Source organism: Conger conger, chromosome 14 (assembly GCF_963514075.1).
Source record: "Conger conger chromosome 14, fConCon1.1, whole genome shotgun sequence".
NCBI lineage: Eukaryota > Metazoa > Chordata > Actinopteri > Anguilliformes > Congridae > Conger > Conger conger.
The window spans coordinates 9,360,853-9,503,834 of record NC_083773.1 but is presented as its reverse complement, the minus strand read 5'-3'; the positions used below and the strand labels follow the sequence as shown (position 1 = coordinate 9,503,834).

The 142,982-nt window shown below is 44.2% G+C and overlaps 7 protein-coding genes across 15 annotated transcripts in view; 5 read left to right on the top strand and 2 right to left on the bottom strand.

Moving 5' to 3' along the window:
• LOC133109553 (bone morphogenetic protein 7-like) overlaps positions 1–10,552 on the top strand; it is an 18,638-nt gene extending 8,086 nt beyond the window's left edge. The window contains exons 2-7 of the mRNA XM_061218918.1: positions 4,278–4,470; positions 6,376–6,524; positions 6,814–7,011; positions 7,948–8,027; positions 8,956–9,066; positions 9,712–10,552. Coding sequence (XP_061074902.1) covers positions 4,278–4,470; positions 6,376–6,524; positions 6,814–7,011; positions 7,948–8,027; positions 8,956–9,066; positions 9,712–9,861 — 881 coding nt within the window. The 3' untranslated portion in view covers positions 9,862–10,552. The remainder of the gene's footprint in view (positions 1–4,277; positions 4,471–6,375; positions 6,525–6,813; positions 7,012–7,947; positions 8,028–8,955; positions 9,067–9,711) is intronic.
• Positions 10,553–11,002: 450 nt separating this feature from the next.
• Positions 11,003–31,269, bottom strand: LOC133109552 (uncharacterized). 3 transcript variants are annotated; one of them, XM_061218916.1, is made up of 4 exons: positions 31,037–31,269; positions 18,725–18,822; positions 16,374–17,941; positions 11,003–15,547 (listed from the first exon to the last, which is right to left on the bottom strand). In XM_061218916.1, exons 3-4 carry the CDS (start codon positions 17,781–17,783, stop codon positions 15,164–15,166), a joined length of 1,794 nt encoding a protein of 597 aa, XP_061074900.1. In that variant the 5' UTR covers positions 17,784–17,941; positions 18,725–18,822; positions 31,037–31,269; the 3' UTR covers positions 11,003–15,163. The 3 variants fall into 3 exon arrangements, 2 of the variants coding, with proteins under 2 accessions (XP_061074900.1, XP_061074901.1); XM_061218917.1 differs by lacking the exon at positions 18,725–18,822; XR_009704735.1 differs by lacking the exons at positions 11,003–15,547; positions 16,374–17,941; positions 18,725–18,822 and adding exons at positions 22,280–22,580; positions 22,966–23,122.
• Positions 31,270–45,468: 14,199 nt separating this feature from the next.
• Positions 45,469–64,538, top strand: si:ch211-253b8.5 (dysbindin domain-containing protein 2). The gene is made up of 4 exons (XM_061220413.1): positions 45,469–45,733; positions 61,670–61,813; positions 62,286–62,426; positions 63,073–64,538. Exons 1-4 carry the CDS (start codon positions 45,691–45,693, stop codon positions 63,357–63,359), a joined length of 615 nt encoding a protein of 204 aa, XP_061076397.1. The 5' UTR covers positions 45,469–45,690; the 3' UTR covers positions 63,360–64,538.
• A 9,124-nt stretch (positions 64,539–73,662) lies between these two features.
• LOC133109375 (carboxy-terminal domain RNA polymerase II polypeptide A small phosphatase 2-like) lies at positions 73,663–102,183 on the top strand. Of its 2 annotated transcripts, XM_061218691.1 has the most exons (8): positions 73,663–74,223; positions 89,341–89,492; positions 90,892–90,930; positions 93,058–93,159; positions 93,826–93,882; positions 95,373–95,465; positions 96,414–96,599; positions 97,333–102,183. In XM_061218691.1, the coding sequence occupies exons 1-8, from the start codon at positions 74,163–74,165 to the stop codon at positions 97,456–97,458; spliced, it is 816 nt and encodes a 271-aa protein (XP_061074675.1). In that variant the 5' UTR covers positions 73,663–74,162; the 3' UTR covers positions 97,459–102,183. The 2 variants fall into 2 exon arrangements, with proteins under 2 accessions (XP_061074675.1, XP_061074676.1); XM_061218692.1 differs by lacking the exon at positions 90,892–90,930 and having other exon boundaries at positions 73,665–74,223.
• Positions 102,184–104,478: 2,295 nt separating this feature from the next.
• On the top strand, positions 104,479–119,527 carry avil (advillin). The gene is made up of 20 exons (XM_061218689.1): positions 104,479–104,700; positions 105,281–105,368; positions 105,849–105,923; positions 106,772–106,968; positions 107,691–107,799; positions 109,023–109,133; positions 109,699–109,904; positions 110,721–110,799; positions 110,952–111,050; positions 111,522–111,675; positions 112,187–112,287; positions 112,949–113,086; positions 114,016–114,174; positions 114,594–114,773; positions 115,550–115,695; positions 116,526–116,670; positions 117,570–117,758; positions 118,426–118,494; positions 118,772–118,900; positions 119,100–119,527. The coding sequence occupies exons 2-20, from the start codon at positions 105,309–105,311 to the stop codon at positions 119,211–119,213; spliced, it is 2,460 nt and encodes an 819-aa protein (XP_061074673.1). The 5' UTR covers positions 104,479–104,700; positions 105,281–105,308; the 3' UTR covers positions 119,214–119,527.
• Positions 119,528–122,574: 3,047 nt separating this feature from the next.
• On the top strand, positions 122,575–132,633 carry LOC133110550 (probable Bax inhibitor 1). The gene is made up of 10 exons (XM_061220739.1): positions 122,575–122,731; positions 124,380–124,477; positions 125,106–125,214; positions 125,762–125,882; positions 126,525–126,573; positions 127,257–127,354; positions 127,593–127,672; positions 128,201–128,301; positions 128,812–128,887; positions 129,735–132,633. Exons 2-10 carry the CDS (start codon positions 124,422–124,424, stop codon positions 129,756–129,758), a joined length of 714 nt encoding a protein of 237 aa, XP_061076723.1. The 5' UTR covers positions 122,575–122,731; positions 124,380–124,421; the 3' UTR covers positions 129,759–132,633.
• A 1,119-nt stretch (positions 132,634–133,752) lies between these two features.
• On the bottom strand, positions 133,753–141,407 carry LOC133109540 (ly6/PLAUR domain-containing protein 1-like). Of its 6 annotated transcripts, XM_061218893.1 has the most exons (5): positions 141,303–141,364; positions 141,134–141,217; positions 139,640–139,780; positions 136,811–136,951; positions 133,753–136,233 (listed from the first exon to the last, which is right to left on the bottom strand). In XM_061218893.1, exons 2-5 carry the CDS (start codon positions 141,183–141,185, stop codon positions 136,010–136,012), a joined length of 558 nt encoding a protein of 185 aa, XP_061074877.1. In that variant the 5' UTR covers positions 141,186–141,217; positions 141,303–141,364; the 3' UTR covers positions 133,753–136,009. The 6 variants fall into 6 exon arrangements, with proteins under 6 accessions (XP_061074877.1, XP_061074876.1, XP_061074878.1 ...); XM_061218892.1 differs by having other exon boundaries at positions 141,134–141,407; XM_061218894.1 differs by having other exon boundaries at positions 136,811–136,948; positions 141,134–141,407.
• Positions 141,408–142,982: the final 1,575 nt, after the last annotated feature.

The window sequence follows — 142,982 nt, the reverse complement described above, 5'->3', positions numbered from 1 at the left end:
ACAAATCAGAGCTACAGAGGCGTGGCCAGTGGTGACAGGACTCCCACTGCATTGTGGGACTTATTTTTCTTATTTTTCATAAGACCTGAATCCCTTGTTATCCATTTTGCATTTTATAAAGACACGAGGATGTCATTTCATCAGCCTTGTTTTTCTGGGATACTAGAACATTGATGGGCACATTGCCAAAAAAAGAAAACTTGAGATGAGTTCTCCTTGTTTTCATTGCATCATAAGACCCAGATTAACTGAAAGTGAGGACCATTGACCTCCCTGGCCATTTAGTCTTGAAGGGAATCTTCAAATGTTAAGGACACGGATAAATCTCTATAGTGAAATTCATATTTCTAAGTTAATGGTCCCCTATATAAACACATCAAACCCTTATAAGCAATTGCAGTTGCATAAAACACTCTGGATTCTTTCTAGACATTAGCTTACTTAATTACTGACTGTAATTAAATGAGTGTGGTGTGCATTTAAGTCCTGCTCCCTGCTTAGCGTGAGACACTAAAACAGTAATAAAATCATCATGAAGTTATGATGTCATTCTGGAACATTTGGCAGCCACTGGGCAGGGCGTGTCCCAAGCGAAAAGTCACCGGTCGCTATGGAAATCTCTTTTGACGTGTCGTACAACGTTAGGCAGCTTTGGATACTGCGGCGATGTTCTGCTGAGGTTATGAGCTGAGGACACCTGCGGGGCTTCTGTCCAACCCTTGTAAGAAGTTGATTAATTCCACTGTGGCTGTGCTGCCAGCCCACTGGCGTAAATGCTCTGTGTAATGAGTCTGGATGTTAGTGTTACAAAGATTACTCATTAACCGCGAAACTGTTAAACGGCATTATTCATTTCTGATCCGCTGTGACCGCAGCCGCGCACGGCAGATCCGAACCCGAGCACGAGTCACACCGCCACGTCTCACAGCTGGAATTATTTTTTTAACCGCTTTGCTTTTATTTTCCCCCCGAATCTCTGGAGCCCTCTCTCACATTGGAAGGCCTGACGTGTTGCCGCAACATCCGCGGTGAGTTGAGAGGAGCGCGGGGTGAGCACGCGATGTCCTCAGGAGCGTCCCGCTGCCTCCCGGAGCTCCCCGCAGAGCGCCAGCTGACCCGCTGCCATCGCTGCGCGGGAGTGCTGTTCGTACGCGGCCGGCACCCGAACCCGGGGGCGAATACGTCATGGTATTGGATTCGTATACTGTTTCTGTGCTCGCTCTTGCCTGGTGCAAATTGAGACAACCGCGGGGACCAGGAGGTGGGGTTTGCACTTTTTGAGAGAACTTCATAGGTTCCAATGCACCAGGCTTTTTGAATCCGAAACAATTTCGTATTTGACCCATGTCTGGCCGGGACAAGCCCTGCATGGATCAGATTGGTCACTCCTGCCTAATGAGATGAGCCAGGTCAGGACATGGGCATGGGTGTCATATCTGTCTTTGGATTTCATGCCTCTGCTTTTGTTAATTTAATTAGGCCGATTATATCGATCAATTGATATAGTATGAACTACATGTATGACAGCGGATAGGCCTACCTGTTTTTGTGTTCTGGTATGAAACGTGTTACTGTGGTCTAATCTACGAGTGAACAATGGTGTATAGGGCAAATTATCTAATTGAGCCAGGGTAATTGGTGGCAAGAAAAACCTGCATGCAGTACGTACCGGATCTCCAGCCTAGATACTCAAATCTGTCCCTCAATGGCAGTATACTTGTGCTGAGGCCAGATTTGAGTACCCCTGGTGTAGGGTCCAGTGGAAAGGAGAGAACAGGTAAGAGGAGGATCTGGTGGGAAGGAGAGAACAGGTAAGAGGAGGATCTGGTGGCTGGATGACTTCCTCAGGGGGGCAGCCATATCAGGGCAGGGTTTTTTGGCTTGCTGGCCATGCCGTTCCCCCCTCCCTGGTACGCATAGCCTTTATTTTTAAATGTGCTCATGTCGGTGCTGCTGGCTTTTTAGAGAAATGCTTTAATGTGGCTTTCTTGTGGTCAACCCCATTTTAAAACCAAAAGTAAATTTAATTATTAAGAGTCCCCACCCTGCTCACCCTTTTTTGTGAGACGAGAGGAACTGGTGTTGAGATCAATGGACGCGTGTCTCATTTGAGTTTTTAATTGAAAACAGGAAGTCGTGGGGATGTGGTTAGAGCGGTTGCTGTTTCAAAGCAGGTTGATTCCGCCTGCCAGGCTTTGACGAACGCCGGCAGGGTCTGGGGCGGGCTTCAGAGACGGCTTTGGCTGTTGATGATTGCGCGATGATTTATGCCGAGCGTCCCGTCAGACGTTGCCGCTGGTGTCTGAAGCCAGCTGGGAAAAGCCTGTGGTGAAGGCATCGTTATACTGGCTCCTCGGGGTCCTGGGCCCCCGCTGTAAAGACGTGCGTTTGGGCATTGAAAGGTCTTTTGCAAGAGGCCTGTGACATCACCACCTCCTCTACTCGACTGTATAGTGGCATTCACGGTGTCCTCCTCAACTTGAGGTGTCTCTGTGCCATAGCTGAGAACCTAAAGCACACACAAGACAGTGCGGGGAAGGCCTGTAGCGTAGTGGTTAAGGCAAATGACTGGGACACACAAGGTCGGTAGTTCTAATCCCGGTGTAGCCACAATAAAATCTGCACAGCTGTTGGGCCCTTGAGCAAGGCCCTTAACCCTGCATTGATCCAGGGGAGGATTGTCTCCTGCTTAGTCTAATCAACTGTACGTCGCTCTGGATAAGAGCGTCTGCCAAATGCCAATAATGTTATGTATAATGGGAAGCTCCTCCCATACTGCTGGGCTGGTAATACAGGAAGTAGGGCGATGGCGGTGTGAGTGTGTAACTTCACAGGATACCTGCCTGCGACTGGCTATCGGAAAATACTGGGGAAACGTTTTCTTTAACACTGTAGGGGAAAATACTGGGGAAACGTTTTCTTTAACACTGTCGGGGAAAGCCGCAATGCTGTGAGAAATTCACTGAACACACTTATTTTAGAATGCCCATTCCTGATCACATATAAAAATTTATTTTGTTGATAGTTCTTAAGGCATGTGCGTGTTTGATGTTTGTATAGTGCATTTGTACAGAGGTTGACTCATTACGTTGTGACAAAACCTTAAAAACATAATTATGGAAGAAAACATGTTACATATTTTACCTGGCTGATAATGCATTTAGATAATGCATTTTTGATTAGATTAGTAAAGATGCAAACAAAACATTCCTCTCCCTATTTCACTACAGCATCCTGTCATGAAATTTCAACATACTGTGTTTCAGTTTGTTTCCGACCAATTCTCAACTGTATTAGACAGTCTTAAATTTAACAGAACAGAACATGAGCAGTTCCCTGGGGGGATTTTCAGCTTTTTTTGGACATGGTACATCTTACAGCATGTGTTTCTTATGAAATCTCGGTAAATCAGGTAAAAAAGACTAAGTCTGTTTTGTAAGTCTCACATAAACAGTCGTTGTGAGTCATGCTGTGGCATTTAGCAGAGTGGTGTACAGAAGTCCTCTTCACTCCCAAAATGTATGTGTTATGCATGCATGACTTGGTATACACACACACACACACATTCTCTACAATTTAGCATTACAAATTGTGTCTCTGTAATCACTGCAACAACACTGATGTGGAGCAAGGAGCACAGCAACAAATATTTTGTGTTCTTCTGAAATATGACCTACTGGATGCATTTGTTTGTGGTTCAAAACTAACTAATTACATTACATTACATTACATTATTGGCATTTGGCAGACGCTCTTATCCAGAGCGATGTACAGTTATTAGACTAAGCAGGAGACAATCCTCCCCTGGAGCAATGCAGGGTTAAGGGCCTTGCTCAAGGGCGCAACGGCTGTGCGGATCTACACCGGGATTAGGACCACCGACCTTGCGTGTCCCAGTCATGTACCTTAACCACTACGCTACAGGCCGGCCTTATGGTCCACCAGTATCTATGCAGCACTTATGAGTAGAAAAGGCAGGATCTTAAACTCGGTGGTCATAGAAGTGGTTCCTGGATTTGTGAGCCTGAAACCTAGTAGGGAGGTACTAGTGTATAATAGAAAAAAATAGGAGATTAAGGCCTCAAATAAATATATTTTAAATGGATGTAACAAATCCACTCTCAGTGGAGGTTAATTAAGGAACAAGCCATCATCTCACTTTGGATTTCTACTGTACCATGCTTAACGGTAAAGTCCCTCTGTAACAGGAAGTCACTGCATGTTCTACCAATCATCTGGTGTCTCTCCATCCGTTTTTTTTCCCCCTGTTTCTCAAGCGGAGCTCGATAAAGAGTTCCTGGCTGCCCGGCGTCACCACAGAGAGTTCCGCTTCGACCTGTCGCGGATCCCGGAGGGGGAGGCGGTCACGGCCGCGGAGTTCCGGATCTACAAGGCCGCTGCCCGGGAGCGGTCGGAGAACAACACCTTCCACCTCAAAGTCTACCAGGTGCTGCAGGAGCACCCCGACAGGTGAGGCGCTACGCACGGTTTTACGTTTTTCTTCAATTCAGTTAAATGACATGTTCAAGCAACAGCTCGAGCTTTCATCTGGTACAGTAGTTAGTTGACCAGCTCCCAGCTCGACATGGTTTAGCTGGTTTACCAGTTCAGACCAGCTCCCAGCTCAACATGGTTTAGCTGGTTGACTAGCTCATGCTCAGCTAGACCAGCTTTATCTGCCCAATTTAATTTTCAAGCTGGCCAAGCTGGATTTTACAGCAGGGTTTAATACAGAGGTACTGTCACAAAGAGCTTTACAGAGAGAGAACAGAAACATGGGTAAGGCAAAAAAAAAGGCAAGGCAGCCATCAACCCCCCCCCTATCAAATCTATAACTTGCAGTGCATTCTGAGATGATGTAGACACAGTATTTCCTATAACAGCATCACTTGTGTGTGATACCACTGTGTGATAGCGAAATGTGGGGGAAACAGGGAATTTCTTGGTTCAGAGAGCACACACATCTCCATTGCTGGGTGGCGCTGCCTGCTTTGGACGCGGAGACTTCCCAGATGTTCGGGAATTCCGCCGCGTGGCCTCGTTCTCCGTCACAGCGCGGTCGGAACGCTGCCTCTTCCGCCCCGCCGGACTCCCGCTGGTGATTTATGGCGGCCCCGCTTGTTCGCTGTGAAATCAGCGAGCGTTTACGAAGCCATTAGTGTCAATTAGCGAGACGGAGCGCTCCCAGCGGTGGAGAGTGAAGGCGCTGCCTCTTGCCATCTGGACTCTAGCCCATGTCATCTCCGTCTTTATTCCTTCTCTTCACTCCCTGTCTTTTTCATCATTACGTTCTTCCTTTTCCTTCACTGCCTTCTTTCCAACTGCAACATTTTTTTTCTAAAATCTCTACGTTTTTTCTTACATACAGCTTTGGCATTGTTAATAAAAAAGAATGTGGGCCTGATGTTTGGACACAGATTGAGCCTCGTGCTAGACTAAATTCAGATTCTCTTTACAAAACTTAATTTAGTTTAATCTGTGTCCACAAAACCGGCCCTGTATGTATGTATGCACCCACATTTACTGTATGCTGTATGTGTCTACATGTCGGTATCCGCATTTCACGCATTTCTGTGAGAGTACATGTTTGTGATATAGTTTGTGCTCATAATGCCTGTGGTTTATACAGTATGTATGCATGCGTAAATGATTGCTTATGTGTGGGCAATCACTTGTGAAAGGTCCTGTTACAGATCTTATCTTTCTGTTAAACTTGTGAGCTGTAGTCCCCTGCTTCCTGTCTGGTTTGACACAGGAGGTTGTTACTCAAACACACTTACGGTGTCGACCTGCGGAGGAAATGAGATGTGTAGCAGGCAATTGCAGATGAGTTCCAGTCTGGTAGACGATGCTGGAGGGCTTTGTACACAGTAGATATCAGCTGCCCTCAGACAGAAAGGTCATGTAATGGCGCACTTTGTTATTATTCACCCAGTGAATAGGACACACGATGGTCCTGATTCACACAATGAAGGCATAGGCCTGCCGCGCTCTCGGAGAAGGTTCTAGACACTTGCGAAAGGGGCACATCCTTTCGTCGGATAAGCCTGAAGAGCTTGTGTAACACTTCGACCAAGTCTGGGAATGTTGCCCTAGCATTATTTCACAGCTTTCTTTGGTCTGAATATGACAGTACTACAGACTCCTATTTGCAAAATACTTAACATTTTGAATTTGAATGACCACTGGAAACCCTTCATATCCCTAAACACACGTACTATCTTCCTGTGCGTGCAATGTGTATGTGAGCCTGTCTGTGTGGAAATTTAGTCACAATGCATTTGTGTGTGGTCAGAGGAATGTAGTCACGCTGTGTGTGTGTGCATGTGTGTTTGTGTGTGTATATGTGTTTGTGTGTGTATCCGTGTATTCCAGGGAATCAGATCTCTTCCTGCTGCACTCTCGGATGCTCTGGGCAGCAGAGGAGGGGTGGCTCGTGTTCGACATCACTGCAACCAGTAACCACTGGGTCCTGAGGCCGGCTGGGAATCTGGGCCTGCAGCTGGTACTGGAGGGCGTGGACGGTGAGTGGGCCGATGGGCCGGATGCTGTCCTCTCTGTGGATGTGGTTAAACCCCAGGCCTGTCCAACCTCTGGAAGACAACAGAACAGCGCTTCTACCGTCCTTTAAATTACCTCAACCGGAACCGTGGCGGTCTTTCCGAGTGCCTGGCTTTTATCAGTGGCTTCCAGCCAGGTTCTGTGCTGATTTACCTCAGGGTTCATGTTCGACGATGAGAACAGTGGTAACAGGCGTCCTCGGTGATGTTCGGGGGCTGTACCGCCATGCCTGTGTTTTGTCTCCCCCTGCAGGTCAGAGCATGAATCCCACGACGGCTGGCCTGATCGGGCACAGCGGGCCTGAGAGCAAGCAGCCCTTCATGGTGGCCTTTTTCAAAGCTGCGGAGGTCCACATCCGGAGTGTCCGCTCCACGGGCGCGAAACAGCGCGGTCCCGGCCGCTCCAAGGCCCAGAAGAGCCCGGCCGCCATGAAAGCGGCCAGCTTCGCAGGTATAGTGCAGTACGTATGCGTGGTAGCTCAGTATAGAGATGGCACTTTGAGAGGGTTGAGTCTTAATCTGCCCAGTGGTGAGTTGTTTGAAGTACAGTAGACATACAGGGCTGTAGCAGTTGTTGCTAAGATCTGTGCTGATACACCTTGATGGAGAGCAGGCTGATAAAATCATTTTTGCTTTTGGCAAATGCAAACATTTAACTTAAAACATAGTTTTTGTGATTAATAATCATATAGTAGAGCACTCATGTGTTGCAGTAGGTTACAATGTTAAACCAGCTGAGCACCACTATTTAAATTTGGATCTCGGTTTACAGTATACTAAAAGACAAGCAGGGAACCCCCAGGTTAATCTTTTAATACAGCTTAGAATTATTATTTTAAAGGAAACACCTTGAGCAACCATATGTTTAATCTTTGTGAACCAGAGCCAACGTGCTAAATTTGCTAATTTCACAAGAGCACTACTTCAGTTCACAAAGCACTTACAAGAAGCACTGTTTAAAGTATAACACAGAACCGTAATCTCTAAAGCTTCAGTTTTACATGGCCTTTATCCTCATGTTTATAATGTACACCATCACAGACGAGTCTTTATAGTAAAGGTTGCGTTTGATGCACATAAGACAAACAAGACACAAATAAGAAAACATCACAAAGCATAACAACTCAACGGTGCGAACAGGCCATTCAGCCCAACAGGGGGAACCCAGTCCCATAATGTGCAGGGGTCAGTCCCGGTCTCCCGGAAATATTTATTTATTTAATGGCTTGTCATTCTTATGTAAGGGTCAGGTGATATATTTTTTTAAAAAGCCCTATGAAGACTTCCTCTGGAAAATGTTTTTCTCCCTGTTTAGTGTGCAGGACTTGGTCAGGTAGTTATGTGGACATCCTGAATATTTCTGCCGCCCTCCCCCGCTGCTTTACAGAAAACAGCATCATCAGTGAGCAGAAACAGGCCTGTAAGAAGCACGAGCTGTATGTCAGCTTCAGGGACCTGGGCTGGCAGGTACTGCACTACACACCCGTCTCTGCACCCCGCTTTCCCTGAATCCCAATGTCATACTGTCTATTTTACTCTGCTTTCCCTTACTCCCAATGTCACACTGTCTATTTTACTCTGCTTTCCCTTACTCTTCCCTTAAGGGCCTTGCTCAAGGGCCCAACAGCTGTGCGGATCGTATTGTGGCTATGTCCTGTCTCCAGTGCTTTACTGTCTTCCTGTCTTCCTCCACTCTTACAAACCTTGCTCTCCTGCTCTTTCTTCTTTCTCGCCCTCGTTTTTTCCCCCCCTCATCTCTGTACGCACATGTTAAATCTTCCTCTCCCTTATCAGCAGTTATCTTAAAACAAAAAGCTGCCTTGGCCATATGGCATAAGATTATTTCCACATTATGGAACTGTGCTGTTGGCTGTTTTATGTTTGGAGTGTTAACCGATAAGGATTATTTTATGGGTAGCGGCTGGTCCATAAACTTGGACAATTTAACGATACTGGGTTCAGAGCCGATTGTCTTTATTTCTCAGTGTTCGCTATTTCCCCCCCCTGCGTGGGAAGGCCCTCCATTCATTACTCATAAGCTAGGCCTCAGGCCTGCAGTCATCGCACTGCTAATTGCGATTCACACGTGATGCATTTTTTGTGAAATGCGTTCTGACAAGGCATTGCGATCTGCGAGCGAATATCCTTACAAATCGCTTTTTTGCGTAACTAGCCCCTGGACAACAATTGTGGCTTTCAGTAACAAAAGTGCAGGAGGCAGCCATACTTAGAGGCAGTGGGTTGTTTGCGTGTGGCTTTCAGTGACAAACGTGCGGGAGCCAGCCATGCTCAGAAGCAGTGGGCTGTTGTGTTTTGGGTCGTGTAGCTGTGGCGCAGCGTTGGATTTGTTTGAATCGCGTGACAAACCCTCATTTTTGGCTCGTATCCCACGCAGGACTGGATCATCGCGCCGGAGGGCTACGCTGCGTACTACTGCGAAGGCGAATGCGCCTTCCCGCTCAACTCCTATATGAACGCCACCAACCATGCCATTGTGCAGACGCTGGTAAGCATCCAGCCCCAGCTGTAGGGGTGGGAGAGTGAGCCACCATGAAGCCTTGGGTGGCACTACTGTGAGTGTACGTGTATGGCTGAGTGACTGCCCTGCTGAAAAAAACTGCTCAAACTAAAGTAGGTTTTGAAACAGCTGGTAGCTGGTTGATCGGTTGAGACCAGCTCACAGCTCGACATGGTTTGACCAGCTCAAGTTATGTTTTGAAACAGCTGGTAGCAGAGACAAGCTACCAGCACAAGTTGGTTGACAATTTTCAAGCTAGTCACTTTCGACTGGGACACGCAAGGTCGGTGGTTCTAATCCCCGGTGTAGCCACAATAAGATCCGCACAGCCGTTGGGCCCTTGAGCAAGGCCATTAACCCTGCATTGGTCCAGGGGAGGATTGTCTCCTGCTTAGTCTAATCAACTGTACGTCGCTCTGGATAAGAGCGTCTGCCAAATGCCAATAATGTAATGTAATGTAATGTAGTCAAGCTGGCATAGCTAGATTTTACACCAGGGTGATTATATGAGTCACTCATTACAAATTATAACTCTGTCCATTGTGTAATGATGTGTTCATAGTTTTCAGTGTCTTAATGTCTTGTTATTACTAACAATTCCAACTGTTTCTCACGTTTGACCCTCTCTTACAGGTTCACTTCATCAACCCCAAAACCGTGCCTAAGCCCTGCTGTACCCCCACCCAGCTCCACGCCATCTCCGTCCTGTACTTTGACGACAGCTCCAACGTCATCCTCAAGAGGTACCGCAACATGGTGGTCAGGGCCTGCGGCTGCCATTAGCGCCACCCGCACCGTCCGTAAGCGCGTGTCACCAATCCCACGATGCAGTGGGGCCTGAGAACAAACTGGAGGAGGTGATCCCACCCTCTCATATTGAGAACCTCCCATGCAGACTCCATGGATCGACAGGCAGGTTCTTGGTCCTGCCCACACGCTGTTACCTGTATTGCATATACCTGCCCTCTACCCGCCGCCCAGGTAGAGTGGTCCAGCCCTCTCTCTACACCTATAGCAGTGTGGGAAGACTAACAGTGCTCCCTCCTACACCGACTATCCACAATCATGCAGTTCATTCTATGGACTCAACTTATCTGCCTATCTGGTCTTCCAGGGAGAGACTGTACTGTACTGTAATGCAGAGTGGAGTATATCACTCCACCAAGGAGGGAGCCAGATGTATATGAATGTAGAAGTCTACCAGGGAAGAACATTATCTGTCCTCCAGCAAGGGACTGAGTAAGTCTGTGTGACCAGTCTGTCAGTTGGAACAGATGTTTTGGCATTGCCCTGACTGGGTAATATGTCCCATAGATATCATTTTTGGTAAATTTTGCTGTTTGGATTTGGGTGAAATGTAAACCATTATGTATCGAGACATCTTACACACAGACATTGTAATCGGAGTTTGACAGGTGTTTTTTTTTTCTCCATTTTCCCGTCAATATTAAATATTATTGATATGAAGTGACAACTGCTCAATGCAAAGTGTCCCACTGTTACCCGTACTTGCCCCTATCCCTGGGGGAGCCAGGTCTTCAGCACCAGGCAATTTTGAGGGCATGGGGGTGGTAGCCTCTTGTGTCCGTGATGCTCCTGCTAGAAGGTGAATTGTTTTCAGAATTCAAAGGATGATTTGGGAGCCATTGTTTATAATGTTCTTACTTCAGCATACTCTTCTTCCCACAGGCCTGGTGTGATTTCACAAATGGATTTCAGTTCTGTTAATATTATCTGCAAATCGACAGCCCAGACTATTCCACAGCATACCATAAACATTTCTCAACTTTCTTTCTGTTTGTTGTAATGCTGGAGAATTATCCGCCTCCAATGAGAGTATGTGCTCTTTCACCTGACCCAGAATGCATGTATACACACATATCATATATACTGTATATTCAATTGGAAGTAATTGCCTTCAGGGTTATTTTTCATAAAATGAGATTTATTCAAGCAGACATACCCACAGAAATAAACGTAAGGAAATAGATAACATTTACTGAGAAACAGGGAGAATAATAGGGAGGGGGGGGTGGGAGGGGATGTGTGGATGAATTGGTGGGGGCAGATGGAAATGTGTGCTTTCTGCCTCTCTATCCATTGACAGGATTTTAAAATGACTCTTTTGAAGAAGATGAAGCCATGTTATTTAATAAAAACCAGATACTGCCAAACTACACTGGTAGTTTTGTTCCATAAAAATAAATCAAACCATCTGTTTTTGATACTAATTACACTTCTTCCTGTTCCGCCTAATAACGGGGCTACAAAGCAGCCTTAGCCAGATAACAGTTAGTCAAAAGGATATAGCAGAATTGTCTGTTCAAAAGACCATATTCTCTGCTGAACCAGGGCCTACTGCCAATTCAGGTTCTGAAAGCAAAGCCATGTTGTGCATCGGTCAACTATCCAGAATCTTCTCAGAACAAGTCATACTCCACCAGAGCTTTTTCCCAGAGGTACTTCACGCCCAACAGACATTAAATTATTCATCACTTTTCAATCACTTCATGTATAACTTGGCTTCTTTGGCCATCAGGAGAGGGCCATAAGTCCAGCGGCTGGAGCTGTCATCACCCCACTACGGCTGTCTTTGTGGTGTACTGACAGATATCCAATGCCGAAATATACATGCCCCTAATTTGTGCTAAATATAATGGATAAACATCCAGGCCAACTTCCATTGCGGAACGTGATCTAAGGAGGCAAGAGGCCTACAGATGGCGATGGTTTCCTGAGGGCCCCAGGGGGGAACAGTCGCTCAGCATTCACTGCTTTTGATGTGCATCCAGGTTAGCAGGTGGGGGGATTGAAGCAAGAGTATGGCCAAGGCTGAGTGTCAGGTGGAAACACAAATCCTTAGAAGTAGCCAAGGTGGTAATCACCAGAGAGGGATAGCGTCACAGCGGTGTTATTCAGTACCACTGTGGTGCTCTTTCGTGCCCTTACTCGACCCCTGAATACTTCTGCACACTATGCATACATTTTACCGGTTATCAAAGTGCCTCACCCTGAGAGACAGAGCACTCCCCTTAATCCAATCCACATACCCCAACATTTCTCATACACCCTGAACCACTTCCCCACTGCATTCTCAAACACCCTCACAAATAGCCTGAACCCCCCCATATGTCCATACGTCCTGAATCCCCTCGCTCTGTCTGGAACGAGCTGGTTAGGCTCAGCTAGGTGCATTCATTCCTACCACAGCACACACACATTTGTTAAATTTACTAAAGTGCTAAATCAGTTACTACTCTGACACCCGCATTAGCCCTGGCTATGTGGGAAAACTAATGTTTCATGTTTTGCTTTTGGGGCACTTTGAGGAGGGGGCCAACTGTACTCATGAGTGATCCATGGTCTGACGCAGGGAGAGAGGGCAGCATGGATGCTGGGAAGGTGAGGTCACAGAACAATGGTGCGGGACTGGTGCCATCATACACACATGCACCCACACGCACGCACACACACACACGCACACACATGCACCCACACGCACGTGCGCACACGCACACATACACACGCACACATACTGTACACGAACACACACACACACGCGCACACACGCACACACGCACACATACTGCACACAAACACACACACACGCACACGCACGCACACACACATGCACGCACACGCACACACACACGCACACACACCCACACGCACACATACTGTACACGAACACACCCACACGCAAACACAAACACACACGGGTGCCTGCACACGAACATGCAAGCACATACACACACGCGTGTGCCTGCACACACACACACACACACAAACACACGTACGTGCCTGCAGATGCACATATGCGGGCTCACGTAAACGCACAGAGCATATTTTCTCTACCATCTCTTGCTTTTGTCAAATAAATCTTTATCAGTTTTGAGGCCAGTCAGTCAGGACAGAAGCATGATGTGCAGCAAAATAAATAAAGAGGACAGCAGTGGTTGAGTAACATCTGTCGGTCTCATACACTCACACACACACACACACACACAAAGACACACACACACACACACAGACACGCACACAAGTTGAACATGCGAGTGCAAGAGTCCAAATACAGATGAGGGGCTTAGGGAAACTTAATTTAAACAAATCCCTTCAATGTATACACACCTTACCTGTAATGTTTACATCTGTAACATAGTTATACAGAAGCCTTCATTTAAAGTAAATGACTGATACAACCTGAAAATAGAATGCATGGAGTCAATGCTTGCTTGTTCCCTCGGTTAGAAAAACCCCAGTTAATGACTGAATTAACTGGGTCCCTGGGACATGAGGGAACCCCTGATTTAATCTCTGAGGTGGAGAATGGAGAACGCAGAATCCCTGGCAGCACAGCTCCATGGGGTTCACGTAGGCGCCGTGTCAGACTCCGGCTGTGGGAGGTAGTCCAGATATAGCATGGCGGTAGTTTGCCTATTATGCAGAGGCTATGTGGCTTACTGCGGAATCAGATTCGGTTCAAAATCATCAAGCAAAATTGCGTCCATTTCTGATTCAGAGCAACCTTGATGAAAACAGGTTGACCAGCTACCAGCTCAGACAAGCTACCAGCACTAGCTGGTTGGCCAGCTCATACCCAGCTAGACCAGATTATGACCAGCTTGACCAGCTCAATTTTCAAGATGGTCAAGCTGGCATAGCTGGATTTTGCACCAGGGAAGACATTAATGTCGCAGTAAAATATTGATTTCAAGAACGCCATTACATTATTTATCCAGAGCGATGTACAGTTGGTTAGAATAAGCAGGAGACAATTCTCCCCTGGAGCAACGCAGGGTTTAGGGCCTTGCTCAAGGGCCCAACGGCTGTGCGGATTTGATCGTGGCTACACCGGGGATCGAACCAACGACCTTGCGGGTCCCAGTCATGTACCTTAACCACTACCCTACAGGTCACCCATTGAGTCTGGAACAAAATTGATTGTATGTGATTTTTTTCTTTGCCTGTGCAATCTATCTGTTTTGTTTGATACTTCAGACACAAAACTGATTCTATTGCAGAACGGCGGTAAGCAACCTAGCCGCTACATTTTAGTAATGGGACAATGACCTCCATGCTACATCCCGGCTACCTCTCACAGGACGAAGTCCTGTCTGGCATCATACCTAACAGCCAACACCAGTAAACCTATACTGTTTGGACAATATGATTATTTTTCTCCCAGAGTTCAATTTGACTGAGAATAAAAAACACACATTCTGCGAGTGGCGTTATTAACAGGCTAAGGAATAGGGAAAGTAAACACGAATGGTTTGAGTCACTGGCAGTCGCGCCCTTCTGTGCAATACGCTTTAAAAAGTCTCATTCTCTGCCAGTCTGAGACACATCTAGACTGGCATGGGCAGCTGGGGAACAAATGTCTGATTACTTGGCATTGCATTGTGAAGAAACACTCCCAAATCCAGGTTTCCACAATCTTCCGTTCGATATTGTTTTGTTTAATATCCGACAGGCCGCAATCCTGAGAATACGTTGCTCTTCCACCGTCTCCTAATGACCAACGACATCACTGGAGTCCAGAAAAGAGTCACACAGATATGAGGGAGGAACCTGCTTAACTACTTAGTAATTAACCCTGAACCTTGCTTTGGATTGTTTTTCCATAATTAACAAGCAAGGCGAATCAAATCAGTCATCTACAGCCCATTCCTTTTTGCTTGATTGCACCTGATGCAGAAGCGTTGGCCTTTTCAGTAAAATGACTAAATCACTTTAGTTATAACCCCCCCTCACCCCTCCCCCCTCCCATAACAATCATTTTAAAGGAGAAAACCCATCTCCCATTACTTGGTTTTAATCAGAATATTTTAATGTGACCCAATCTGTTTGATCATATTAAAATGTATTTTATTGTGGAGAGCACCAAGGCTGCGCAATTACATCAGGTGTAATTAATTTAAAAGGAATTGGCTGGCAAAGGGTGATGTTACAAAAATGGAAATGTTACAAAAAAAAAAAAAAGGTTCAAGACCGTTATCAGTTTAAAGATGAGTTCTGGGCTGTAGTCCATTGGCTGCACACTTTGGGCAGTGTTGAGGGGTCATGGTGGGGGCAGTTAGTCGTGTCACTGCTGCCTCCTGTGCTTGGGGCTGTGAGGTAAACCTGCGGCGCTCATTCCCGCTCCCTGGAGCTCGGGGGCTGACCAGCGCCTCCTGCGTTTCCGTGGCGACGCCCTGAGGGGAGCCGGAGGAGGAGAGGGTGCCTTGGGCTCCTGTCCCCCTGCCGTGCCGGGCGTGTTCCTGAGCCCGGAGCCCGGCCCTCCTCCCCGGCCCCGGCCTTTCCCAGCGGCCCCCAGGGAGGGCGAGGGCGTGAGCGCCAGGCACACGTCTCCCACGCGCAGCTGGTGGCAGCGCAGCTCGTACAGCTGGGCCGTTCTGCGCGGGCAGCAGGAGGACCAGCCCCGGTCGCGCACGAAGAACGGGTACTCCAGCAAGACTTCAAGTAACTCCTGCTGAGACGGAACAACCACATGCAGACACATTTCCACCTCCGTTACACCAGGGGGCGCACTCATTTCACTGGGCCCATTATCTCAGTTCCAGTGTTTTTTGTTGTTTTCAAAACATATATAAAAGGTCGAAAGGTCATCTTAATTATCAGTCTTATTTTCTGCCATGCATTAGCTTTCAGCATTACTACTTCTATATTAAGTGAAATATAATAAAAATGCCTTTTACCTATTATAAGTTTTATCCTCTTGTCAGTCCAAACTCAACCAAATAACTAAACTAAACAGCATAAACAAATTGTATGCATGTTAATTTGTGTGTACTGTATGTGAGCGTGTTTGTGTGCACGTGTGTGTGTGAGTGTGTGCATGTGTGTGTGAGTGTGTGTTTGTACGTATGTGTGTGTACTGTATGTATGTATACATGTGTGCGTGTGTGTGTCTGTGAGTGTGTGCACGTGTGAGTGTGTGTTTGTGTGTCTGTATGTGTATGTGTGTTTGTGTGCACGTGTGTGTGAGTGTGTGTGTGTGTGTGTGTCTGTATGTGTGTGTGTGTGTGTTTATGTGTGCGTGTGAGTGTGTGTGTGAGTGTGTGTGTGTGCGTATGTGAGTGTGTGAGTGTGTGAGTGTGTGTGAGTATTATGTTTGTGTGCACGTGTGTGTGTGTTTGTGGGAGTGTGTGTGTCTGTATGTGTGTGTGTGTGTGTGTGAGTGTGTGTGAGTGTGAGTGTGTGTGTGTGTGTGAGTGTGAGTGTGTGTGTGAGTGTGTGTGAGTTTGAGTGTGTGTGTGTGTGAGTGTGAGTGTGTATACGACGTGTTCACCCACCTGAGTGCTGTGGTCAGGCAGTAGGACCTGCAGGCGTGAGAAGGCGGGGTGGGGGGAGGGGGAGATCATGAGCACGGTGCAGGAGCTGAGGTGGATGTCGGGGCCGGGCTCAGGGCAGTGGAGGAAGTCCTCCGTCTGCAGGTCCTCCACCCTCTTCAGCCGGCCGCCGCTCAGCTCGATCAGAGAGCCCTTCCGGAAGAAGGGCAGCGGTGCGGGGGGCCTGGCGGGGGGCGACGGCGGGCGGGGCGGGTGAAGGCCGCCTCCGGCCTTGGCCTTCGGGCCAGGACCCCTGGGAGGCGGGCAGGAAGTTCTCTGGGGGTCCTGCCGAGGGTAGTTCCCGTTCGGGTCCTCACTGTGTGACCTCGACACCTCCGCGTGTCGCTTCTCCGCCAGGAGGGAGAGCTCACTGTCTCTGAGGGCCGGCAACGTATGGCATGCATGCTCTAGAGGGCGCTGTTGTGGCCCAGCACAGGAAGGGGGAGCTAGAGGGTAATGCCCTGTCAGCCTGGACGGCGCAGGGAAATCGTACACCAGGCCCCTGCTTTCCAACGACCTGGCAGGCGGAGGCCTGGGCTTTGCCCACAGGTCCTTACCCTGCAGCAGGGGAGTGTCCGTGGCGTCCTCGGAGAACGCCTGCGCGGGGGGCTGCTGGTATTCGTGGGAACTCCTCTTCCCTTCGCACCGGGGGCTTTCCGGGGTCCCCCAGCCAGGGCGCCCGTTGCCCTGCCTGTCCGACGACTTCCCAACGTGCGAGCTCCAGCCGTCCCTCCGGTCGAACCCGTTGGGCCTCCTCGCAGAGAGACCGGTCTTGTCACGGAGCGGAGGCTCCCTGGCGTACGTGGGGGGTCGCGGGAAGTGCTGAGCGTGCGTGATCTGGGGGTTGTGGGAATTGTAGTTCCTCTGGCCGAGCGGGAGGCAGGTGAACACATCCGGCGAGTCGGTGGGGAACTGCGTCCTGTACGGGACGGCCATGCCTGTGTGCTGCAGGTTGAGGGCACGACTCCAGCTCAAGTCCAGGGTGTCCCCTCCGCCGGCACTGTGTCCCCTCCAGTCCGCACTCGCAGTGGACATGAAGGGGGTGACAATGGTGGCTGGGTAGGGCACGTGCCAGGGTAGGGTGTACATGGGGGTAGGCGCAGGTAAGGGCTGGGCTTTGGGTGAGGCTGAGGGCAGGGGCGGGGTCATGGGCGGAGTCATGGGCGGGGGGATGTCGACGCCGTAACAGGAAGTCATGGCCGGCTCCTCCCCCGGCTCCGAGCGTTGTTCCGCCCGCCGCCCCCCCGCCCTCTCCCAGGGGGCCGCGGGCCTCTTGAAGGTGTCTGCAGCGGGGCCCTGCTCCACAGAGCCCTGTCGCGACTCCCTCTTTTTGGGCGGGAGGCATTCCTTACCCTGGCCCGGGGAGGAACTCATCTGGACGTCCGGTCAGCCGCCTGTGGATCCCCCCGGAAAGGGCTGGCGATTAGGTGACAGGAGCCTCTCGGGAGAGAGAACCGCGGGGAGCAGAAGCAGCTCTTTGGCATTGCATCGCTCGAGCAGAGGTCAAAGGTCGTCTCTGTATGACCTCTCACCTGGTAGGAGACAGAATGTTGTTGATGAAGTGCAAAGGAAGATGTCGGATTAAATAAGTAGATTCGTCAAGAGCAGACCTATTACTGCTGAGGCCGCAGTACTCCCCTCTACAGCAGCCGTTAAGAGAAGGCGCTGTTGTTTTCAGTTGGGCTGGGGAGATACTCAGCGTGAGTTAGTGAGTGCGTGAGCGAGGGACACTACAGGATGTAAAGCTGCTTATCTGCCGTCGAAATGTTGAAATCGTTTCTGTAGCCTCAGCCGCACACCCACCAACTCGTCTCAAAGTTGGAGTCAATACATAAATCTTGAGTCATTTAGGGCACTGAAATGACTCACGCCCTGCCCACTCACAAGTATTCTGTCCCAAATCAAAACAGTACTGTTTGAAACAGCTTTGAGATTCTAAAGGGCAGTGCGGGGTTGTGCTTTGTAAACTAGACTGAAACCAGTCGATCATAGGGCTTGAGCAAGGGAATTCACCTGAATGTTTTATTTTTCAGCTGGGTGAAGGTCAGATTGTTTGAATTGGGAAACAGAAAGTCATTCTCAGGAGCAGTACATTATATTTTTATAGACTCAGTGAGCAATTTATTAGATACACCAGCTTGTGAATGCAAATATTTAATCAGTCAATCATGCGGCAGCAACTAAATGCATAAAAGCATGCAGACATGGTCACAAGGTTCAGCTGTTGTTCAGACCAAATTGCAGAATGGGGAAGAAATGTGGCTTTGACCGTGGAATTATTGTTGGTGCCAGACAGGGTGGCTTGAGTACTATACCTTAGAAACTGCTGATCTCCTGTTATTTTCATGCACAACAGTCTCTAGAGTTTGCAGAGAATAGTGCAAAAAACAAAAAAATCCAGTGAGCAGCAGTTCTGTGGGCAAAAATAAATTGTTAATGAGACAGATCAGAGGAGAAAGGCCAGACTGGTCTCTGAGCAACACAAAACGTCAAACCTCTAAGTGGATAGCCTACAGCAGCAGAGATTTAATATGTCTAAAAAATTTGTCAAATAAATACCTAATAAAGTGCTCACTGAGTGTATGTTGAAAGCACAACCACATAAAAGATAAACTTGTACTATAAGAATATAAGAAGATCCTTCAGCCCACCCTTAACATTACTATAGTTATGGGGTTCTGTCATATATCAGTTACTGGGTTAAAAAAGGATGACATTTATGCATTCCTACTTAGTAACTAAACCTCACCTGGGTTTTTCCTGTTTTAGATTAATGCACAGGTGCAGCAACGTTTTCTGTGTCAGCATAAATGGAAATGATACATCAGCAAGTTCGAGCATGAGTTTGATGTCTCTTGTATACAAAAAAGTTCAGTGTATCCAGTTCACTTATTTTAAGGGTTTGGCACATTCATCACTGAACAGGCAGGGCAAGCTCAACTTATTCTTGCTATTGACCTCAGGGGCATTTCGTAGTGTGATTGTGTGACAGATCGCTGCTGACAGAAGTGCAATGGCATAGTCACGCTTGCTTTAAGAAAAGTTATATGAGACAGAGCTGGTATTTTACAGAACTTTGCTGTTTAAGTTAACTTTGTAAAGGAAAACTCTACGATGATAGCCTACTGCAAAACTTTCATTTTTGAAACCAGTATGCTCACAGAAAGCTCTCATTAGGTTCAATTAGGTCTATGGAATGGTTAGGGGGTTTTACCCGCACATAATAGAACAAAAGTTTTTAAATGTTCAATGTTGACATAACTTTCACAGTCAGGCCAGCTCCAGGAGAACTTCTCTCTCTCTCTTTCTGATGGGCTGCAGTTAGTATTAGACATTTGCAAATCTGAGTAGATTTTTTTTGAGTGGATTGAGGCCGTGAAGTTTCCCTTCATAGACATTATCTGCGGTTATACTCGTGGCTCCTATACGCGGCGCTGTACAAAATCAATAGCATCAATTCAGAGAACAGATTAGGTTAATGCTAACTGTATCGGAAGTGAAAGGACTTCTGCGGGAGCTGGGGTAGCATCAGAGTCTGCAGCTCCGCTGAATGCGTTGAATCAGCGAATGGCCACGGAACCAAAGGCTGTCCCATATCGTCAAACACGAGTGCAGCACGAAAAAGCCGTCTAGCGGGAAACATTGAGCACAGGAAACCTGGCTGGTTTGTCACAACAGCAAATTTGGATGTAAATCCCGCAACGAGGCCAGACGGTAATTGTTTAATAAGCGATTGAAAGCAAATATACGAACTAAATTTAGAGAAATTGTATCGCCAATTCACTTTGTTTGTGAGGGGTGCCAATAATTTTGGCACCCGTGGTTTTCAGAAAAATGAGATTACTTAATAAAAAACATGGGAAAATTAGAGTAAATGTATTGAAATAAAAGCATATAGCTTTCCCATATGTTTGAACCTGACATATAGATTATTATCTTGAGTTGTTTATTATAATCCACCTTTTTTCTTCATCTTTATGAATTATGCATGAATTATTCTGTATTATTTCAACCCGGTGTGAAAGACACATGGATGTGCCCTTGCTGCACAAGGGCATATGGCAAAGTGAGAAGTAGTAAGTGTACTATACCTATGACATCTTAATGGATTTCCCCAAACTGAAACAACATTCATGCCATTGTGGCAGCCTTTCTAGAGCTAATACTGATACTAATGCTGATGTTTCAGCAGGCAGGAATGCTGATTGACTGATACCAGCAGATTCCTCCCCGTGTGAAATACGTTTGAAATATGTCTGAAATTCCAGTTGTAAATTCCAGCTGTAAATTACATGTGAATGAGAATTTGCACAAAAATATTGTACTCAAATGACTCTGGAGTCTGTAAAATAGCATCCACAGATGTAATGTCTTCTATTAGACACATTGTTCTTGAATAAAATGGCTTATGCCTTTTTTTGTGGCTGTAAATGTGACCCTAAATCTCCAACTCAAACATGAGTCCACTTAGTTGTCTCAATTGCACCAGACAAGATCAATTGAGCACAGAAAAGTCTGTGGATCCTTTACGTATTAGAGTCTGACCTCAGGGTTACACGGATGGTGCAGTGGGTAGCAAGGAGGTACTGGGTTCGAATCCCTGTCGGCCGGGGCCTCTCTGTGTGGAGTTTGCATGTTCTCCCTGTGTCTGCGTGGGTTTCCTCCGGGTACTCCGGTTTCCTCCCACAGTCCAAAGACATGCAGGTTAGGCTGATTGCAGAGTCTAAATTGCCCATAGGTATGAGTGTATGAGTGTATGGTTTTTGTGCCCTGCGTTGGACAGGCGACCTGTCCAGGGTGTTTTCCTGCCTTTCGCCCCAATGTATGCTAGGATAGGCTCCAGCCCCCCTGCGACCCTGTTCAGGGTAAGCGGGTTAGGATAATGAATGAATGAATGAATGAATGAGTCTGACCTCTAAAAATTGGATATCTCTGTACCTTCTGGTACTTGTATTGTCCTTTTAAACTCCTTATCTACTCTCTGGCTAATAATATGAGCCACCAGCCCAGATTAATCATGGATTCAAAATGGGAATAGCCAAGACATACTGTACATTTAAATGACGATTTAATTGTTGATATTTAATTTAATAAATTATGATATTTAATTAAGATTTCACTTAGCATGGATAACATTGCATTGTCCCCTGCCTTGAATAGGCTAAATTACGTTTGGTAATGAACCCTTCGAATAGAATAATAAAACCTCACATTCCCACAACTCCAGCTCTACAAGTGAACATGGTGTGTGATGGAGTGGCATCTCGAGCCATTTTTGAGTGTGTTCAAGTCGGGTTCCCTCTTTTCAACACCCGCTGCAGAGCTACAGTGGGCTCCACAATTATTGGCACCATTAATAAAAATGGACAAAAAAGGCTACATATAATAAACAACATGGATAATGATCTGTATGTTACATCCAAACATGGGAATAGTGTATACTTTTATTTCAATACATTTACTCTGATGTTTTTTATTTACTATTTTATTGTATTTTTTTCTGAAAACCACAGGTGCCAAAATTCTCGGCAGCCCAAACAATTATTGTAAAAAAAATCATAAAAAGTGAAATTGGCAACACGATTTTACTTAATTTAGTTCATCTCAGTCTAAAGGAACGATATTGTGTAATCACATCCTGTTTCACTATAAGTATAAAAATGAGGTAACAAGCATGCAAAATTCCTTTGCCAACCATCAGCATAGGAAAATCCAAAGAACTATCAATTCAGAAGACACAGATGGTAATTGACAGTACCAGGAAATATTGGAAAAATAAAACTGGTTGCCTCTTCCAGGGAGCTGAGACATGGTCATAGGTAGATTGTCCAGCAGGACAATGACTCCAAACATACACTCATTGAGCACTTTATTAGGAACATTTTTACTTTATTACACCTACTTATTCATGCGATTATCTAAACAGCCAATTGTGTGGCAGCAGTGGAATGCATACAATCATGTAGATACAGGTCAGGAACTTCAGGTAATGTTCACATCAACCATCAGTATGGGGATAAAATGTGATCCAAGTGACTTTGACCATTGAATGATTGTTGGTGCCAGAGAGGGTGGTTTAAGTATCTCAGAAACAGCTGATCTCCTGGGATTTTCACGCTCACTAGTTTGCAAAGAATGGTGCAAAAAAAAAAAATCCAGTGAGCAGCAGTTCTGCAGACAGAAACACCTTGTTAATGAGGTACGTCAGAGCAGAATGGCCATTACATTACATTACATCACATTACAAGGCATTTAGCAGATGCTCTTATCCAGAGCGAGGTACAATGAAGTGCAGATCAAACACAGGAAGTGTGAAGAGGACCCGAGAGGACAGTTTGTATACATCAACTTACAAACTAGCATACCACGGTTGGCAGCTAGAATACCCTGAGTACAACAATGGCCAGACAGGTCAAAGCTGACAGGAAGGTGACAGTAACGCAAATAACCACACATTACAACAGTGGTATGGAGAAGAGCATCTCCGAACACACAACACATCATAACTCTAAGTGGATAGGCTACAGCAGTAGAAGTCTAAATAAGTAATAAATACCTAATAAAGTGCTTGCTGAGTGTATATTTGGCTTGGCTAGCTCTAGAGCCAGGGTTTTGGCAGGGAGAGCCAATCGAGCTGTTGCGTTGAAGTCTTGGTTGGGGGGAAAATGTCACCATCTGAGTTGGACTCAAGAGCAAGTTCTTCTGAGGTCATTCTGTGAATCACAGAGAGCAGCCGAACCAGAGGATTCAATCAAGTTGCCAACTGCCTATTAATAACATGTAAAATCTTGTATTTTGAAGGGAAGCAATAATGCTCTACCAGCAGTTTTGATGGATGTTATTTAATTTCCTGCTCTCCTATGTTGCTTTTATACAGGAACGTGTAAATGAATAACAATATGACAATTTCCTGTACTGAAAGTCAGTGAATAAGCCATATAATGATATAAGTCTCTGTGGTTATGTTACTGGCGACAAACTATACCTGGAGTTGAAGTCTTACTTAAATGTTTAACATTACAAAAGCAAAAAAATAAGGTAAAGTATTATACATCTAGCGTGGCTCATCGTGTAGAACCTCCTAATAACACTTGAGAACATAAAAGTCCAGGCTTTTTTTCTACAACCCTTCTGCAGATTTATACCCAGACAGACAGACAGACAGACAGATAGACACGCACACACACACACACATGCTGCACAGAATGCATACACACAAGCTAGCAACACTGTGTAAAACAGTGAGGGGGGTGGCATTTGGCTGCTGCTGCTGCTGCTGCTGACTCAAACCCAGACTACCACGCACAACGCTCCATGTTCATCGCCTCATACGACACATCACCCCGTCCTTCCCACAGAGACCCTGCCTTTTAAAGGAATTTAAGGACAAACTGCATGAGAGAGGGAGAGAGAAAGGGAGGGAGAGAGAGAAAGAGAGAGGGAGAGAGAGGGAGGGGGGAGAGAGGGAGGAGGGGAAAGAGAGAGGGAAGGGGGAGAGGGAGGGAGAGAGAGGGGGGGCAGAGAGAGAGGGAGGGGGAGAGAGGGAGAGAGAGAGGGAGGGGGGACACTACAAACTGGAAAGCTGGATCAGATGTTGCTGCCCCCTCACCCTTCCCGAACATTTATGTCAAGACTAACTTGTGCCGTAACCTCTACCAATGGTAGGCAGGCATGCATGACAAATTGACATCATGCGAAAACAGTTTTAGTGCAAACGAGCTTCCATTTCCTGGCAGCGGTGGTAATCGACACCACCCTACCCTTCCTTGTGCTTTCTGGCTTCTTTTTGGTATAGAATCGTTAGCCAGCTTTCCTCTGACCTGCCTTAGCTGCAGGGTTACAACGGCTGAGACAAGTCGAGATTGTTTTTGTAGCATTTTGACCCAGGCCGACAATGATATTAGCCAACCATGCATAAGGATACATGAATGCACAGCAAGCATATTAACCCAACAGAAACAATTATAGCTAGAAAGTGCCAATGCTCACTTGAAGCTGGGCAGCGTTGGCACCATCATTTGGTCAAACCTTTCATTCCCTTATTTTACCCTATTCAAACTGACCTCAGACCAGGCCCAAATACTCAAATCTGTAATCGTTTTTGAATTCTGATACTTTTCTGCGCTAGATTGATCATGCCTGGTGCGACTGAGCCAATCAAGAGGGTTTCCACTTTGTAAGAGTTTTCATAGGTTCCAATACACCAGACAAGTAGAGCACAGGAAAGTATACAGTATGAATTAAAAAACGATGACATATTTGATCCACGTCTGCCTCAGATTAGAATGGGTGACACTTAAGGGTTTTCATTTCTAATAGTGCGATATGAGAGGGGACAGATGGGACCAAAAGAGCTTTCATCAATTCAATTGGAATCTGTGGAAGGACAACAAAATAAACACTCTGGAAGGCAGCGAAGCTCGTTTTTCTCATCTTCACTATCTAGGGAGGACTGAAAATGTAGGTCACACTTCACACTTTGCAAACAACAGATGTAATGCTAACACAGTAGTAGGCAAGGGAAAGTGGTGGTGATGCTTTTCAAACAGTTAGACACCAATGGTATTATTTAAAATAGGCCAACCATCTGCTTGTGCCTTAATTTGATCATTGCGCTCAAGCTGTGCACATTTCTTTATTTCCATTCATTTTTGGTTTGATTGTGTAGATTGACCTGCCTCCCTTATTAGAAACCAAATGGTTTCTGATTGGCTCGGGAGTGAAAGGCCTTGACTGGATAGGATGTAGCGTAATGCTGGGGGGTGTGTCTGTTCTTGTCTAACCGGTATGACATGCCTTGTGGTTTTTCAGATCCACTCACCTTATTGCCTGGTTGTTAGTTGGCTTGGTGTGTAGAGGCCCTTAACGCATGAACGATTACAGACGGAAGTACCTGTTCCAACCATAGCTGGATAATCCTACCTGTTCATATGATGAATTATCGTTTTGATAATGGACAAATCCAAGGATTAGGTTAGATTTGATTCAATGTTCACACGGAGAAAGATATTCTAATATAATTTCTTTGAATGATCACCGCGTCATTGGAATTCCAGGTACATGCATGAATACGCATTTGTTTTTAGAAATTAATCCACAAATCCAAAGCAGTTCTAGTTAGTAACAGACGAGCTTAGCTGCAAAAATGTTACAGGGTCAGCAGCACATGAGCTGTGACCGTTATTATAGTAGCACTCTCAGCTATTACCTTTGAGCTGGAGGTGTATATTCGAAAACATCGTATTGGATTACATTAATCACAAACGGTTAAGGGCAGCCTGTAGCCTAGTACATGTCTGGGACCCGGAAGGTTGGTGGTTCAAGCCCAGGCGATGAGATCCGCACAGCTGTTGGGCCCTTCAGCAAGGCCCTTAACCCTGCATTGCCCCATTGTCCCCAGCTCACTTTGGATAAATTACAAATGAATATGATTTTTATGATTATTATTAAGGCAGTACAGAATAAACCAGGTGAAATAATTTAAAGTGAAACTAAAGCAATACCCTCTGAGTCAAACGGAATGGATGCTGTAAACACGACTTGAAGAAGATGCATCCTGTGGAAGCCCCTTCCGTCTGATTAGCACACACACACACACACACACACACACACATACACACGCGCACACACACACACACATACACACACACACACACACACACGGTACCTTGTGTCTGATTCAAGTATAAAGGCCTCAGAAACACGTTGAACGCGCATACAGAGAACACTAATGAAGGAGACGGGAAGGCAAGCAGCACGAGTGTGCCCGTTCACACGACTTTGACGACACGAGCCACAAGCACTACGAAAGCTGTGTTCGACGTTTGATCCGCGAATCAAACTGATCAAGAATCACCCCACTGAAGGTTGTATTGGCCATTGAGGGCTGATCCTTTAAAACAGATTTGAAATAAATTTAAATGAATGGCATTGCAACAAAAGATTTTCTAAAAAAGAGTCTTCTTTGGATACGATTAATGATGATAATAATTGAAAAGCTTTACTAATAAGTGCAAAACACCCTTTTTTAATTACTGGATTATCCATGAACTTGATTTATTTAAGCAATCTCAAATGAATACAGGTGTCATTTCCATTACCAAAGTAATGTGAATGTGAATACTTGTAAAGCATAATATGAAATGTATTTTAAAGAATGAAAAACTAACCTGCCCCTTATACTATATACAGTACAAAATATTTTTTAATTCAGAAAAATAAATGAGTTAAAATCGGATGTCTGTTGAACACTGCTGTGCTATGCTACAAATATTATTCACCAGTGGAAACCCTAGTTAAATAAACATTGCAATATAAAGTTACCATAAGTCCTCAAATTGTGGCCGGAGTTTTTTATTTACTTAAAGTGGGCCAACACTGTTCAACACTTCCTGTAACCGTTCAGAAACGCAACTTGAGTAGCTAAACCATTAATGAAAGCCAAAACAGATGCGTCTTCATAAAATACCAACTTGCCAGACACGCCTTCGTGAACAATAACAAATTAGCGTAGATAACAGCAAGTTAAGGATTTTTTTTCCCTAAAGTGCGTTTTATTGTGAGACATGCGTTTCGTTTGGAGCAGCATACCGGTAGGCTATCAAAAGAGTTTCGCTTTGGTTTGGGATTTAATTTACTTTTGGACTGTTTGATTCAATTGCTAAATGTTGGGACTGATGGGCACTGAAATCTGGGGGGTATTTGATGGTTCACTGTTAAGTTTTATGTAGTTGAAAGAGTGTCGGGATTTCCACCCGTCTGTTTATTGCGAGTCAAGGCAGCCGCTTTCATTCATTCATTGAACGTGCGCTATGCTGTAAATACATGGACACCTTATTGCGTAGCCAAGTAGCCTAAATTGAGTTAATTTTTTATTTTGCCTGATTTACTTTTTATTAAATTCGTAGGCTGGAATGCCTCGCGGCAACAATTGTGTTTAAATGTATACTGCTTTAGCTTTTGGCAAAGTACTCAGAAGGGCGCAGCAAGCGACTGGTAGCTTGAGAGCAACGTGTTGGAGACCCATGGTGTAGGACAACGACTTTTCATTGGCAACAGTATTGAACCAACCAACAATATAAAATATTAAGAAGAGCTCTTTTATTTCATTGAGTTAAATCGAAACAATGTCTTCTAGTGCTCATGGACTGATGGTAGGCAATATTACCCCGTTTTGTATTTGGGGGCCGGCCTTTATTTGTCCGAATCGACCAGGCCCCGGCTATTCGACACAATTTGAGGATTTACTGTACTGTCATTGCTTTGAGTAAAGAAGTTTTAACTGTATTTATTTATTGTTGAACAATAATTTAGGAGCAGTCTGTAGCGGAGTGGTTAAGGCACAGGACAGGGACCCGGGAGGTTGGTGGTGCAAGCTCTGGTGTAGCTACAATAAGATCCGCACAGCTGTTGGGCCCTTGAGCAAGGCCCTTAACCCCACTTTGCTCCGGGGGGGGGGGTCGTCCCCTGCTTAGTCGAATCCAAGTTGCTTTGGATGAAAAGTGTCAGCTAAATGCCAAATTTAATTAGAATTAAACTCATGTTTGGTGGTATAGGATACTGCAGTGTGTCAAAAAGCTATAGTCCTAGGCCGTAAGTACCCATCATCATGTCTAGTAGATAATTAACTGTATAATCTAAGTGAAGTTGTTCTTCCTGCTTAATGGCATATTGTATTGTAGGCTGAGATGATCAGTTTACATTTCTTGGAACCTTCCCCAGGGCTGCTGGCAGTGATCATCTGACATTTATCTAACACTGATATCTACGGTATTAGATACTATTTAGCTTTTAGGCAAACTAGGCAGTAGGTACACTTAGGGGTAGGAAAAGGCGAGCATTGCTGGGCTGGATGGCCTGTTCTCCTCATTAAATTATGATATTTTATGTTATTTCTATAATCTTTTTTTCCTGAGAGACAGCTGAGAAACATCATTGTACTGGAAGGTACAACGGCACAGTCCCAATCAGAACTCGAGAATTTGATTGTTGATAGAACGGGACCCAACACGCACACACACAATTTATTTCACACAATATTTCCTTTTGAGCAACCAAGCCTGAAACTAGCACTGAAACAGCAGGAAACACCTGCACTAGCACACCTTCCCTGGCTTGCCTCCATAGCTGTAGCTTCAGCAGTGGCCTGGAATCCAGACAATGCTATTCAACACATCGCTGCACTGCGGGAAGTGTAAATGCCGGAGAATGCCGTTCAGTCTGCGTCTGTGGTGTCTGCAGGGTTATCGGGTCGCTGCACCTCTCTCTGTGACACGCGAACCCTCACACCGGTCTTAACCAGGCCTTACTGGGGACATCTGCCAGGTGCCTCCAGCTTCACTGGACGCAGCTACAGCTAGGCCTCCCCTCGAATGTTGTGAGGCGATGGTCTTCATTGCATCCACTGTACCCCCTCAGCCGTGTGTCTCCCACTGCAGGACACACGTTCTGAGCTCTCCTCAGCCTGGAGCAGCCGAGCTGTGGCAGGGAGAGGAGGCTGGCAGCCAGGTGCAGCAATTACAGCCCATGCATTATGCAAGCTGGAGTATTATATAAGACATGAAAAATAAATATATACTTTACTGCAAGTGTGTGTGGGTTAGGGTGTGTGAGTCTGGCAGGGCTTGTATGTACGGTACTGTATGTTCCTGGGTGTACAGTACATATATATGCATGTGCGCCTGTCTGTGTGTGTGTGTGTTTGTGTGTGTATGTGTATGTGGATTCACCTGAATAAGCAACTCTATCTTTGGCACATTTACACACAGTGTAGATATTTCGACAGAGGATCTACCGAGAGCAATCCTCACGTAGTCTATAGCAACACAAGTCCAGATGTCCCCTCTCCGTTTAACCGTTGCGTGGGTCAATGCAATCGTTTTTTTTTTCCGTTTTTTTTTAATTTTTTTAAAACCCACTCCTCAGTCTAGACAGCACAGGAGCGCAAACTCTCCTGACCTCTCCCCGCTTCGCCCCTGCGCTTCGCTCCGTGCGTCTGAGGCGGGAGCGTCTTTTTTCCCTCCGCAGACAGGTAGGCAGCGGCCGACGGCACCGGCTCATTACGCGAATGGGCCTGAGGAGCGAGTAGGAGGCGGCAGCGCTAGCGCTAGCGCTTCGGCTTCAATAGCTTACAATAATAGAAATCACCGCCGAGGTATTCATTACATAACGGCCGCGTTCGTCTGCGGCTGCTCGCCCCCCCGCCGCCCCTGACACGTGACGTTAAGCGCCATTTGATTCGCACCTTGCCGCGTGGGAGGACAGCATCTGGTGGACCGAGCCAGACCGCACCTCGAGCTAAAGCGACTACAGTGCTAATCGGATAATAATAAATATTAAAAAAATGCATAACATGCACATTCAACCCGAGAACGCAGCATGGACACCGTTAAAATGACAGCAGGCTCTGCTCTCTTGTGAGGACCGGGCCAGACGCACTACATTCGATTTCCTCCTTTTGGTGTGAAATATGTAATTATTTTATTACTTCTGCATGTAGTGCCTGTGCCTTCAAACCTCTGAGTGATGATGAGTCGAAAAACATTAAATATATGATACATTAGAAGTTATTTTTAAGTGCTGGGTTCAGGTGGTTGTGGCGGGGGCTTGGGATTGTATGGGACATGTACAAGATCAGGCTTCCTAAAGTCACTGTTGCGATGCTAATATCCAGTTTTTGCGCTAATATCTCGAATGAGTAATTTTCTGTGAATACAGTCATATCAAATATACTGTCTGCATTGAAGTGTAAGGTTTCCATTTCATTTGTAGTCCAATTAATAGAAAACTAAGAAAGTAGAACAATCACACTGCTGCAATCACTGTATACAACAAGCCATTTGATGTTGAAGTGCTATGATTGTTATAAGAATCTCGCCTCAGGAGCACATTTTTCTTGAGGATAAAGGCAGTCCATTAAGGCAATTACACAGGACCTTTAGCGAACTGAGTATATCTTTCTCTGGAAGTTGGCAGTCAGTGCTCTCTAGACACGTTGTGCAGTGTCTGTCAGGTAAAATTTTCGAGTAGCACCAAGCAGTGTCACTGTCAGACCTAGCATCCGGACGCCCACCTGTCTCCCCGCGTTGTCCCATTCATGGCAGGGTGCACAACCTCCAAAACTCCTCTCCAAAACTGGGGGGGGGGGGGGGGGTGTGGTGTCTGCCTTCTACACGGAGTCCTTCCCCGAGGGAAAGAGGAAAGTCCGGGGAAACGCACACTGTCTGCGCTGAACTGCTCCTGTTAGTCACTCCTCTCAATAAGTAATGACTCGTTTCAACTGCACGTGTGCACACAACCCGAATGCCATGTTAAAAGAAATGTTAAATTGTGTGCGACACCACTGGATGGGAAGTTTTAGCAGTGCTGGGTTGTTGCAGACACTTATTGTGGTAAGTGCACAAAAGGACCCCTCTCTGTGACTTTACCCGGAGCATCTCCTCCACAGTTGCAGAAATGAATGACTGTCATTCCTGCGAGTACTTTAGCATTTCCACCTTACCGTGCTGTCACACAAATCGTGCTGTCAAGAAAATCTTTCTCTTTCTCTCACTTTCTCTTTCTCTCCTTCTATTTCACACACACACATACACACAGAAACACACACAACAGAAGTAAATCTCTCTTACCTCTCAATTGTCTTCTGTTGATAAGTGCAGAAATGGGTCCTCATTGGAACAGACAACAGTTAGCGCAAATAGGCACATCCAGCCTTGATTCAGATCATCTGTTTCTCTCTCTCTCTCTCTTGCTTGCTAGCTCACCCTCTCTCTCTCTCTCTCCCACTCTACTCTTCTGCTGTCTCTCTCCTTCTCTCTCCCTACCGCTCGCACTCTGCCTTTCTCCCTCTACCCCTCCCTCCCTTTCCTCCTCTCTCACACACTTAATCTTTCTCACTGTCTCTCTATTTCTCTGTCTCTGTCTCTGTCTCTCTCTCTCTCTCCGTCTCTCTCTCTCACTCACTCTCTCACATCAGCTCGCTCGCCCTTTGTGACTCTCCCCCCTCCCCTCCCCCCCTCCCCCCCCCCCCCCCCCCCCCCCAACCCAAGGGTGTATAATTAGACATGACTCTGCCCTGATACTCGTGTAGCTCATTGTAGGTGGATGGCTGCCTGCCTGTGCTGGCGCTCTGCCCAGACGCGGCTCTCGTTAACCCCGCCGTTGCTTGGAATGCTGCGGGTGTGAGCTCGCGCCATTGGACAGATACCCACCTCTGCCTCTCCTCCTGGAACACCCCGTTGGCACGCCGGCGGCATTCTGAAGTTGGTTTTGGAACACGGATCGAAATAGAATGTCCCCATCGTAAACCTCGTGCCATTACAGTTACTATATAACAATCGGTTCAATGGGTTGAGGTGACAAAGCTCTGCTGCATTTCAATTTGGTGTTGCGCAATACTGTTACTATGCTGTTTACAGTACGGTACTGTACACTGTATTTATGGTGGACACTCTGTGTATTTCTTTTTAGATCCTTTCTGTCTTGTTGGTTCTTGTTTACGACATGGTAATGTTATTAGATGAATTAAGGCTTTTTGACGACAAGGTGGTACCACAACCTTCACAATGGACTTGATGGGACATTTGACTATAATTTTCAATCAAAATGACTGCCGTGACTTCAAGAACAATTCCTGCGTTTGAACCCGATGAGCTGGGGTTGGATTGCTACAGAGAAAGTGCAGTGAGATACGTCTGTTTAATATAAATCTATGACAAGTAATAATATTCACAGTCATATATAAACTCTGTGAGGTGTTTGTGTTACACAAAATGTGATGTCAGCATGCTGTAAGTCATCTACCAGACCTCTGTGTGAATCAGTTACCTGCTGTTCAAACTGGCAAAGTTTCAAAAATAAAGGCTGAACCACCATAGACATTACTGAGGTGACTCCATGGGTGCATCACAGTTTTTTCAAAAGCCCAGCACCCGATCTTGCTCAACATAGCAAAATCTCAAATGGGTTTTATTCCACTACAGCACTAGTTCACAAACGTTTCACAACAGAAAGCATGATGTCATTCATGTAGTATGTCAATGGTGTCCAAACCTTGTACAGTAAAGTGTCTCCATAAACCCTGCAGTAAATATAATAGGTGTAAACCGTTTTTAGTCAATCCACATTCACAGTTGATGAATGACTGAAGAACTAACAGCTTCGCAGTTTGGTAAACAGTGGTTTCCCCCGTCGCTGAGTCGCTGTGCTGGGCGCTCCTTCCTTTAAAACAGGAAGTGATTGATGCGCGCCGGTTGATGCGGACTCGGTGTGTTGCTGATCGGTTCCTTGTCATGCCCCCCAGAATAGCGCTGCCTGGGGGCCTTAGTGAAAAAACGACGCGGATGGGGGGGGTGGGGGGGGGGGCGTCTGGTAACGTGAGCCGACACCAGCTTGGGAAGCCATTGGACGGAGGCCGGCTCTGTGCGCAGGAAGGGGAAGCAGCGGGGAGCGAGGAGACACAACTTCTCACAACATTCCTGTGACGCTATGGCAACGTTGTCACGTCGCCAGCTTCGCGGCAGCAGTGCTTTTAGAATGTGCTGTCTCACACGCGGCGAGCTGCTACGCAAGGGAATACAGAGAGAGGACACGGATGGCCTTACTTGTGGCTAGAAGGGTGTCGGGTGGGTTCATTTCCTACGAGTCAGCTTTAGGCTTTATACTACTATGGGGAGATGAAGACACCAAGTCACCACGCATTAATGGAACTGGCCTGGCTTCTGCTTGGTAAATGTGTGAAAACTATTCAATCTTTTCTTATCCATTACTTAAGTCATTTCCTTTTTCCATGCGTGTATACCCCTTTTAGCTCCCTGTCATGTGATAGATCATCATTTTAACTATGTGATGTCATGCATCTAGGTGGGTATCAAGTCAAACCTCTATAGTACATTGTCCTTAATTTCACATCTCACTTTTCAAGCCAGGAACTTTTTTAGTTTGTATTGCATATTTTAGGTAATTTTAGTGAGAAATCAAAATTTAATGTTAGAGTAACAAACACACTAAGTGATCACTTTATTATGTAGATCTGTACACCAGCTTGTTAATGCAAATGTTTAATCAGCCAATCAAGTGGCAGCAACTGAATGCATAAAAGCATTCAGACGTGGTCAAGAGGTTCAGCTGTTTCTCAGACCAATTGAATGGGGAAGAAATGTTATCTAAGCGACTTTCACCGTGGAATGATTGTTGGTGCCAGACAGGGTGGATTGAGTATCCCAGAAAACATCCAGTAAGCAGCAGTTCTGCCGGCAGAAACGCCTTGTTAATGAGAGAGGTTAGAGGAGAAGGACCACACTGGTGGAAGCTGGCTGGAAGGTGACAGTAACCCAAATAACCACGCATTACAACAGCAGTATGCAGAAGAACATTTCTGAACACACAATGCATCAAACATCTAAGTGGATCGGCTACAGCAGCAGAATACTTAATTAGTCTAGAAAATAAGTTGAATAGATGCCTAATAAAGTCTCAATGAGCGCATGGATGACTTCCCACTGAAAAATCAGAAAGTAGAATAAATCCAGATGCTTTATGTTATAAGATGCATTTTAATACCCACAACATGGGAGTGTGCCATGTTACTGCACACTCCGATGCCAGTTTATATAGTGTATAACTCTTTCACAAAACCACTGCGTCTAAACCCTGACTTACGCATACATTGTACTTCGTGTGAGTCATCAAAACCCAATGATATCTAATCTCGAGTTGGCTGCCCTCGCATTGCAATTTTGAGGGTAGAGATACAGACATGCAAGCTTTGACTTCCTGTGACACCACATCACCATGGCCACAGAGCGGACCGCCAGGCCAGAGAAAAAAGGCCTACTCACACAGTAGGCCACTCTGGGGAGATGTGCCACAGTTGGGAGTGGGGGCTGCAGTGTATGAGAAAACAGTACCCCCCCCCCCCCCAAAGTAGTGTACCATGGTACCTCCACAAAAGACTGACACCGAAAATAAAACACCTGGAAGTAGTATATTCAGCTGACAGAGTGGCTGTATTTTTAGTCTCGGGGGAGGGGGAGGGGGTCGGGGGTGTAGAAAGGATGACAGTGTGGTGCATTGCGTAATGGACCGTATTTACCACTTGGGCGAGTATTTCTTTGGACCGAGAAAAGGATTAAAAAAGTAACTGTGTGACAAGTGGACCGAGGAACCATATTTTAACTGTATGAATGAAACAGATGAAGAAACAGATATCAGGAGCTTTATGATACCCATTAGTTGTGCGCAGAGGTAATTTTCTGCAAGGTTCAAACTAGTTTACTTTCATGGTTGGGATATTAGCAGGATATTATTTTGACAAAAGATCTTACACCCCGTTTACTTCTCAACCATGAATTTTGAAACTTTAATAAAGTTACCAACAAGTTGTTGTTTTGAAACGATGAAATGTTACATTCCACCACCTTTCCGGCCGCCCGGGGCCGCAATAACCTGGTTTCGCTTGAAGGCCGATCCTGGCCCGGCTCAGGCTCAGCTTCATCCCTCAAATTACAGGGCGACGACTGTTAAAGGGCACGCAAACAAGCGAAACAGCTGAATCTGCCAACCTCTCTGCTCTGACTGACCACAGTGGATTAAAAAAAAAAAAACCCAAAGACGCACTGTAGACTCATCAATATTTCAGTCTTCGTGCAATGCTGTGACAGTGCGGGATGACTGATCTCCAGCTCTCTGTGCCGCTGAGCCATGTAGCCAGCCACATATTCGCTGAGCGGGAATGTGTTCATGAAGTAAATGACTACCCACATCGGGTAGGGTTATTGGCAGAAGCTGACATTGCCTGCATATTTCCTGGATTCTTTCTGTATCACTGTAGCATCGTGCAGTATGCAGCTGCATTCAGTGACCCAACATCGTTTCAAACAGAACGTGTGAGCACAGCGGCCGCTAGGGTATAGAGAGAAACATTATTTTCAAAATTCATACTATAATGTACTCTTATGTGTTCTGTGTTTATCTGTATAGATGGAGTAATGGAGATGAAGAGAGACACACACACACACACACACACAAAGGCACACACAAACGTACACACAGACAGATACAGGCCAAAGGCACGGTGTCTTTTCATCGCATCGCAGAATAGAATTGTAAAGATGTGTCTGAAAGCCGTCCGGGGTGAGTCTGCGGCCATTTTGTGTCAGGCAGGTGCGGCAGATCAGTGAAATCACACCGAGCTCACCTCGCCCACCCGAGGGGACGCTTCCAGAACAAACGACTAATATCTGTAATATCTGAAAGGTTTGTAGAGACTGGAGGTGGTGAGATCACCACAGCGTATTTTATACTCCCACACCTGTGGTCATGAGCCTCTTTACATCTCAACTGACACACACTTGCACTCGCCCACACGGACACACGCACATCGGCACGCACACACACACACTCGCCCACGCGCACACATGCGCAGGCACGCAAGCATAAGCACGGACACGCACACATACACACACACACACACACATGCTGGGAATGACTGTAGAGGTTTAGCTATAGATCTAGCTGTCAAAATGGTTACTGAGTACACAACCAGCAACAAGAGGGTGATCTGCAGCAAGTCAATGGATTCACATCAGAACACTTAATCTCTTCAGGCTTACCAAAGGGAGATTCAGGAAGGATTAATTTGATGCTTTTGCATTTTAGAAAAGGGATTAATAAAGTAAATTGCAGAAGATATTTCAGGTTGGGCTCTTTTCAGCAGAACACAGGGGCACAGATAGAAATTATCGACAGATAAACGGATGTTTGTTTTTTTTTAGTTTTTTTTTTTACATACAGTTATTAAAGAATGAAAGTTGCCAGGACTAATAGTAGAAACAGAGACTGATCAAGACCAGACTTGGCACAATCGTGAGTACACTAGACTAAAGGCCAAATCGCAAACTATATATAGAGAGAATGGCCCGTTCTTACCGTTCCTATGTTTTTACTGCACATAATGACCGGAATGCAAATCAGAGTAGGCGCTACATCAATAAAATGCATACTTTTTGAAACACTAGCAACAGCAGTTGTTATTTTCAGTCTCTATGCAAGCACAAAAAGGCAAGGAGGTTACAATGCCCTATGTAGCGTTCCAGCATTCAGCCAGAGTGATTTCTGTACAAATGATAATCTTTTCTGTTTTTGTTTATAATCGCATAAATGTATGCAAAACGGCATGTCAAATGATCAAAGCCAGTCAGAGATAGCATTTAATTTTTCAAAACAATTACATAGCTGAAAATATTGCATTGCATTATTGTACAGTGAAAAGGTTGTTTTCCCTTTTTCTGTGAATCATGGACGCCTTTCGACTTATAAAGCAACATGTACTGTATGATAAAAGTTCATTGACTGTAGTTTCCTAGTTTTCAAAGTGCGCCCTTCTTCACCAACCCCCATTCTCACCACTCCAGGCCTTTAACTATTTCTCATTTTTACATTTCTCTGCGACATCAGAAAGATCGTGACGGTCCTGCTGATGTCCCGTTTGCACAAAACCGGGACCCACACAGCAGTCTTATGACAGCTAATGTCTCAGACTTCCTCAGAGCCTGGAAACCACCACAGTGTTCAGTGATGCACAACAACAGTAGAACCTGCTGTATAGAACACCAGGCCAGGTTTCATTAACCATTTGCTGTACTGCATGGTGACGTTTGGAGTATTTTTGGCTGGGGGTACAGAGCCGGGGCAGTCCCGTTAGAGTAATGCATGTTTAACTGGCATGTCTAATGGAGGGCCTTTTCTGGGGCTTTCGGCACTATTCAAATAATTGCACCAGTACTCTCGTTCTCTGAAGGGGTGTTGTTTCACTGCTCGGGGGGACCAGGGAATGGAGTCTTGTTCAGCGGGGACTGCCCCGTTTCGGAATGCACCCACAAACATCCTGGTGCTGTGTCCTGGGAGTGGTCTGCCGGTACACCCATTCTACACATTTACATGAATCTGGAAAAATTCATCCTTGATGGAAACATTTAAATTTACAAACTGAAATTGTGTGTGGGGTGGGGGGAATCTCTATCCGTCTCATCAAGATCATTCACGTGTACATGCTTGTTCTGTTCAACAGCATTAAGAAACACACAGTTATGATACAATTATGATACTTTTAAAATAAATTATGAACCATGAATGCGTGGAATGAATTGGTACTTCTACGTGCAGACCATGTCAGTCTTTAACTTGAGCAGCAAAAACAATACAATCCAACTGTGAGAACAGTTCACCTCATGGTACTGTTGATATATCAGTTTTCATCTACTCATAAATACAAAATCTTTGTCGTTGTATTACATTACATGTCATTGGCTGACGCTTTCATCCAAAGCGATGAAAGTTGATTAGAAGTTCATTAGAGTAAGCAGGAGATAATCCTCCCCTGGAGCAATGCAGGGTTAAGGGCTTTGCTCAAAGACCCAACAGCTGGGCGGATCTTATCGTGGCTACACCGGGGATTGAACCACCAACCTTGCGGGTCCCAGTCATTTACCATAACCACTATGCTACAGGTCACCTATTGAGCGGCAAATTCCAATATTTACAGTGTAATCTGAATGTGTATAGTGAGGTAAATTATGTACAGATCCAGAATGAGTGTATCTCCCTTTAGCCGTTGTGAGACTCATCATAATGACTGTGGAAATATTTGTGCTGGCAGTCTTAAGTGAACCAGTCTACTGAGATAAAGAAATACGATACATTCATGTTTCCACCACACATCACCATGTTTTTCTGTCTGAAGTGGTGCCTTAATCTTAGCACGTAGTTTCAGAATGAGTTGCTAATGTGGGTCATCAGGATAACATAATATATCTCTACCTATATATCTCACAAGTTTCAACCGTTTCGTCCAGCTCCAGTCCCATCAACATTGATTTTCTCTCTCTCTCTCTCTCTCTCTCTCTCTCTCTCTCTCTCTCTCTCTCTCTCTCTCTCTCCCTCCCTCTCAGGTTTTGAAAGGTTGAAGCTCAGATAGATTTATAAAAATAAATTAAGCCAAAATATATATATTTTTTATTAATTTTTATTTGTGTAAGAACACTAAAAAATTAATATTGCACGCAATTCATCATTCATTTTTATCCTCAGCCTTTATCTGTTAATTTGCTGAGGAGGTAGCCTGTCTGTGATTCCACACCCTGCTACAATTTCACTTCCCACACATTTTGTAATATATTTATAGGGTCTTATTTCTCCTGCCAACACAGAAAAGTGCTGTAAGTACCTTGCTGAATGGTATAACACGTTTGGGATTGGTGAGGATTTACGAATATTGAAATTATCCGCAAAGCTACTACTGTTTAAGGTGAATGCGATATGAATAGTGTGCTTGAGTTAGCTCAGTCACCATGCCCTGGTCAGATATTCTCAGAACTAACTTTTAGATCCAGGATTAGAGCTATGCAGAAAACCTTAATAGCCATAAACTACATTACATTACATTAATGGCATTTGGCAGATGCTGTTATCCAGAGTGATATATAGTTAATTAGACTAAGCAGGAGACAATCCCCCTGGAGCAACGCAGGGTTAAGGGCCTTGCTCAACAGCTGTGCGTATCTTGTCATGGCTACACTGGGGATTGAACCACCGACCTTGCAGGTCCCAGACATGTACCTTAACCACTACGCTACAAGCTATGTGTTGCAACTCAATCCGGAATCAGAGGTGCCAATATTTTCTGTATGCATGATAGTGTGTGTTCATGTGTATGTTTATGTGCGGGCCTTAGTGTGTGTATGTCAGAAGGATTTGACAGATGTGTGTTAATTCCCAAGAGGCTGTACATGTGTGTATGTGTAACTGAAATAGTCTGAGATCACAACATTAAGTGCCAGCACAGAGTGCATCTTTTAATTTTTCATCTATAAAAGAATATTCTTGAGAATTCCATTCCGTGGCTTTGAATATTGGATGAGACACCAACACCAACACCAACACGAGACACAAATCCTTTCCCTGTTGATTTGACTACTCATTTTATCATTTAGGGTAGCTGAAATCTTCTCATCCTGCTCCAATAAAAAAATAAAAAAGTCAACATCGGAATGAAAATATGATTTGTTTTGGTAAAACACAATTTCCAACCCATTTTTACACTTCTTACAGTGAGACTACTGGATGCGATGGTTCAGTAGCTGATTGACATGAGGAGCAGAACGGCTAAAAGCAGGTGGAAACACCGGTCTGGAAACACCAATACACTGTATGTAGCTGCAATGGTGTGTGACCTTTAACAGTAGTCCCCCATTATCTAAAGCTATAGTCTAAGTTTTAGATATGAGTCATGAAGGGTGTATGGCCTGACGGGTCTACACACACATATGCATTTGCATATACAACACACACACACACACACACACACACATGCAATTTCCCTTCAACAGAGCAGCCTTCTAAGACCCAACAATTAATTTTTGTCCCCTGTTGGGGGGGTCTTAATCTCAAGAATGATACTGCATATTCTACTATGCAGAAACCTACAGTAAAAGGGGGCATTTAATAAAAAAGAAAGTGGTATTTTTCATATTTAGTCAATTATATTTTGTATTTTCACTGCAACATCGTCATCCAACATGACTTATAATGGAAAAAAATAAATACTTAAACTTTTTTTTTTCCTGCTGGATCTCAAGAGAATGCTTGTCCTGTAGTTTCAAAAACAAATTGTTTTGTGTTCCCATTCACCAGGGATGCTGTGAAAAGAGGCCTGAGACAGACAGCCTTCGCATGGCTGCTCTCCTTCTGAGACAGACAACGCATGCATTTATAAATAGACTTTAATGTCTCTCTTTCTTTCTTTCTCTCTCTCTCTCACTCTCACTCACACACACACACACACACACACAAACACACATTCATAAATACAGTCTATTTCGGTTCTCTGTAAAGGCCCAGGTTTCACCCCAATACCTGAAGCAGGGGGAGTCAGATGTGGCCCTCACTAGTTCTGCCTACCTGACAGTTACTTGGCTGATTAATGTCAATAATTGGCCTGAGATTCCACTCATCTGGTGTCCAGTTTTTAAATCAGTCTGATGAAGGAGACTGATAGAAAAAGAGTGATAGAAAAGCAACAGAACAACTGGCCTGAAAACGTATTATACCTCTGCTTCAGCCGAATACAGTAAAGTGATGCGGCACTTTCCTTGTCTCTGTAATCACAGTGGAACACGAAGGACACCCAGAGGAGGATCTTTGGTCGAGAAACGGGGCCGTAGCGTGTCTTCTGTGCCCTGCTGGGCCCTCTGAATCACTCAGCGGCAGGCGGCCATTTTCTTTAATTTCAGTTTCAAAGTTTCATATCATGAGGCTTTGTGACTCATTCACCTGCAGTTTCATCTGCCTTAAGGTTCAACCTTTCTGACTGGAGCAGAAATATAAGTGACACATACTTGAAATTCTGACATTCTGAAATTCTGGTTTAATATTGATTTGCACTACTGCAGGTCAAGAAAAACACTGAGATTTTTGCAGCATATCACGGTCATATTCCTCCTGAAAGGTGGGTACTATTTTCCAAATAAATTCTAGGCATTTTCAGATGTTCACATGCCATTAATCCCACTCATACCATGTTCAGCTTCAGCTTCTTCAAATGCCAAATCAAACAAAAAGCAAAAATAAGGAAAGGTGCGTTCATTAAAATGGTGCTTAGCACTCATCCTTGAAAGGAATTTGAAGAAACTGGTGAAATAACATTGTGATTACTCAGATATGGTGTTTAACATAGTGCTAGAATATTTTAACGAAAATAACAGGACCTTGTTGATGTTCTAACAGCAGGGCACCTCTCTAATGAGACGCTGTAGGCAGCTGAATATGGTTATGTTATGGCTTTTTCCATTGGTCCTTTATCAGAGTGATGTGAGGGGAAGTGTCCTTTATTTCATTCAGGTAGTGGAACAGACTTTGCTAACCCTTATCCTGCTCAAATCCAGCTATGCCATCTTGAAAATTGAGCTGGTCAAGCTGGTCATGAGCTGGTCTAGCTGGGTACGAGCTGGCCAACCAGCATGGCCAAGCTGATCAACCAGCTTCATTACATTACATTACATTACTGGCACTTGGCAGATGCTCTTATCCAGAGCGACGTACAGTTGATTAGACTAAGCAGGAGACAGTCCTCCCCTGGAGCAATGCAGGGTTAAGGGCTGTGCAGATCTTATTGTGGCTACACCGGGATTAGAACCACCGACCTTGGGTGTCCCAGTCATTTACCTTAACCACTACGCTACAGGCCGCCCCAAAACATAGCTTGAACTGGTCAAACCATGTGTAGCTGGGAGGTGGTCTGAACTGGTCAACCAGCTACCAGTTGTTTCTAGCTTGAGCAATTTTTTAAGCAGGGTACAGAGATATCCTCTCTGATGTGAAACAATGTTCTCACCTTAATACCTGTCTACTGTCTGTGTCTATCACCTTGTAAGATGCTATAAGGGTCTACTGCTCTCTTGAGAAAAATGGTGTGTGTGTGTGTGTGTGTGTGTGTGTGTGTGTGTGTGTGTGTGTGTGTGTGTGTGTGTGTGTGTGTGTGTGTGTGTGTGTGTGTGTGTGTGTGTGTTAGTCTGCTTAAGTTTCCAATGCGACTGAATAATGCAAATTTCTGTTGGCACTATGACTCAAAACCACCCACACTCCCTCTTACCAATCAGTGGCACCACGGGTTATGTATTATAGAGCTCCAATGTAAACTGAACATATTTAATAGTGATTTCATCATAACTGAATTAAATTGTATGCAATCAATAAAGAAATGGACAATTGCGCTAATGAGATCAAATAATCATAACTCTGGTTATGCTTGATATGTTAGAGGAAGGGTATATGAGCCAAAGACCACAACCTCGGTCTTCATTACCACACAAATATTCATTGTTACGTTATGAATTGTGCTTTCACAAAGAAGAATTCCGCCAGTTTACACAATGTGTGAAAGGTGTATTTATGGTAATTCGCTGATGCATATCAGCAACCCATTTTAGCTGTGACAGCGTCAAGAAAGACCGACTTCACTCAGTGCAGATGGAGCACACAGATCTTTTCTATTTTAGATCTGGAATCATTTTTACAAGATATGCCTGGGGATTGCGCTCTTCTCGGCTCAGATTATTAGTCTCATGTTTTCCTGTTATACTGTGCTGAGGGTGCACAAAGTCAACAATTAAAAATCATAAAAAGTAGAATACTGACCTCACACTGCCAAGAAACTCTCCACATTATCAGCAGCTTTTTAAGATCACATGACATACTGCTAAACAAGCAAAACACAAAAAGTGCTCAGACGCACCAGAAAATAAGGCGCACAGACATCAGTGTTATGGTGAATATATAACATATATATATACATATATATATATATATATATAGAACATTCAAATGTTCTTCCTTGTGTGCAATAAACTTGCTAAGTCCAGAAATATCTGTAATGGCAGCAGACAGTGTTGTATCACAAATATGCTGATGGCTGAGTTTGTGTGTGAATGAGAACACTCCAGGGATGACTCACTGGCCACATCTTACATTCTGTAGAGAACTCTGCACTTTCAAACAGGAAGCCAGGACCCATAGAAATGGCAAGCACACACTCGCAAACACACATACACAAATGTCCCTCCCTCAACAACACACACACACACACACACACACACCTACCTTCAATGGAATACATTATTGTGTGATGAAATTAATTATATGTGTAACAAACCACTAGATGGAGCCCACAACAAGCATTTTGGTTGGCAATGAGAGGAAGGAAAAAGGTGGGTTTAGCCTGTAACCATGCTGTCTTCATATTCATTCTGACAGCCAATGCCCCCTTTATTCTTCTGTTTAATTTAGCATCTTTTTATCCCCGATTTGAAGGTTCACTGGTATTTAATGGCCTGTTTCTTCAACTGGATCAGCGCGACTTAACTCCACGTCCTTTGTGCCGCAGGGTCTGCAAGTGAAAATTTTCCCGGTTTCTGTGCTACCTGCCGTGCGCTACGCCACCAGATTTCGCTAATTATTTCACCTGCTTGGTTCAGATAATAAGCCAATTAGTGAAATGAGGTGGTGTAGCTCACAGTCCTGCAGACACTGCAGCCCACAGGAAGTGAAGTTGAGTAGTGCTGATCTGTAAGTTCACATGACATGCGGTCCACCATCATCCAACTCTTTTCACACCTTCAGTCCACAAGCTGTGATGAGCAGTTATTGTCTCAAAGGAGTTCATGTGTAACTGCCACATGCAGACTGACGCCCAGTCAACAGGAAGGGTCTCTCGGCCAATGAGATGAGGAGAAAACGGTTATGCTGGAACCCTAGCAGCAACAACTGCTGCACCCTTCACCTCTCTTTTGGTATTTTACTGAAACGTCTTTTTATAACTGTTCAGTTACAGAAGACAAAATGACTGATCTGTACAGGTCATGTGGATCCTGGGACCAGGGTCAGGGCTCCATGTTCTTCAGACAGTATTTGAAGCAGCAGTCGGGCTGAAGGCTCAGTGCCTTCTTTCCACTGGCCTTCTCAGCCTGGCTGTGAGCTGCACCTCTCCAGAGTCACCACTAGATGGTAGTCAACGTCACTGACCTCATTCTGGACTTTTTTTCACAACGAGTTGCGTTGAGCAATAGCTTGTATGCATTGTGATTGTATTTTTATTTTATTTTTATTTTTATTTTATATTTTTAATCATCAAACACAGTTTTGTTTTTTTGTTTTTTATTCCCGCCACCACCACCCCCCTCTGGGGAGGTACATTGGTCATTTTTAGAGAGAGAGAGAGAGAGAGAGAGAGAGAGGGAGAGAGTGCGAAGGAAGAAAACAGTATGAAGCCTTTGAGGGGAGGGTAAAACAAAACAGACACTACTGTTACTAAAAATAACAATAAATGAAAAAAGAGTGACTTGTGTACACATATGAACACGCAGACCAACGGGCAGATAGAGAGGAAGATGAACAGACAAACAGACAGGTGGACAAGTGGGTGGTTGTTGATTGGAGCCTTGAATGGATAGTATGGAAAAAGGGAGAGAAGAGGGAAAAAAAGTAATAATAATAAAAGTAACGATGGAGAAAAAATGAAATGAAATAAAAAGAACATGATGAATATGAAATACTAAAGAAAAATTTAAAAATATATATATACAAAAAATAAAATAAAACTAACAAATAAAAAAGCAAAACAAAAAAAAGGACCAGTAAAAGGAAAATATGCATGATTATGGATGGGTTGGATTGGGATATGGCATTGCATGGATAGTGTTTCTAGAGTATGTGAGTATATGTTGGTTAGGGTGGGGTTGGGGGGTTAGTCCACAGGCAAATTGAATGATTTCATGAAAGGACCCCAAATGTTTTGCATTGCGATTGTATATGTAATTTCCTTAATGAAAACAACGTCGACTTGCTCCCGGAGAAGTTTTGGAGAAGTTCTGTTAACATGAGTTTTCATTCCTGTAGTAGTATAGTGCAGTGGATGAATCAGGATCAACCTCTGACCTCTGGTCACGTATCTCTCCCTGAATGTACCAAGCTCACAACATATCTGCATATCTGCATATGTGTACAATGATAGTAATATTATATATTCATATGAATATTATAATAATACTGTTATATATAATATTCATACAATGAAATCCTTTCAGATACAAAATTCCAAGTTCTGAAAATTACAAAATGTTTTCTCATACAGAATAAAATAATATAAGTAATATTGCTAAAGAAACACCAAAACACAATTATCTAGATAACGGATCCGATGGTGCTACTACAAAGCAGAGACTGAAAAATGTATTTAACTACATTCAACAATGGCAGTGTTTTCTCCATTAGTGTCACTTTGCTTTTCCCACACGGCGAATGATCCTGAAAGCACAAAGACAAAACTATAAAGACAGCTTCTGGGAAGTCTTGGTACGTTCCATCGGATTATGTAACAGCTGCTTCCCTCTTCCCAGGCCTGCCCTTCAGGAGTGGACCCCCCCCCCCCATGTGCGTGTTCACTTGGTACAGTCCATTGAGCTGAAGCCCTGTGTCCTCAGCCACAGCAGCCCAGCTCAGTCCAGTCCGGCACAGGGAGGGGGAGCGCTGTGTGAGTGCACTAAAGTCAGCGGAGCTGCTTGGTGTGGTTTCCCGGCTTCTTCAGCCCAGCGACGGGGGAAGGATGATCTTCGGTCCGTCCCGGACCTCCTGCCACCGCTGACAACCACCCGAGGGGGAGCTCAGCACTCGCTGAGTGTGCCTCCCTAACTGCGTTCTGCATTCCAGAGTCAAGCCCAGTTTCGCCAGGATCATGACCTCACCTGGGTCTAGTCTCCACAGCAAGCGCCTGACCTGTGAGTAACTTTCGTGACTGCTGAAATAGTCACAAAATGGGTGAGTCAGGAACTCTCATGTCTGTTAACTTTTTTTTTTTACAAATATTCCGTGTATTTAATATGGGCTATACAACCCCGATCCTTATATATATTTAGCAACCTACTTTTTGTGTGTGTCATCCATTTATACGCACTTATTGCTTCTGAAGTTGTTAAGGACTTTAGCACTCTTGGGTGAGCTCAAGTGTTGGAGAGCGGTGTCTCTCTCCAGGGAACGCAGTGTTCAGTGTTTCTAACCAACATCCCATCCTACTTCTGGTCGGGCACTTCATGGCTCTGTGGCGTGAACTTCCACACGGTTTTATGAAAAATAAACGGCTAGAAACGGTCTCTAGGCATTGGTATTGTAACGGGGGCATTTGTATGAAAGGTTCTGCCACACCTTTCTAAGAACTAAATCTTGTGTTCTGAAAGGCGCTCCATTATGTCACATGGCTTTAAGATTTAAGTAGGTTTATGTGTCACATACGGCCCTCTAGTCTCCCCATGAGTGTGGCAGAAATAGTTTGTCTGTGTAGGATCACCAGTTTATCCGCGTCTGCTGCGTCGGACTGCTGAGCTCTCTTCCTTATTTGGCTTTCATATTTCTTTATCTCTGTGCTTTGGGGCTTTGCTATAGAAATAAATCAAATGCTGACGTAGTGATAAATTTGAACACATTTTGGCCGGCTGTATCTAACGAAATAACTCTTGATGAAGATTTTTTTGTGCATTTGCCGGTGTTTGTGTATGTGATTGTGTATGCTTCTATGTGAATGTAAAGATTCCGCTGCTGTAACCAAACGTTGTACACGTAGAGGCCCATGTAGGTCTGAGGTACATATGGATATGGGTGTGGGAGTTGATACTGGATAAGGGGATTCACTGGGAGTTTTTACAATGCGCATACATACATACGCTGGGGTTCACTTGTCACGTGTCCTAACCCTCACCAGTCACAAATCGATATCAGGGATGGCGTCTCTCATTCTGGTGACAGTTATGGCTCTGTTGCTGTCGTGTGGCTGCCAGAGCAGAGCCTGGCGAAACAACAGATGGCCCAATTTCCCTGGCAGCGTCAACCTCTAAGGACCACTAAGCGTTTTATTCTTTGTTTTCGTGGTGCAGTCAGAAGCGCAGACTTGTGTAGCACATTCCTCGTGGCCTTTCATTACCCTTATTTACAATTTGGGTCGACTGAGAACTCCATTTTCTTTGACATAATTGGAAACTTTCTGCCTGCAGATCTTTGCAGACACAGGCAGATTCTATGGACGGAAAGTGGAGAGGGACGGCCATGAGTGCTCCTGGTCAGAGCAGCCATTTCTCCCACTTGATGCGACTTTAAAAATGTTTTCTGCTTTTGTCACTTCGGTGGCCATTGCAGCGTCGCCATGGTGATGGAACGTTTAGTCTAGTACAACTGTGTGCTAACAGACTGTTTGACAGGTGCACGGCGGCTCCAATTACAGACTAAGCCATTTCCCCTCACCATGACATGGCAAGGCCTTGGCAGAGCCTCCTCGCCCGTAGTCTCACGAAAGGAGTAATATTCTGCCGGCGCTACACAGCTGGGCATGGTGGGTTCTGAGTTTAATCTCACGTGATGTGACACTGGGTTACAGGCAGCACCATGGCTCCAGGAAACAAAACTCATGTATGAATGAAGGCCAATTCACAGTCCATCGATGGAGTGTTGCTCCACGGAAATCGCAGAACGTTCATGAACTTTCTATTGTCGCCAAACGTAGACTATGGTCGTTGCCCGTGGCAAAAAATATAAACGCACCCCAGTCGCAGTATGAACCGAATGTTGCTGCAACCAATGGCATCCGTTGCAGGCCGTTGGTCACAGTGATGCTCTGTCACTGATGATGAGTAGTCCTGTGTTCTACTCACGTTCACCCGGGATTTTGAGAGCAGAGTTTGGGTTGATCGATAACTCATATGTGAGTGGACATGTTTTCCTGTGCGTGTGTGTTTATATGTGCACGCATGAGTGCTTGCGCAGGTGTGTGTAGATGCACAAGTGTGTGGGAGAGTGCTACATGAGACACACTTCACCATCCTTCCATCTGCGGGCCACGAGTGGGAGTAGCCTTTTCCTGGGTGCGGCATTCAATGCACAGATTACATCTTTAAATTTCCATTTGACGTTGAGTCCAGTGAGTCCAGTCACTCCCACTCACATGGGTTTACTGTGGTTTGTCTTTTCTTTGTGCAGTGGAAAAACAGGCGTATACTAAAGACCGACAGTACAATGCTTTTATCAGGAGCTAAACTGGGGCTAGAGTGGAGGAATAACTAACATAACATAACATAACATAACATAACATAACAGGCCATTTAGCCCAGCAATGCTCACCTTTTCCTCTCACTAAAGTGTACCTACTGCTTAGTTTGCCTAAAAACTAAATAGTATCTAGCACCATATCAAGCCTGGTCTGGAAAACCCCCAGTGTTTCTGCCTCCGCATGTAGTGGAATAGACCTCCACCCTTTATTTTATTTTTTCATTGCTTACTGTATATGGAGTGGTTTACAGTTCTCAGAATAAACATGCTCTCTCTCTCTCTCTCTCTCTCTCTCTCTCTCACACACACACTTTGCCTCTCATGTTCACCCACACACACACACACACAATCCAAACATACATATATTGTATCCCTGGCTCCAGTCTCTCCACCCTCTCACACACACATAAATGCAATGTTAGGCCACACAGGACTGAATGACAGCTCTCAGTGTGTGTAAGAAGGAGCCCATAAAAGCATATCTGTGTCTAAAAGAGGCTGTTGTTGTTCCCTCTGTCCTTGAAGACGTGCAGGATGTCTCTCAGAGGGTGCCGTGTAAAGTCTTCTGCAGTTGGGGGGGGGAGGCAAATAGGCATCTGCTAAATAGGGATCCTAGAAGATTGGGTTGTTAGTTACATTTGCCCTTGACTCTAATCCTGAAGGGTCCTGTTTGGAAATCTAAGATATGGAAGTGAGCCTGACATACACTGACACACACTGTGACACACACTGACACACACTCCACCTCTCTAGGAAGGAAAGCGGGAAGGAATGCCGATTCCCAGCCCTGTGAGTCATGAGGGGAAGGGCTTTTACAGGGAACTGGGTGGGAAAGACGGCAGACAGAGGGGTACTAGTGGGGTACTCATTTAGTCTGTACACACTGAATGTAGTGTGTGCGTGTGTGTGTGTGTGTGTGTGTGTGTGTGTGTGTGTGTGTGTGTGTGTGTGCGACTGTAGAGGGGACGACATGGGGCTGGAGAGTACAGGGCACAGTGTGTGTGTGTGTGTGTGGGTGTGTATGTGTGTGCGTGTGTGTGTGCGTGCGTGTGTGTGTGTGTACGTGTGTGTGTGTGTGTGTGTGTGTGTGTGACTGTAGAGGGGATGTAGTGTACGTGTGTGACTGTAGAGGGGATGTAGTGTACAGGGCACAGTGTGTGTGTGTGCGTGTGTGTGTGTGTGTGTGTCTGTACGTGTGTGCGTGTGTGTGTGTACGTGCATGTGAGTGTGTGTGACTGTAGAGGGGATGGAGAGTACAGGGCACAGTGTGACACCAGGCTCTCAGTGCTCCCATTGTGACCCTCCTCCCAGAAGTCAGGGCCCAGGAAATGTTTTGAGCCAGGGAAGGACAACAGGCATCACAGGCACAAGCCAGCAACGCAGCCCAGCTGTGCTGCAGACCGGCCTGGCGTGGGTTAACAGTGACATCACCAGGAGACAGGCCGTGCCGGGCTGAGCGCTCCTGCGGCTCTCCCCTGAACCCTCACCATTAATAATTCACTCCCAGACTGGAGGTTTAGGATAGGAGGGCGAAGGAGGAAAATCCATAAACAAAGTGTCTGCGAGAGGAAAGGGACTGTCAAAATGGAGGCTGGAGAAGGTCCATGACTGACTGCGGGTTGTGCGTTTTCTGCGCTGGGGTTTGTAATGTCGGACGGCGGGCCCTGATCACAGACTGTAAATGGGAGGACGTGCTCTCAAACAGCTGCACGGCATCCAGACACACTCCTTCAGACAGAAGGAGGAGGAGGGTCCTCTGAACTAAGGCAGCCCCGATTGAGTTTTCATGTTCCTGACCCTTTGTACTTGTGTACTCTATTTCTGAGTGTAGCTTACATGGCCCGTACAAAAAGCATGACATCATTTAGTCCGGGTTGTGATTTGGCCCAATGCCTGGGCAACAGTTGAGTATACCCACCTCTAGGGTGAAATTTCATCATCAGACAAGCAAAGGTGCCGCTCTCACTTTCCATGCAGACTAACAGACCAAAAAGGTTTGTAGGTAAACATAGGTACGTAGGCAGGTACACAAATGGCTAACCGAGTGAAATGAGTGGTTGTGGCTTGAGAAATGTTCCTGTATGGAGGACAGCTTTATTAACCTTTGAGGAAATTGTGTTTTTATCATAGTATGGTTGCTTGGACAGAAAATCTGCCTTCATACTAAGAAAACTGGATCTCCTGACACTTAATTTACAAACAAGGACATAAAATCAAAGCAGGTTAGCAACTGCCCTTGGCCAGTTTGCAATATGTGATTTGGGACATTTGTGGTTGGGACTTTTAATGTGTGTTGTTATAATTACTATCATAATTGCAATTTGGTATCTAGCACAGTTCTTTCCAGAGCAACTTGGAAAGCCAAAATATCCCATTTCTGTTTACTATAATAACCGTATGCCCCGTAGGCTTTACCAATACCATACATGTAATTCCCCCTCTCTGGGTTTTGTGTGAGTTCTTCTCGCCTGGCCTGCTAGCCAGCGCGGTGGCTACTGGCTATTGCTCGCGCCAGGAAGCTGCTGCGCATTTAATAACTAGCCTACTGGATTAGCCATCAGCACCATTGTTTGGCGGTTGCACCAGTGTGCCCTATTCAACATGTAATTGCTTTACCTGATGCTGACTCGACTATGCTTTTTTAAAATGCACTTGTAGCCTACTGCGTCTGTGTTTGACTTATGTTTTTTTTTATTTTTTTTTTATTTTTTGTCATGTATATTGTATATGCCTTATTGTTTCTCATGTTGTAACTTTATGTGTGCCGTCTTGGCCAGGACTCCCTGGAAGAAGAGATCTTGTATCTCAATGGTGACATTTCCTGGTTAAATAAAGGACAAATAAAATAAAAAATAAAATAAATTCCAGGTCGCACAGTTTAAATTTAGGCTGCCAAAATCGTTGTGGTTCTGTAGCCCTGCGCACAGTGGAGCCAGTGCACTTTTTACACTGTCATTGCATGACACTTCATTCTTGAAAGCCACTTGTGTTTGATAGGATATTCATCTCACTCACTATCAACTCCTAGGAACTCGGGGAAATATCATCATACGTGCACCCCAGGTTGACATCAGGCCTAAAGGGGGTGCAGCTGAATCCTGATAGTCAGAGTCATTGCAGGGGAAAATGGGCTAAATGCATATTATTATTTTTAAAAATAGCATACTGTGATATGAGATAAAGAAGTCCCCTGGAGTGTGAGGGCGCTGTCAGCACGCAGGGAGAAGCAGACGGCGCAGTAGGAACCGCAGGGCAACAAAAGGGATTATGGGTCATCCGTCTGGAGCTTTCCTATGTTTAGTGTAACTGAGTATAAGTGAGAAATTCTGTGTTAAAACAGGTCCAGTGACAGCTCTGTCAGAGCTGCATGCCTCTTCTGCCTGCCTTCACTCTGCGGGCATGAGTTTATTAGTGGAACTTAGTCTGTGTTTACGGTCATTCTGTTTAACACAGGCGCCAGCCATCTGTGGCATTGGGGCATGAACAACGTCAAATGGAAGAATGGGGACACTGGTCTCGATTCAAACAAAATGTATCCCCTCAATTAGTTTGAATCTGAAACTTTGACCCTCAATTAAGGCAGGATTTGCTGTTTCTCTGTATGCCAAAAACTGAAAGGTTGAAGCATGTGGAATGTTTGAAAAAGAAAATATTTGATTTACTTGCAAAAGATAAATGTCAATGGAATGTAGGTCTTTGGCAAGGAACGTTCAAATGAAAACATTTAAGCAATATTATTATTACATTACATTACATTAATTGAATTTGGCAGAGGCTCTTATCCAGAACAAATATTATTGAAGGACATGACAGATTGGCTATCAATCTGTGGAAAAATCACATAGCTACCACCTTTTATTTTATGTTCATTTAAATGTGAAAGGGTAAAAAAATATAAAGCAACGATAAAGAGAGTTGGCAACAAATTCTTGACAATGTGGCCACAATATGCTCTTTCACGGTCTCCTCCACATAAACTATGTGACATATTCAGGGTGAAATCAAACCCATCTTATCCAGCCACAGGAGGAGAAGCAAGTCTCCGTTTCAAGGGCAGACATCTCCACTCCTCCACAAACCAAAACACATGACATAATGTCTCAGCCCACCTCTTCCAGGGGCTTGGTGCTGTTGCCTGCCACCATGTTCATTCCAGCTTAACATTATCACACCACGGTAGAGATTCTGCATTCAAAAATATACATTTAAAAAAACATTTCAGACTAGCCATTGAGAGAATGTTATTTCCTGTTAGAGCCGTCCTGCAATTGGGCTGACAGGGTTATATCCATTAAAAATAATTTAGGAGCAATCTTTTGCACATTGGAATGAAAAATTTTATGGTAGAGCCCAGGCTAAGTGGATGTGATTGCACTGAGTGGTGTACCACGGTTTATATGTATGATTAAAGTGAAAAAGACATGCTATAAATCATGCAATTGATTTGCCTTAATGTTACATTATAGGTTGTGTAGCAAAGAAATACATCCTTCTTGGAGATTATGTATTATGTATTGTTTGGTGGTGTTTTTATTGAATTGAGATTTCCAAAAGCGATCTAATACACAGAGTAAACCCTGAACACTCTTTCTCTTTCTCCCGCTTCCTTTCACTTCTCTTTCTCTCCCTCTCCTTCCCCCTCTCTGTCACACAAACATACACTGACAATGAGCCACTTTAACTGATGAAATTGCGGTTTGTCTTGTTACAGATATGGCTGACTGGAGGCTTTTGACCCGTGCATAATGTGGGTTTAACTTAACCTTCTTATATATTATGCATTAAGAACACATTTGGCAGTGTTCTTATTGAATTAAGATGGATTTCTGAGAGGAATATAATGAAGAGAATAAACCTCCAATATTCAGTCTCTCTCTCTCTCTCTCTCTCTCTCTCTCTCTCTCTCTCTCTCTCTCTCTCGCACACTCTCTGGTTCTCTCATACACAAACACACGGACAATGAGCCACTTTAAATGATGAAACTGCAGTTTGTCATGTTACAGAGAGAGAGCAGGCTGGAGACCTTTGACCCTTGTACAATGTGGGTTTAACGTTTTGTCATTCAACAATAGGATGCAAGCGAGAAGCCAGCTCGCACAAAGAGAGCCTATGTCTGTCACTGTGGTCAAAGATCAGCAGCATTATCGGAAAATGCTTTTGAGCGCCAAGCATGACCTGTCAGATCCAACCAATGAACTCTACTGTAGGTTAGAGGCTTTGGTTGAATGAAGCCATTTTGTGGACTGAGTCAAACCACTCACAGATCTTGGCAATGACTCGTACTGCTCCTTCTGGCAAAGTATAGAAAGTCCCTGCATGTAGTTGTAAAAGTCCCCTTGGAGCAGTTAATTAGTCTGAATGACTCCTGTCTGTTGGAATGCATTTAGTCAACATCGCACTCGGTAAAGAATGCAAGGCATTTGTGAGCGAATGTGTAAAATATGTTTTAAGAGTAAAAAACAAAGTGTGAAAAAACTTTTCTTGGGCATTTTCTGGGCTGGTTTTCTGGCTTCAGATTCAGTCTGCTGCTACCACCCACTGGCCGTGTGTGCTGTTTGAGGAGCGATTGCACGACGGAAAGAGGCGGTATGTATTTTAACAGTAAGCCATCATGGTCCAGCAGCTCCATTTTAAATGTCTGGGAGAGGAGAAGTTGCAGCCCTTCCCCTGATCCCACTTCAAGCCACTTTATCGAGAGTTTAAGCCAAAATAGTACTAAAAACAGCACTACATTTTTTTCCAAAATGTTACTCGCTGCCTCTCAGTTTGGACGTCTGCTTTTATATTACATGTCATATGGCTGAAGCTTTTATCCAAAGCAACTTACAGTTTATTCTAAGCAGGTGACAATCCTCCCCAGGGGCAATGCAGGGTTAAGGGCCCAACGGCTGTACGGATCTTATTGTGGCTACACCGGGGATCAAACCACCGACCCTGCGGGTCCCAGTCACGTACCTTAACCACTATGCTGCTTTGAAAAAGATGGGTTACGATGGTATCCTTCATCATACTGGAGCTTGTGAAGGGAGCCTATTGGCTATTTCGTGGCAGAAAAAATCATAAGGATTTAGTCATGGAAATGTGAGGCTTTGTGATTCTATAAGTGGGCTTGGACCTTTAATTGGAGTAGACTTGTCGTGCCTTGTGACAGAGGGGCAAGAATGAGCCAATTATAGCATTCTACTACGGAGACCAAGATCAGTTGCTTCAAACGCATCAAAAGACTGATTGGTAGCCCCCATGTGGCCCTCAAAGCCTGACCATTAATATGGTGAGCGTAGTGTCCAGTCAACCAGGCTTGTGACTGGTTGACATTTCAAAAACATCTCAAGCTATGTTTTGTAACTGCTGCCCATGTTGGTTGACCAGCTCATACCCAGCTAGTCCAGCTTATGACTGGTTTACCCAACCCAATTGTCAAGCTGGTGAAGATGGTATAGCTGGATTTCACGGCAGGGAAGAGGATGAGTGCACGAAATGTAAAGTCATGCCAGTTTCAGTTTTAGAGCGGGTTGGTCTCAAAGTGCGCAATTAAGGCTGCAGGATGCTGCACAGATGACTGCATCCAAGTGAAGCGCTTTCACTGTCAGGGACAACACCGCCAGTGTCTGCATTGTGTGTATCCGCCAGCCAAATAAAGAGCTTCCTGTAACCAATTTCTTCTCTCCAGAGCCAGACCCAGACCAATCCCTGCCCCTCGGTGAACCTGTGGCTTTGTCCCGGTTTGAAAAAGGGGGCTGTTCTTTTCCATTGGAGTAGAGGAATTGGGTTCTTTGTGTGTGCCTGTGAGCTGGAGTGGGGGGCTGCACAGCCCACCCAGTACTTCCGGAAAATTCCTTTTCCCATTGGAACGGAGTCCTAATCCATAGTGCTCCCACTAGCACAACAAAAGTCCCTGGAATAAAAAAAAAACCTTGTTGCTTCCAGGAAGAGGAAACTTGTGGAGCCAGCTCTCACGGACTACCATCTTTCCGCAGGGTTCTCAGTCTTTCTTCTTTCTTCTGTTCCCATCTCTCTTTCCTCTTTAAAGTGACAGAGAGAATAGGTGACCCGAAGCTTGTGATGCATATCTCGCATCCGACCGTGTCACAGGGAAGGTAAAACGTTAGCTAAGTTCAGGCTGATGCCAGGTCTGATTTCAGTCTATTTTTGTCTATTTCTCATTTTTTTGCTCACATACTGTCATGGAACCCTTGTCACGTGCGTGATGGGACATTTCCATCTAACAATGACAGTCTGCTTCAAAGAAAGCCATTTTTCTGTTCTGCCCCACCCAAGGCAAGTTTTGAACAACAGCACCATACAATGAGTGACTGGGGGGCTCTTATTTAGTGTGTGCTCCAAGCATTAACCCTGTAGACCGTGTAAAATGACCCAAAGTAAGATGCCAGAGAAGACACAAAGCTTTTTTCTGTGAAACTCAGGCTATTTTGATCAAATCACAGAAATGGTCAATCCTTCCTTGTGTCCATAAATAAATGCTTGAAGTCATCCGCCACCATCATTATTGGTCGACAGTTTACTCATCAATGGTTTGCTGTGTTTGATTACTGAAGAGTGATGATGGGGGGAAAGGGAGTGTTCGACATCCTGAAATGGCATCACTGCCAGCACTAAGGGTGCAGTCTGTGACCTCACAGAATGAAAGCATGATGCTGAATTCATGAGAGAGAATAGCAGAAATACACCCAGATACATCTCAGCTTTCATTGCCCTCAAGTAGGGGTTCTCCCACATAGGACAAACACAGCACAGGCCATTCACATCATAGCCAAGGTGGTGTTTACAGCTGTTATATGCTTAAATTATATTATGTTAACATCACAGTCCATGTTCTCTTGCGGAAGACCCAGTGATGGATTCTTTTATGTGGTCAGCCCATAAACACCACTGTTGGAAAACCACATCTTTAATAGAGTATTTGATGAATAAAGAGGGCAATAGCTGACCATTTTTATTGAGTGAAAGTCAACTGGTCTTGACTGCTGGAGATAGAGAAGAACGTTGCTTGATGCTGAACTTGTGGTATCTTCCAACAGCAAACAAATGAGAGAGTGTACAGAGGAAGGGAAAATGGAAGTTAGGGAGGGAAGAGGATATGAAAGGACTAGAAGAAAAAGACAAGGAGGACAGAGAAAGCAGGGCTGCGGAAAGAGTGGGATAAAGAGAAGAGTCTGTGAGGACTTCATGATGGCAGATAAATCCCCTGCACATTTATTTGCGTCTCTGACATCAAAACACACTAGGCTTTCCTTTTTTTCCGGAATGTTTTGATTTTATATTTCTATATTTCTTAAAAACCTATTTTCTGGTTAAATGGGCCGCCTGTGAAATATTAATATGCTGCCCTGTTACAATAGCCACATGTAACATAGTCCCATGATATTGTGGCATCAGGGAGAGAGGGAGAGAGAGAGATGGATAAACATATGAAGGCAGACATAGAGATAAAGACAGAGATGTCAGTATCTCGCTCGGTATCTCCAGGAGCATTGCTGTCAGTCAGTCCTCCGTCTGTTTTACAAGATTATCCCAGCAGCAGCTTCCTGTGTATGGATTATGCTGGTCTAATGAGCGGCTCATCTTTCTTAAAATAGTGGCACAACACAACTCCGACTCCTTGTTTGGCTTTGTTGGATTCGGGAAACGTCTTTGATTCACCGTGCGGACAGCAGATAATCAACCAGTGCAGTCTTTATTCTCTTTACCTCCAGGCTTTCTTTAAACAGTTAATTATACAAGCCCAATTCCAAAACAGTTGGGACGCTTTGTAAAATGTAAATAAAAACAGAATGCAATGATTTGCAAATCTCATAAACCCATATTTCATTCAGAATAGAACTTAGAAAACATATCGAATATTTAAACTGAGAAATTGTACCATTTTAAGGAAAAAATAAGGTAATTTTGAATTTGATGGCCGCAACACGTCTCAAAAAAGTTGGGACAGGGCCATGTTTACCACTGTGTAGCATCCCCTCTTCTTTTAACAACAGTCTGTAAACATCTGGGAACTGAGGAGACCAGTTGCTGGAGTTTTGGGAGAGGAATGTTGTCCCATTCTTATCTGATATAGGATTCTAGCTGCTCAACAGTCCTGGGTCTTCTTTGTCTTATTTTTTGTTTCATGATGCTCCAAATGTTTTCAATTGGTGAAAGGTCTGGACTGCAGGCAGGCCAGTTCAGCACCGGGACTCTTCTTCTCCGAAGCCATGCTGTTGTAATAGATGTAGTATGTGGTTTAGCATTGTCTTGCTGGAATATGCAAGGCCTTACCTGAAAAAGACGTTGTCTAGATGGGAGCATGTGTTGCTCTAAAACCTCTATATACCTTTCAGAATTGATGGTGCCTTGATGTGCAAGCTGCCCATTCCATAGGCACTAATGCACCCCCATACCATCAGAGATGCAGGCTTTTGTACTGAGCGCTGATAACAAGCCGGATGATCCCTCTCATCTTTAGTCCGGAGGACGCGGCGTCCATGGTTTCCAAAAACAATTTCAAATTTTTATTCGTCTGACCACAGAACAGTTCTCCACTTTGCCTCAGTCCATTTTAAATGAGCTTCGGCCCAGAGAAGACGACGGAGTTTCTGGATCGTGTTCACATATGGCTTCTTTGTATGATAGAGCTTTAACTTACATTTGTGGATGGCACGGCGAACTGTGTTCACAGACAATGATTTCCGGAAGTGATCCTGAGCCCATGCAGTGATTTCTGTTACAGAATCATGCCTGTTTTTAATGCAGTGCCGTCTGAGGGCCCAAAGATCACGGGCATCCAGTATTGGTTTTCGGCCTTGTCCCTTGCGCACAGAGATTTCTCCAGATTCTCTTAATCTTTTGATTATATTATGTACTGTAGATGATGAGATTTTCAAAGTCTTTGCAATTTTATGTTGAGTAATATTATTCTGAAATTTTTCCACAATTAGTAGACGCAGTCTTTCACAGATTGGTGATCCTCTGCCCATCTTTACTTCTGAGAGACTCTGACTCTCTAAGATGCTCTTTTTATACCCAATCATGTTACTGGCCTGTTGCCAATTAACCTAATTGCAAAATGTTCCTTTCTTTTTAGTACTACTTACTTTTCCAGCCTTTTATTGCCCCCGTCCCAACTTTTTTGAGACGTGTTGCTGCCATCAAATTCAAAATTACTTTATTTTTTCCTTAAAATGGTACATTTTCTCAATTTAAATATTTCATATGTTTTCTATGATCTATTCTGAATGAAATAAGGGTTCATGAGATTTGCAAATCATTGCATTCTGTTTTTATTTACATTTTACAAAGCATCCCAACTTCTTTGGAATTGGGCTTGTATTTACATTTCTGTTTTAGGTATTTGGCAGATGCTTTTATCGAGATAGATAGATGAACATATCTTGCGCACTTCATGTATAATGCCGCTGGAAATGACCTTGCTGAAGGCCACGAGGGCAGTCGTCCACCTGGGAATCACACCAACATCCTGGAGATACAGACTCAGTTCCATGAACATTGTTATGCACTGCCACCATTATTTTGTACTGCATTAATTTAATTCAAATGTATGCAACTGGATATTTACTTATGTGCTTGAACACACACCCTATTCAGGAAACTCAACTAAATTCTCTCAACTCATAAATACGCTGGTAATAGGAATGAATCTTTTAACTCTGTGACTTCTGCTCTCTTAAAGGCCAAACAGCGCTGTTTGCCGATTAAAACCTCGGATTGCACCTAATAGCTTAATCAGGTTAATTCCTGGTAAATACTTTTGGGATGGTGGGTCAATGTGATCTTTCTGGGGTAGTGAGTTTATGGAAAAATGGAAAGCTATTGCCTAAAACTGATACACAAACAGTACTGTCTGGCTCAGTGTCAATGGCTAAAGAGAGTCCACTCCTTCAGGGCTGGCAGAAGTCCAACATTTCTATGCAGCCAACTCAACTCTGAAGACACTGAGAATGATTCTCTCACAGGCAAGATAATTTGAATCCATTTGAGCATTTTCCTTTCTATAATTTGGTTTGATCTTCATATTTAAGATCATCTGTGTTAAGCAAAGAGTGATTTTCTTTTAAATGATTACCATCACTCCTTGTTTTTAAATCTTCAGCTACTTCCACCAGGGAAGGGTCTAGATTCATGAAAAAACATTTAGAGCTCAGTCTGCATGTGTGTCACATTAGTATACAGTATTGTGTGTATGTCTATTGCCATGGTGTGTACCTGACCTGAACTGTTGTGGATATTATGTGTAAACTTATGAGCAAGATGTTGTATTGAAACCATTGTAGGGTGGAGATGTAGCAGGGCTAAGTGAGAAACAACTGTAGAGGATTCATATCAAATAGGAAGTTAATTTTGGTGCCTAGTAAAGTACAGCATAATGGTAGCAATGTGGTATAAGCTGGTCTAGCTGGGTATGAGCTGGTCAACCAGCTAGTGCTGCCAGCTTATCTGAACTGGTAGCTGGTCAACCATCTACCAGCTGTTTCAAAACATAGGTTGAGCTGGTCAAACCATGTCAAGCTCGGAGCTGGTCTGAACTGGTCAGCCAGCTAAACCATGTTGAGCTGGGAGCTGGTCTGAACTAATCCACCAGGAACCACCTGTTTCAAACCCTAGCTTGAGGTGTTTTTTTTTTTTCAGCAGGCTTGTACTCTTGGGAAAATATAGTGAACGTAGATTGCCTCAGAAAAGAATCAACTGTAAACATGATGTAAATATGTGGATATATGAATCTCCCTAGCTGGGCCACGACGTGTCAATTAGCTTTCTGTGTAAGAGGAAGCTACAGCTGATAAATCCTGGACAAGCCCCTTCCTCTGAACACGATTAACTGCCACAGCACTGCTTAGATAATCCTTACATTAGGCTCAATTTAGAGCTCTTTAAAAGCGTCATCCAATTAGCTGTATCCCTGCCTGTCAATCTAATGATGTTTAAATCCTTGGATGGTTAATTCTGAAAGGTTCAGTATATTGATTTATATAAGTATAAAGCTATTTCAGAAGTGCAGAACACTTTGTAGAGGAGGCTGATTTTAGTTTGAGGCCCTCCATGGCTCTCAGAGACTTAATATAGCCCTATAAACCCAGGAATATAACCTGTGTAGATGTGCAGAGCATTCTTCACTGTTGAGAATGTTACAGAAAAAGGTACGGAAAAGTTTTGATACTTCAACCTCAGACGGAGTCAATGTTTTCACTCTTAATTTTGCAGTAAGCACACTATAAAAGGATACAACCTGGGGGAGCTGGTATGCGTGTTTTCTTTAAAGTAACATGGGAATTTCAGTAACATCAGGAATTCAAGCATACTGCAACAGCAATGTGTCTATGTGATTGGTTGAGTATGAAAACGTGTAGTGATGTGTGTCTGTGATTGGTTGAGTCCAAAACATGTAGTTGTGTGTGTCTGTGATTGGCTGAGTATGAAAACATGAAGTGGTGTGTGTGTGTGATTGGTTGAGTATGAAAACACGTAGAGTTTCCTGACCGTACTTGATCTGCGCATTTCATGCAAGTCTCTCATTGTGAGATGAATAGACTGATACTTATTCACATAATCAGTGTATATTTAAGGCTGCATTCTTTGCTTGACAGCAGTGGCGACAGTGATATTATTTATGGGACAGGTGTGTATATAAGAGTACAACTGTGGTGGTATCATGTGATAACCAAATAAGCCATGTAGGATCTGATATGACATTGCACAGAAATCCAATCGTCATGTCGCCCTTTTTATGCAGTGCACTATGAGTTCTACATACGCCTACCCTACACCTATGCCCATCCCACTTGACTGACTGTTAAATTCAGCATTCATTTTATTCCTTGTTGTGTTGTTACGGTAGGTTTCATCATTAGCTAGTGCTGTCATGCGTGTAATGTATGATTTCACATTCCCATTTCTATTGAGTAGAAATGGGTATTAATATAGATGTAAAAAGAAGACAAGCGACGTCTGGTATCTCATGTGATGTCAACAAATGCCAATTTATTTTTGCCTGTTGACATTTCTGTTAGCCTGTTCTTCGAAGGTGGTCTGTTATGTAAACGGTTGACAAAGCCACTGGTATAAAAGGCCTTGTTTTTTATTGTTATTATTTTTTTGGGTTTTGTTTATTTTCCTTGCAGGTTTCACTGCCAAGACAGAGAATGATAATGAGTAGACCACACAATGAATGGGAATCAACGGTTTTCTTCTGTATTTGCAGCGCCCCCTGCTGGACATTAGATACATAACAGTGCTTGTTTCGGAAAGATGCATATGCTGGTGTTCTGCATTGTGAAAAAAAGTGACTGAATATGGCATACACTTTCCACTGACAAATACGTACAGTGGACGTAGTTACTCTGATGCATTTGATAAACATTTAATTCAGTATTTGAACAAAGTGAGATCTAGATCTACATTTTAATATGTTGTGGGTCACAGTAACTGTAATTTAATGGGTCAAAAACTATAGGAACTGCTGCTTTAGATGGTCAGTACTGGCTCAAACCAGAAATTCCTTGGAGCACTAAGCTCCTGGGAGTACCCTGAGCAGGATGGTTTGTAATATGTGAACACGCGGAGGAACAGTCAGCAACTAACCGATACGTGTTATTGTGCCCGGTTGCTAGCGGAGACGGAGCGCGCTCAGAGGGTCCCGGCTGCGACGCGGCAGATGAAGCGGCGCGACAGACAGCGTTTCTTTGAGGACGTCTTTCAGCACGATGTGGATGTTTACCTGTCTGCTGCTCACCTGCAGATCGAGCACAAGAGACGTAAGTGAATACAGTCCTCGTGTAAAATCCGGCTATGACCGGCTATGACCAAGCTGTTAACAGCTGTTTCAAAACCTTAGCTTGAGCTGGTCAACCCATGTTGAGTATGGAGCTGGCCTCAAGTAGTCAACCAGCTACCTGCTCTTTCTAAACATAGCTTGTTTTTCAGCAGGGACTTCAATCATAAACAGCATCAAAAATGGCCACACGTGCATGTAGGCATACACACACACATACACACACGTGCTTAGACAACTGCAAATGTACATAGATGCAGCCAATAGCTGAAATCTGTTATTCTGAACAGGTTTGGTGTTTGGTGTTCAGCAGCTTTTCCCCGCAGGTGAAATGTAAATATTCAGAACAGTTAGGAATCATAAAAATGAGAATATAGCCGTTGTGCTATGGGAAGTGAACAGGAGGGTTGTGACGGAGAGGAGGTGCAGGGATGTGACGGTGTGACCTCCTCTAGCTCCCATCGGCAGCATCTCCTCCATGGAGGTGAACGTGGACATGCTGGAGCAGATGGAGCACATTGACCTCTCAGACCAGGACACCCTGGACGTCTTCTTCCATCCGGGGGCTGAGGAGGGCATGTCCTCCCCACTGCCAGGTGGGTGTGAACCAGAGGCACAGACAATAAATTATTTTAAATTCCAGACATAAATATCAAAATATGATTTGAAGAATTCAAATATGTTTTAGATTTCCAAACTGTAGTAATACATCTTTTGTCTACATATTCTTGAGAGGAATGACCCAAACACTGACTGGTAGAGCCTAATCTCTACAGCACACCGCTGGCCCATGAAGTGCTCGTCAGAAAATCACACACAGAGATAACCATAAAATACAATATAGTATGGGGTAGAGCATGGTGCGAAAAACAAAAAACATCAAGTGGCCAGTGAGAGGTAAGAAGAGCATCTCTGAACATACATTGACTCAGGCGGTAAGAGCAGTCGTCTGGCAGTCGGAGGGTTGCTGGTTCGATCCCACCCTGGGTGTGTCGAAGTGTCCCTGAGCGAGACACCTAATCCCCAAATACCAACCAAGGCACCAACCTGACGAGCTGGTTGGTGCCTTGCATGGCGGCCAATCGCCGGTAATAGAAATACGATTTTAAGTCTGAATATAAGACTAAAGTACTCCTTATTATTATTATTATTTTTAAATGTTTTGCAGTGTGATGATCTAGTTCATGACAGTCTGTGGGTAACAACAGTTCCCAGGAGTCCAGTCATAATGTTTTCATGCAGGTGCCGATGATGAAGACGACAGTGACGAGGACGACGATGAAAAAGAGGAGAGGAAGGGGCACGACGCGGCGATCTCGCTGCAGGTGCCCGAGGGCTGCGAGGCTAAGTTCCGCATGTGGTCGACGTCCTCCGCCTCGACCGACCCCTGCAGCCTGGACCCCAGCGAGGAGGGCGGAGACACCCCCGTCGTCCAATCGGACGAGGAGGACGTGCACGCCGACCACCTCCTGCTCACGGCCACGCCCCCTGCCACGGACGAAGAGGAGAAGCCTTCCGTCTCTTCATAGCACGGCCTCCGGCGGTCCGCCTCCAACAGTCACCGGTTGTAGTACGCTGACCCCGGATCAGCTCCGGCAGCTCTGATGCATGGGGAAGGGTAAGGTCGAGGGTCACTTGAGCTGAATCCAGATCGGGGCAGGAAGTGCCCAAAGCGTTGCCATGTCGATGAGGAGCCGGGCTGTATTGTCCGCTTTATAGGAAGTGGACCTCACTAATGTCAGCAGACCGCTCAGCTGAGACTCTGGTCATTAATTTTCCTCTTTTAAGGGATTTTTTTGTAGTGCAGGTTTCACGCCTTCTTCTTTTTGGAGTGAATTTGGCTTGGCACACTCCCTTTAGTCAACCGCCAGAAGGTGCCAAAGCTCCTTTGACAAATGCGATTTGTTCTCTTGCCCATTCCCAGCAGTTACACTATGATTATTTGAAGATATGTAGTAATATTCTTCCCGCATAGTACATATGTTTTGAAAATTCAATTAGACTGAAAATATTAGTGGAGTAGTCTCCTGTTGAAATGCATGATTCTTTTTTTTTGCTATGGAATTCAGTAGCTAGTATATGTTTATTTAGCTTGCATCCTAAAAAACTGTAGCAGTATTTTTTTTTGTATAATAAGATAGATAGCTGCTGTTGAATTAGCTTGTTACTGTGTGGTGTCATTGTATAGGAATGGGCACATAAATGCAGCCATGACCATTTCAGTGTTGTACAGACTGCTCAGGATTGTTCCAAATTCTGTCTGGAAAAACCTCACTGGCTGTGGTACCTGAAGCAGGCTGGACTGCAGTGTACATCCATGTTTCCAAAATATGATCCTGTAATATTGCTCTGCCTCCCCCCCCCCCCCCCCCCCCCACAAAATGCTGAATTAGTTGGATGCCACTGAACCTTTCATTGAATTATGTTTTCTACTGGAACTTTTTGAGCTAACAGCTTTACACCTGCATTGTTGGAAGCCAGCACTACTGAAACCATAAAATGTCTGTATGGTTTAATTATTAAACTGTGTTGACATGTCTCAAATCAAATGTCATGGAGATTTAGGTAACCTGCAATATTGATCGCCCCTTTGGTCAAGCATCTACCATGAGAATTAATTAGTTATTAAGATTATTTTCTTCAAACAAAAAACAAACTGTTGGAACCCAATGGTTTCATGCAAAAAATAAAGATACACTTACCAAGAATATGAGAAGAATTCAATGCTATTCAAGACTGTGCTAGACATAAACAGAGCCTTCATTTCACAAAGAATGGCCTAAGTCAGAATAAGAGGTCTCGTAAACATGTATTCATCTTACCAGAGGTTATAAATAGTGTAGGTTTACCAAGGGTTGAATTCACAGACAGAGACTACACTTAGTCCTGGAATAAATTGAGTTCTGTATGGAGAATCAACCATTCACAATTTAATTTAGTCTAGGAGTAGGCTTAATCTGTGTAAACTGATTTTAATTTAAAAGGTCATAATGGAACATCTCAAGCACCCACTCTGACTAACAAATAAAGCAATTCCATCTGTGAAATAACCGATCAGGATCCGAACACACTGGCCCACAGCTTTGCACAGGCTTCTCTGGCTATCTTGCCTAAGCCCTCAGTGAATCGATCAATGTCCACGTACCCCAATCCGAATCCTTTATGTACAGATGTAATGGTAAACTGGATGATGAATCTTCATTCTGTAGTCTTGTGGTACCATCCCTTGTGGCACCATCCCTGTGAAAGGACCCCAGTTTCTCATGAATGTTTCACTGAAGGCGGGTGTGTTGTATATTTACTATTTCCCACACACTTTCTACTCTGTCCTGCACTGATTTAACCACAGTCCCTATCTCGTCTTGTAACTTGGTTGATCAAGGGTTTACTCTTTGCGTTTTAAGCATTGTTCTCTCTACTGCACAGAAACATCTTGTTTTTGTAGTCTAATGTGTAGTAATGTTGTCTAATGTAGGCATATTGCTCCTTGGAATTCATGGAAGTCTCCTTACTTCTGAATGTTGGCTGCATACAAATAATTCTCCTTTTGAATTTGCCTTTTTAAAGACTCTAGGTATGAAGGCACCTGAATTCTCCAGGCACCTGAATGCAACAGAATTGGTTCAATACTGGTGGTCTATGCTTTGTGCCTTCGCTGCCAGGATATTTCAGAAGAATACACGGAAGTGGCTGTGGGTTGTTCTCAGTCACATTCCCCATTAGCCTCGTTGTTTAATCATTAACAGTGGAAAAAAGCTGTCAAAAGTTTGAAAAAGTTTATCTCCTGTCTATCTTGCTAGCATTAACAATCTATGTTGGTTATATTTGCATTGGCCACGTCAGACCATATAATAAGGTCAAATTAAAAAGAAAAAGGCAAGAGAAAAACATCTTGACTTGACTCTGAAGACCCTTAACTTTTTCACGCATTCATTTTCTCTTGCAAACAGTTAAAAAAAATGCCTAGTACACCATGTAGCTTATGATACCTGCACACATTCTAGTTATTTACAGAAACTAACCTTTTTCAACTTCCTTTTTTACTTTCCTTTTTCAACTTCTGGTTCCTTTGGTTAAAGATAAACCAGAAACAAAGCCAATTAAATCTTTTCAGAAATCATTTCTGTGACCCTAGCACAAAAATGTGGGATCCTTCATTCAGCAATGGGGATATAATGGGATTATATCCTTCAAGGTGTGTTACTATGAGGGGAGTAGATGACACTGGAACCAGCTTAAAACCCTTAGTGGACTTTTAGTATATTGTGAAAATAGGTAAGACATTAAACATAATGTTTGTGGTGTTTCCATAGGACTTCAGAACCTATGTTTAAAGAGGATTTTCACTGCAAAACAACATTTAGCTCAATTAACAACTAACTAACAGCCCACTGCCTGTTCTCATGCATACTCATTAGTAAATGTATGGTTACTATACTACTACTACTTTTGTGGGGACAAAGATTAATTAATGGGTTTTTTTCCCCCTTTAATCCCTGGGAGTAAAAGCTAGAAATTATGTTGCACGATTACACAATTCTTGATTTATCATGCTTTGTTTGCATCACATTTCATACACAATTTGCTCAAAACTCATTATTGTAAAAGTCTAAGTGTTAATTAAGGTATTCTGTAAAATACAGTTTACTTGAAGACAGTTTACTATGTATAAAATATGAACTCAATGGAGCATCTGTTATATTTCAGAGCATCTTCAGATTTTTAAATGGCAGAATGTGTTTCTTTTACCCACCACCAGAGGGCGACTCATACATACATACATTGCTCTGCAGCAGTTAATATGGAATACTATTGTTATTCCATTGAAATTGGTTACTACCAAAATGTGTGCCCCTGGAGGTCGCTGTTAAGCATTTTTAAATCCGCTCCGCTGGCATGAACGCGCATAAACTCCCTTTCGCGCTGACAACAAACTAACTTTCGATAAAACATGCACAAGCTCAGTAAGTGGTCAAGTATTCTCGTCTATTAAAACTTATCATGCTTCGTTTGCATCGTATTTTATATATATATAAAATGTTCGGTAACACTCGCCATAAGGCTGTCATACACATTACATAACAGCTATCACAAGATGGCATAACAGATTATGTTATTTAATGTCAAATGACATAAAAGTTTCATACTTTTCGGTAAATCTCGGGAGCTCTGATAAAGGTTTTATGTCGGCCTTATGGTGAGGGGTTCAAGTAGTTCAAGTGGTACCAATATTCTGTGTGGTTAAACTATCAATAAAGCTGGGTGATACAAAAAAATATGTATCATTGTGAAATACAAGGGAGTGTGGTACAATTACACTATTTTTACATGCATTATCACAGCAAGGTAAATATGAATTTCAAGTTTTATAACCTAAAACACAATGCACTCTAATTATATAATGTTTTTCATGAAAGTATTCTGCTTATGGCAAAATACAGTTTACTTGAAGACATTTTTTAACTGGCAGGAGAACTGTTAATGCTGCAGAGTGATTTCTCAGACCCACAAAGGCTACTTCTGTCATCATTCCAGTAGAATGACAAGTCAAGCAGGTAATTTCACTGTCAATGTGTCATTTAGAGAAGCAACAAAAATCAGCATTGAATGAACATGAGGCAATGTGATATTGTTTCAGATAATTCCTTCAAATACTAGATGTGGAGAATAGGCTATCCATATCAGTCTTCGTATGAGGTAATGATAACGATGGCAACCATACATTTCTCCTTGCCTGGCTTTTCTCTCACCACACTGGTATTAAAACTTCTGTTCTTCCTGGATTTATTATGGCAACCAAATATTGCACAATTTCTGCCTGAAATGGCTTGCTATGGGTCAACTTCAAAAAAGTACAGTTATTCAAATCAGTTACATGCAATTTGCCCCCCTGAAATTTAATTTCCTTTTTAGTCGAACTTAAACAATAAAGTAAACTGAGCTGAACACATTAACATACTGTACATAGATTTTCTTTCTTTCGTGGCTAGCGATAACCACCTAGCCCCTCTGTAGTCAGAAGAAGTGGCAACCTGTAGCTGCCGTGGTCTGATGCCTGCCCATGGACCGTACAATATGTGCCCACCTGTTGTGGTCTTCAGTAAAGCAGGTATCTGGAGCACCGTGCAGGAGTTTGGAGCTACATCTCTGCACTCATCAAAGGTAGAGCTGTCTGACGGCTCATTTTAGGACAGCTACTCTTCAACAAGGAAAGGCTCATTCCGCAGGGCAATTCCACTTTAATTGTCTGTGTCGAATGTTTAAATTATGTGAGAAATCATGAAAAACATTAATAATCTTTTTTTTTAAATCAATAATGGTTTGGTAAAGCATTACATTAAAAAACACACATGCACACATTTTTTATCCCAACACCAAAATAAAACCCAAATATAAAATATTATAAAGAGAGTGTATACTGTATGTAGTTAGTCCAAGTCTAAAAACCTGTAAAATATAAAATGAATTTGGTGAAATATCTTCTTTCTTTTTTTTTAAGTGTGCAACAATGTCATTTCAGCTCTTTTTAAGCACTTTAAGTTTTCTAAAGTGCAGTAAAATGTGGGAGTCCAGGGTTGAGGATAATTGCACTGAATGTTCCTGATAGCAGGAGAAACATTGACAGCAGGTTTTCATTGTATGCTTTTGGCCTATACATTGTAGAAGGTTTCCTAATTAAATGGATTAATTTATACACTACATTTTCATTGTTTTTGCAGTAGTCATAATTCAGGATGACAAATAGTCCAGGTAAGTACTTAGCATTTATCTTTATACAACCAGTGGTCTGCTCTGTAACTTGAAGATTTTCTTGTTGATTTTGTTGTTTAAAACAAAATAAATAACCATTTATCTTGGACAAGAAATGTTGAATTAACTGATTTCCTCACCTTCTTTTCAGAATTTCCATCTCCTTAACCTAGATTTTTAGGGATCTTAAATATAAAAAGATGCTGTGACATAATATGTTTGTATCACATTTTACACAATGTATATTAATTAAAGGTAATTATAATATGTATTTATAAATGTAAGTTAAATATAAATGACGTATTTAGTAATTACAAAATAATTAATTCAGTATAAAGATAACACAATGGTTAGAAAACATTTCAAAATACATTTAAAATACAGGTGGAATACTTCTAGAATTACAAAACGTTCTAGATTCTAGAAGTACAAACTTATAGGTGTACAAACAAACTTATGGTTCAGATATTTGAATTTAAAATTTAAAATCACAAGTCAGAACAATCCTACACAGTACTACCATACAGTGTGAGAATGACCAACAAACATTTGTGTGCATTCTGGTTTGTGAACAATTATATTTTTTAAAGATTACAGTTGAACAATTACAGAAGATTTTGTAGAGAAACTGTAAAAGTATATCTAAGCACACAGGTTAAAAACTACCAAAGCTGCAAAGTGCAAAATAATTAGTTTGTTTTATGACTACAAACCAATATGACTGCAACAATCAACAGTCAAAATGCTTCTGTTTTAATTAATTTAATTAGATTTAATGAAATGGAATTCATTTTCATTAGAATTGAGCAGTAAACCCTCCCCTGACCCCCATATGAGGCAATATTAAAAACACAATGCAGTTCACAGGAGGGGACATTCTTGTAAATACAAATAATCTAAAACAACCAAGTTTCAAGTTTTGACCCAAACCATAGATTTGTTTTCTGATATTTTTGTCATATTCTGCGTGAGCATAGAAACATTTATCCAGTGTTTTGATGAAATGCAGTTTACCCTAAAGAATAAAAACAAAGTGGACATTTACTTAAATATTTCAGGATAAGCGCCATGCTGCTCATCGAGATATAAACCTTATGGTTACCGCCTTACAGCTACAAGTCATGTTCCCACACTGCTACACCCAAAGCTGTTTTTGTGCAAAGGCCATCAGTCACCACTAAAGTCAAACCTCAGTAGGTTAGCAAGGAATTCATGCCTTCATTTAACGATACATTGATTATTTCCATACGTTTCCATAAACAGCGCAACAGTCCCTGCTCTGTTCCTTCCTGCACCTTTTCCAAACCCATGGAGAACACTGCCTCTACAAAATGGAGGGCTGACAGCATCACAGCTAACAGCCGCAGAAAGTGATCGCACGCCGCTTCATTGCACAACGTCAAATGTAGCGGGTTTGGTGTCAGCCCCTGAAGTTGCCGGTTTTGCGCCGCGAATCTTGGAATGCGAGTACGTGAGGGCCGTGCCCCCTTCTGTTTGGGTGTCTCTGAGCTCCGTTGCCCGTGTCTCCCCCAGAATCAGAGCAGGGCCTCAACACCAGCTGTGTGCCTCTTAACCTTTGGGCTGGGAGGAATGCTGTGATCACAGCGCAGAGTGTGAGGAGGACAGGGAGAGATAGACATTATGCTGACAAGTGTGGAGTAAAGTGACACACTCCATGGCACATTCCTTGTCGGTTTTAAGCTCGCACAACAGCCACACATTTTTTCCCTCTATTATGATCGTCTGCCTGCCTGGCTGTAAAATATATGAGTCTAGCACAGCCCTTCCTGTTCTGATTTCATTTGTGTTGTATCAGTTTATAGTAATTTACAGTCAGCATGTCACACAACACTTCAGTGGGCTTTTTCCTGAGTGAATAAGAAAAAGGAAACGACCAAACTGGAAGATTATTCCATGACGGGCTTAACAGGAAAATAGAATATGAAGACAGCAATGGAAAAACAGTGACTCTAGAAAAAGGACTAAGGACTAAGACTCTAGAAAAAAGATGCCTGCATGTATAAGAATGACTGGTGGTTCAGGTGTAGTATGAATATGTCCTTCCTGGAGGAAGGGGGGGGGGGATAGACGGAGCTGTTTCTCATCTAAAGCCTAACCCTGTTCCCTCTACCTCTTTCAGAGGGAAACTTGTCTCTCTCAGGTCATGTGACCCATCTTTAGTACAGGTTTTGAATTCTCCAGTCTTGGCCAATAGGACTGCAGAACCTGGTCCCCCTGCCCCTGTCTGCCACGCCCTCTGCTGTGCGTGCATGTGCATTTGAGTACGGCCTTATCTGCAGGGCCAGACCAGGTCCTTACAGTCCTCTGCTATAGTAAAGCTGAGGTTGGGGGGTTGGGGGATTGTGGCAAGAGCTCAGTGTGACTAGGGGGGGTGGGTGATGACAGGAGAGGCCATACTAGCCTAAAGGAGATAGTTGCCAGCCTCAGTAAAATGACAAATGTAGGCTTTTCGGCAAATGCAACTTGTCCCCCAAACTTGTCCTCGAGGCAAAATGCTGACGGGAAGCCATTTTCCAAGAAATGCTTGCTGTATCTGGCAACTGACATGGCCCATCCTTCCTGTCACCAAGCCTGTCTGCACATACCACTTCAGCCTGCCTCGCTTTCACCACCTTGGGAAACGTGAAGGTTTCCTTGTGATGCACTGCTTTGACTGAGTACTTCTGTGCGTAGTTTCATGCGGTAGTTTCAATGGGTGCATATCTGTCATGTGAGTTTTGAATGATGGGCCTTACTGGCCACTCACTGTACACTGTACAACAATAGGCACTATTAGCTCATTCAATAGAGCTCCAGTCATGGGACCTGCTCGCACACTTATATCTGTCCCAATAGTGCTAATGCATCTTAATGATCAGGGATCGTGCCCTTGAGCATGGCACTTAACCTGCATTGCTTCAGTAAATAGGCAGCTGTGTAAACACATTTGGTGTGAAAGATGTAAGCTGTGTGAGAACATCTGCTAAACGCCTGAATGAGAAATCATAAATCTTGAATTCGGACTGCCTCGGCCAGATTTTTGTACCTTGATCACCTAGCTCTGACCATCTGTCCTGGTGCCTTGTTCATCTCCAAGGGTCCCACACCCAAGCAGCAAAGGTGGCAAAAGGAGAGCTTTGCTTTGCAGGGAAATTCAGCTACAATGGTGGGGTGTCTCCTTTTGGTGCAAAAGTGCTAGTTGAAATCACTGCAAATATCTGACCAGGCTTGACCCCTTGACACTTAAATATTTGCCTCAGGCTGGATACTAACCAGCTGCCCCAAACGACGGAAAATCAATAGAAAAATAACCAATAACCTTCCGCTTTTGGTTTTACGTTCGGCAATAGTTACCAATTTGTAAATACCTTTTCTAAATATATCAACATTAATTTGCATCCAAATAAGAGTCATTTACACATGAAGATGGGAATCAACAAATGAGCAGTTTCAGCACAGAGACATTAAGTGTCGTTAAGCGTCACATATATGCTGTGAACACTAGATCCAAAGTGGAAAAACAATGCCTTCATTGGTTTTGGGACCTACCCATTTGATCAGTAAGATTTCAGAGAGCTGAAAATGTCTGGCTAAAATCAATGGAGAATAATCTTGGCAAAACAGTGCATTCCAGATCAACAAAGAGCCGCAGCATGCTTTGGTAAAAAACAAAAAAAACACACAAACACACACACACAATTTTCTCTGTGCTGCTACGTATGTTGTTGATGATCAATGTATCATTTTGATTAATAGAGGCTGCTGCCACTGACAAAAAATAGTGGGGGGTAGAATGATTGAACCGAATAGCCACTGAAAATTTCACAGATAGAAAGGGCAAAGGTCCTTTATACCCAAACGTTGTCAGGTGTGAAACATTAAAGCTGGAAAGGTTCTGGAAAGACAGAAATGGCGAGAGGTTTCCTATAGCGGTTTAGTAATTCTCTACAAACACGTGTACCTTTAACCACAAGAATTTGAGAAGTTGTAAATCATGAACAGGACAGGGCAAACAAGGGCATTTTTGCAAATCAGTCACAGAAATGAGCCTGTGGAACCAGGCTACACCCAGGTGGGTCCAGGAGCTATGAATGCATGCAAAGTGACCCTGGGGAAGGCTGGGGTTCACTTAAGACAGATGACATCTGGAACTGGATGAGAGGAGGCATACGCACATGCACGGCAGACAGCGGCTTATGGTCATCGCTATTGTCTAGAAAAAAATACCTATGTAAATCCATCATATTGAAAACTTTCATGTAGACAATTTGTTTTTCAGACCGTTTATGAATTCAATATATATTGTAATATATATATATATTATATATATATATATATATTGCAATATATGTTTATAATTATTGGCATATAACACACGACTATATTTAATTTCTGTTCTACGTTGACATAAAATAACACAAATTAATTTTATTCAAATGTTTTATTGTGAGTGCAAAAAAACGAATTCGATTACATATTTTAATAAATGCGTGGCGATTATTAAAAATGATCACACACAACAAGATCACATAAACATACATTTTCAGGTGTATAGTATGTGAAAATACAAAGCCACCTAACACCTAGGCTACCAAATGTCAAGAGCTAAAACAACGACAGCAAGCTAATATATTCCTTTGTCCTCCGTGCAGTAGGCACAAAATGGGGATCAGTTTGTCAATGCACAGTCCAGCTACGTCACGGTGCATAGGTTTCATTGGTAAACCCGGTGTGATATGATAGTAATACAATTATAGTAGCCTATACGTTCTATAAATGAGACGGTGGGTTACATTTTCCCAAGAAAATAACTCAATAGTTTATATTATCTATTTTACAATAACCGTATTAACGTTATTTGTCTTTCTAAAAACCGAACTGCAGTTATACTCCAATCATAAATTGCTATTGATATCTCTAGCTTCATGCGACGGTGAAACCCGCAACAAAGCGAGCGCTGGAATGTGTTCAGTATGGAGCGGGCAGAGCCGAGAAGAATGCCTCCGGTACTCCCATTTCCAAGGGATCCAATCAGCGACGACGAGCAGTTTCAAGGCACCCTCGAAAGTCTCTAAATGGGAAAAAACAAAACACCGAACAACTAAAATACACGTTTTTAAAGCAGCTTCACCAACGATCCATCTTAATACGAATAAGGGCCATTTTGTATAAAGTCTATTTGCTTTATAACCGTTTAAAAATACGTTAAACTGGGTTGTTTATCAGTAGTAAGGGGAACTTGAAACCGCCATTGCCCCATTTCCTCGGTTGTTTTGCTTTTTTCGCCTGGATTCTCCATGTTGGAGCAATAGCGAAGTCTTTCATAGTGACAGGGGGACTCTGAATAAAACCGTATAAACAGCGGAAAAAGAGGACGGACGGACCCGGGAATATTAAGAAAACGTTAGTCATCTCACCCATGTTTAGAAGAAAACAAGGAAGCACGCAAGAAAAATACTATTTTGGTATTAGATACCGTAAAATATTTACCAAAGACGGTAGCTAACTAGCTAGCTAGCTATCTTGTAGTACCTGTGTCTGGGGGGAACGGATTGGATTTTGAGAGGCTGTGCATTTGTTAGATGGAAAGTTCTATCATCACTCAAGTGCAGAGAGAAGATAGTCCACTGCCGTCCAAAACAGGTAAGCACTCATGTTCGTCTGGCTAGCAATGTAAACACGAGTGGCTAGCTATATTTTGCATGTCCCGATCGTTATAGTGAATGCAGAAGTGGAATCTGGAAGAAACTTTCGTTGCTATCACTGCTAACTAATACTCATGTGGCGTTTTAAAAAATTATTTTCGATCTTAACAATCTAGCTACCGTGTGTTTCCCTTGTCGCCTTCGTTACTGTACGTGGTTAGTTTTAAGGAAAGTGCACCATATTGTAGCTAGCTAACGTGCAATCTTTATGTGCTCCCACCCCTCCTCCAGAACGAGAACGCGGTTAACGTTCTATTGCCAATCCCGCTCATAACTGCAACAGGAAAATCGTCCTTGATTGCGTGCGCACTGCTAGCGTTAACACTGTCATGATGCGATAATGAATAGCTAGCTGACTGATGGGTAACTACCTATTGTTTTTGAAAATCAGCGCATCTTTTTGAGACGTTGCTGTATCGAAAGTGGGCAGATTGCTTCTTATGGCTACAGCCACTGCGAGCCATATTTTAGCTGGCAAGCTAGCAATTAACGTTAGCTATGGTTACACGTTAATTTGCCATTTCCTAGATATAAATTGTTATGGTTACCCAGCTACTTTTCAGAATTGATGTTTAACTAACGTTAACAAATCTTTATTTAAGATTGCTTAACTTTCCATCTTTCAGCTAACGTAATGAACGGTGTTTTTTATCTGGTAGTTGCACATGTCATGGTCTAGGCTGGTAGTCCGAGGCGTAATTGCAATTCAAGCAATTGCTTGTCATTGAAGTTGTTTGCGTTGCGGACATTATTACGCTGTTGTTTTATTTGTGTCATAATACTTTCTAAATGAAACGGTATTATAGCTATTTAAAACAGTTGTTTGCTTGGACCAATAATTTGGCGAAATGTTAACCACTGTGACGTACCGACATCTTCTTTTCCAGTTGGTCATTGATGGCATAACCAAAATATTAAAGGTAATTTTAGCACATTATCCATTGTAGGTGGGTCCGTTGGTTGCTTCTAGGTAACAACAGAAGCAGTGTTAGAAGTCCAAAATGTTGTACATGGCGCTATATTTTCCCAAGGAAAAGTCCTGCTGACACTGGAGGAGTAACCTAACTGTTTACCAAAATCCGAGCAATTGCTATTCTATGTAAAATGTATGTGAATGTATTGTTTTAAAATTAAGAGATTTTATTGTGTGAAAATAGGCGATTGGCTCTTATGAATCCTTGATTCTGGCCACATATTCCAAAAACGATATCTTTCCAGCCTTTTATTTAACATGAACATAAATACAATGAATTCTGCAGAGGTGACCGACTAAACCAAATTGGTAACATACTGTATCTGTATCATTTTCTTTACGGTACGATAAACATTATCCGGTTATATAGCTTGGGATTTACTGAAGCTGTCCAGGTACCATATTGATTACCCATAGTTCTCAAACACAGTGCCAACTTGGGAATCAGTCCTGATACCTAGCAGTTTAACAAGCCCTGTTGTTTCTTCACTTTTTCAGTAATTGGAACTAATGGCTTCTGGTGGGCTTCTGTCTTCCTGGACCTGTGCGGCATTATGGGGTCGGCTGTCGGTGATATCAGAGAAAGGCCATTTAGTTCTGCTTAAATACCATGCCTAGGTATCCAATTTCAATGAGATATGTCTTGCCACCTTGCTAGTTGGGGAAGAACATGTTCGAGAACGTAGTGACCCAACTGAGTGTTGAACTTGGGTTAACATACTGGGCAAGGCTTTATGAAGGATGTATTGGGAAGTGGGTGTGTGCTGTAGAGGGAATGCCATTTCTCAGCCCCTCATTCTCCAGTTAGTTTCTGGACTTCCGGCTACTCTGGAGTCTTGAGGGTGTGTGGTGTTTGTGTGTTTGTGACGCAAGTGCGTCCATGAGTGTGTGAATGCGTGTTTGTATGCTGTAAGAACGAGTGAGAGTGCATGTGCGAAAGAGTGTGCCGTGCCAATCTGGTTCTACCGGCTACATTGTTACATTGAACGCCAACCTTTCCCAGGCAAATTTGTTCCGTTTAAAAAATGTTAATGTGCATAGCTTATTGGTTTTAAAGTATTCAGCAAGGGAAACAAACCTCATTAACGTCATCATAACTGCATTACGTTGTTGTATTAAGAACCAATAGTCGAAGGCTTTGCAGTAATCTTCTGGCAAACAACAGGAATGAACTGCACCTAACTTTATCCAGATTGTTTTTAAGAGAGTCTGTCAGATAACTGTGAGTACTTGTGGGGTTTTTTTGGCAGTCTGGCAACATATTGTGAATGCTTTTAATTAAATGTCAAGTTGACCATTGTTAACTGAATTACAAGATGACTCGGGATTATTAATAAATAACATGGAGGAATGGTATGGTTATTCATATACTGTAGCTGTCATTGGTCCAGTTACTCAAGTGGCAGATGAGAAAATTAGCATTTGCATTATATTTTCCCCTGGCTTAAGGAATCAGATACTTCAGTGATTGTACTGGTAGTGTATGTACCGGTAAGTGTGTGGGTACCACCTCTCATCATTGTCTCATTACTGTGTAACCCTGATAAAGCGGCACTAAGCACTTCGCTGTGTAACAGGAGACCGGTCTCATCGTGGGATTTCCTGTCTACAGCTGTCCCCTCCTCCCAACGCTAGCGCTGCGATCAAACTGGCCAGCTCAACCACCTGACTACCACTTGAGTAACTGGACCAATGACAGTTACAGTATATGAATAACCATACCATTCCTCCATGTTATTTATTAATAATCCCGAGTCATCTTGTAATTCACCTCTGGCCACGCCAACGCGGCAGCAAGAGCGAGGTCTCGGGAGACGTTGCCAAGTCCAAAACAGAACACGGGCAATATGGGAATCGTTGTCGGGCGGCGATGGTTGGAACCGCGCACCAACGTTTATGTCGGGTCGGTGGTACGGTTGTGTCACGCGGGACTGGTTTAAGGCAGTCGTGCGGCGTTACCTGTGGGAAAGCGCAGGACAGGACAGGCTTGGGCGCGAGCAAGCGCAAAATGGTGCCCGTGTGGTTTCACGCGTGGCTGTAAGTATGATGGTTATGTAATGTGTTGCAGCTGCAGGCCCAGCGCAGGCTTTACAATTATGCAAATGCTCTCCCCCCCCCCCCCCCCCCGTCCAAACACTGCTCCGGAATGGCCCCTTTTCCATTTGAGGCTTTAGAGACGGCTTTCCGAACGGACTTCCTGGACAAGCTTAAAGGGAGAGCCAAAACCATTTTGGGGGTAATGAAGTAGGAGTGTTGTTGTTTTTCACGAGATGTCTCAGGTATGGGCATAACCTGTTACTAAAGCAACTATGGTCTGTAGTTAAACTTGCCATCGATTACATTTCACTATGAAATTTGTTGAGCTGCCTCAGCAGTTTTTATTTATTTTTTAAATGGCAGTGGTATCCATTTTATGTTTTCGGTAGTGAAATCGCTCCAAAGTTATTTGCTAAGATACACCACCAAATGTTTTGGAATCATTTTTGTTATTTAGATGGCTATTTTGTTTTATTTATATCATTACTACCCTCTAATCATACTAGTGTACGGGTGTCCAGTCTGTGTAATGCAAGAGTGGTAATGACACAGCCGTGTTTATGCTCAGGTGGGTTTCTTGTGAATTGCACAGATCATGTGCTGGTTTCACAGATATAACTGGGTCAGCTCACAGGCCGCCTGACATTCCGTGCTGGATGCGCATGCCGCCACAGGCGTTGCACGATAGTGCTGAACCGAATCACCTGCCGTGGTCATCTGGCATTCTGCGGCATCTCGGCTCGCGCCGCATCCCAGGGAACTGGCAACCGCCAACCGAATGAGCATTTAACACAGCCCTCCTACCGTTCCGGCCAGTATATTACCTAGGAGTATCCTGTCCCAACGCATTTGAATTGTTATGTTGGATTTCTGATCACATTTCGGTTGTATCCGTTCACCATTACCGCTCTGGGCCAGCGCCGAACGGGCTCCCATCTGCAGCCGGGTTCCTCGTGAGGTTTCGTCTCATCGGGGAGTTTTATCTCACCAGTGTTCGTAGAGTTTTTCTCCCCGTTAGGTGATGCGTCTTTTTTGACCTCATGTGCTTGCTATTTTGGGCGGTTCGGGCCTGGTACTTGCCCTTCTGTTTCTCTGAAAAGTGTCTTTGTGACTGTCTTCTGTATAAAAAAATAAAATAAAAAAAGAAGTGAATTGAAAGAAAATGAACGAATTAGACCATGCTCGCTCTGGTGGTGGCGTCTCCGTAGCGGGTGAGCTAGCTGCCGCTCCTGGCTCCTGGCTCCGTTAGGCCCCCGGTACCAGTCCTCGGGGCGTGTCAGAGCCCAGAACGAGTCTCTCCCAGCGGCCGCTGAGATTCCATTCCTCACGTTTCTACGCAGGCCTTCGCTGAGCGGAGCTCGGGGGCAACATTCCTGTCAAATGCTTCACTCTGTCTTCAGGTGATACACGAACAACTAATTGCAACTCGTACTCCAGCCCCCCCCTGGCACACGTGTCCGGGCCTGTGTGTGTTCATCCCTCCCCTTGTTTACCTTCAATTTCTCTTAGCAGCCCGTCCGACATCTTCATCTGAACACCAGGAGGTCTCTCCGGTGTGGTCTCCATGGAACCAATGGACCTCTCTGCTGAATAATGAATAAGCCTAAAATGGTGTCTTGTTACTCTTCACGGTGTATACTTGTGAAGAAAAAGACGTATTTTCAGCCCCGGGTCTTGTCCTGCCTTCATGCCAATTGACACTGGAAGAAATCCTCGAGGATGCAGAAAACTTGTTTTTAAGCAGTTCTTTTCTATAAGATAGTGTTTTGAAAGTGTATGGTTTGCAGGAGGTTTTAAGTGCGCCGATTGGTTAGTAGGTGGTCGTCCTCCAGTGAACACTGTCCGTATTAACTGGCAGTGAGAGCCGACTGCTCTCAGATGGCGGCCATCTTGTGGGGGGAAGGACGAGCGTTCAGATGTTGTGTTTTCTGTCTTCTGCTCGGCTTAATTTGAGCTGACACCGTTCGGAGCTTTTCATCAATAATCCCGCAATCCATTTTTAAATTGAGACGGTGCACCTTTATCAGAAATCAGCTGAACGTGAATTTCATTAAAAACCGATCGGTCGTTACAGGATTAAAAAGGGTCACGGTAACCATGTTTGAGAATACAGCTTTTTCGGTTTCACTGCGATTCCTGTTCGGATAACAACCAATTCATTATTTGGCCTTCACTGCACAGTCGGCAGTTTTTCTCGGATGCATAATTTGCACAATACGTGAACATATTGTAACATTCACCAGGTGCTGACATGACTGTAGACAACTAATGCTAATGCTTAAGGTAGTTCTAGTACCAATGCTGTGCTTCTGGGATTAAGGCAGCATCAACAACGTGCTGGTAATTACAGTAAATTTGTATACTTGTCAAATGACCCCATGTATGATGGCCTAGCCCTAGATGATTCCAAACTACCTGCTTTGGTTCAACTCTTGTATTGATGTGTAATTTTGTATGGGGTACTGGTGCTTCTGCTAACATTAGCGGGAGGCTTGAGCTAACAGCAGGAAATGATACAGAACCTAGTAGTGCCAGTAAAAAGTTCATAGTAATTGCAACTGATTGATATGGATTGATTGAAAATTTCCAAAGCAAAGTCTTCTGAATGTCACGCCTCAGCAAAAAAAAGAAAAAGAAAATCTTTGTAAACTTTGAATTTGAATAGATTTCCAACATCGTGGAGTAAGACTAACCTCTAGCCCTGTTTTGAGATCTCTGACAGTTCAGAGAGGAGAACCAGTATTTCTAGTCCTTCCTTATTTAAAAGTGATTGTTCAAAACATTATGAAAATTCAATAACGTGCCGCGTCTTTATTGTGCTTCTACTGTATTCAAACGCAAAAGGGCTTCCTGCGCGTAGAGCGGGCAGCGAGAGGGGGTTCTGTTTCAGTTTTAAAAGCGTAGCCAGCTCTGCTAGCCTGACATTGCGCAAGGTATTTCTCTCATTCACTGCACTTCCTTCCCGCCTTTTAGCCGCGCTTGGCCGGGAGCTCGGCTGGCCACACGTGTTTCCACTTACCTCCGGCATTCTCCACGGGCCCAGTCGGGGCTCGCTTAAAGCTGATTTCACACCGCGCGTTCAGCGCCACAGCGAGCGCTCGGGCTCTCTGCCGGCATGCGCTACGCTCGCGTCTCCCCCACGGGCCGAATGCTGAGCGCGAGCGTGCGCGCAATACGAATCAAATCACGCCTCGCAGCCTCGCAGCACCGCTGCCTGGAGCTCGTTATCCATCCTGTTAGCCGTCCTTCGGTTACATTTGGTCTCTCGTATTGGGGAGTGTGGCTGTTTTCTACGGGGGTTGGCTTTTTCTTGTTTTTAAACAATTCCACTTATTATCCAAACGTGTTTTCAAAATGCCTGTTTTGTTCTATTTTTATTTTTATTTTTTTCCTGACACCATCCAAGTAGTTTATTTTATTTATTTTTTGTCTTTTTGTATGGGTTGTGCTGCTGCCATTATTTAAATCTGTCTGGTCCTCCACCTTTCACTTTAATCAATCTTATACTGTGCATGGGATACTACATACTATGCTAGTTGTGAAATTGAGAGCTCATGAGAATTCTTGAATGCTATAATCTTGCGACTGCAGCCGTTTGCAGATGCACGTGAGTGGGCTTTACGTTGCTGGGCAGGGTGGTCCTTTCTCCTTCTGTTTCTCTCGGTAAACCCAGTGGTTTTGAGATTTCAGCACTAGCCAACAGTGTAGCCTCTGCTCTTCATCTTAACACGTAGGATACCTTGACATTACACATTAACACAGGATTTTGTGTTTTTTGTACGCAGACAAGAAGAGACAGAAGCGGGGGGGGGGGGGACTAGACTCCGGAAAAACACAGTTATTGGTCTGATATTGCGATCAATCAATAATACAAATATTCACACAGCCGTTGGTAGCGTTGCGAGATTGAAATTTGAATGACATTTAGAAAAGGGGAGATGTCACGCTCTAGCTACTGTTGTTTATTTATTTGTTTCAACTGTGAAACCTCAAAAAGAAAGTTACTGTTCACAAAAAATAATTAGGCCAGTAGGACTGTGGTAAGGGTGTCGTTTGCATAAAGAAGTGAGTTCGTCTCCTCCGCATCAAGCCGTCAGTGGCGAGCTAGAGTTGAGTTTTGCTCTGATAGAGGTGGCTGAAGAGAGGGAACGGTTTCAGCTTTAGATGAGAAACGGCCAACTGCAAGAAGGACACAATCATACAGTCTTTCGTTTTTTTCTAGAGTCACTGTTTTTGCTGTCCTTGTATTCTGTTTTCCTGGATTTAAGATAATTTTCCTGTTAAGCCAGTCATGGAATACTGTTCCCGTTTTATCCCCAGATAGTCTCAAATTGACTTTTTCCCGACTTTTTTTTTTTTTTTTATTCTCAGGAAAATGCCCACTGAAGTGTTGTGTGACATGCTGACTGTAAATTACTATAAACTGATACAGCACAAATGAAATCAGAACAGGAAGGGCTGTGCTAGACTCATATATTTTACAGCCAGGCAGGCAGACGATCATAATAGAGGGAAAAAATGTGTGGCTGTTGTGCGAGCTTAAAACCGACAAGGAATGTGCCATGGAGTGTGTCACTTTACTCCACACTTGTCAGCATAATGTCTATCTCTCCCTGTCCTCCTCACACTCTGCGCTGTGATCACAGCATTCCTCCCAGCCCAAAGGTTGAGGCACACAGCTGGTGTTGAGGCCCTGCTCTGATTCCGGGGGGGAGACCCGGGCAACGGAGCTCAGAGACACCCAAACAGAAGGGGGCACGGCCCTCACGTACTCGCATTCCAAGATTCGCGGCGCAAAACCGGCAACTTCAGGGGCTGACACCAAACCCGCTGCATTTGACGTTGTGCAATGAAGCGGCGTGCGATCACTTTCTGTGGCTGTTAGCTGTGATGCTGTCAGCCCTCCATTTTGTAGAGGCAGTGTTCTCCATGGGTTTGGAAAAGGTGCAGGAAGGAACAGAGCGGGGACTCTTGCTGTTGCGCTGTTTATGGAAACGTATGGAAATAATCAATGTATCGTTAAATGAAGGCATGAATTCCTTGCTAACCTACTGAGGTTTGACTTCAGTGGTGACCTAACCGACTTCCCTTCCTTCACCCAAAAACAGCAGTGAGCGTAGTGGTTTGAGAAGCTGACTTGTTGCTGTTGGGCTGTCGGATTTAGATGGGGTTGTGCTGTTATACCCTTGAGCAGTATGGCACTTAACCTGAATGTCCAGCTACACTGGTTTTGAATGTGCTTTTTCTCTAAAAATCTAAAACAGCCAATAAGCTAATAAGTTGTTTTTTATGTTTTGACCCAAGTCATTTTCAGATATTTGTACATATTCTGTGTGAGCACAGAAGCAGTTATGCAACATGTGGGTGAAGTAGAGTTTGCCATGAAAAATTTTATAGGAATATCTTTACATTACATTACATAAAATAAATCATCTAACCTGTTTCTGCCTATTCCTACTGTATTATAAGGATCTGAGATGTATGGGGTCATCCTGTCACAGATGGTAAAATCTGGCTCAGCCATAAGTCTACTTGTCATCTATAGGTTTGTGCAATATATTTCCAGAAGTACTCCACCTGTGTTTAAAATCTTTCTTTTGAAGTTCATTAAGCCGCAACATGAAGATTAATTTAACAAAATATTTGAAAGAAGACAGAAATAAAGATGTATTTTCTGGATGTAAAGTATGCCATTTCTCAACACCAGAGCGGGAACTCTGACGCAGCATGTCCTCTGTACAGATATTCACCCGATTGGCTGTCCACTCAGCAGCCGCACTGCTGATTGGTTCAAATACGAGATTGGATGTTCACTAAGGAATGCATGTGGTCACCAAATGACCGTCAGCAAATCGTTAAAGAAACAACCGAGCGTGAACAATTTCGTTGTTGATTAGAACCATGTTGAAAGATAGAATAACATTGTAATCCCCACCCAACCCTGAGTACCGGCAATTAATGAGCACTCAAACGGAGACAGACGAGGCTTTTCATTTTCATTGAAAGACAGTAAACAAATATGATGGGACTGAAGAAATTTTGAAAATGCGGGGGTCAGGGATTAAGCCCGGGAAGCATGTTAAAGCCACGACTGCAACAACAGCGCCAGATGTTTTACTTGGCTGTTTGATCATATTCCTTGGCCTTTAATTGGATTGGACCTCCTGTTTGAGTCCCGCTTTACTTGTTTGGTCGCTCAAAACCACACGCCAGTATGGTCTTCGATCCAAACACTTCAAAAGCTTGATGCCAGACAACTTCCGCGTTGGTCTAAGTCCCGCGCATTTTTTCACCATGAAAAGCCTCTCTTAAAGATTCAGTGTGGTCATTTACATTCTGAGAATTATAGTAGTGCAAATAAATAAATGAATAAATAAATAGAAGCAATGTTCAGTGGGTGAAAATGCAAAGGTACACAGGCACAAGTACACTTGTGTAGAACGGGAGCTCACGCAGTACAGGGACGAGGAGACCAGCACACAAGGGGCATGGCTGGGGCTGCCAGCAGCTGAGGTTTGGTGCGGCTGAGACAAGGGGAAGGAGAGGCTGTCCAGAATCATGTGATTTGCAGGAAGCGGTCTCTCCCCACCCCCGCCAGCCTTGCCCCTGTGTGGCCTCTGTGTGAGGCTGCGTTTCCAGGAAAGGGGCCTGCTGGGCAGGCCGTGAGGCCTAGGCCGGGGAGGGAGCGGCTCATTCAGAAAAACAAAAACACGGAGGAGGGAGAGAATTACCCCGCTTACATAACGCCGCTCCCCCGCCCCCGTCCCCCGCTTCACTGCCTGTCATTACAGGAAAAAAAAGACACCTCCGCTGCTCCCACGTCGAACGCAGACTCAGAAACCGGCAAAAAAATCCGCCGTATCAAAACACAAGGGATTCGTTTCTCTGCCAGCTTCCATCACACGCCAGCCTTGCAAAGGGAAATGTCAATGCTGGGTATACCCAAGGTGTTTGTGCATGGCTGACAGACCTCAAGCCACAAACTTAAACGTAAGTGTAAAGTAGGCTGCTAATTCTGTTTGGCATGTCCCGTAGCAGCCAGTAGTATGGGTGTTAACAAGTTCCAGCTAATTTACATGCAGAAATTACAGGACAGGTATAGTGTTTGGCTTACAAGCGCACTATAGGACTTTACCCATACCCAGCCCTGGGCCTTGAATAGAGTCTAGTGCATCACCTTGTGGCAGGATTGTGAAGTGCTCTGCTCACCAAATGGCTTCCACAGTAACTCAATTTAAAATGCCCGGTCAACCCTATTCGCTGCCCCATCAAAATGGAATCATCAACAGAGGCGCGGCAACCAGATCTTGGCGGCTTATTGCATGCTAGTGCGCTCAACAGTAGGTGTACAAAATAAACATTACTGACTGAGTGCTTTGTTGGTTAAGAAATGCAAAAGGACGTACTAGTCAAAGATGGCCCTGTAAGATAAACTGGGAAAGCTGATATGTCACACTCTGAATCCCCTGAACCCTGTCCCGACCTAATGCAAGGCGAAATGTACGGTGCAAAGAATAGTTTTATGTAAACCGTTTGTGTGCATGTGCGTGCGCAAGTCTCAGTATAAATGAGTATGTAAATAGCAGGAAACAAACACAAAAAAGAATGGGGAAAATTATGGAAATGCCTGGTTGCCAAACAAAAGAGACGGGGGGGGAAAAAACACCAGCAACAACCAGAAAACATTCTCGTTAGGACATACAAGACTCCAGCGTATTAACCAGTTTCGCAGTTTTGCTGGACAATTTTGGCCCTTCGGCAATGAAGTTTTACTATAAGCCCGAACTCGCTCCCTCCAGCCATTTTGCTCAGGCGTCACCATGGGTTGATTACTCAACATGAACAGGGGATGGAACTTTCCTTTCCGAAGCAAAAACAGGATTAGTTTAAAATTCGTTGTGATGTCTGGGGCTTTTCTCATTATGAAATCGTGGCTCATTTTGAAAGGTCCTGTGTTCCGAAGCCGCGGAGCTCCACAGGCTAGTGCAACCACTCATGCCGATGTGCTCTCCATTTTGTTTACCTCCGGCGCTGGGTGTGTTTTTCTGGAAACGGAGAAAGTTTGTGCTCAGGAGAAACTGCCTTTGTTTTCAGTGGAGACCTACGTTTTCTGGTACCTGCTATTGCGTTGCTGTCAGAGTGCAGTAATGCTGACCGCCCCATGAGAGAGAAGCCTTGTGTGGCTTTCCCAGATTAATTTACTGCCTCAACCCAGCGGACTGCATTCCAGCGTAACGTCTAAGAACGTGTGACTGCTTCAACGAAAGCCCTGAACAAAGTTTGATTTGAGATTTTGTTTCTGCTCTCGTCGGGACAGTGTTAGGCATCACGACCATCGTTGCCCTTTGAAGATTTTGTCTTCAGGCTGTGTCCGTTGTCTGTTACCTCACTTAGGCCTTTCACACCGGCAAGGCTCCGTGCCGGTGCTGGTTCTGGTTCCCAAACCTAATTTTGAACCGGCCGACGCGTTCAGACCGAAAATAAATTGGTTCGGAACCGGAAAAAAGTTGGTTCTCAGCTGGAACCAAAAAAGAGTTGTGCGTGTCGTATTCCACCTGCTTTGTGCATTGAGCAATGCCCTCCGTTGATGATGGAGGGCGGTGGAATTTTGGTTCTGCTTAAACTGGTATGGACGCAGTCTGGTTCACCAGAAAGCACCAAGGTTCTGTGACTCCAGAACGGAACCAGTCAGAACCAGAACTGCGTCTGTCTGAAAGTGGTAATTGTGTTCTTGGCACCGTAGGGCGAACACAGAGCGTAGTGGTAATGGACACTCTTGCAGCTTTCCCTCAGAACGCTCCGCTGTCCACTTGTATGTGGTTCACTCTCGAAGGGCCGGACAGGAACTAGGTTACTCCCTTCCCAATATTATCATTGCAGGACCGCGGAACGGAGCATTGTACAGAGGCAGGCTCTGAGGCGGGGACTGGCCCTGTTTTGAGGCAGGGCTGAGATAAGGTTCACAGGCCGTCAGAGAGTATGGCAAACCTCTGTTATGGACCGGAGGCCCTCTTTAATGTTCTGTGTGCGTAACTAGGGCTGCTCCAGTCCGTAGGGAGCGCTTTTCCTGCTTGGAATTTCCGGTCCAAGTTCAGAACAGGGCCCTGTACCTCTGTAAACGTCTCCACCTAAACTTTCATTCACTTCATATAAAATTCATATTCAGTCAGTGCGTGGCACTGTTTTTATTTGCGTTTTTCCCCAGATAAGTTGAAGCTTTTTAGAATGCTCTTTTTCTCGGGGGGCGGGGGGTGGGAATTCTTTGAATACTGACCTCTGTACACAGACCCATTTAGTACCTAAGACTCTTTTCTCTGCTTGTTCATTTTAATGACCTGCTCCTGTTCCTCTTTTGCGTGTGAACCTTTACCAGAAATGGTTTGGGCAGGTTTGGGAATGAAACGCATGTCTGGAGATGAGATTAGGTTGTGAAGTGTACCGTTATGTGGGTCCCCAGGGAGAGACTGAAGGTGGGTGTTGGGGAAACTGTTACCTCTGATGGGTTCGGCTCTGTGGAGAGAGAGGAGAAGTAGGGGCTGGCTACCCTCCAGTCCGGTCCCTCTGGGCAGGGAGGTGACGGCGACTGAAACTCAAAAAGTTTTTGTTTTTATGAAAAAAAAAAAAAAAAAAACAATATAAAATGTTCCGTGTTCCTTTTTTATTATTATTTATTTAGAAAAAAGTACTACTTCAGTTTTAGTGAGATGGGACTCATCAGGTACATTCTTACTTTAAATTAAAGGGCGACTTGTTTTGTTTGTGACGCGTGTTCCCTTGTTTGACATTCAGGACTCTAGTGGAGTTTGCTGCCTGCAGTGCTGTTCAGTGTGTGCGCGCTCAGTGGTCTACCTCTCGCTGGTGGCTTCAGCAGTGTAGGCACCGCAGGGCTGCCCAACCCTGTTCCTGTACCTACAGGAAGGTAGGCCTCCAGGAAAATAGTTGGGCAGCCCCGAGTGTTGTTTCAATGCAGTTTCTACATGCTGCGAAATTGGAAAAGCCCATCCCCCCCGAACCTCTAAAAATTCAACAGGTTTAGGTAAAAGAAAAAAAACTCCCCAGTGGGAATAAAAAAACAAAAAGTTCAAACAGTGGTGAGAAAAAAAATCTCAGGAGGGAAACGCAGGTCTAGAGGGAGAGCCCATCCTCAGCTAGTGTACCCTGTATGCGTAGTCGGAGAACACAAGTAACAGAATGTGTGAGGTGAACGGCAGGGCCTGTGAGACTCTGTCGAACGGCACGTCTCGTTTCGGCTGAACGCACGGCTCTGAGGCTGGGCTGCAGCAGGCCGACTCCGGTCCTCCGCTGGCTCCGTGGCGTTTCGCACCGCCACACTTTCCCCTTCACGCAGCCGGGGGGCTGCCAGAGTGGCGATGATAATGATAGTCACGTTGTTTCTGGAGTCAGAGTTGATATTTGTTTGTTTTTCGTTGAAAACGGTTGATAATAAGTGCGGTTGCCAGGTTTGTGACGTCAAAAAACAAAGGAAAAACAGGATTATTGTTTCAAAAATGTAAGAAAGTTATTTGTTCGGTTATTTTTCTTTATTGCATGTAATCTTTTAGTACCTTATATTTAACAGTACACTTTTTTGTTGTTGTTTAATATTGTTAGTTGATTTTGATGGACATTTCTAAGGGTAAGGAGCTGGTCTGGCAGACAATCAGGGGCACTGATTGTCAGTTCCAGACTTGTAGTGATCTTTCCAGAGAACTGTAGTTTTGAAGGCTTGTGGGTGCAGCACAGGATGATGCTGGTACGCTGAAGCAATCAAAACATTTGACATCATCTTCATACGTGTGTGTGTGTGTGTGTGTGTGTGTGTGTGTCTCTGTCTCTATCTCTGTCTCTGTCTGTCTTGGTGGAGAGCATGAGAGTATTTCCTGACACAGCGCATACATTTGTGTATATGTATGTATATGTGTGTGTGTGTGTGTGTGTGTGTGTTTCTGGGTGGAGAGCGTGAGAGCACACTGCCTGTAGATCTTTTTTGAATGTAGCTTCAGGGATTAAAAACCGATATACTAGCGTGTTTTTATTACATATTGCTCCTAGAAAACATTTTTCACATGTTTTTAAACATTAACAAAGTGATACAGCACGCAGGGAGATGGTGCGTTACAATAACAAGACAAACCCGCAGGCTGGTCGGCTTAAAAACCTGAAGCGGTACCAAATCATTTCTACGGCCATTAATTGGGCGGCCATTTTAGTGTTTAATAAAAGACTTGGATACTGAGCGGCTCTGTTATCGGCTGCCCTTAAACTGGCTGTGTGTTTAAGCTGTTTGTGCTGGGATGCAGTGTGCTGATTAGGCTTCATTAGGGCGTCACTGAAGCAGGGCCTGGCGTAATGGCTGCCGCAGGGGAAGGGCCGTTTCTCCTGAGACGGCCGCTGTGTGCAGGAGGCCTCAGCTCGAGGGTGTCGGCGCACGTCACGCCGGACACGTGTGTGTGTGTGTGTGTGTGTGTGTGTGTGTGTGTGTGTGTGTGTGTGTGAGTGTGTGAGTGTGTGAGTGTGTGAGTGTGTGAGTGTGTGAGTGTGTGTGTGTGTGAGTGTGTGTGTGAGTGTGTGTGTGTGTGAGTGTGAGTGTGAGTGTGAGTGTGAGTGTGAGTGTGAGTGTGAGTGTGAGTGTGAGTGTGAGTGTGAGTGTGAGTGCTTCCTGCCTGCAGGCGGTGTGCTGTGTATGGTCACTGTGCTTCCTGCGCAGTTAATGGCCCCCTCTGTCTGTGAGCCACACACTCGCCCCCTCTCCTCTCTCTCTCTCTCTCTCTCTCTCTCTGAGCCACACCCCCTCTCCTCTCTCGTTCTTTCTCTCCGTGTGAGCCACACCCCCCTCTCCTCGCTCTCGAAGGGAAATGGGACGGTTTTGGGTTTCTGAATCTCAGCCATGTCTCTGAGTATGCGTGCACTGATTAAGAGGGGAGATCTAAAGGTGAGGTTTTGAGGGGTCTAGGGGCGCTTTGGAAAGTACGGAGGAGAGGTCAGGACTCATTGTTCACAACCTCTCTCGCTCTCTTTCCCTCCCTCCCTCCCTCCCTCTCTCAGGTCAGGTGATCAAATCTTCCCCCCAGAAGCCTCGGAGCCGGACGATCTTCAAAGCGCTTTTCTGTTGCCTCCGAGCACAGGATGCCCCTCAGACTCCGCCCCCTGCCCAGGATACTCTGCTGCAGCCCGAGGACAATGGGACGGTTGCCAAGGTAACGCATCGTTGCGCTGCCGGGATTGGCTACGAGCCCCCTCTCCATTTTGTGCCCGGTGAGGTGATGTGTTTTGAGCCCAGGGAAAGCAGCTGCCAGCTCCTTCTCAGACCACCGTCCTGCTCCCTGAGACCGCACTTGTGTTTTGTAGATTTATTTAGTACTTTTACTTCAGTTTTCACAGGCTGGGAGTTGAATCAGGGGAGAGAGAGAGAGAGCGAGAGAGAGAGGCCTTTTGTTAAAATGTCCTCCAGTGAGTCTAATGTGCTGTCCGTCTCCAACATGGAACAGGCCCTCTCAAGTCACATGACTCCACTCTCATTTGTGATTGGCTGATTTCTGTTTTTCCTGATCCTCAGTGGAGATGCCTGATACTCATGCTCAGATGAAAGAAAAATTTTATATTAAAAACATCATTTATTACTTTTTATTAATGTTTGTACTATAATCCCCTTTGATGTTTCTCCTCCTTTTTAATGTAATATTTAGATATAATTTGGATGTTTTTATGCATTTAATTTCTTAGTGAGCAGTATGATTGTTCCTAGATTTCCCACCTCTCCCTTTTCTACCATTGTTCACAGTGCAAGCAGAAAAGAGCCAAACCAAAGAAGCACTGTTTCTCAGTACATGCACCCACACATTCATACATAAACACACATACAGTATGTGACTTTTATTGGTTCCCAGTTAGCACACAGTAGTTTCCCTCACACTCAGCATAGTGACTGTTCTATTCTCCATTATCTGATATCCTTTGTTCTTCTGCATTACTACAGATATATCTGGTGCACTTTTATATGGTTACATTAAATTAGCAGTACATTCATCCCCAGTGCACAAAGAACGCAGCTCACACAGTTAAGACGCACATTGATGAAAATGGCACTATTGATATCCAGCAGTACGTAACGCAAGCAATATTTTTCTCATCCGATCAGTAGTCAGTGATTGGGTGTGTGACATTTTCGAAAAAAAAATTTTATGTTCTGTGTGCTTTGTGAAAATTGTTGCTGCCATTTTGAAACCCGCTTCAGATGCACTGTGATTTGTTTTTTTAAGAGCTTACAGTGGCTTGTTCTGGCAACACAACAGTGTTACCGGCCCATAGGACTCCATGTCTTAACACCCCTCACATTAGAAAATCAATGAGGAGTATTTTCCAGGTCACACAACATCTGCACACCATTTCATCAACCGTGTTAGCGTGTAGCATACGGCTAGTATCTGCTGTTAAGCGTTGTCTCCTGTGTCCTGTGTCCTGTTCTGTGTTTGTGTTGGAACTGTGTTTGTGCTTTGTGCTGCTGTGTAAGCTAGCTGTGTGGGTGTGTGTGGGGTGGGGGGGGTCATAGAATAGAGTTAACTGTTTTTTGTGTTTGTTTTTTATCTCTTTGTTTAGTCTGATCTCCTTCAAACTCTTCGCTACCAGTTTCATCAAGTACGTAATGGACAATATCACTTTCTCCAAGGGTCACGGGGCCCACGAATGTGTTGTATAGTATCTCTGCAGAAACTGTTTTGTCCTTAAAAGGGCACAAAAGTGTGTAGACGCACACACATACACACACACACACACACACACTGAAACGCACAGCGCACAAGCCCTGCTGCCCCGCGTCTCCTACGTGCTGTTATGTAACTCGCGCTGAAATGCTTGTTCTTCGGCTGCATGCCAGTGCCTTTAATTAGCTTGGAGGGAATTTTTTTAAACGCACCGGAGTCTGTTTTAACAGGAATATTCCCCTTTGCAAAGGTTCACGAGGTAGAGCGAGTGAGAAAAATGTGTGTGACTGCGTAAGAGAAAGACCCGCAGTAGATTGACAAACATTGAAGGAAGACCAAGCGGGTAAATGGTCCAGGTGATAGCAGAACAACATGTCCGTCAGAACTGGAGAGAATAAAAACCTGCTTTTCCGTGTAGTGCAGATCAATGGCGAGAGTCTGACAAAAAAATAAATATATATACATTGAATGCAGTAAACAGTTGGAATTGAAATTCTCAAATGATACAAGAGACGAGATGCAGGTGTGCTCAACATTTTAGAACTGAAGACAACATGAATATGCACGATCTGTTTCAGCTCACCCACACACTGATATAATAGCCAAAAACAAAAACGCTGCCCACCAGTTCATACTGTAACTACGACTAAAGTACCCACAGGTTCATCGTTATACCCGGTACAACCTGCAATTTAACCGGACAGTCCACTCCTTGCTGAGCTACAACCGGAATACAACCTGATTAACAGCCACTACAACTCACCCAGACCACACTCAACCCACCAGGGAGTTTTCATAATGTTTGCCCTCAAAGCATTACCATGTTAATGCTGGTAATGTAGTTTCACACTGTACTACATGGAGCGGCGTATCACCATTAAAACACCAGTGGAAGACTGGCGCGGATACTGGCTCAAACAGGCTTTTCTTCAGCGCATGCTGTCAGTCCAGGAGCGTCACTTAACGGCGTGGTAGGAAACAGAATGGCACCGTGTGTCACCGCGGAGATGAGTGTGGAGTCACACGCCGGTCTTGTGTGCATCGCACTGTTCAGAGTGCAAACGCTGAGCAGCGACTTGGCTGCAGCCATCCAAGCGGCGGGACTCCTCAGCGTTCACTGCTGGGTTCTGTCTAGCGCCCGGGTTTGTCCTCGAATACATGCACGAGCCGAGCGCTGAGGCGAAGGATTCGCCCTGTGGTCGCCTCACACTAGCTTAAATGCGGTTTGTAATTATGAAAGAACTGCATCAATGACTGTAGCGCATGAGTGTTTACACTGTAGAGTTCTCATGGGGAGACCTTTTAGAAGGTGCGTGCTCCATGGTGTCATGGTAACCACAAACAAGTAATTATAAAATGGGAAGTAAATCACTTTTCAGTGTTTTAGAGGAAATTTCATTTTTAGACTATGCATTTCCAATTGTGGTTAGTGCCATTTTAAACTGCGGTTTTTTCCTTCAAGTTAATGTGTTTATTAAACCACAAGATAAAAAGGCATGCTTGCTCTTGAAAATTGTATAAACCGGAATATACCAATTTGTTTTGATATAAATTGTGACATGGTGGTCATCTCATGCCAGTTTCTGATTGGCTTCTGAAGTTCATTGCAGCCCACTGTTCAGACTTTTGATTGGTTTGAATGTGTAAGGCTATTTCAGTTCTGAGGTAAACCGTTTCCACTCCTGTAGTGGGCTTCATGAGAACTTTGTTGCATTCAGAAAAAGGACACATTTCAATGTCACCTGATTCAAATAGGCGTAATAATATACCATTAAAAACAAATTATTTGAGCTTTACTGATTTTTTTAAGGCCATGTTGCTGATATAAGACAGAGTTAGTAGTTGGTACTTCTGCTCATAAAATGTTATTTTATTTGTTTTGTATGGCAGCTAATGGCGTATCAGGGTGCTCTGTGCAATGCTGACTGGCCTTGATACCCTTTTGAGGCGTGTTTATGCCGACCAAGCGGTAGCACCCCCTAGTGGCAGAGCAGGAGGGGGGTGACTCGTGGGTGTGGAGGCCGATGGGTGACGGTTGCCCCCCTCCTCTCCCCTTCCACAGATCCCCGGGACCTGCCTGCTGCCCGAGGTGACGCCCCAGGACCAGGGCAAGGTCTGCGTGGTGATCGACCTGGACGAGACTCTGGTGCACAGCTCCTTCAAGGTACCCCCTCCTCCCCTGACTCACCCGCTCCGTTTTCATACGTAACAGCGACCCAAATACGAGTGTTTCCGCCGCACAAATGGGCGACACTGGCTCAGGCAGAAAGAGCAGTCGTCTGGCAGTCGGAAGGGTTGCGGGTTTGATCCCACCCTGGGTGTGTCGAAGTGTCCGTGAGCAAGACACCTAACGTCTTAATGCTCCTGATGAGCTGGTCGGCGCCTTGCATGCCGGCCAATCGCCGTTAGTGTGTGAGTGTGTGAATGGGTGACTGAGAAGCATCAATTGTACAGCGCTTTGGATAAAGGTGGATAAAGGTGCTGTATAAATGCCAACCGTTTACCATTTACAGATGCCATGCAATATGTTACCCTCGCTTATAGCCGCAGGTGTTTATAGGTGCATGTGAATGCAGTCGGTCTGTTGCGGTAGAGCTACACGTAGTGTGAACAGCTGAGCAGAACTAAACAGGGTTAACTTTAGCTTTTGAACGTTATTGAGCAGAATGTTAGGCTGAGTCGTATTCGCTCCCTGCTAACAACTTTGGAAATGACGGTTTCACAGTCCGTCCTTTTTCCGTCCGCCCGCGTGTTGTGGGGAAACTGAAGAGCGAATATGTTCGCCCTGTTATTCTGGGAGAGTGATATAAAGTCTGTCTGTCTCCTGCAGCCCATCAGTAATGCGGACTTCATCGTTCCTGTGGAGATTGAGGGCACGACACACCAGGTAAGATTAAGGCCAGCAGCAGGCAAATCCACTCCTCTGCCTAAACACATTGGCTTTTGTGTATTCGTGATAAGGATTTGAATGTTATTAGGGACTTAAGGGTTCAACGAGGGACGTTTTTTTTGGGGGTTTTTTTTATGTGTTTGAGTCTTAGCTTTGACAGGTCACTGCGGGATCTGGATTTGAAAAAGTCTTTTATCTATTGAATTTCTCAGCCGAAGCGTTCGACCGGCAGCCAGAGTTAATCGCCGAACCCTCAAAAGCGGCCCTTTAAACAGGAGTGCTGGCCGACCTGCGCCCCCTGCAGGACGGATGTGAAAAGCACTCCCGCAGGACTGGGTGCCTTCCGTGTGTACTATAATGGCGTCCCAGCGCTCAGATGTTGACTGAACGGGCTGCGGCTCGATATGTTGAGTGAGCTTTAGAAAGTGCCCTGCGGCCCCGCCCCGGTAGACGTTTTCCCTCCTGGAGTCGTGGCGTAATGAGCGCAGTGGACAGACCTGTCTCGCTGTGGGAAAGCTTGACGTTAGCAGTTAGCGGTTAGCGCTCTGGTCTGAACCCGCTAAAGCCAGCCATCACTGGGAATCTGAGGGGGGGGGACCCTGTGTACGTTGGCTTTTGTTGCAGCAAATGTCGTCCTCGATTCAGGTGGTTGACCGTGTTCTTTCATTATTATACCCTTAAACCTACTAGCAGGATGCAGGTTTTTGGCGTATCAATTGCTTTTAATATACCGAATGGTTCTTTACATCTTCCACCCCCAATGTGTCCACACTTTCTCCAATTAGAAGCCCGATTTTTGTCTTTAATATGGTCAGTTAAATATTGGATTAAAACACTTGCAGTACAGCACAATGCGAGTGGCATATTTGTTTTTCCTGGCACGCGTTGCGAATTCTGACACGATGTGGTTTAAGAGGGTAAACAATCCTTCAAAACACGGAAAGCTCCTGATTAAGGAAAATGGACAGCTTGTTATAATTCTGGAACGGCAGTTGTGGTTGGAAACGAAAAATGAGCGCACAGAGGGGGGCGCAGGACCACGTGGAATGCGCTAGATGTTCCGCCTGTAACAGCCTGCAGGTCTTGCCTGTCTTATTGTTTTCATTTCATTGACCAATGAAGATGCTGTAAAGGGATATTTCCTCTAGGGTTCAGAGGATTTAATATGGAAGGGGGGGGGGGGTGGGTGTTGTGTATACTTAGTGGGGTTTCTGTGGGAACCAAAATGCGTCCTCCATCCTGGATCTCCATTGCCCTGCCCTCAGGACGCCCTCATCTGGCCTCCGCCTGGTTCAAGTAATCCAGGATAGGCTGGTTTCCACCAGCTCGGCCTATTCGCGATTACTTGTTTCGGGAGGCGGCCCACGGCAACGACGGCGCACAGACGGACGGACAGACGGACGGACCTCACGCTTCAGACCGCTTCATCCCGTTTGTCCGTCTCTCCCGCGCCCCCGGGGCTGATGGGAAACCGCTCTGCGTTTCAGGTGTACGTCCTGAAGAGGCCGCACGTGGACGAGTTCCTCCAGCGGATGGGGGAGATGTTCGAGTGCATCCTCTTCACCGCCAGTCTCGCCAAGGTAGGGGCTCCCCAAGGACTACATTACCCAGCTGACTGTGCGCACTGCGGGGGCGGGGTCACAAGAGACATCTCACTCGGCGATGTTTGTGTGCTTAGTTTTGCTTCCGTTCCAATTTTGTCTTTTACGCAGGAAGTTCTTGTGGTTTTTGGACCATATTCCTCTTTATGTCTTGTCTTAATTAAACATTTGTGCAGCAATTCTGCAGGCTGAGATCATGTTGTCCCTGATTCAGGTCTCACATGATGAATTAAACTGCTGCCTCGTGTGCTCTCTTCACCTCTCTGTGACTGACCTCTGACCTTTAGCTTTAGCTGACCCGTTCCATTTCCCGTAGGCCTGCTCCCAGTTGTCACGCTTGCCCGTGGAATGCTGCATCTTCGGAATGCAGGGCGCTAGTTCACTCGTGTTGCTCTGATAAAAATAACTATTTTTCGCCATAATATGACAACTCAAAATCATAACATAATCACTCACATCAAGTGCTTTTTCCTTGGCTTTGCTACCAATGGCTGTGTAAGTGTTATGTGCAACACGAATGTCCGACACCAAAGGACAACTGGCTCAAAGTCTGGTTCAAAGTCATGGTTCATGTCTGGGTCATTCCCATTGTAATCTTTAAAAGAGAATTTTTTTTTTATTTTTATTTTTTTTAAAGAAAGAAAAACAGTATCTGTGTATATAGAAAGCAGCGTATTTTTTTTTCCTACATTTTTTCTCTTTTTCCTGTGTAGAAAATACAGGATCCTGCGTTAGCGTGACAACTGGCCATAATGCCATTCCTACCCCTCCTTAATCCTCTCAGTTATGAGCACAAGACGTCTCTGCCATGTGCTAGTGTTTGTCACCACAGTGAAAGTTTAGCTGGTAGAGTCAGTTTGGCAAACCCTTATGGTGCTGCTGTAGTTTTACCCAGCATCCCTGGCCCTGTGAGTAACGCTCCCGCAGTACGCAGACCCGGTGACGGACCTGCTGGACCGCGGCGGCGTGTTTCGGGCGCGGCTCTTCCGCGAGTCGTGCGTGTTCCACCAGGGCTGCTACGTCAAGGACCTGAGCCGGCTGGGCCGGGAGCTGCACCGCACACTCATCCTGGACAACTCGCCCGCCTCCTACATCTTCCACCCCGAAAACGCTGTGAGTGTCCTCACCCCTGACCCCTGACCCTAACCCTACATCTTCCACCCCGAAAACGCTGTGAGTCTCATTATATTACATTAATGACCCCTTACCCCTAGCCCTACATCTTCCACCCCGAAAACGCTGTGAGTGTCCTCACCCCTGACCCCTAACCCCTTACCCCTGACCCTGCATCTTCCACCCAGAGAATGCTGTGTGTCTCCTTACCCCTAAGCCCTAACCCTACATCTCATAACCCCAAAAACGCTGTGAGTCCCATACCCTCTCTCTGAATCCCGTACCCTCTCGCCTTAAATGTCCTAACCAAGTCATTTTGTAAGGCACAGCGTGAGTACAACCAGCTGACTCATCCTCAAACCACATTCCATGTGTTTCTCTGAGATGATGCAGGACGAAGTGCTAGTTTACCCATGGGCTCAACAGGAATGCAAACGGTGGCTATAGACCCCACCATCACACTGCCTGTGCGGTGGTCCCATTTCTGTCTGGAGCCTTCTGTGTGTGTGTCGTCGTTCCCCCCCCCCCCCCCCCCCCCAAATAAACTGAAAATGGCCGAATATCCTCGGTGATGATGATATGTGTACGCTTTAGAGGGCGCACTAAGTTCGTCTGCACTCTCTGAGATCGGTAGAGCACAGCCTGGTGAAGGGATCTTGTGTTGGGATTGGGTTTTCCGAACTGGGGAGAAATGGAGTTTAAAAGGTTTGGGTTTTTTGGGTTGTGCCTCCAGGTGCCTGTGGTGTCCTGGTTCGACGACCTGGAGGACACCGAGCTGCTCACCCTCCTGCCGGTCTTCGAGGAGCTGAGTGAGGCGGAGAACGTCTATGCCAAACTACAGCAGCTGCGGACCCCCTGACCTCTCACCCCCGACCTCCGACCGCTCTCTTCCACAACCAGACCAGACCCCCACGCCATAAAACCAAACTCTGCTGGAGCACACCGACAGTGTTTCACCCCCCCTTTGACTCTGTAGTCTCTCTCCTCAGTCGAGTCTGTGCCACGACCCCCCCCCCTGGTCTGGAAATACTGTAGAATTGGATTTTGGACCAATGCTGAACAGGCTGCAGTCTGGAGTCTTCTTCATAAATATGCCACAAATTGAGTATTTTTCTTCCCCATTTTACTACTTTCGAACTTGCACAGGACTCTACAAAGCATTATCTCCTCCAAAAGCGAGACTCTGCCTACAGCTCCGTTGCCAGTGGGACTCCCACACATTGCCCTATCGTGACTACCTAAGCACAGGCGTTACCGTGGGCCTTCTTAAGGTGTCGTAGAGGTGGTGCAACCCAAAGTACCGTTTGGTTTTTAAAGTGGATGCCTTTGAAACAAAATGGCTGTTTTCGGAAAGGTACTTCTTTTTGCGTATAGGTTCACCTTCAAATCATCTCAAGGAAACTCCACGTAAAAGCAAAATCCAGGGGTCTTTCTTCCCAATCAGAAACCAGCATGACCTGACACAGAAATCGGGGGTCCTAGTACCCCTTTGCTGTCCATCACTGTGCCTTTTGATAAATAATTAAATACCAGTAAACTGAAAGCTTTTTGTTCCTTTAAAAAGTAATGGTTGTTGTTTTTCAGTAGTTGGGTTTTATATTCAATTTTTAAATGTCTTTTTTAAATGTTAAGCGAGAACTAGCTGTATAAATGTGTTGATAAGCAGTATGAGGAAAAACAGCCATACAGAAAGCCTCTGTACCGGAACCTTCCGCACAAGTCAGGGAATTACCATCAGCGGTCACGCGACACCATGGCAATCAATTCAAGGGTTGAACACGCAGTATTAGGGCAGACATTTACCCGACTGGGCCCGGCTCGCTCTATGCAATTCAGTCAAATTCACTCGTTTTCACGGTCTTTCCTTCCCTAAGTGTCCTGTGGAATGTCACTTTCTTTTGCCTTTTTGAGAACGTAGTTAACCAGACGAGCCCGATTCTGTGGGCTTGTGCAGGAGGGACACGTTCGCCGTGTGTTCACCATCGCCTGCTTCACCTTGTTCAGTGTCATTATTAGCTTGTTTGGAGACTGGGGTGTGGTAGCCCCTATCCCTACTGTTCTGTTCATTAAGTAAAACTGAACTGTGTGGTTACTATAATACATAAATACTTTCTTTTCTTTTCTTTTTTTCTTTTTTCTTTTTTTTAAACCCCTCTTGTAAGATCGTTTCCACTTGTGTTGTTAAGCAAGAGAAGCACGTGCTGCCAGGGTGCTGCCAGGGTCTTTAATGGTGTTTAAACTTGTTTTTGGGAGGTGCGCATTTTTAAGGCCTACAGTGGTTTATGTGCTGTGAAGAAAGTCTCTTTGTCCTGGAGATGTTCTAAAGACTCCAGAAAGTGCTTCATTAAATGCACTTACATACAGCGACATGAAATACATTTTCATTAATTGGGGGACAAGACTTTGGCCAAAAACTGTCTCCTTGATTTATGGGGCCTATCCAAGTAGAAAAATACCCTCCCCTTGACAGCCATCAGCTACGAAAGGGTAAAGTCCTGTTTGGGTTTTGTTCTTTTTTTTTTTGCTCATTTGCCAAGTGAAAAGCACCTACATATTTCAAAAATGCCAATAAAGTGCCTGAGGTTGTTTTTTTTTCGTTTGTTTTTTTTACTCAAACTTTTGACTGAGTGCAAAAAGGAGTGCAAAAAAAGAAAAGAAAAAAAAAGAAACATTTCAGACTGTGTACCTGTCTTTTTTCTCTTGATGTAAGGAAATGAAATTATGCGGACTAAGGAGTTTACTTTTGTTTCGTTTCCATGTTTTGTTTTATTTTTTTGCAATGCGAGTGCCAGGCAGCGGTTGGATCACTGCCACAGTGGCCCGTTCGCTATTCGCTGGCTCCATGACATCATACTCTGTGTATCCTTGATTGGAGGGGTTCTCGTTGATTTTGTACATGCCTCTTTCTGTCAATCATTTTGATCTGTCACTCATCAAAAGAGCGTTTTTACCTTGTTTCTTCTCGGTAGCGGGACTTGGTGGAGGGTATCTGCTGTGTAATAATTCCAGATGTGAATACAGACCGGCGTTTACCAAAGCTGCTCAACATCCTCACTGGGGGACCAAGCGATTCAAACTGCAACAAAATTAAAGCCCTTTCTGCCTCTCATTTCTTTCTCAATTTTATGTTTTTTTTGCTTTATTTTTTTTGTCGACAGCAGTGTTTCCCGTGACTGTACCTCTCCGGAGCAATAATGTAGTTTTGCAGTGTGCAAAAATTCTGTTGCCAAAGGTTTCATGCAAAAAAGATATTCTATACATGTATGTATGCCATTTCCGTATGCAACTTTACACCCTCACAGACCTGACCCCACAGATGATGTTTCCAGTGGAGGCAAAGCAGATGGTTAAGGCCGTATCGCATAACACTGCCATGTAAGGTCACCATCCCCTGCTCACTAAATGCTGCAATGTTCTTTGTTGAAATCACACCTAGAAACCGGCCGTATCTCGGAGCCTCCCGATCGGTGGGCTAGTCCGCCCGCCCCTATGCGAAGGCTTTCTGAGCGGCAGGATGGGACGGAGAGCGCCCGTGTGTCCCATTTCCTCTGCCCTCTCACAAGGGTGTTCACGTGCACACATTTCAAATCGTTTAGTAAAAAAAGCTCAGCCCAATGGTGGTGTGGTTACTGCAAAACTCCCAGTTTGTTGTATGCCTTTTGCCCGTTTAATATCCGAAAGCGATTTGAGGTGTTTTCACTGGTGCTGGCGCACGGAGGACCACTGGGGCTCTGGGGCTTGGAGGGAGGCCTCCAGACACTGCAGTCCTGCACCGGCCAAAGCGTTCACGGGGTACGCATAACTCCTACCAGGGGGGGAAAAAAATAGAACCACCCGTTTCTCTTAAGTGTATGCAAAATGAACAATATTCAACTTTATTGTATTTGGCCTCCTGCAAATTACTGTACTCCTCAGTGCTGGCCAGTTCCAAACTGCGTAGGAGTGTGCGCTTGGCACAGATAAAGAAGTGAAAAATTGCCCTAGTATGTACTTGCGAATACAGTTTATTTTGGATAATTTGTGCCTTTAACTTTCTGCCAAGCACAGTTTTTGCAGAAGTAGCGAGTGAAGTCATTACATTACATTACATGAAGTCCCAGTGAATCCGGTGTGGTGTCGAGTGCAGTTTTTTTGGGTTAGACTGCAGGGTCATGCTGGGGGTGTCGTACACTACCTGCTCCCTGCACACACCATAGTGCCTTCCTGTCACATGGTACTACAGGTTCAGAGGTCACAACCATCCCAAGGCCCTTCAGGTGAACAGCGGAAATTAAGCAGAACTATGCCAATTAAAAGTGCTGACTTTGATCTTTACAAGTATTTAGCAGACACTTTTACCCAACGTGACAGTTGATTAGACCAATTTGAAACTGATCTTATTGTGGCCACACAGGGGCTTGAACCACCAACCTTCCAGATCCCAGTCAGGCACCGTAGCCAATATTTCTATTCAATTTCTTCAGTAAATTCCACTGCAGAAGATATTTTACACGTTTATCTTTCATTTCATACTGAACATTACTTTCATGAAAATTTAATTTGAAGAAACACATTTGCTCACATTTTCCATCGTGTTATTTCTCTGGAGTCATAAAATAAGGTAGTGTGATAATGCAGGTTGTCTTGTCGAAAACAAAAACATGAAGCTAATGTTGCGTTTACACTAACCCTCAGAGAGGGAAAGCCAGTGTAATTCCTCCAGAAGTGTAACGGCATAGTTAAAAATTGTGAAAATGTTATGCGATCTGTGAGGAACTGGGATTACTTAATACGAGTGCCTGGCTTTCCGGTGTCCCTGGTAACGGCCTGAAATGTAATATCATGAAATCAAAACAAACAACAAAACAAAATCACTTTGCTGTTAGGGAATATCATTTTGAGGGGAAATGGGATCCTCAGTATTCATCTCCCTCTCCGTTTTGTTGTGGCTACCAATTGAATGCACTTTTTATTCTTAAATGGTGAGAATTTGATACCCCCCAAATATTGTAGAATTGCAGTAGTTTTAATGATGGGTACAGCTGTTCTAGGGTTAAACAGCTTAGTGCAGAAAGCTGCAGTCATTGAGGAATTGAGGCACCACAGCATCTTGTTCCTTCCATGTTGAGCCAACATGTCTGCCAGTGTTGTCACGGTTATGGCCGCTGTTATTGAGTGTTTCTATGTTTTTCTAATGAGACGCGGGTCACAGATTATTTGGAATGGCAAATAAGTGCTTGGCAGACTACATTTGATAAAATTCAGTCAGAGGTTCCTTAAGCACATTGGAGAAAAACAAGTATTTCTTGAAGTGTACTTTGATAGTCTTGATATCATTTATTTCGGGTGCTACGGTGTTCAGTTGTGCCAAGTTTAAGCAAAAAAAAAAATGTGCATATACTCTGAAATATGTATGCAAAAGCCAAAAAGGTTGTGTTTTAATTTCCTTCCCACTTTCGTCGCGATTCTAAAAACTGTATTAGGGTTGAGCTGTTCAAAAAGACTTGAAATGATGCCGAAGAGTTGTATTTTTGAGCTTTTGTAAGGCGTACCAAACGTGCTGAAAAAAGGTTCAACCCATGAAATAAACGGCGATTATGCAGAAGAGCGTGTGTTTGCCTGTGTGATTTCAGCTCTACGCTGCGGCCCGTCTCTCAGTCCTTTGACCTTTGACCCTCCCTCACGTCAGCTGCGCAGTGAGCTCTTCGGCTCCACCGCATGGCACTGCCACGCAGATTTGCATCGGCTAAGATAATATTCAAATGTGGATATTTACTTTATTACATATTACCTACAAGCAGTTGCTATAGAAGTGCAGTCTAGTTTCATTTTAATAAACAATAAACAATACACATCGAGGCGAAAGGATGTAGGGTGTGAAATTAATAAACAGCAAGCCGAGATGGTCTGAAAGGCCTTAGTCAACAGTGTTTATTATGTTCTTAATACATAGGTGTGCCAACAAAAATACATGTTTAATAATGCTGTGGGTTACTGTACAAATATTTTCAGTACTCTGTCCTGATAATATAATGGCTTTAGTTTAGTAACCTATATATAAGTCATTACAAAATGTCATAAAATTGATTTTCTGCTGGTCTCATAATGGAACTCCATCTGTAGGGACATATTTTTCTGTTTTTCAATGGGAATCATCAGAGAAATGAAATGAAATGTGAAAATGGCCAACTGACTGCTACTGACTTTCAGCTTCTGTCCCTGTCCCAATAGTCAAAGAAAATGCTGTTTGTATTTGGCATCCTGATATTTACCAGGCTGTAGTTTCAAATAACTTTTAGTAATAATACATTTCCATGTTTTTATTTCCTCTGGAAAAGACCTACTGTTAAACGGAAAATGAGAGCGTGATTGGGAAATGGGATGATGCAATGATTGATTATTTGATTGATTCGGGACAGAAGGTCAACAGGGAGGGTTGACGATTGCGAATGTGTGTTGCCTGGTCCGCGATCACATGACCACGCCTGCGTTCTGTGGTGAACGGTTGCAGAGTTCCACAGCTCAACCAGTGCCTCTGACGGCAGGAAGTGCGGTTCCACAGCTCAACCAGTGCCTCTGACGGCAGGAAGTGCGGTTCCACAGCTCAAACAGTGCCTCTGACGGCAGGAAGTGCGGTTCCACAGCTCAACCAGTGCCTCTGACGGCAGGAAGTGCGGTTCCACAGCTCAACCAGTGCCTCTGACGGCAGGAAGTGCGGTTCCACAGCTCAACCAGTGCCTCTGACGGCAGGAAGTGCGGTTCTCGCTGATACTCCTCCGTAGGAACCGCTTCCGCGTGCTGCTCGACACTTCCTTGACGACGCAGATCAGAGGATAGGCTTCCCTGTACCAGGCAGTCCATCTATGGCTTGTTTTGACACGGCTGGAGAGTCAGACCGCGCCACGGCAAACCGCAAGGGTGCGTATCAGTGCAGTGTTTGCCTTATGAGCAGGGTTCGTTATCGCAAGCTGATAAGGCCTGCAATATGGCACGCATTGAGTGAGGATGATAAAGGAAATTAAAGAAATAAAAATGAAATCTCTATAACCCCCACAGGGGGAAGTGACTGGGATTTGCATTTAAAATGGATTGCCATGGTTATTTCAAGTTCTGTCAGCAGCACAAGAAGATTTAAATGGGGATTAGTTAATTTAGGTAGTTAAGTACAAGTTAAGATAAGTTGCACTGATACTAGAAAACATCTTTTACACTGAGAAAATTTTAACACCGCAAAGTGCTCCGCTGGACTCAAACCCTATAGGGATGTTCAGTACTGGACTTTCTGGATACTTTCAGGACCAAAAATTAAGGGACTAGCTGGACTGAATGTCTTTCTGATTTGTTACTTACATACAGTATGTTTTTTTTTTTATATATCTATCATTTGTGAGACAATGTGGTTTGTTTGTTTGGACCAGGATGCCGCCAACAGACAGTAGCCTGATCATTTAGACCATTTAGACCAACCATTTAGAATGGAAAGGTACTGTTTTCTCTGAAATTAGGGAAAATATTTTGTAGTTAATAGGCTTTGAAGCCATTTAAAACAGCATCTTTTTTACATCACCGAATGATGCAATAGCTGAGCGGTCTAATTGTAGCCATGCACTGTATGGACTGGCTGAAAGTGAGTGTCTGGCAAGGCTAAGTGGCTGAGGCTAATGCTGAAGCTACAGCACCACGGCAGTCCCCTGTTTCATTAATTATTAAAGTGCAGCAAAAATCAATACAATCATGGCCAGCTGCCAATAGAGATGGCTGTTTCCTGGTAGGGGAAGTTATTGGTTCCCCACTGTATCTGGCTCTCCATCCCCCTAGTGCCAGCGACCAGTTTCCGCAGTCTTTAAAAACCCAAAGCCATGCTCGCCATCTTCTCATTTGCCTGCGCCGTTCTGCATCTTCCCGTTCTCTCATCTGTGATTGGCCTAAAAGATAGACCAGGCCTCGCATATGCAAACCTAGGCAAATCACTCTGGCTCCCCGAAGGCGAGGTCTCTGCTACATCGCCTGGCAGTTTTATCTAATCCCTCCGGACGACAGCTTCGAATCTCGGGACCAAGGCGGGCGGACACTTCCTGGCTGGAGACTTCTGCTTGAATCCCTGACTCGTTTCTTTAAAAAGGTATGACTCCGGGTGGCTGTAGCCCCCCCTTCCCCACACTGATTTATGTGACTGAATCAAAGCCCTGGTTGTTCATGGGGCAATTGTTTGATTGCTTTTGCGGATGACTAGCAATTTCATCTTTAGAGTTACTGTGTATGAAAATAGTGTAGTTAAGCCCCTGCAAAATGTAATGTTTTTAGTTTCTTTAAATGTTTTTTGCACTTTATAAACTGAAGTAAATCTGTGGCAGAGAAAGGATATTGACACAGTCAGGAACACAGTCAGAGATACAGGCAAATACTACACGGTGTTGTGTCACACCCTTTTACTCTCTCCTATAAACAAACACACATTCTCACTCACTAGTTTTCTTCTGTTTCCAGTCATGCTCATTTGTTAAATAAACAAGCACTGTCTGGTTTGTGGTCATTTAACCAAGAAGCTTTCATTTTGAAAGTGTTTGAACGTCATCTCAGAAATGTCTCTCTGAGTATCTGGGAGTCAAAAAAGCATTGTTAAAAAATATTTTTTAAATCGGCCATCTCCTTTGAGCTCAGAATCCCCAGTTAGGCTGATGGTCAGACAAATCTTTTCTCAGATTGGAAGTGGAGATCTGATCGTTTAAAATGGAGCACACGTTCCGAGCATTTACTAACAACCCAGGAATCATCATCTGGAGGATTGAGGTACTATCAATCTGCCCTTGTGTCTATGTGTGCATGGGAGGGGTGTGTGCAAATGTGTGCTTAGGTGGGTGGTAGTACATATGTCTGTTTGCCCCAATGGTTAGAGGTGGGAGGAGGTTTTTTTATGATTGAGGGAGGTTGTGTTAGTGAGAGAGATTCATACTGTATGTCTGTCTGTCATCATGTTTTTCTCAGAGGGAAACGTGTGTGTGTGTGTGTGTGTGTGTGCGTGTTATCTGTGTGGTAGGGGGCATTAATGTGTGAAAGAGGCTGCCTGTGCATTGACGTGTATTGGCATGTGTTTCTCTGAGTGCATGTGTGTGTGTATGCGTGTGAGAGTGTGTGAGTGTGCATGTGTGTGTATGCGTATGAGAGTGTGTGAGTGTGCGTGTGTGTGTATGCGTGTGAGAGAGTGTGGATGGATATAGATGGCCTAAACGTTCAAGCCCAGCTGTTTGATGATGTGTTCCTCTCTCGCAGAAAATGGAGCTAGTTCAGGTCCCACAGAAGTCCTATGGGAATTTTTTCGAAGGAGACTGCTACGTTTTACTCTCAGTGAGTTCTGCATCCTCAGCAAGTGCTGCTCTGTTTACAATAATGGGGTTAGGGCCAAAGAGTCCATTTAACCCAGCCATCCATTAAATACTGTCTGCTTTCAGATATGTGCTATTCTTTTGTCTTTTCAGCAGGCATTGCATATCCCATATTGTTTTAGAGTTCTCAAAGAGTAGCCTGTGTCATACAACTTTAATCTAGCATCTACATTCTATTATATAATCATATTGCATTGCATTCATTGAGATGCTTTTATCCAGAGCCACTTAGAATATAGGAAAAACGTAAGTGCAAAATCAAATCTTGATTATTATGATCAACAGTTCCAGGTTAACAAATAGATGCAAGCAACAAACAACTTCATCAGTCTGGACTGTCAGCTGTTGGAAAATGGCGGTTATTATCAAAGTCAATATTTAAAAAGCATTGTGTGCAATGGCCCACATAATTTGCAATGCACCTGTCATGAGTCATAAAAACAGAATTTGGTACAGCCAGGTCTGTGTGTAGATTTGCTGTGTTCATTTATTGCAGGGTTTACTTTCTGTCTTTTTCATGCTTATCAGGTGGTTTGTTTACTTTGAATATTTGTTTGTGAGTCACTCTCTCTCTCTCTCTCTCTCTCTCTCTTTCTCTCTCAAAACTCAACTCATGCAATCACGCAATCTAAATGTGTCACTGTCTCTCAGGCTGTGGTTGCCAGCGTCACATAGTAGAATTCCTCCCCACCCCCTAAAGGAATCAGGATTCTGACTCTACCGGCAACGTTTAGACATTTAAAGCAAGTCCCCGTGCAATTCTGCAAAGCGTAATCCCTTTTTTTCTTTGAAATAACGCTCTCTCCTCAGTCCAATAAAAGCGGCACCATGCTGTCTCATCACATCCATTACTGGGTGGGGTCCCAGTCCAGTCAGGATGAGCAGGGCGCGGCAGCTCTCTACACCGTGCAGCTGGACGAGCACCTGGGCTGTGCCCCGGTCCAGCACCGCGAGGTCCAGAACCACGAGTCGGACCTCTTCCGCGGATACTTTAAGCAGGGCATCATGTGAGTGCGCCTCACAGCAAGGAGGTCATGGGTTCGAATCCCCGTCGGCCGGGGCCTCTCTGTGCGGAGTTTGCATGTTCTCCCCGTGTCTGTGTGGGTTTCCTCCGGGTACTCCGGTTTCCTCCCACAGTCCAAAGACATGCACGTTAGGCTGATTGGAGAGTCTAAAATTGCCCGTAGGTATGAGTGTGTGAGTGAATGGTGTGTGTGCCCTGCGATGGACTGGCGACCTGTCCAGGGTGTATTCCTGCCTTTCGCCCAATGTGTGCTGGGATAGGCTCCAGCCTCCCTGCGACCCTGATCAGGATCAGCTTGTTCAGATAATGGATGGATGGATGGATCATGTGAGTGCCCCTCGGGCCAGGCCGAGGCCTGTGGCGTGGTAAAATGAGAGGTTTACCAAGATCCTGGAAGAAGCATTTCACATATCAAAACAATTATTTACAAAACTGCGATACAAAACTCTCTGAACCCAGGGCAAAATAATGAGTAAATAGTCTGGAAGTGATTTGACATATGCCAAAACCGTTGCATTGTTTGCTGCATGTGTTGTGCAATATTTAATTTAACTGTCTATGTTGAATGTGTATTAAGCAGTATTGTACATTAATGTGTTCTTGCATGACTCATGACTGTGGGTCCTGACCCAGAGCTTTGGAACCATTGCATTAAGAAGTGCATAATTTCCGCTTGTAATATTGTTCCTTGCATTTGTCCTGCAGCTATAAGAAGGGTGGGGTTGCCTCTGGAATGAGGCACACAGAGACCAACAGCTACGACATCAAACGGCTCCTTCATGTGAAAGGGAAGAAGAGGGTCACAGCCATGGAGGTGGGACGGATGCACACGCAACAGCCCACGGGCGCAAATCCTGTTCAAGAGGGCACCAGCCTCTGCTGGTTTCTGAGTTTCACAGCGCTTCAAGGGTTCATTTTGGCCATCGCTTTGCTTAAGAGTCCAAGTACCTTGTTTCTAAAGCTTGTCTGTTGATTGAAAGGAAATGGCAAAAACCTGCAAACACTGTAGCACACATACTGTAGAGAGAAGCTTCATATACCCTGAGTGAGCGCTTTATTAGGTATTTATTAGACATTGTTTTTGCTTCAACTGCTGGAGCCTATCCACTTAGATGTATGTTGTGTGTTCAGAGATGCTCTTCTGCATACCAATAGCATGTAATAGCATGGTTATTTGTGTTACTGTCACTGTCCACTTTGACCAGTCTGGTCATTCTCCTCTGATGTTTCTCATTAACAAGGCGATTCTGTCTGCAGAACTGCTGCTCACTGGATGTTTTTTTGTGTTTCGCACCATTCTCTGCAAACTCTAGAAACTAGTGTGTGTGAAAATCCCAGGAGATCAACGGTTTCCTGGCTACTCAAAACACGCTGTCTGGCACCAACAATCATTTCATTTTGTCAAAGTCACTTAGATCAGATTTCTTCACCCTACTGATGGTTTATGTGAATATTAACTGAAGCTCCTGACCCATATCTACATGATTGTATGCATTGCACTGCTGCCACACAATTGGCTAATTAGATAATGGCATGAATAAGTAGGTGTAATAAAGTAAAAAAATCCTAATAAAGTGCTCAGGGGGTGAACATAGCTCTTAATGTAATGTACATGTTACATGCTCTGATGTTGTGTGCAAATGTTTCCACTGACAGAAGTTTGTCTAACTAAAGGCTATTTTAAAAATAAGATCATGGAAATGGTCCTGTCTGAAAAAATGCATCTTAAGTGCAGTGCTTAATTTCTCAATCAAGAAATACTTTATGGAAATGCAGGTGGTCCAGAACTGAGAAGTCCCTGTTCCGGCATGGTCCAGCACAAATTATGCACTGTTTAACTACTTTGCTGATGTGTAATGTTGGCATTAAAAAAAAACATACACCCTCCCCACAATCAATGTATTCTCCTCAGTGGTTTCTAAATGGGTGAGCTAGTTGTGTGCAGCAATTAGGAGAATCTCAACCACTGTGATAAGAAATGGCTTGCAAAATGTAACATTTTAAAGTCTGCATTGCGATTCCCCTCCTATCCTGTAGGTTGAGATGAGCTGGAATAGCTTCTGTATTGGTGATGTCTTCCTGCTGGACACCGGAAAGCTCATCGTTCAGTGGAATGGCCCAGAGAGCAACAGGCAAGAGAGGCTAAAGGTATGTTTATCTAATCATGCCTGTTAAACGGGCGGGGGCTGAGTGCATCCACTAACATTACATTACAGTTATTTATCTGACTCTTTTATCCAAAGTGGCTTATAGTTGATTGGACTAAGCAGGGGCCAATCCCCCCTGGAGCAATGCAGGATTAAGGGCCTTGCCCAAGGACCCAACAGCTGAACCGCCAAACCTTCCAGGTCACAATCAAGCACCTTAGCCAGCAGGCTATCTGCAAGTAACACAGCATTGGTTCTTGAGTGCTCCATTAGGTCCAACAGGCTGGGTTCGCATAATCTGTTTCTTCTGGGTGGGATATCCAACTGAGGCGCTGGTTGACATCATAGTGATCCAGTACATCTTGGCAAGCACATAAAACTAATTGAATGCAAAATAATGACATACTTGACCCAGGTCTGCTTCTGTTACCTGGACATGCCCCACCTCCATGGGGTGAATAGAAGTGTTGGCTGGCTGTTTGTGTTTCTAAGAACGCGTGTGCTAGTGTGTGCCTCAGTGACCTGATGGAGTACTTCATAGATATGGTCACTTCTTTGGTTCTCAGGGGATGGTTCTGGCCAAGGACATCCGGGACCGAGAGCGAGGGGGGCGGGCGGAGATCGGAGTGATCGAGGGCGACGACGAGGGCAGCTCCCCCAAGCTCATGGAGATGCTGACCAGCAGCCTCGGCGAGCGGACGGGCGAGCTGCCCAGAGGGACTGCAGACGAGGTGGCGGACCAGGAACAGAAGGCCCAGCTCACTCTCTATCAGTGAGTCACTGTCTGTCACTATCTGTCACAGCTCACTCTCTATCAGTGAGTCACTGTCTGTCACTATCTGTCACAGCTCACTCTCTATCAGTGAGTCACTGTCTGTCACAGCTCACTCTCTATCAGTGAGTCACTGTCTGTCACTGCTCACTCTCTATCAGTGAGTCACTGTCTGTCTGTCACTGCTCACTCTCTATCAGTGAGTCACTTTCTGTCACAGCTCACTCTCTATCAGTGAGTCACTGTCTGTCACTGCTCACTCTCTATCAGTGAGTCACTGTCTGTCACAGCTCACTCTCTATCAGTGAGTCACGACAGAGCAGCTCACTCTCTATCAGTGAGTCACGACAGAGCCGCTCACTCTCTATCAGTGAGTCACTGTCTGTCACAGCTCACTCTCTATCAGTGAGTCACGACAGAGCAGCTCACTCTCTATCAGTGAGTCACGACAGAGCAGCTCACTCTCTATCAGTGAGTCATGACAGAGCAGCTCACTCTTGGCCAAGCTGGTCATGAAGCTGGTCTAGGTGGGTATGAGCTGGTCAACCAGCTAAACTATGTTGAGCTGGGAGCTGGTCTGAACTGGTCAACCAGCTACCAGCTGTTTAAAAACCAAGATTGAGCTGTTTTTTTCAGCAGGGATTCCGAGAATTTCTGTGCAGCCTTGCTTTTGGGCTCCCAAACTGACAGGATATTCTCACAATGAGACTAGCCTAAAGAATTGGGAGAAAAAAAGGGTGTGAAAAATCAGGTTTAAAAAAAAACTAAACATCACATTTATGGCAATTCACACATAACGACCCCTCTCTCCCCCAGTGTGTCTGATGCTGATGGTCAGATGAAGGTTACCGAGATTGGCACCAGACCCTTGGTTCAGGACTTACTAAACCATGACGTGAGTTTCTGCCCGGCACTGTTGAAATGGGAATCTTTCATTATTAGCCGCGAGCATTCCTATATTAGGCGGCGAATACAAAGTCCAAAATGTTGTGCCTTGCATGCGGAGCGGTGTGGTGCCTGAGTGGACCCTGGAACTTTATTTTACAGGACTGCTACTTCCTGGACCAGGGAGGCGTGAAGATCTTTGTGTGGAAAGGGAAGAAGGCGAACAAGGCCGAGAGACAAGCAGCCATGTCTCGAGCTCTGGTGCGTAGGACATCCTCTGACATCACGGATATGATCGATGGAACATGAGATAACATATGATATTCAGCAAAGGGAGTGTCTTACAGTGAGGAGGCCTTCCATCAGAACAATAGTGAACCTCTCCTGACCCAAAGCTTGGATATTAAAGAGACTTGCCCTAAATCTCAGGATGAGGATATGATTAATCCAAATTACATCTCTTAGAGCTCTCCCTCTCTGGCTTTGTCCTTAGCTCTAATTGCTTCTCTTTGAGAATGTTTTTATACAAGTGAAATGAAACCAGAATGTTGTGAATTGTGCCAATGAGGAAATTTGGAATATACTTTTTAGTATTAAAAATTATTTAGCACTATCTCAGAATAAATTGTTGAAAAAAGAAAAGAAAAGCCAATGTCACTATTTTGCCGTGCAGCAGCGTCCAGATATAAGTGTTCCACAGTGCAGCTAACCACAGCGCCCCCTACTGTCCAGGAGTTCATGAGGATGAAGAACTACCCGACCACCACAAATCTGGAGATGGTGAACGACGGGGGCGAGTCGGCGCTCTTCAAGCAGCTGTTCCAGTGCTGGAGGGTGAAGGAGCAGACCGCCGGACTGGGGAAGACACACACGGTGGGAAAAGTCGGTAAGTGTGTGGACCAAATCCACGTTCCTCAAACGCACACTCCTGCGCGCCAATCCCAAACAATGCTGTCCATTAAATTATTTAATGGGACCCAACACAGCACATGGGGAGACATTAGACAAAGAGAGAACACAGATTGAAACTACATTTCCCTGTGGGAAAATAATTATTGACTTCATATTTTTATATGTTACCATCGAGTCAAAGATTTTTGACTATAATTAAGTTGATAATTAAGGTTTTAATCCTTATATGCACTAATTCGGCCCTTGTTCTTTTGATATGCACTATTCATTGACAAACAGATTAGGCATCATTGTACAGTGTGCATTAACTACTTGCAATTGTATTAGTTGTTAATGTATGCTATGTGCTGTATTTTATAAGCTTTGCCAGACATTGCTTATAAAATTAATTAATCACCTGGTTAAATAAAGAAAACATTTAAATGAATCAAACAAGAAGACATGTTACTCCTCACCATACTAACTCACTCACTGGTGTGTCCCAGCCAAGGTCTCCCAGGAGAAGTTTGACATCTCGCAGATACATGCCATGCCAGAGATGGCAGCGAAGGAGCGTGTTGTTGATGACGGTTCTGGAGAGCTGGAGGTGAGAAGCTCTCTGCCTCCTAATAGCCAGAGGTCTGATCCAATCAGAAATCATATACCCTGCGGTAAAATCAAGCTATGCCAGCTTCACCAGCTTGAAAATTTAGCTGGTGAAGCTGGTCATCAACTGGTTTAGCTGGGTATGAGCTGGTCAACCAGCTAGTGCTGGTAGCTTGTCTGGGTTTCAAAGCAATTGTCAAAACATAGCTTGATCTCGCTAAATCATGTTAAGCTGGGAGGTGAACTGGTCAACCAGCAACCAGCTGTTTCAAAACCTGGTTTTGCTTGATCTGTTTATTTTTTCAACTGGGTAACGTTGAATAAATTCAAGTGAAATGATTCATTATTCAAACACACATTATGCTGACTGCTGAACCCTAACCCTAACTGTTTGAGAATTTAAAAAACACAGATTGCTCTTGTCTGCTAGTTTATATTGTAGCATTGCATCAATTTTGCTTGACCTTCTAAGACAGCAGTACATCCTGGAGGACCTCCACAAAAGTGTTTGTTTATTGGCTATCTCCTTAACTGCACAGATTTAACCACCAGTCTCTGTCTGATATTAAGGTCCTGGTAAAAAAAAAAAAAAAGCTGGTAAACCCGGACAGTCCCCTAGTACTGTGGCTTCACATACACTGAGCTCATTGTGTGGTACCCAGGTGTGGCGGATTGAGGACCTGGAATTAGCCCCCGTTGACCCGGAGACTTACAGCTACTTCTACGGCGGAGACTGCTACCTGATCCTTTACACCTACGAGGTCTACAGCAAGAAGCGATACCTCCTGTACACCTGGCAGGTATGCCCGCTGCTGCTGCCTGCTGGGGAGAACGGGAACAGTAAATATGTCGCTTATCAAGACATCTACACCAGCAAGACCCCTCCGTTCTGCCACTTCGGGCCGCCTGGCACCTCCCCCTCACCACACCTGCACTTCACGGTCACGACTGCTGTCTGTTCTGGCCCCACAGTGGTGGAATGACCTCCCTGTGGATGTCAGAACGGCAGAGTCTCTGACCACTTTCAAACGCAGACTGAAGACTCATCTATTCAGGCTGCACCTTTCCCTCCCTACCTCACCACCATGATTAGCTTGTATATGCCTTAGACTATAATGGCACTTATATATAGATATTGTTGTTTTGTATTAGCTATTGTATTGTTGTACTCGGGGTATTCTAGCTGCCAACCGTGGTATGCTAGTTCGTAAGTAGATGTATTCTTCAAGGGTTCCGATTGCATCTGTATGGTTACACTAGGACTCAGAACCATACTGTTCTCTAGGGTCCCCGTCACACTTGTTCCTGTGTTCAATCTGCACTTCATTGTACGTCGCTCTGGATAAGAGTGTCTTCTAAATGCCTTGCACTGTAATGTAAAAAATAATAAGCAGAGACCTTGTTTTCAGACGTTGTGGGCCGTACGGGTTGGTTTTAGTGAAGTTTGGTCTTCTAAATGGTAAATGGTAAATGGCAGGCATTTATATAGCGCCTTTATCCAAAGCGCTGTACAATTGATGCTTCTCCATTCACCCATTCATACACACACACACACACACCAACGGCGATTGGCTGCCATGCAAGGCCCCCGACCAGCTCGTCAGAAGCATTTGGGGGTTAGGTGTCTTGCTCAGGGACACTTCGACACAGCCCGGGCGGGGGATCGAACCGGCAACCCTCCGACTGCCAGACGACTGCTCTTACTGCCTGAGCCATGTCGCCCCCCTAGGGCCGCCATGCTTCTCAGGACGAGGTGGCGGCCATGGCCTTCCAGGCGGTCGCGGTGGACCAGCGTCACGGGGGCGAGCCAGTGCAGGTGCGGGTCACCATGGGGAAGGAGCCGCGGCACTTCATGTCCATGTTCAAGGGCAAAATGGTCATCTATGAGGTGAGCGCCTGCCCGTTAAATACCCCAAAATGTGTCTCCTGACAAACAAGGGGGAGTGGCCAAGGGAACGAAGGCAATTTCAGTTCTGGCTGCTGTGGAATTTTAACTCTGCAGAGAATGGCTGTCTTAACAAGTGGCTTTGGTCTTGTGAAAATCTTAAGATCTTATTTTGTTCTCTCTAGTAGAAAATATGAGCTTGTTTTAAGTTACTGTTTACTCGACAAGTGAAATGTTCTCGCCCCAAATCGTGAAATGTCGAACATTCTCACCTCATTGGCAGTTTTTTGTTGTTGTCTCATTGCACAAAACAAGTAATAGAAATAAGATTTCAAGTCTAAATATAAGACTAAGATTGTTAAGGCTGATTTATTTTTAGTTATTTTGTTGTGGAGCCCGTGACCTCTCTGGTGTCCCCCCAGGGTGGCACCTCCAGGACGGGGGGCTCGGCAGAGGAGCCCCCAGTGCGCTTGTTTCAGGTCAGCGGCTCGGAGAGCTGCAACACCAAGGCCATCGAGGTCCCAGCGCAGGCCGCCTCGCTCAACTCCAACGACATCTTCCTGCTGCACAGCAACACCGCCACATACATCTGGTGTGGGAAGGTGAGAGAGAGAGAGAGAGAGAGGGAGAGGGAGAGGGGGAGAGAGAGAGAGGGGGAGAGGGAGGGAGAGATGGAGAGAGAGAGGGAGACAGAGGGAGACAGAGAGAGGGAGGGAGGGAGAGAGAGAGAGAGAGGGAGAGAGGGAGAAAGAAAAGGGGGGAGAGGCAGAGAGGGGGAGAGAAAGAGAGACAGAGGGAGAGAGGGACGGAGAAAGAGAGAGAGAGAGGGAGAAAGGGGGGGAGAGGCAGAGAGGGGGAGAGAAAGAGAGACAGAGGGAGAGAGGGATGGAGAAAGAGAGAGAGAGGGAGAAAGGGGGAGAGAGACAGAGGGAGAGAGAGAGAAAGAGAGGGAGAGAGAGAGAAAGAGAGAGAAAGAGGAGAGAGAAAGAAGGGGGAAGAGAGGGAGAGGGAGAGAGATTTGAGATCGATGATTTATTTGTTACAAGGTTATTGGTTACACAGCCACAATTGCACTTTTATTTTTCTTTCAACAAAATAACAGACCCCCACCCTCACACAAGCATGGACAAAACAGTCACTTTCACACCTTAGTCATTCTTAGCCATTTCACTGGTGCTCTTATCAGACCCATTTACACACCTTGCATTTGACATATAATCCATATAAGGGTACGTCTCGCAGTTCCCAACCAAAGAATCAAACAATTGTACTGTACTGCCACCCATTAAACATGACCTACCCGATACAGTCCTATGCATTTCAGCATACAGAGAGCTTAGGTTTATCAGTCAGGATAATCCCGTGTTTGATGCACCAGGGCAGCAGCGGGGATGAGCGGGCGATGGCCAAGGAGCTGAGCTCTGCCATCGGCAAAGGCTCGGAGGAGATCGTGCCCGAGGGAATGGAACCTACGGACTTCTGGAGTCTGCTCGGCGGGAAGACGCCTTACGCCAATGACAAGAGGTAACAAACCCACACCCTTCTGCTGGAGCTGGGTCACGCCAGTTAACCTAAAAAATGACCTGAAGAGCTCATCTTTAGGGCCATCTTTCCCGGGTTGTGCACGGCAAGGACCAGGTCCGAGAAATTATTTGCTTGAGATGTGGCACAGTCTGTAGGTCAGCCCACTCAACGATTACAAAAACATTAAATACACTACAGGAATCCCCCTGTGCAGATTCCCCACCATGGCGTTTTCTGTATTGTGATCTCTATTTGTAACCCTATCTGTTTTCTTTTCCCTGTGCTATGCGTGTAAAGATGGCAGATAGTCAACTCTCCTTTTAAAAAAGAGATTCTCCCACTATAAAACTCTCATGTTTGTCAAGGATCAGATGTAGCTCCACCAAAATTATCGAGGACTAATGTGTTATTTCAGCACAATCTGTCAATGTGCGCTCTGCAGTTGACATCAGTATGCCAAATTACGTAATAGTTAATGGTGTATAGAAGTTATTGTCACCAATTAATACAGTGGTGTTGAATGTATGTAGCTCCAACATGGATGATCCGTTTCTCTGTAAAACGACCACCCACTTGGCAAACAGGGGGCGGCCTGTAGCGTAGTGGTTAAGGTACATGACTGGGACACACAAGGTCAGTGGTTTGATCGCCATTCTAGCCACAATAAGATCCGCACAGCCGTTGGGCCCTTGAGCAAGGCCCTTAACATTGCTCCAGGGTCTCCTGCTTAGTCTGATCAACTGTACATCGCTCTGGATAAGAGTGTCTGCCAAATGCCAATAATGTAATGTAATGTAATGCATGTACATGGGACGTATGCTCTTTCAAAGGTTACAGCAAGAGGTGTTGGATCATCAGCCCCGCCTCTTTGAATGCTCCAATAAGACAGGCCGATTCATCGTCACCGAGGTAACACAGTTCACCCAGGACGATCTCAGCGAGGATGATGTCATGCTTTTGGATACGTGGGATCAGGTAATGTCCTTGGTGTGCCGCAAACGCTTTCAAAAATTATAGTACTTTTTTAAAAAGGAGATTGGCCCCACATATTGAATCTGTGACTGGCAGCCCCATAAAGAAATACACAATTGCTAGTGTTGTCCAGGTATGGGATGTTACAGTTGGTCAGGGTGGTAATGCCTCATCAAGCACCAGCAACCCCCACTGATTGATCAGGCACCTAAGGTCCCCCTGTTCAGCTCCACATGAATGGTCCTCCTCCTACTCATGCCTGCCCAGTTTGCAAACTGAAGTGGAGGCTGACATCATGTGATTATCATGGGGCATCAGTCGGCAGCCTGTAGCCTAGTGACTAATGCACATGACTGGAACCTGGAAGGTTGGTGGTTCAGGCCCCGGTGTGGCCATGATACGGTTGTTTCCTGCTTAGTCTAATCAAATGTAAGTCGCTTTGGATAAAAGCGTTGGATAAATAACAAATTATTTTTATTTTTATAACTATCATGTGCTCCTGGATTGAGAGTGAGAGGTACAAATTGTAGGTTTCATGTCGGCCTGGTGTCTTTAGACAGATATGTCACACTTCTGGTCTGGTGCATGACTCAATATTTTATGCTATCAGCATATCGTTAGCATCTCAGCAGACTTTATCCTTTATCCAAAGCAGCTTACTTAGTACCTGGCTCAAGGGTAGCGCAGCAGTGCCCCGGCAACCTTTGTAACACAAGCTTGGCCTCCAAACCTAGGCACTGCGTCGCTTGCTTTTACATTTACACATTTGCAAATATATATGCAAATGCTTGGATGTGAAACAACTCCCGTAACAGACTGGTTACGTCTCACTCTGTGTGCCGCCGCAGGCCTGCCTGTGACATGTGGTCAGGTGACCGTGCCGGTGGGGGTTTTTTTTCCAGATCTTTCTGTGGATCGGCAGCGAGGCCCGGGAGGACGAGCGCAAACAGGCGCTGACGACCAGTCAGGAGTACCTGCGCACCCACCCGGGCGCCAGAGACCCCGACACCTCCATCATCATCCTCAAGCAAGGGTTCGAGCCCCCCACCTTCACCGGCTGGTTCAGTGCCTGGGATTCATCCAAGTGGAGCGTGAGTGACACTCCCGTCCAACCCCTGTCTGTCCAACCCCTGTCCGTCCAACCCCTGTCCAACCCCTTCCAGTCAAGCTTATCAGGTGCTTGTAAAGCATTTGGTGGCAGTCATGGCCTTGGCATGCACGTCGCCTGTAACTGTGGGCAGGAGCGTTGCTTTTTTACCCATTTGTTCCTTGTGTGGCAAAATATTACAACTACAATCAGGCTGAGCAGGTAAAACACCCGCTCTGTTTGAGTGTCTCCTGTCAGTTTAGAACATGTCCGTCGCTAGAGGCCTGGAATGCAGTCGGTCCTCAGCCTTTAGAATACTTTTGTGTTTCATTAATGGCAGGCATGCCTCTTTCGCTGGGGTCTGTCGCCTCCCCATTCTCATGTCCCCTGATGAGTGTGAAACATGTCACTTTGGTTAAAGTGTGAAAAATTACTACATTTTACTTTTACTGCTAAGTGGTGAATTAGGAACACAGGGCCAAATTACATGAACTGGTGTAGTGAACATACTGCAGCATGTCTTTACAACATATTTGTGAGACAGATATATTATAAGAGTTTTCTATAATTTGGCTCCATTGTAACTTCAGAAAGAGAGTATATGCTTTGAATATGATGTGATGTTTTTGTGGAGGTTACTTTACGTTACTTTCGGGCCACTTCTGTTCCAGGAGGGAAAGACGTACGAGCAGTTGAAGCAAGAGCTGGGGGAAGCAGCGTCTTTTTCCACCATCACAGCTGTAAGGCCATCTTTATTACTGCAGACACTGAATATATTCATGCTTCCTCGGAGCAAACCAATACATCAAACTATAATCACACAGCAAATACAGGCGGCCTGTAGCCCACAAGGTCAGAGGTTCGACCCACGGTGAAGCCATAATAAGATCTGCACAGCCGTTGGGTCCTTGACCCTGTATTCGGATAAAAGCGTCAGCCAAATGACATGTAATGTAATGTAATGTAAAAAAAATACACAAAGAAATGCACCCTGAAGGTGGTGATTTGTTCCCTCAGGATGAAATTGAAAGCTCCGGGGCGGAGGTGGCTGAGGCTCCAGAGGATTTTCAGTCCTATCCCCCTGAGGACCTGGTGAATAAACTGGCCCACGAACTCCCTGAGGGGCTGCAGCCTGCCTGCAAAGAGGTGCGCTTTTCAAAACTTTTTACGGGTTCTGTCTGAAACGCGTTCTCAATGTCAGTGAGACCACGAGTGATGATTTCCTCCATTCTCTCTCCCTCTCTCTCCCTCTTACCCTCTCCCTTTCTCCCTCTCTCTGTCTCTCTGTATCTCTCCATCTTTCTCTCCCTCTCTCACCCTCTCTCTCTCTCTCTCTCTCTCTCAGAAATATCTGTCAGACACAGACTTCACCGATGTGTTTGGAATCACAAAGGATGAATTCTACAGTCTGCCACAGTGGAAGCAGTTGAACATGAAGAAAAGCAAAGGTCTCTTTTAAGAGGAATATTCAATTGTGTATTTCATTTTTATTTAAAATTTAGCTTTATTTTGCTAAATATTTTTAAATCATGTTTTAAACATTTGGATTACCAAATTGCTTTCCTGTCTGACCTCTCCTAAAAATCTTTGTCTATTTATCAAAGCTCATATGTAATAAACATTCATTTGTTTTGCTAATTCATTTGTTTGACTCGGGGGCAATAAAAAGTTGCAGGCGTGGATTTTGTACCCTGTTGTGTGCAAAAATAGGGAGGGATCTGTGCAGCAACATTAGAAATTAAAAGTAAATATGGGGTTAGAATAAAATATCAATGAAACAAACAACATGTTGTCATGTCTTGGAGTTACATTTTTTATTTTAAAGCATTACTCACTGTAAAAGAGTAGCGGTTCAGGTTCAGTTTCCTGGTAACACACTGATGTACTGCATGGTACTTGACCATGAATTACTACAGCATATATCTAGCTGTATAAATACACTTTATGAAACGTTGCTCAGGATAAGAGTGTCTGCTAAATGGCAGTGAAAGAAACAACAACCCTTGTAATCAATTTAAAAGCATACAGTGCATACAAAAATGTATTAAGAGAACACATTGTATTCTTCTACTGTCATTAAAGCTACTCCTTATCTCATTCACTTAGGCTGTAAACCTGGGGTAATATTTGATTGCACAATATAAGCAGCCATTTTGGTGTACATTCAAAATGGGTCCACGTTAAATTTAGACACCTTATACTCGAGATGTTGTCTTGATGTTTCACTGCACAATAGGACTGCTTCAACGCCACAAAGAGGGCTATAAGAAAGTCCAGTCTCTTTCAACAATGTATTCAATTTGCTTTACTTTGCAAGTATGTGTGAATTTCTTCCTCACAATATTCGCTGGCACTGGCATAGCTGCTTCTGTGGGGGTGTGCAGGGGGCAGCCCATAGCTCCACACAGATCATTTTCTTTCATGTCACAAGTCTGAATTTCCCAAAACTTGGTCCTGGAGCACCCCTGTTTATTCAGATTTTTGTTCCAAACACAACTACAATCCAGGAATTTTAACAAGCTGTTTTTTTTTCTCCAACAAAAGGAACTGCAAATGTCTGCCAATAGTGTGGCTCTATATGATCGCTATCAGTGTAGACGTGGACGTGCCTGTGGCCTGAATAGCCTACAATGATACACTTATGTATCTTGTGACGGCACTAGTGTATAGGCGAGTGACCACGAGGTGCAAGTATCCTAAGTTGTCTATGTCTGCTAGGACTCTAAACTGCTAAGTGTGCAGTGGCATGAATCAAGAGGATGCAGGTTCAGATTAATACAATTTATTAAACAATGTGCATTGCAGAAATAGAATTACAATGTGTTACAAGAATTACAAGGTGTAATATGAATGGCTATACGCGAATGGTGCGCAGGAGGTCGTATTAGCGAGTCTCCTCGAACCATTCCACGTTCCCCTCTATATACCCAGGGTTTACAGGAAAAACAACAAATCATGAAATAAAGAGTCACAAGACGGCGGTACCAACAATGGCCCTGCTGATGTTATCTCTGTATGTCTAACAAACCTGGTTAACCTTTGTAGCACAGCTGGATGCTGACTCACAGGTAACTTGCATTACCTGTGGTTTATTCCGACAAGATCTTTATTCAGCAACCAGTGAACTACACCACCAATGACACCAAACTACTTCCCACAACATTCGCTATCTAAAGATATCACACACTGTGTGTGGAAAACCCATGGTCTATACAGTACTATTTCAACTCAACAGTTCTGAGAGCATTCCACTGAAGTGGCACAATTGGCAGCACAATGATGGGAGCAATTGTCCTGTATTGATGAGCACTGTCTTTTCATCAAACCTTGCTGACCCTGTGTTAACATGGTCAACACAGTCTGTTTCCTTTTGGGGGTCTGCAGAGAGACACATGTAAAATGCAAAATGCCCTACAATATCAAGGCAAGCCTGCATTGTGTTGATACGTTTAAGGAAAATAATGACTAATTAAATTAAAAGCATGTTCAACTACCTAATTAGGAGTCTATTAATTATCATCCAGTCTTTTATTTGTTACCTCTTCTCATGTCATTGGTGCATGCAAGATGGTGCAGTAAGCACAATATGAACATGGTAATTACATATTCTTCATGCCATTGCAAAGCTATTTCTGTCATAATGTGGCTGAAGGTAAAAAAAAATCCCTCTAAAGATGAAAAGCACCTAATGAAGAAAGATTAACAGCTTGTTAAAAGCCTTAGATGGGAATTGTGGTTGACACGAAAACCAGCATACGCAGGGGTACTCCAGGACCGAGTTTGGGAACCACTGTACTAGAGGCATAATGTTGCCGTTTCTTGCTTTAACACGCAATTGGCTCCATACCTGCCAATGTTAAACCAGCGTATCCTGAAAAACTTCTGTAAAAATCCTTAATCACAGCACACATAAACTGCATAGGCCAATAACATACTGAAAAATCCAAAAAGTTACATATCCCTTTAAAATTAATGTATGTGAGCGACTGGCCCATCCAAAGGTTGAAGGGGCACCTTTTTCTTCTTCTTCTTCTTTGGATGCTGCGTGTACTACAGGGGAATCCAAATAAATCTATTGTTTAGAAATATATATTTGCTAAATGCCATCTGATGACCGTTGGAATAAATTACTCAACTAACATTCCGTGTTATAAACAATAAACTCTATACTTGCCTTAAAAAGATTTCCATTGTCAAACGTTATCATGCAATGTAGTACTATTATGAATTCACAATACCTCCTGACAAGTATTTTCCATTGGTTGATACTATAGCCAGCCTGGCCCTATATCATAAGCTAGCACATATAGCCTATTGTTGCAGCATTGTTGGCTAGCACCCATGGCTAGTTAGCTAGGAAGTAGATTGTGGTTTTTTATTTTATTAATAAACTTTCACCTGTAATTTTAGCTTAAATAAATAAATAATCAGTGCCAAACATAAAACATGTAAACATCCTGGTTCGTTACACATCCGTACACAGCTAAAGACATAATTCATTAGTTTGTCATATCGTTGACTGAGTTACAAGTCACACGTTATTTTGCGAAATGCATTTCTCCAGCGGGGAAATTGAATCACGGGAATTTTAAATATTTTATATTTATTATATCTGATCCAGGACTATCCAAGCCAAGTGCGTTATATGTTAAAGAATTTGATGGGTTTTAATGCTGAGCTACGTACGGGCAAATTGTCAATATTTAGCTAACTAACTAATATGTTTAGGCTACTCGTACCAATTGTTATTCCCCAAAGCTGTGCAGTCAAAAGCGCACAACATGTAACTCACACGCAACAAACGCAACAGTTGTGCTTTGGTTGCACAGGGGCGGTGATTGTGTTCGTGACGTCACCGCGTACAGTTTAGCACGAACGTACTTTCAGAAAGAAAGAATACCGCAAGAGACAGGCGAAAGAGAAAGATTAGAAACAGATCAAGAGATTCAAACGGACGCAATAAGTGACCTTAATCAGGTAAGTGTGTCCTATATATGCTACCTCCATGGCTTTTATTTAATTCTAAATAACACACCTCGTTAGTTTTGATAGCTAGTGTGTTCGTAGCTAGTCGAATCAAGATGTCTCCGTCAACGTCAGCGGATGGAAGGGAAATTACGAGAACGATTATGTAGCATTAGCCTGGGATAGCTAACCGAGCTAATGTAATCTAAGTTAACTGTGCAATCGCGTAACTGACTGCCTTCTAAAAGTGTGGCTAACGTTATTTATGTTGTTGTTTCCATTGTGCTCGTATGAATATACAGTACGCTGAAAAGTAACGTAATGCTAACTTGCCCTCTTTGTTGCTATCTGACGTTAGCTAGCCAGCTGGTGATACTAGCGAAGCAATAGGTTCGTTAGGCTACTTGGTTAGCCGCTTGCTCAATTACACAGACGTGTCCGTAGCAGTAGCAAGCTAGCTAACATTAATTTGTTTACTGATTTGTCTAGCTCGATCGAATTCTGGATGAGACGTCGACCATGTTGATAGTGGGTTGCCAGAAAGATTGTTGTTATTGGCTAATCCCGTGTTTTACCTAGCTAGCTCGTCAGATATTTCACTGGGCCTGCTGTATAGCAGTAGCCAGTGGTGCGATTGGTGTGGTAACGCCCCTTATCTAAATTACACTGGATTAGAGGCCCCAGGCTGTTGACTAACACGGTGTGTCAATATTTCCGGTTAAAACTAACGTTCGCACCGTTAGGTTAGTTACGTAGGGCTAGGTAATTGATAGTTCTGCTAGCTTGTTGTTTTCTTAACTGTTGGCTACGTCAAACTCCGTTAAATTGTTAGCTAGCTAGTTAGCTAATGTTGGCTGATTACATTAACGGTACAACACAACACAACACATCTGACTTTTCGAAATACATTGCCATTCATTTAAATCGAACCCTTTACAATTGCCCTGATGTAACTAACCTGCGTTGCACGTGATGCATGCTTACATCAATGTTTCATCATTACACAAGCCAGTCAACATGGGACCGTAACGTGGGAGACCCGTGGTAACCAAGGAACCATGCTAATTTGCAAGCAAGATATGTAACGATAGGTAAACAATTGCATTTCGTTGCATTTAGGCTAAGTAATTAAATCCCCCAGTTAAATAATCAAATACAAAATAAATAAATAAATAAATGTAATGTAAATTAGAACACTTGAAATTAACTGGCAGGGACTTTGAAACTTGCTCGCTACTGTAACTAACGCTAGCGACTTTGTAACCGAAAGTATTGCATTTAGTCACGTAACTGGGAAGGATGTGAGGCCTATGCGTGCTGCTTCACCTTTTTTTTTTAATAGATTGGCAGACGAATAGAAATACAAAAAAATGAATAGCTACCAATTGTTTTTGATTCTCTGTTTTAATTAAATTATGGTCCCTGCCACACGCTTGGCTCCATGCCAATGCGAAACGAGCCGATTATTATTCTTGAGTTTAGCTTTGAATATACCTTTCTAGAGTGAGTTAACTTATATTTTCTTCCCATGTATCTGTTTAAGGCCAAGGCAGGGACACATTGAAAATGGTATCAAAAGGGCCTAATGATTCACAACCAGAAATAATAATAATCAGAATAACATTCTGCATTGGTGTGAATGTTTCAACTTTCTTTGCAGGTATTTGAACTCCAGTGCAAGAGCAACTACAGGGGTTTGAAAATGAACGTGTTTGATCGCAACATAAATTTTGATGCCCTGTTTAAATTTTCCCAGATGTGAGTATCCCTCTTGCTTGTACAAATTTTAGACCACCTTTTGTTCAGAACTCAACCTCTACTGCACTGGTTAGTTAATATAACTGGCTGTGTTTATAGCACTGATAAAAGATCATGAACTCCATGAAATCTAGGGATCCCCCATTAAATCCCCCAAAATGGATGTAAGAATGTTAATGCCTTTCTGTTGAGATCTATGTGTGATTGGTTCTCCTATCACACACTATATTGTCAATATAGTTAATGTCATTAATTGTCTCCCATCCTAGAATTACTCTGGCCTAAGGCAGGAATGGAATAATGTTCATGGGGAAAACTGTAGATCTTAATCTTTCTTACGTAATTATTTCCAAAAGAATGTATAAACCCCATCCTGTATAGCCTCGGTATACATAACTTGGGTAAGTGCTTTGTATAACCTAATACCTGAAATGATAGATACCAATGTGTGCAGTGTCAACACAGATTTTGCAGTAAATTTAAAGAGATGTCATATATGTTCAGTCCGACACACAAGCGTTCTTTGTGGGGGATGTTTTTTTTTTAAAGTAAAACCAGAGCTCTCATTGTGAGGATTTGGCTTTTATTTTGTTGTGTGAAATGTGCCATTGTGTGTTTCCCTGCCCAGATCCCATTCCACCCGGCAGCACCTGAAGAATGTGTATTCGAGTTTCGCCGTGTGCATGTTCGTTGCTGCTGCTGGGTCCTACGTGCATGTGGTCACACGCCTATTCCAGGTAAAACGTGCACCGGAAACGTGGGTTCTCTAAAGCTGGGTTTTATGCTTGAGAAAGCTGTGTAAACCCTTAAGAGCATTTTAGGACCCTGTTAAATATTGACGAGAAACAAGAAATTAGATTTAGGATTAGGAGTGCTGTTAAGGTTTCACACGCTTGTGCTCATGCCACACTTTGCCTCAAAGGAGTCTTGAGCTCTTCACTGCAAAAACAAAAAAAATAACAACAAGTACTATAGTCTTATTGAGCCTTAAAATCTTATCGCTTTGACTTTTTTGCTTAATAAGACAAGACTAAACTATTGACAATAAGATAAGGCTGTTTTACTCATTTCAAGATTTGCAAATGAAATGTGTGTGTGTGTGTGTGTGTGTAATGCAGTCACACAGAAGGGGGATGCATATATGGTGACAAATGGCCACTCCTTAGATTGTGCCACATGGTCTCCCGAGACTATTGGCTTTTTTTGCATTTAAAACCTATGAGGAAATGTGCAAAGCTTGCGTAACACTATAAAGAAGATGTCCTTGACTCAATGTTCCTCCAGGGGGGGCTCCTGTCGATGCTGGGCTCCTTGGGAATGATGGCGTGGTTGGCCATGACACCACACAGCCCGCAGACAGAGAAGAAGAGGTTGGGAATGCTGGCAGGATTTGCCTTCTTCACAGGTAAATGTGTTCCATTCCACAGATTCCCTTCACCAAAACCCATCATCAGCAGCTTCGAAAGTTTGGTCTCGTTAATTTGTCATTGGTTAGAGAATTGACCACCGGGTTAATTTTTTAAACTTTTTTAACTCCCAAAGTTGTGAGTTTGATTCCCAGCTAGGACAATGCAGGTATGCCCTTGAATAGGTGCTTAAGCTGAATTGCTTCAGTAAATGTCCAGCCATAGAAATACATTGTATGTTAAAAGTATGGCAGGTGTGTAAATTGCTCTCGAGGAGAATGTTGGCTGAATGCCTGAAATGTGATAAGACGTAAGACGTGAAGCTGAAAATGTTCATTTTAATGGATATTATGAATTTTTTTGAAGGGTTGTGGTCAATGACAGTACCCTGACTATCACCTTTTGATCCTTGGGCAGGCCTCTGCATTAATATTTGTAACCTGTAGTCTAAAACTCAATACCACTGTAACCGAAATGGACCTTTGAGTAAAAAAAAGTTGACAGGGTGGGAGGGATGCAGGTCCTGACCAGTCTACTCTACAGAATCAGTGACTTTACCTTGAAGAAGGACTCGCATGACTGAAATTGTAAATAAAAAATGCTGTTGCGTCTGTGTGAAATGCTTGCTTCTTCCTTGCCAGGCGTTGGTTTGGGGCCTGCCCTGGACTTCGTCATTGCTGTTAATCCCAGGTGAGAAATCAGCAGGGTTTCTTAAATTTTATGTTGAATGGGCCAGGCACTAAAGATGAACATGCACTTTTTTTTTTTTGTTCTTCATTTTTCCCTCCTCCTCTTCTGCCCTGATTTAAAAAAAAATTTTCTTTGATATATAGTATTTCATTACATTTTTTGGGGCAGCACGGGTTTATGAGATGGAATACTTTTTTCATAAAGTAAATTGGAAATCTAGAGATTTAAAAATCCTAGAAATCCTTTTTTTTTATACTGTTGAATAAAAAATATTTTTATCATCATAAATGCATTTGTGTTTTTGTGAATTTTAATATGTAATACATACACATGAAAATATGAAAAGGTTAAAGGGTGTTGAATTCTTTCTAAAGGCACAGTAGGTCACATGGTTGAACCAAGAAAAAAGCACATGGCTACCATTACAAAAAAAAAGAAACCTATATAAGAAATACAGGCTTTGAAGTTTGTGCAACTTTAAAGCCTGTTTTCCTGTATACGGCGTACCCGCGAGGAGCATTTATGCTTGGCCCCTGTTCATTGCTGCAGCAATAATTTGTTTTCCAAAGAGCTGTCATTATCAACACATTTGCTTACATAGCCCTCGGTGCTCTCCGGGAAAGGGTGTGCTGTTATTTGTTCATAGATTAATATGTTGTTCTTGTCTCCGTGTTTCTGTCCAGCATTATCGTGACGGCATTCCTGGGCACCTCTGTCATATTCCTGTGCTTCACGCTGAGTGCCCTCTACGCCCAACGCAGGAGCTACCTCTTCCTGGGAGGTAGAACACCTTTAATACGCGCAGTGCTCCAGTAAAATACTCCTGTTGTCACAGTGTCTTAATGGGGGAGGGCTCAGAGGGACACACGTTCACCTTACATTTAGTACACCGCTGATTTGCAGAGTTTTTCGTCTTACTTGTATGAGCTTGACTTGCTTGACTTGAGACATGAAGTGATAATTTCGGAATAAATGGTAGTAGCGACTGGTTTATTAATTTATTTTGTTTGTTTCCTCAGGTATACTAACATCCGGCCTGACCATTATGCTCCTGGTGTCGATTGTAAACATGTTTATTGGATCGGTGATGGTTTTCAAGGTAAATTATCAAAAGAAAATAAGCATGATGCTGAACAGTGAAGCCAGTTTTCAAATTGTGGAAGTTTAGTTTTGATTTATATTTATTTAATAAATATAATATAATATTTAATACCCTCTATTTCACATTTTCTAAGCTTCCAAGACATTTTAATCTGATGCTCAGATTTTTATTTCTTATACATTTGGGCCAGTTTATATATCCATTTCCGCCCCTATTGGGAACGTCCAGTCACATGCTACTGCAGCTCATGCTGCGAAACCCACTGACACTTGGCAGTGTGCAGACCTCCACGGTTCTCCTCCCAGATGTGCGGTGTGACCGGCTGTTTCTTCACACGCCGCTAAACGTGCGCAGCACTAGCGTTTGGCTGGGCGCCCAGTTGAGTCACTGGATGGCGATGAACGTTGCTTTATGGAGCCATTTGCAGTAGCACTGTACATACCTTTCCGCGGGCAGGTACGACGGATGACGCTCAGTGGCTGGTGTCAGAGCCCTGCGGTTTCATAACCTGTCTTGTCTTCGCAGGCTCACATGTACCTTGGCCTTGCCATAATCTCCGGGTTCGTGCTCTTCGACACCCAGCTCATCATCGAGAAGGCGGAGATGGGAGATAAGGACTACATCTGGTGAGGAGACTCCCGGCTCTTGTTTTGATCACCCTGGCTGCTTGTTGACTTGCTGTACCTTTGGGCTGGTGTCAAATCCCCAGTGCTGGCTTGTAAGAGGCCTACATGCGGCATGTGCTTCTGTACGTGAGGCAAATTGCTTGGTGCTGGCGTCTAGCTTTTCTCTCCACTGTTAAATATTTATAATACGTACTGACTGAAACTCCCCTACCTTGTGCATTCTCCCATTCACTCTCCATGCAAAATCGCATTCCAGTGCCTCAGTTCTGTATGAGAATAATAAGCACGTCAACAGTATTTCTGAGTGGGTGAAATCAGAAGGATAATGGGGTAAGGCTGTTTCTACAGGGGGTAATTACTCGGTGCTGCTTCTGTGGCAGAGTGGACAGATGCCAAGCCGTAACCAGTTGAGTCTGTTATTCTAGAAGGTGCTTTGAATTCAGAAAAGGTAGATAGAATGGTCTAGAATGTTTGGGTGGCTGGTGACCTCGTGATTTCTGCTTCTGAAAGGCATTGTGTGGACCTCTTCCTGGACTTTGTGACCATCTTCAGAAAACTCATGGTTCTGCTCGCCATGAACGAGAAGGTAAGGTCCAAACCGCTGGGTCTTGGCATGGAGCCTACGTGACCAGTTACTGTTTGTACGGTGGTCAGATGTGCGTTCAACAAGCTGAATGTTGGGTAATGTTTTCCAGTGTTGCCCAACATTTGTGTAATGTTTTATCTGGTCACCGCAGACTTTTGCTCGTATTTGCTTACAGTATGAGGAGGTGGTTTGCAGCGGACTAAAATGGCTGAAGAATAAAATTGTGCATACTTCGTTACTATAATACGTTTTAATAAATCTATTTTTCTTAACATTTTAAACATTTTAAAAAAGCTATCTATGGGTAATCCACAGTGAAAATCTCTCTCTTTCTCTCTCCATATTTATTAAATGACCATCCTTGGCAAACAAATCGGAACCTTTAATTTGAAATTGTGCAACAGAAACTGTTGCTAGGGAACGTAATTGGCTCCAGACAGTCTTGTTGAATGCTTGTCAGATTACAAGCCTGCATTGGACCCCATGGGTTTGTGTACAACACATTTACTCTAGTGGGCAGGTAAAAAAACAAATTCTTTATAGCAATTTTCTAGATAATCAGGGTAATAAAATAAAAGCTAACGTGTTGACAATAATCTTTTGGGGTGGGTGAATACAGAGCTGTATTTGGAGAGTCAGTTGGGAAATTTGGGGTCAGTAACCCTGCGGAACAGTTGCATGGCCTCATCCCTACCTGACCTCATTCTGATCTGTAAAGTCTGTCTTGCGTATATAGACGTTGCGAGGCGTGCCACTGATGCTGGGAGTTCTTATTTTTGGCTCAGTCATTAAGGGCATATCTTTTCATCCTTTTAATTTTTCACTTCCTGTTTTCCTTCCCTTTCAGGACAAGAAGAAGGAGAAGAAGTAGGCGGCTGACAGAACTTTGAGAAAACGACGCCATTCTGAACGACCCGGAATAGCACACGGAATGCTTCTGGTGCATTCTCCACCTCCTCTTAATTACCCTTTTTGCTCATTTTGATTTTGTATTTTGATATTTAGCGTTTAATTTAAAAATGAGTAGTATTTGGTTTCGGCTACAGAGATGAGTTGATATTTGAGATTCGGTGTAATGGAGTCCCTGTGCTGTGATTAATTTTTATTGGGAATATTGTAATGTGGACTTTATTGAGACTGTTTGTACAGGCCCCTTCACTGAGCTGCAGCCCAGCGGCAAGTTTAGCGCCTGCAGTGTGAGACTACATTGTGCTCTGAACCAACTGACTCCCAGATGAACCGGCTTTCCCGGCCTGAAGCTAACTTTTATACACTTGCCATTTATACGAAAGACCTCCGGCAACAAGGGATGCGTAGAGCTGTCCCACTGATATTTAATGTGAAAGTTGATGGCTTGAGGAGGTTTTTTTTGTATTATGTCTGTGTATGCATTTGACTGGCCCAGGTTTTTTAATGCAGTGAAAGGACCTTTCTGATCTGCTGGCTTTACAGGGGCTGCGATGAGCCCGTTCCGGGCTTTTTCCATCTAAAGCAAGAAAAAATATTCTTTATTTTACCAAAAATGTTTATGGGCCAATCAAAACCATACCTATTATATCAAATAAAAAAAAAACAGAATGTGAGCAAACTCTTTAATATGGAAAATCCCCCCAAAAATGTTAACCATAGCAGTAGTGCAGTAATGTAATATCTCCACCGGGGGGTGCAGTTGCTCAACTTAGCCTCATGATTAATGCTGCTGGACTTGCTGATTCTGTTGCCATGGTGTTAGATTTTTGACACTTGTTGTAGCATGGAGGGTCTTGGGTTCCTCAGTTATTCAGCTTGTTTTCTCTATCGTTGCCATCTCGCTGTGCTGTGGGTCCTCCTTCACAAGACGAGCCAGGAGCACATATTATTTCACACAGTTTGATTTATTTTCATTTGTTATCCCCTGGTTTACTTTGGAGACACTGAGTTCTGCAACTGAGAAATTATGAAGACTTGCATGTATCCATGTATGTGCGTGTGTATATATACACGCCCATATACATGCGTGCATGTGTCCATGTATGTGCGTGTATATATATACACGCCCATATACATGCGTGCATGTATCCATGTATGTGCGTGTGTATATATACACCCATATACATGCGTGCATGTATCCACCCACAACTGTGCATTGCTTTCCAGTTAATGTCAATGGAAGAAACCCGCAATTTATATTCACACAACTGTACCACAGTTTAGATTTGTAACCTGATTCTGATTGGCTGATGACTGCACATATGTGGTCACATTGAATCGGATAGACAGTGTTGGGAGAAGTGGGGGATAAGAGTCTGACCTAAAGGAGCTGAAATGTCTCCCTGTGAGCAGTGGTCTATCTGGGCTATCGAGAGCCACGCCTGCCCGGTATGCATGGCAGGCGTTAAAACTGTCTCTTCTGGCGAGTGAAATGCCAGGCTTTATTCCCTCTCCTCAGCAGGCCATGCTAAACTGAATTATTGTCATTCTGGTAGTAATGGTTCATTTTGATAGTATTTGTGAAGATTTCTGGTGGTATTTTTATTTTTATTTTTTTCCATCCTTTTTTGGGAAAGTGATGTGTACTAATGGACTTGCTGTGAGAAGTGTGTATATTTTTCCACAATCTTTTCACTTTACTCCCAAATTCAGACTTTTTGGAGTTCTTAAAAAGAGACGCACTGATGGGAAAAGAAAGCGAGCGCAGGTAGATGCCATTTTAGCCTCTGTGGGTACTCTGCATGGAGCGCGCAGCAGTAAATAAAATAAGCTAGGAGTTTCCTCCGCTTTGAGATGCACACAGACACACACACACACACCCACACCGGTTTTAAAGTCCACTTCAGAGTTGTGCGAATAGGCCGGATGAGGCTGCCAAACTAGGATCCGCTCAAGCCAAACATCCCCCCCCCCACCCCCCTCCGGGAAGCCCAGGTAGAGGACGAGCTTGTCCCCCTCTCCCCGCCCTGAATCTGGGCCCGCCTGAACCACCCAATCACGCGGGCCTCTGCAGAGACGCAGCGCCTAGCTACTGGTCCGTGACTGCATTTTGTACGGAGGAGCAGTCGCACTGCTGATCTTTAAGAAGGAAAATGTCCACGGACGAGCAGACCACAATTCCCCCCTGTCAGAAGCAGGGGAGATTCCATTTTGAAATGTAAAGCGTATTAATGTTATTTTTTCTTTTATTTTCAGTTAATCATTCCTGTTTATTTGCACTCATTTGAAATGCTGATGATTTATTATTTTGTTTGAGGAACGTTGAGACGGGATTGGTCAGGAGGACGGCACGTTCAAGTCTTTCTCTCGTCTGGTCTGTGCTGTGGTCTCACTGGCAGGACGCCTGTAATGTGAATTTATTTTAAATACCATGTCCTGTCATTCCATTTGCTTTTGATGTTTCAGGAGTACTCCTGTTTACACCGCCATTTTGTTCACTCATCCTGGGTTAACTTTACATCATTTTTGGAGTGGCAATGCCTCGCTAGTAGCTTACTTAGAACTATGATTATAACATGGTCATTTAGTGCCATCACTGCTTCTTTGCTTGGTAAGTTTATTTCCTTAGAAGTGCCAATTACGCTGTCCGTTTACCACACCATCAGCAATTCTAATATGACCTGTTGATTTTGGACAAGGGTGAAGTGAAAATATACAGAAATGAGCGCATATCCTGATACTGTGAAAAGTATGCTTATTTCCCCCCTCTGGTGTTCTAATTTTGCTCAGTTAATGTAAGAATTTAAATTTACTAAAATAAACTTTGACTAAATGAAGGCCTGTTTGGATGCATTTTTTTTGTGTAGAGCTGCTTTGCCTTTTCTGCGGGTGCCTCACACTTATTCTGCGCAGAAGAGCCTCAAACTGGAATGCTCTGGGGGGCGGGGGGGGGACTTCACCAAGCAGGATTACTGAGTTAACTGGTTAACTGTGCTGAGTAAAACCCAGAACAGCAGTTTTTACTTCAGTCCATGTTCCAGGTTTGGGAGGACTTCATGTGGTTATCTAGCTCCCTCTGTGATCCTGCTTTGAGAAACGGCCTTTATGCCTGCGTTTAGGCGGCAGGTCAATGCGTTTCTGAGGCATGTCGATGTGAGCTGTGCTCCAGGGCCAGCTCCTGTTCTTCTCCCTGATGCATCTGGGCTGGAGCTGGAACCCCTTCAGCCAAACTGTGCGACACCCACTCTCACCAGAGATAACCGGAAAGTAACTTCCCTGCTGTAAAATCTATCTTTGCCAGCTTGACCAGCATGAAAATTGAGTTTGTCTAGCTGGTTATAAGATGGACTAGTTGGGTACGTGCTGGTCAAACAGCTAGTGCTGGTAGCTTGTCTGAGCTGATAGCTGTTTCAAAACATAGTTTGAGCTGGTCTTTTTCCAAAACCTAGCTTGAGCTGTTTCCTTTTTTCAGCAGGGTGGAGCAACACTATGGCAGTGCCATTGATAATAAATGCTAAACCCTGACCATTGTAGACAGCATTGCAGTTTAAAATGAGTGAAAAGCAGGGGCTTGCCCTCCATCAGCTTTAAACTGCTAGCAAGGTGGACCACACCTTGTGTTGACACAAACCCTGAGGTCACTTGTATAGCGAAGTTCTTGTTTTATTTAATGATGAAACTATGAGTCAAATGTCTTGTAATGCATACATTCACGCCTAATCGTTATCGCCAGTCTAGTGTAGACAGTCAGTGTATCACACTAATCGTTGTGTCGTTAATTATGAGATATCCACAAATAATCCACAACCCACTACTCAGCACTGAGTCTTCACTGTTCAGATGAGATGGTGGGAGAATGAATGCGTTGTCCTGGTTACTCAGCCCAGAGGCAGAGCCAAGTAAGGCAGCCCACGGCTCCCATGGGATACTTTCTGGAGTGAATAAACCAAAACACGTTTCTCCAAAAGTGACTTTATTTAGAAGGGCTCTTTCAAATGTTACACATTAAAGGTAACAAACACTCAGTGAGCACTTTATTCGGCAGACCTGTACACCAGCTTGTTAATGCAAATAGTTAACCAGCCAATCATGTGAGAGAAACTAAATGCATAAAAGCATACAGACATGGTCAAGAGCTTCAGCTGTTTTTCAAACCAAATGTCAGAATGGGGAAGAAACAGGATCTAAGTCACTTTGACGGTGGAGTGATTGTTGGTGCCAGACAGGGTGGTTTGAGTGTCTCAGAAACTTCTGAACTCCTGGGATTTTCACACACACTGGTCTCTAGAGTTTGCTGAGAATGGTGCTTAAAACAAAAAACATCCAGTGAGCAGCAGTTCTGTGGGAAACAACGCCTTATTAATGAGAGAGGTCAGAGGAGAAGGCCCAAAGCTGACAGGAATATGACAGTAACGCATCACAACAGTGGTATGCAGAAGAGCATCTCTGAACACACAACACATCAAACCTCTAAGTGGATAGGCTACAGCAGCAGAAGTAAATACATCTAAATATTAAGTCTAATAAATACCTAATAAAGTGCTCACTGGGTGTCTACTGTATGAATTATTTAATTTTGTGCACCACAACACAATAATCCAACACAGCACAATACAGACTACACTGTACAGCAAATGTACCACACACAAAAATACAGTGACATGCCTTCATTGTGTGTTTGTGGACTGAATTGAATCAACGTTTGTCCTTACTTGAACACTATTAAATGCAAGAATTTGTTTGGCTAGTTTATTAATCAGCCAAATGAATTTGCCTAACTGTTTGGCAAAGGCCTTTGTTGACAAGACAAAGTCAATGACGAATGTTGATTCATTCCAGGCCTGTGTGTGTGAGCAATTTTCTGCAATTAAATGATGATGCTGGACAAGCAGGGACCACAACTAGATATCACGAAATTCCAGTTAGTGTGAGTTCATGTGACTTGAATGTTGATTCTCAGTTTTTTAACAAGACAAGTAGAAACACCGCACATGCCTTCATAAAAATGCTTGGCGAGTTGACTAATTCAGCATGCAAACTGAAGGGAAAATGCTCAATAACAGGTTTAACTATGCAATGAGGCATGTGGAATCAGATGCAATCTGCACCTTGGCTGCAAAACAGAATGATCATTCTTAATATGTAAATGATTAATTGAAGTCATCACTGACTGCAAGATGTGCAGGCTGCCTGCAATCACAACACTCATTTAGAAACATCTGCCTTGGTTTGGGCATCGGACAGATGCACGCAAGTCAATTCACTTTGAAAGTCTGATGGAAACATCTGATACAAACTTTATCAGACTCGTTGCAACTGGAATGACAGGTTTGTGTTTTTAATGCCTTCGGAGGGGCAGAGGGAGAGATACATTCCCCCTTTTAGTTACTGCTTTGTACAATATCACTTAAATTCACATCCTTCACTTGTTGCTACTCTGAATTACTGCCACTGTCTGCGTGCACCTTTTACGTGTGATGAGCCTGTCCTTACTGCACTGTCAGGGCAAGTGTCAAAGGTCAGTGGTACGCCACTGCACTGTCAGTGTTTAGAACGGGGACATGACAGGCCTTCAAATGACACTCGGTTGCTTGGATGCGACGCTGGCGTTTTACATTCTGGGACGGACAGTCGGCGACCCGGTCCAATTGGGCGGCGAGCGTTCTGGGGTCCTCGTAAAACCTTCAGCAGCTCATCGCCACGGAGCGGAGGCCGTTCCAGATTCCTCCGCCGCACCTGCCCGTTTTGGGCACGTTTCAAAAAAATGAGTCACGCCGAACAAATGGGCCTCAGCGGCTGCCAGGAGAGACGCCTCCACAGATTACCGCTCACGAGCCTCTCTGCTGCTCGCCACTCTGCTGCTCGCCTCTCTGCTGCTCACTGCTCTGCTGCTCGCCTCTCTGCTGCTCACCACTCTGCTGCTCACTGCTCTGCTGCTCACCGCTCTGCTGCTCACTGCTCTGCTGCTCACCTCTCTGCTGCTCACTGCTCTGCTGCTCGCCTCTCTGCTGCTCACCACTCTGCTGCTCACTGCTCTGCCACTCTGGCGCGACAGCAGAGAAGGGCCATGGTGTCACGTGAGGTCCGTTCGGCCCTGTACACGTCCAACTTCAGACACGGGACGAAAGAAAGGGACCAGGCCTGCACTGTCCCCTCGGGGGAAGCCTGGGACGGGGGCAGGTGGTGGGAGGGGAGGGGGGGCCGTTGTCAGGATCAGAGGAGGGTGGCCAGCATCGCGGCAAGGAGCAGGAGGGGCGAGAGAGGCCGGAGGGGGGACCCCAGGGAGATTCGGGGAGGACGGGGCCCGTTGCAGAGGGGCGTGTTGCAGCAGCTGATGCACACGGACCCCACGCGCCCGGGGGAGCAGAAGGACTGGTATCCGGCCGACACCACCAGGCAGGTGGTGAACGAGGCACAGGCCTTACGGTACGTCACACCTGCAGGGGCAAGCACACACAGATGATTTTTAAGAACAATCTCTACTTTCCGGGGTCAATATTTCCATACCAGGAATTGCTGGAGGTCTGCAGTGCCCTGGTGTAAAATCCAGCTATGAGCAGCTTGAAATGACCAGCTACCAGCTGTTTCAAAACCTTTTTTTTTTTCTACAGGGTGTCTTCAAGGTTTGGCGCTTGCCTTTCAGCTAATCGTCCAGTTAGGCCTTAGAAACGGGGTGTGCAGACTCTTTAGCCAATCAGTGACTTACACTCTTAATTGCTGTAATACAGCAGACACTGAGGACCTCCAGGAGTTTGAGATCCCTGCCCTACGGTTTGATATCCTGATATTGAACCTCGACTGGGGCCAGCAGCCCTGTAGCTCATAATTGGCCGTAAGTGTCATCCTGGCAGGTAGGATTCCATTCGGCAAATCATTAGTTCTTAATTGTGCCAACAGTGACTGCTGTGAACAATGTAATCGTCAGATAGTAGAGCTGGAGGAAGCCAGCCAGCCCAGCAGTCATTAAATAGGCTTCAGCCTTTGCTTTAAAATGGAGGGGAAAGCCAGGCTCACCATTTGCGCCCACCATGACCTCCTTCTGGCAGCCATTTTGGATGTTGGTGGTGCAATTGACGATGAACTGCGGCGTGGAGCAGTCGTGCCCCAGCAGGTTGTCCTCACAGTGGTAGCACTGCATCTGCAAGGGCCAGGCTGCTGGACATACAGACACAGGACTGTGACCAAGGCTACCATCAGAAGCACAGACACAAATGCACTGCAGTGCTTTTCCAAACTGTCGCTGGCTAAACAGACAACACAGAACCAACGGAACTGCCAGCACATAAACAAAATAAGATGTTTAGACATTTCTCCTGAGATCAAGTTGACATAGGGATTACTGCTTATTTTGAAAACTCAATAGCTCTTCAACTGCACATTAATTTGCTCCTATATTATATTAATTGCAAAGTAAGGAACCAACAGAATTTCACACAGGTCTGATGAAATACTTTCTCGAACACTGTGATCTTGAGCACGATGGCCAAGGTTGTACATAATATAAAAAATAGTTCCAGCAGCAAATAATATTAAACATTACCAATATGATAGAAATCAATGTTTTCAGGCACACATTAGTAAGTCTTTTCACCACATAAAATGCACACATTTCATATGAATGACAATTTCATAAAAATGTAATTGAATTTTCATAGCATTTTATCCACAGGAGATCAGGGCAAGGCTGTAATGCTTCAATGATGCATTGTCTTTGTTCCCATCCAAAAAAGCATTCTACTATTTTCAAAAAACTATTTTTTTCACAGATTACATCAAATTTAATTTGAATAAAAGGCGTTATCCACTCGACAAAGAATTGAGTCATTTGGCAAATGCTTTTTTGTGTGTCACATCGCAAATACCACTAGAGCTACAGGTAGTCAAAGTGCCACTGACAAGCCTCAAAATAAAGGGAGAGTATGGATTTTAATCTCCAGAAACGCTGAGTGTAATCTGAAATACTGGGCACAGCCAGCGAATTTCCTGCCCCTGATTGATTGGGCTGTTCCACCATAGGGATCTGAAGCCAATTGTAATATGCTCTGGAACTTATTGTCATTGTTCTCTCCAAAAATGCTTTTTTTTATTTTATCTATTTTCAGGATTGGAAAAGTTTGTAGCACAAGCAAGTGCATGAGTGTGTCACAGAGTGAGTGTGACCAAGGCCAAGGACCCCCAGGGGTAGAGTAGTCTGTGCTACGGAAATGTGTGAAACAGAAACTTTTGAATATTTTAATAAAATACGTTTAAAATTGAATAATCAATTCTTCGAGGAAAAACACAAACACAATTAATGTTGGTTTCAGATCATAGATACAGTGCAGTCCGTAAGTATTTGGACAGTGGTACAATTTCTGTTCTGTGGCTCCATCACATTTGAAATGGATTTCAAATGCATAATGAGGTTAAAATGCAGACTGCCACCTTTAGTTCAAGGTATTTACATCCATATCAGGTAATCCTGATGTAGGAATTATGTCCCTTTATATACATAAAAAGTAATTGGAACTTGAATGTACAACTAGAGTACTAGCAAAAAAATGTTATCCGTCTTGGCTCTCCGAAAATGAAAACAGGACAGCTGTGTGTTGCAGTGCCAAGAAAAATGTATTTGGGGGCCACTTCAAACACAAAAGCTACTGACAAAGAAACCCACTCCCTATGTTTACCTTTACAGGACTGTTAGGTTTAAATTAGCGTTGCATGGTTGTTGTTTTTTTGTCCAAAAACAAAACTCTTCAGTGATGTGACAGATCAGCACTTAATTCTGACTACCCAGCTCAACTTGAACTGCTTCTAGTACTATTATTAACATGCATGCTGCGCAAAAAAAACACAATAAAAGCCACTGGAGTGTGCCACCTGTATTAAATTACGCTAATCCCATTCCCCTGGAGACCTCAACAATCATTTCAATGATTTTCGACACACAAACACAACACAAAGGATTTATTGGGGGAGGTGTACAAATTGGCTGCCAAGCATCACCCAGGTAGCTTGTCTTGGTTGGCCAGCTACCAGCTGTTTCAAAACATAGCTCGAGCTGGTGGGAACTGGTATGAACTGGTCAACCAGCTACAATCTAGTTGTTTTTTTCAGCAGGGATGCCTTAACAGTGTGTTTCAACCACTTAACAAGTCACAGTTGTGATTGGGAATTTAGAATGGAGGGGGAAAAATCCTAAAATCATAGGGCATGACCTATGACCCAAGACCTATAGCATGAGCAAAACCTTGATCGGTTTGATGACCGATGGTCATCATCATTGGTTGTGTGATTAGTCTTTCTCTGTGTCAACAGGCTTTGCACATGCTAAAGGTCTCAGTAAATCAGGCCCATAGTGAATACACAGGAGCGCCCGATACCAAGAGTATCCATGACTAAATAATCCCACCAGATGGCGCACTCTCCATCCGCTCACCCGGGCCATGGGGTAAGGGCTTTACCATTGCAGCAGGTTTTCTTTTTTTTTTTTTTTTTTTTACATCCCTCAGTATGGACAATTTATGAGCTGTGCCCATTTACATTCTCATAATGAAAATGATGGAGCGCTGGCGGTCTGATTGCAGTCGCAGCTGAACAGCCTGGCCACATTTGGCCACACCGATAGCCTGTCCATAATGTGGGCAGGATGGGTCCTGGCAACCAGGAGAGCCATGGACCGATGACTGCGGTAGGTCAGAAGATCTTGCTGTGAAAAAAAAATTCCAGGGCTTTCCACCTTGCTGGCTCACTCGTATTATTATTCCAAGGGCAGGTTGACACAGTGCTGCAGCCAGGAGTGTATTAGGGTGAGGGGCACGGACAGCTAAGGAGAACCGTTTCATCTTTCACAGGTCTCACCAGCTCTCAGCCGTCCTCCACAGGTGTTGGACGGGTAGCGTCTCTGTCTCATTACCCAGACGGGCAGAGCTCCCAGCCCTGGCACTCGCTCCGACTCTCTCCCCTCCTCACTGTGGCCTTTCCATTTCCCCTCACACAACACTCGATCAAACGGATGGAAAAGCTGGCATAAACATTCTGAACATAACGCTATGACACATACTACATGTGGGTAGATTTCTCCATTAAAACTACATGAGCCATATATTTATATTTCAACCACGGCCTCTGTTAATTGCTTACATAGTATATAACATAGCAGTTAATCCTTGAAAGAGTGAGCAGGTAAAGTGTAAAGTTATTAATGAGAGGATGTATCGGCATCCATACACCACCCAGGAAATAAATATGCACTTATTATGTATAATTGTTGTATATTGTGTTCACATTTTGGCATTCCCTGAACCATAATAACCCTAGTCTGATAACCCACTGTGTAGTCTACACCAGTATTTTGAACTGATCTTTGAATCAACTACATTGATTTTTGAACCTGCCTGAAGTTCTTTGAGAAAGACATGTGTAGACTGATTTGAATAAAGGTAAATCTGTTGCAGCTAAAGTTAATTAAATGAATGAAAATTAATCTTAATTAATTAAAACACCACTTAATTAATTAAAACACAAAAATCACAAAAGGCATATTAATTCACAGGAGATGGCAAGTCTAGATCAGAATTCAATTAACAGCTTAATTAATTAAGATTAATTAATGAAAAGTAATCTTAATTCATTAAAACACAACTCCAAAAGTCACAATAGGCATATTAACTCACAGGATATAGCAAATCTAGATCAGAACTCAATTAACAGTTTAAACGGTCAAACCCAATTAACTAGGAACACCGAGAAAATGTGCACATGGGGTCCCTGCAAACCGGTGAACAGCACTGATGTGTTTTCGCGACCCGACGGAAAATGGTTCTTTTAAAATGAAATGGCGTTAACAGGGTTTTCCTATTGCATATATTGCAAAAAAATTAATTGAAAGATAATCTGGCACTTGCCATTACGCACCTTTAAGTCAGGACAAGCCAAATAACAAGACAACTCAAATTGGAATACAGCTTATCAAGTGGAATTGGCGTACACTGGGAGCTCGAAATGTACACTTAATTTTTGGAATTATTCGCTTCAATAATCGACGGGACGTAGGACGTGCCAATGGTATATGTGCAGGCGACTATTGAAGGGAATACTTCATACAAGTATTCCCGTATTCGCGTAATTGCGCGTTTCTTTACATTACAATTACCAAGCAGAAATACACAGTATATCTTGCACATACAAAAACAACTTCATAACGAGGGGGCTAATCAAAATATATATCGCATCCCATCCAAGCAGAAAGTGTTAAGAATGTATAAAATCTGGCGGCAGACGACTTCACTTTTGTCACCAGGAACGGCATATTGTTAGGACTGGAAACGAAAAAGAGAAACAGCGCAACTTTACCAGAGCTGAAAACGCATCCACTGAAGGCAATGTAGAATACCAGCAACCGCATTTTCCCATCTCCGTCGACAGCTCGCTCGCTGTCTTTGAAAACACGAAGGTTTTAAAAAACAAAAGTCATCCCTGAGCCAAGTAAATTTTTAGTAAGAGCAGTATTTCATAATAGTACCGGACGCAGCAGTAGCTCCAAAAGCATTGACAGTTGTGTAAGAAAGACCTAAGTTCTTTCAACTTGGTTTTTACATGCGGGAGGAGTCGCAGCTCGCATCACAGAGGCAGTCTGTCACTGAAAATGAGGTTGGGACAACGCCCCCACTGACTTCATCCATAGACATGCATATTAACTAGAGCCATCACGCAAACCGAAGGAGTTTGAGCGCGGGAAGTAAGCCGATGCAGCATGGACTGCGCATGTCTCTCTCTCTCTCTCTGTTGCAGTGCCTAAATCATTCGACTTTCCAATAGAAAGTGAAAACCGATATAAAATGTAGTGTATTGTAAGGGTGAGGAGAGAATAAATACTTTCCCGAACTCGTTTCATAACTAACGCTTCAGCATACTATTTCGTAATTAAGAAAATGAAGAAATTATGTTTTAAACAACAGGTGGTTAACATTATCGACTCGGAACAAGGGCCTGCTCCACAGTTCAGTGCAGTTAACTCAGCAATCCTGCTTTGTGGAACAGGTACCTTATCCCACAGCTCAGCTGACTAAAACATTACAGTAGATAAAACAAAATTAACAAAACGGAATCACATAAAAATGCTTATAACACTTATAGCAGCTGTACTCTTGTATAATACCAATATAAAATATTTTATGCACATACAGTTCTGAGATTTTTTAGCGAACAGTTCATTTAGTGTCTTCTTTACCAGTTCTGTGAGGTGTGAATATAGTTTGGTCAATTGTGAGAAGAAGATGAGCAGAATCTGTACAAAATGGAGGCTTCATCCAAGCAACCTTGTCAGTGAATTTTACATCCTTCTACCTAGTCTCTCATATGGTTATGTTTTTTGGTTAGGGGGAGGGGTGTCACATCCATATGGGCAGGGATGTTTAGACCACTTAGGACCCTTTTAACAAAAGGCAGTTTTCTTCTTCCAAAGTGCAAAACAGCTATCACCACATGATTTTATAGTGCATATGTATATCCAGAGATTTTTTTTCATATGATTAACCCAGCTTGATGATTTTCATTTTAAATGCTCAATCATATAAACCAGTGCTCATTGCAGCAGCCTGCACTATCAATTTGGGACACTGGACTACCCAGATGCATTGGGCATTTGCACTACACAAAGTAATCCTCACTCCTGGACCCTGGGTGGGTTTTGCTGATACTCAACACTAAATCGATCAATTAAAGCAGTGTATTACACAGTTATCTCACCTCACCTGGTTTCTTGGGTCTGAATTGGTTGCGGATATTAAGGCGAAAACAAAAAGTCAGCTCAACCTGTGGCTCTCCAGGACCAGGCGTGAGGACCGCTGCACTACACTCCGAATGAGTACCGCGCTTCTTCATGTCGACTCGCAGTACCCCTGACAGAATAACGTCTGAAAGTTCAGTGCCTCTCCTGGTTTTCTCTGATGGATTGTTTGCCTAAAGAAACAGAATTCAAATAAGGCTTGCGGTGGGGGGAGTGATGAGACAGCGCCGCCTAAATCAGATGTGACCACCTGCCTCACTCACACCTATGATTCAGCATGACTCTCTTGACTCTCTTTCACTTGGCTGCTTCAAGAAAATCACTAACAATTGACACTGAATAATATATTTATAGGCTATCTGAACGTATCTAAATCAGTAAATGCAATAAATCAATGTATGTACTACACATTAA

Bases quoted from the DNA above. Each gene is read 5' to 3' on its own strand.
- LOC133109552 (XM_061218916.1), bottom strand. From the start codon at position 17,783: ATGAGTTCCTCCCCGGGCCAGGGTAAGGAATGCCTCCCGCCCAAAAAG. The intron at 15,548-16,373 runs GTGGGTGAACAC...CCGTCTCAGCAG, and splicing joins TGCCTGACCACAGCACTCAG to GAGTTACTTGAAGTCTTGCT.
- si:ch211-253b8.5 (XM_061220413.1), top strand. From the start codon at position 45,691: ATGACCTCACCTGGGTCTAGTCTCCACAGCAAGCGCCTGACCT. The intron at 45,734-61,669 runs GTGAGTAACTTT...CCCGGTTGCTAG, and splicing joins CCACAGCAAGCGCCTGACCT to CGGAGACGGAGCGCGCTCAG. The intron at 62,427-63,072 runs GTGGGTGTGAAC...GTTTTCATGCAG, and splicing joins CATGTCCTCCCCACTGCCAG to GTGCCGATGATGAAGACGAC.
- LOC133109375 (XM_061218691.1), top strand. From the start codon at position 74,163: ATGGAAAGTTCTATCATCACTCAAGTGCAGAGAGAAGATAGTCCACTG. The intron at 89,493-90,891 runs GTAACGCATCGT...CTCTTTGTTTAG, and splicing joins ACAATGGGACGGTTGCCAAG to TCTGATCTCCTTCAAACTCT. The intron at 93,160-93,825 runs GTACCCCCTCCT...TGTCTCCTGCAG, and splicing joins TGGTGCACAGCTCCTTCAAG to CCCATCAGTAATGCGGACTT.
- avil (XM_061218689.1), top strand. From the start codon at position 105,309: ATGGAGCACACGTTCCGAGCATTTACTAACAACCCAGGAATCATCATC. The intron at 109,905-110,720 runs GTGAGTCACTGT...TCTCTCCCCCAG, and splicing joins GCCCAGCTCACTCTCTATCA to TGTGTCTGATGCTGATGGTC. The intron at 114,175-114,593 runs GTGAGCGCCTGC...GTGTCCCCCCAG, and splicing joins GCAAAATGGTCATCTATGAG to GGTGGCACCTCCAGGACGGG.
- LOC133110550 (XM_061220739.1), top strand. From the start codon at position 124,422: ATGAACGTGTTTGATCGCAACATAAATTTTGATGCCCTGTTTAAATTT. The intron at 124,478-125,105 runs GTGAGTATCCCT...TTCCCTGCCCAG, and splicing joins CTGTTTAAATTTTCCCAGAT to ATCCCATTCCACCCGGCAGC. The intron at 128,888-129,734 runs GTAAGGTCCAAA...CTTCCCTTTCAG, and splicing joins TGCTCGCCATGAACGAGAAG to GACAAGAAGAAGGAGAAGAA.
- LOC133109540 (XM_061218892.1), bottom strand. From the start codon at position 141,185: ATGCGGTTGCTGGTATTCTACATTGCCTTCAGTGGATGCGTTTTCAGC. The intron at 139,781-141,133 runs GTAAAGTTGCGC...CGTTTGATCGAG, and splicing joins TGGATGCGTTTTCAGCTCTG to TGTTGTGTGAGGGGAAATGG. The intron at 136,234-136,810 runs GTGAGCCTGGCT...TTGCCCCTGCAG, and splicing joins GGTCATGGTGGGCGCAAATG to GTGTGACGTACCGTAAGGCC.